Source organism: Bos indicus, chromosome 15 (genome assembly GCF_029378745.1).
Source record: "Bos indicus isolate NIAB-ARS_2022 breed Sahiwal x Tharparkar chromosome 15, NIAB-ARS_B.indTharparkar_mat_pri_1.0, whole genome shotgun sequence".
In the NCBI taxonomy this organism is placed as follows: domain Eukaryota; kingdom Metazoa; phylum Chordata; class Mammalia; order Artiodactyla; family Bovidae; genus Bos; species Bos indicus.
In genome coordinates, this window is record NC_091774.1 from 30,163,349 (window position 1) to 30,285,244 (window position 121,896).

The 121,896-nt window shown below is 42.1% G+C and overlaps 2 protein-coding genes and 1 non-coding gene across 7 annotated transcripts; 1 reads left to right on the plus strand and 2 right to left on the minus strand.

Annotated features, from left to right (window-relative positions):
- The first annotated feature begins 1,809 nt into the window (after window positions 1–1,809).
- Window positions 1,810–101,432, plus strand: CBL (Cbl proto-oncogene). 4 transcript variants are annotated; one of them, XM_070803532.1, is made up of 17 exons: window positions 1,810–2,302; window positions 27,945–28,192; window positions 66,147–66,293; window positions 68,344–68,500; window positions 69,340–69,461; window positions 69,793–69,930; window positions 71,805–71,892; window positions 72,249–72,380; window positions 72,588–72,791; window positions 77,952–78,011; window positions 78,641–78,772; window positions 78,858–79,238; window positions 80,944–81,038; window positions 90,370–90,510; window positions 90,894–90,994; window positions 91,917–92,099; window positions 93,087–101,432. In XM_070803532.1, the coding sequence occupies exons 1-17, from the start codon at window positions 2,114–2,116 to the stop codon at window positions 93,365–93,367; spliced, it is 2,799 nt and encodes a 932-aa protein (XP_070659633.1). In that variant the 5' UTR covers window positions 1,810–2,113; the 3' UTR covers window positions 93,368–101,432. The 4 variants fall into 4 exon arrangements, with proteins under 4 accessions (XP_070659633.1, XP_070659634.1, XP_070659635.1 ...); XM_070803533.1 differs by lacking the exon at window positions 77,952–78,011 and having other exon boundaries at window positions 1,812–2,302; XM_070803534.1 differs by lacking the exon at window positions 27,945–28,192 and having other exon boundaries at window positions 2,161–2,302.
- TRNAG-CCC (transfer RNA glycine (anticodon CCC)) lies at window positions 26,918–26,990 on the minus strand. The gene has a single exon. It is a non-coding gene; the product is annotated as a tRNA-Gly (tRNA).
- A 342-nt stretch (window positions 101,433–101,774) lies between the features above and the next one.
- MCAM (melanoma cell adhesion molecule) lies at window positions 101,775–109,590 on the minus strand. 2 transcript variants are annotated; one of them, XM_019975064.2, is made up of 16 exons: window positions 109,441–109,590; window positions 107,498–107,622; window positions 107,204–107,408; window positions 107,048–107,118; window positions 106,848–106,935; window positions 105,611–105,790; window positions 105,387–105,508; window positions 105,140–105,302; window positions 104,926–105,044; window positions 104,710–104,851; window positions 104,451–104,572; window positions 104,202–104,343; window positions 104,031–104,102; window positions 103,725–103,872; window positions 103,299–103,416; window positions 101,775–102,820 (listed from the first exon to the last, which is right to left on the minus strand). In XM_019975064.2, exons 1-16 carry the CDS (start codon window positions 109,505–109,507, stop codon window positions 102,791–102,793), a joined length of 1,914 nt encoding a protein of 637 aa, XP_019830623.2. In that variant the 5' UTR covers window positions 109,508–109,590; the 3' UTR covers window positions 101,775–102,790. The 2 variants fall into 2 exon arrangements, with proteins under 2 accessions (XP_019830623.2, XP_019830625.2); XM_019975066.2 differs by lacking the exon at window positions 103,299–103,416.
- Between the last annotated feature and the right edge of the window lie 12,306 nt (window positions 109,591–121,896).

The following is a 121,896-nucleotide window of genomic DNA, read 5'->3' on the forward strand; positions in this document are numbered from 1 at the left end:
GCACTTCCTTCTTCAGGAGGGAAGTTGTGTTTTTTCAAAGTTCTTCCAACGGAACTTTGAGACTAGAAAAGTGGAAGTGACTGGGAACTGCATTGCTGTTCCTGGGCGGGGCATGGCCTCCTCAGGCCAGGGCTCAAAGCTCAAGGTTTCTGTGGTCAGGGCCTGATACTGGCGGTGCCTACCCACCTGCAGAACAAGGTGCTGCTAAGCAGGGGGATCTTAAGGCAAAAAAAGGGAGAAGTGTTTTGTTTTCAGAAGGTCAAAGGGCCTGGAAGAAGAACTCATGGCCTGATGGCGCTAGCCTTTCTGAGGTCTAATCAGGATGCAATGATCTGCAGCATTCCCATTCCTGTCCTTGGTCCTGACTTAACTAGGAGTTTAAAACACTAGGGAGTGGGGGGAAAAACTTCCCTTTTTCTTCCACAATGTTAGGAGAAGCAAATAAAGTTCAATTTCCTAACTTGTCAGGTGTGGGGTAAAGACAACTTCGAGATTCTTTCCATGGCACTTGTCTTAATTTTTTTTTTTCTTTTTTTAACAACTGGGGATTCCCAGGTGGTGCGAGTGGTAAAGAACCCATCCGCCAGTGCAGGAGACATAAGAGATGTGGGTTCAGTCCCTCGGTTGGGAAGGAGGGCATCAGGACTGAAGCGACTTAGCATGCATGCACATGTTCTCTTAAGGCTTCCCAGGTGGTACTAGTGGTAAAGAATCTGTCTGCCAATGCAGGAGATGTGGGTTTGATCCCTGGATGGGGAAGATCCCCTGGAGGAGGGCATGACAACCCAGTCCAGTATTCTTGCCTGGAAAATCCATGGGCAGAGGAGCCTGTTGGGCTACAGTCCATGGGGCCACAAAGAGTCAGACACAACTGAATGACTGAGCACACACAAGCCCCGCCCCCCCACACTCTTTTCATAATTTAGAAAGGAGCTTTTACAAAGCCAGAAGTTTAGAAAAAGAAGTTTAAGCTCAGATGTCATTCTAAATTTGACTCTCATGAAATTCCCAAATCTCCTTTCTTCTAATATCTTTTCCAAGAATCATTATAAGTAAAATAGTGCAGTAGACTCCCTTTTAAGAAGACATTCAGTATAAAATAGATAACCAACAAAGACCTACTCTGTATCACAGGGAACTATACTTAATATTTTGTAATAACCTATAAGTGAAAAGAATCTGAAATATATTAATAGGTACATATACTGTACCTATTTTTGCTATTAATAGGTACATATACTGTACCTAATTTTGCTGTACACCTGAAATGAACACAACATTGTAAATCAAATATACTTCAATTAAAAATAGAAATAAAAATAAAAATTCAAATGACCCCTCACCACAAGACTGAAATAGACATGAAACTGAAGGTTGACTCACAACTTAGGCATCAATTTCTTCTATTAAAGTAGAGGTTCAAAAATAAATAAATAAATAAAGTAGAGGTTCATGTGGGTAACCCTCTGAAAAGAACCACTCAGAATCAGTAACTCAGAAGAGGTTACAATCACTTTGTGGGAGAACTGGTCGAAGCCTTTGTTCTAGTTCTGATTAACCAGTGGAACTTCCTAGCTCTACCCGTCTTAACTTAAATAGCCCAACGACCTCCTCCAGGGCTGACAACCCACCACCCAGAGGGAACATGGAGGGCCGGCTTCTGCCTAGTGCGCAAACTCCACGTTAGCCACGCCCCGCCCTTTCCCCAACTCTTCCAGCAGGGGGCGAAGGGGGACGGTTCGGCCTGGGCCCGCCCCCCGGGGGCAGGGACGTGGAGGCGGCGCGGAAACTTGGCGGCGGCTTTCCGGGAGCGGTGACTCGGGAAGGGGGTGGCGCAGAAGAGGCCGCTGCTCAGTCCAGACGCGGCCGCTCGCTTCTCCGAGCCCCGCGCGCTCCCCCCGGGCTCGCGCTCTGTGAGGGGGCGCGCCCGCGCGGACTCGCGCGCCCGGCGCCGCCCACTCCCCTCCCCGCGGCCGCCCCTCCCTCCGCCGGACGGCCGGCGGCTGCGGCGGCGGCGGCGGCCGGGAGAGGCCCCTCCTTCAAGCCCTCCTTCCCTCACTCGCAGCCGAGCGGAGCCGGCGGACGCGGCTGGGCCCTGACCCTCTCCCGGGCCATGGCCGGCAACGTGAAAAAGGGCTCTGGGGCCGGAGGCGGCGGCGGCTCCGGGGGCTCCGGCGGCCTGATCGGGCTCATGAAGGACGCCTTCCAGCCGCACCACCACCACCACCACCACCTCAGCCCCCACCCGCCGGGGACCGTGGACAAGAAGATGGTGGAGAAGTGCTGGAAGCTCATGGACAAGGTGAAAGGCCCTGCGGAGGACCCGCGGGAGCAGGGGTGGGCGTGGGCGGAGGGGCTGAGGGAGGGGAAGGAAGGGACGGAGGAAGCTGGGGGAGGGGACGGGTCGTGCGAGGCTGGGGAGGCGAGGAGCCGGGGTGACGGGGCCGAGGGCTGGGGGGTGTGGGGGTAGGGAGGAGATCAGGAGGACGGGGGTCGGCGGAGGGGGAAGGGCTGCGGTTGGGAGTCGGGGGGGAACGTTGAGGTGGTGTGTTTGGGGTTGCGAGACAAAGATGGGGTGGGGGCTGGGGGAGGTTAACTGGGGAGCCACCGGGGCGGAAGTCTAGTGGGGCTGCAGAGTTTGGGGCTCTGCGCAGGATGTAGGGATGTGGGTCACGGAATTGGCCCCGGGAGATAGGAGGGAGGGGGCGGTGAGGAAGAGCGCTTGATTTACCGGCTGGGACTGAGCTGGACGGGCTCTAATTAGGGAATTGGGTTTTACGGGCTCTCATGGAGAGACCTGGGGTCCTGACAACTCCGCGGGCAGACTGCTCTGGGTGAGCGTACAATTTTTTTTTTCCTTCCCTTCTTCTCATTAAGATGTGACAGAGATAAAAGAAATGGGGAATGTTTAAATGGACCGAGGAAGGAACTTTCCTCCACGTCTAGCGCTGGCTCAAGTTTTTCTCTTCCAAAACATTGGATGGGATCCATTGCTGGTGCTGAGATATGCACTGATTAAACCACAAGTTCTGGTTATAACCTTTATCTTCGGAGAGATACGTTGACCGAGTGGGTTAAGCAGCAGATTCTGACTCCTTCCAGAACTTCCTCCTCACACACACTGTTTTTTGTTGGGTTCTACTTTTTTTGGTAATAGATGCTGACTCCTTATTACAGAACCTGACTTTAAAATTGTTAGATGAGCTGCTTTGATTACTTTTGTTTTTGTTTTTAGCAACTGTGAAAAATAACTTCACTTTAACCTTGGCATTTGACAGAATTTTACTTCCTTATAGTATGTCTGTATAATGAAAGATAGTAGTTAGTTTCAAGTCTAACGGTTTGTTCCAGAGCATTCAATTTTTCCTTTCTGTTTTTCAACATTTATCAATAACTGATTTTTGCAAAATTCATTCTGCAGATGAAAGATGGTTAGAAGGATCAGGCGTAAGAGAATGGTGTTATTTCCTCCACAGTAAAATTGGTTTTCTTTGGTTCCTCTCTGAGCCTAGGTTCCTCTTCTGTAAAGTTTTTCATGGATTGCTTTGGACTAGAAACAGCTAATAAAAGTGATTATGAAGCACTTGGCAGATATAAATGTGCTGTAGAAATACTTAATAAGTCCTGTGCGTGAATTAGCGCTCCTGTAGTACATACCAGTGGCTTCAGAAGCTACTTTTTCAGGGCTGGTTTTTCTCATGTTAAGTAATTGGTATTGTAATTACTGTTACAATGCTAATTTCATTCTTAGAAATTGCAGTAAAACCATTACATAAAGATAGGCAGTTAAGAGAATTTTAAGTGCATTGATACTTAAAAAAAAATATATTGAATATATTCAAAATCTGAAGATTGTAGGTTTGCATTTTGGGGATTTAGAGTTGACTTAAAAAGTTTGTCCTGAAATTTGCATTTCTAATTAGTTTCTCATTTGAGACACATGTATCAACCTGCAATGTATCAAGATTGTATTGATTAGAGACCTCTCCTTAAAAATAAAACTTTTTGTCAAACTCTATAGAGTCTCTGTAATGTAGTCCTTAAAATGATTCCCCCCACCCCTTAAGACTTAACTCCATCTTTCTAAAGAGTGTGTAGTATGATTTCTTCTGCAGAATGTTTAATTATTTGGGAAGAATAAAGACCTCTGTTTTGAGTCAAAAGCTTTTCAGGTTTTGATAGTTGAAGGAAAGTAGGCTTATGCCTTTTCCATTCTAGTGTAGGAAGAGCGGTGGTTTTATTCTTGGGTTGATTGTTTTGAAAGATGATTTTTAGTATTGTGTGCCCTGTATCACATGTTACTGGTTGTGCTGAAATGAAAGCTTCGTTCTTCTTTCTGATGTGTTAATCCGGTAGATTTGTTCTGCTTTCCAGATTTTCTGAATACTCCTGTAATGTTGTTAGAGTGCACTCTTTTACTCTTGATGTTTTGAGCATAAATGTTCTCTCTTTTCACTTTATTGTTGACAGTATCACTAACCCTTCTTGACTTCATGTCATATAATACAAGTGATGAAGAACTTAGTGTTAAATCCACAAATGTCCCACGCATTTATTGAATTTAGCTCTAAGTCACCATCTCTTACCTGTTTTAACCTTGTCATTAAAGCTAGGTGAATATTATTCCAGCCTATTATTAATCAGCTTATTGATTTAGTACTGGGAACTGTCTCCTCTCCTCCACATTTTATATTCATGGATGGAGAAGTTGGCCTAAGTCATGGGTTCTGGTCAATGTAGGCCCAATTTACTATTCCATTGCAAAACTTGAACTCATTGTTGGAAAAATGCTTGTGCTAGGATGCTTGTTATTAAACAGAAGATGTGGTTCGGTCTCTATAGTTTTTTTTCTTTTTTTCCTTGCCATCCCAGTATATTGTAATTGATATTTATGAAGCTACCCGTATGTGAAGAAAATGGCTAGTAAGGAAATAGACAACTGGCTAGGGGGTAGAGAAAGCCATCATATAATTGTCTTAAATGTAAATATGGAAGTATCAAGTATTTAATTTAATGAGAGACTCAAAATTCCATTGTGAGACAGAGTGGGAGTTGACAAGCTTTCTGTCACGGAACAGAGAGTAAATACTTTAAGCATTGCTGGCCACCTATGCAGTTCTATATTCTTGGCTGCTGTTGTTTTTACAACTCTTTCAAAATGTAAAACCATTCTTATCTTGCAGGTATACAGAAAAATCCATCACGTTTTAGTTTGTCCACCGCTGAAGTAGAGCATCATGCCGGCAGTATTTTAGGTCCCTGCTATGTTTTTATTTTAAATTAGCTTATGTTAGTAAAACCTCGAGGTATTGATTTATTTAATGGAATATAATTTATTGGAAAAATGCTTTCCTTTAAATCATGGGTTTGAAAAAGCTTTTTAAAAATATAATCCTTCTACTACTTACCTTTTCATGCTTGCTGTAAAAAAAGCACCTTAAATAACTTCTTGTATTTTGGAAGTAAGATGCACGTAGCAGAATTTATGAATCTGTATGTTTCATTGGATTGCTTTCTCCCTTCCTTTTTACCTTTCCCCTATGTTTGCATGCTCACTAAATCCCAAGGATAGCACTACGTGTAACTTCTTGCATTCCAGGAGATTCCATTATAGTGATAAGTGACTAAGTAAGGATGTTCAGTGCGATATGGGATCTCTTAAGTTTAAACATCACGTACAGGGACTTCACTGGTGGTCCAGTGGTTAAGACTCTGCACTGCTAGTTCAGGGGGCGTGAGTTCAATCCCTCTTTGGGGAACTAAGATCCCACATGCCACGCAGTTTGGCCGAAAGATTTTTAAAAAATGCACATATTTCCTTATCCTAACCTCTCAAGATGTAAATATCACGAGGACAACAGCTGTAATCTCTGTATCTCCTACAGTCTCTAATCACAAGGTCTTACACAATAGTAAGTGCATTTGTAAATATTTGTTAAATGAAATTGCTTTGTGTGTCCCCAAAGGAAAACTGAAAGGAAGAGGTATGCAAGTAGTAATCATTATTAATTACATTAACTTTTCACTAGTTCTTTGGAGGTTATGTTACTTAGTTAATAGAATTAGACTTAGAATCCAGGATTACCCACCTCCTAAGGCTTAGTTGGAGAAGGCAATGCACCCCACTCCAGTACTCTTGCCTGGAAAATCCCATGGACAGAGGAGCCTGGTAGGCTGCAGTCCATGGGGTCCCAAAGAGTCGGACACGACTAGGTGACTTCACTTTGACTTTTCACTTTCATGCATTGGAGAAGGAAATGGCAACCCACTCCAGTGTTCTTGCCTGGAGAATCCCAAGGACGGGGAAGCCTGGTGGGTTGCCGTCTATGGGGTCGCACAGAGTCGGACACGACTGAAGCGACTTAGCAGCAGCAGCAGCAACAAGGCTTAGTTGGGGCTTGTACCTTGGAAGGAAAGCTATGACAAAACTAGACAGCCTGTTAAAAAGCAGAGACATCACTTTGCCAACGAATGTCCATACAGTCAAAGCTACAGTTTTTCCAAGTAGTCAAAGTATGGATGTGAGAGTTGGACCATAAAGAAGGGTGAGCACCAAAGAATTGATGCTTTTTTGAACTGTGGTGTTGGAGATGAGTCTGGAGAGTCCCTTGGACAGCATGGAGATCAAACCAGTCAATCCTAAAGGAAATCAACTCTGAATATTCATTGGAAGAACTGATGCTGAAGCTGAAACTCCCAATACTTTGGCCACCTGATATGAAGAGCTGACTCATTGGAGAAAAGACTCTGATCCTGGGAAAGATTGAGGGCAGGAGAAGGGGAAGACAGAGGATGAGATGGTTGGATGGAATCACCGACTCAGTGGACATGAGTTTGAGCAGACTCGGGGAGACAGTGATGGACAGGGAAGTCTGGCATGCTGCTCTGGCATGCTGCAGTTCATGGGGTCACGAAGAGTCAGACACGGCTTAGCAACTGAACAAGGCTTAGTTATTTCCTCCATACAGTAGCTTCTCAGGTATACAACAGTCTTGATAATAAAAGTCATTTTTCAGAAAGTGACCTGTGTAGGTATACAACAGCAGTCCTCATGTACACTCTCACACCACCATTCACACACAAAGTAGATGTTTTCTTAAATGATATTAACATGATGTTTAACTAGTACCATTAAAAGAAATATCTACTTTTAAGTTAAGGATTTGTGTCTTTTCAAATTATGTGTACTGGTTAGTTTGCATGGTTATTGTGGTGGCTTCTACATGTTATTTTTCCACGATACTTAATTCATGTTATCTGTGGTAGCATTTATCACTTTTTATTTCATCTGTCTCTTCCTCCACTAGATCTCTTCAAGATCAAGCCTTTGTCTTAACTTCAGTTCCTGTGTCTAATATATAGTATTATACTTGCTGAATGAAGTGCAGACATTTTAATAAAGTACAATGAGATTGAAACATGCTCCCTTATTTTCTGTGTGATTAATTAGGGGGATAAGGTAGGGAATTTTTTTTTTTTTTTTGAGTGTTGAATTAAAATAACATTTGCTAAAAGTAGTTTTTACCTTCTTTTGGTTATAAAAGTGATACGTAGTCATTGTAAAAAAAGATGGTGTCGTTTTCAAATCTGTTAAGAATTCCCCCAATGGATGTAATATTCTCCCTTAATTCTTGTGAGATGTGAGCTCACTGAGCATTTCATGTGATTCATGATAGAAATTTTGAAGGATTTAGGCTGGGGAAGAAGATAATCTGCTCTGTTCATTTTGTGGCTTTGGTTAAAGCTTTTGGTGACTCTTGCTATAATGAAACCTGTTTTTAATATGTTAGCTGTATACACATGGGCAAGTTGGTTCCCCAAGTCTACTTTCAGTGGAGTTCATGTTACAGTCAACCATATGATAATGTCCTCTAATGACTAACCTAGAGCATTAAAAGAAAAATGAACTATGTATTAAAAGAAAAATGGTTGAAGTATTTGTTTGAAAACTGAGCCTAAATTTTATTCACATTTTCCAATGAAGTTATTAATTCTGATCTCCATTAGGTTTGTTGGAAGAGGGGAATTATAACAAGCAAGTCATTGTGAAATGTTTTCATGATTAGCACATTTTGTGCTGGAAGGAAATAGGTGGGAGTAGTCAACCAGGAGCACTGGAAGCCTCAACTCTGTCCCCACAGTGTTCCTTCCTGCAGCAGCTTCCAGGAGGAGGGGAAGGGGTGCAGTGATGTCATTCATGGTGCGCACCCGTGGGGAGTCAAGCCCTAGGAGATGGAATGTCAGTACTGTAGAAGCTCCTTAATCAGCAGTGACTTGGGGTCTCCCCTCTGCAACTTCTGGGACTGGTGGCAGGTCTTACTCAGCGGTGTCCACTACCTCGGGCGCCTCCTTACAGCCACCACGTACCTTCCCTGTGGCTCTGGGATCAGCCATGAGGAAATGTTAAAATGAGGCCAACCCGCTGCTACTTCAGTGAGGGGGATGGGATCCTAATTCCTGCCTCCTTTCTTAGGCCTGGGCTTCCCTGGTGGCTCAGTCAGTAAAGAGTCTGCCTATGATATGGGAGATCTGGGTTAGATCCGTGGGTTGGGAAGATCCCCTGGAGAAGGAAATGGCAACCCACTCCAGTATTCTTGCCTGGAGAAATCCATGGACAGAGGAGCCTGGAAGGCTACACTCGATGGGTCACAAAGAGTTGGACGCGACTGAGTGACTTTCACTTCTTCAGTTCAATTTAGTCGCTCAGTTGTGTCTGACTCTCCGCGACCCCATGAATCGCAGCACGCCAGGCCTCCCTGTCCATCACAAACTCCTGGAGTTCACTCAGACTCATGTTCATCGAGTCAGTGATGCCATCCAGCCATCTCATCTTCTGTCGTCCCCGTCTCCTCCTGCCCCCAATCCCTCCCAGCATCAGAGTCTTTTCCAATGAGTCAGCTCTTCGCATGAGGAGGCCAAAGTACTGGAGTTTCAGCTTCAGCATCATTCCCTCCAAAGAAATCCCAGGGCTGATCTCCTTCAGAATGGACTGGTGGGATCTCCTTGCAGTCCAAGGGACTTTCAAGAGTCTTCTCCAACACCACAGTTCAAAAGCATCAATTTTTCAGCGCTCAGCCTTGTTCACAGTCCAACTCTCACATCCATACATGACCACTGGAAAAACCATAGCCTTGACTAGACGAACCTTTGTTGGCAAAGTAATGTCTCTGCTTTTGAATATGCTATCTAGGTTGGTCATAACTTTCCTTCCAAGAAGTAAGCATCTTTTAATTTCATGGCTGCAGTCACCATCTGCAGTGATTTTGGAGCCCCCCAAAATAAAGTCTGACACTGTTTCCATTGTTTCCCCATCTATTTTCCATGAAGTGATAGAACCGGATGCCATGATCTTCGTTTTCTGAATGTTGAGCTTTAAGCCAACTTTTTCACTCTCCACTTTCACTTTCATCAAGAGGCTTTTTAGTTCCTCTTCACTTTCTGCCATAAGGGTGGTATCATCTGCATATCTGAGCTTATTGATATTTCTCCCGGCAATCTTGATTCCAGCTTGTGTTTCTTTCAGCCCAGCGTTTCTCATGATGTATTCTGCATATAAGTTAAATAAGCAGGGTGACAATATACAACCTTGATGTACTCCTTTTCCTATTTGGAACCAGTCTGTTGTTCCATGTCCAGTTCTAACTGTTGCTTCCTGACCTGCATACAGATTTCTCAAGAGGCAGGTCAGGTGGTCTGTTATTCCCATCTCTTTCAGAATTTTCCACAGTTTATTGTGATCCACACAGTCAAAGGTTTTGGCCTAGTCAATAAAGCAGAAATAGATGTTTTTCTGGAACTCTCTTGCTTTTTCCATGATCCAGCGGATGTTGGCAATTTGATCTCTGGTTCCTCTGCCTTTTCGAAAACCAGCTTGAACATCAGGAAGTTCACGGTTCATGTATTGCTGAAGCCTGGCTTGGAGAATTTTGAGCATGACTTTCCTAGTGTGTGAGATGAGTGCAGTTGTGCGATAGTTTGAGCATTCTTTGGCATTGCCTTTCTTTGGGATTGGAATGAAAACTGACCTTTTCCAGTCCTGTGGCCACTGCTGAGTTTTCCAAATTTTTTAGACCTATCTGAATAGCAGTATACAAGTATAGCACTCTTTGTGAGAAACAATTTATGGATCATAAAATATATAGAACAAAATATAAGTCTTCCTTTACTCCCCTACCCCTCAACTACTATTCTCTGTAGAGGTAACCACTGTCTACTATTTGGGGTCCATCCCTCCAGTTCCTTTTTCTAAGCGGCTCTGAACAAGTTGTTGCCTTCTTAGCATTTAGTCGCAAAGACTGACAACTAATAAGTCCTTATATTGTGTAGCAGTTTACAATTTAACATCTGCTGATACAGTAAAAATTTCAAAATAATGTGTCTTATGAGATCAAAACGAGATTCAGAGAAATTAAGTAAGATAAGCCACCCAACTCATAGTTTTGGTTTTTAATGTGGATCTTGAACTGGTGTTCAGACTCTGTTAAGTGAGTTTTATAAACCAGTGCTTCTGAGACTTTAACATAAATTCAGATCTGTGGATCTTGTCTGAATAGGTCTGAGGTGGGGCCTGAAACTCTGTGTTGCTGATATGGATCATACTTCAAGAAGCAAGGCCCCTTCCACAGTTACTTTTATTTTAGATAAGCTTGACAGATTTTTTAAAAAAAAAGTGGAGTATCTTATTTATGTTTAAGATATATTCTTAAATTTGAAAAGTAGTATATATAACGTTTTTCATACATATAAAATACATTGTTATGCAAAAGTGGGATTTTTAAACAAAAATGCTTCTAGAATGAAAAGATTATCTATGTTGATACAACATGTAGGTCTCCTTGAATTCTTTTTTTAAGTTTTATTTAGATTTTATAATATGGATATATATATATATGTTTATTTAACAAATCATAGTGATAGTCTTCTGGGTTGTTTGTGATTTTTAATATTAGAAGCGGTTACAGTGACAATCTATTATGCAGTTTCTAGGTATTCTTCAGAATAAACTTCTAGAAATGAAATGTACTGGGTCAAGGGAATCATACATTAAACTTTGAAAAGTATGTATTGGCACATTGCCTTCCAAAAAAATCTGCTTTCATCCGCAATCCTTGTCTAGTTTGTTGATTTAAATATGGTAGCTGATTCCTGGTTCCTTTAGGTGAAAATCGTGTTGGCACCTTTCCACATCACATTTTCATTGAACTTCTTGCTGGGTGCTAGGGAGTTAAGAATGAGCCAATGCTCACATTTACAAACTAGAGATATAACTGAAGTTATGCCGGGTCAGGAATCCCAGCCCTGCTCCCTATACCCCACACCATGGGAACCATTAGGCAAATCTTTACCTAATCCTTGAGAAGACCAGAAAGGGAATTTGGGACTGGGGAGGTGCTTTAGACCAAACTGGAAACTCCACAATATCCTAAATCACAGTTGTGCTCTATTTAGGGTCTGACATCCAGAAATGATGCTAAAATCATTTAATCTCTAGTTCATGCTAAGTATTTGGTTTTAAAGTTGCATTGATAAGTCTGGGGAGAGAATTATTTTTTCTTTTTAAGGATAGAATCCATATATAAAAACTGCACAGTTAAGCTGTAAGCACATGTCAGTTATTTAATTTCCTATTGACTGTATTTTTGTCCTGCGATTAATGTGATGAATGAAAATAATGAGATTGGTAATTAGTTGTAAGTGGCAGAGTGTTTTTAATAAATAGGGTTGGGTGGTATTTGAGAAGTTCAGTTCATTTCAGTCACTCAGTCGTGTCCAACTCTTTGCAACCCTATGAATCGCAGCACACCAGGCCTCCCTGTCCATCACCAATTCCCGGAGTTCATTCAGACTCAATGTCCATCGAGTCAGTGATGCCATCCAGCCATCTCATCCTCTGTCATCCCCTTCTCCTCCTGCCCCCAATCCCTCCCAGCATCAGGGTCTTTTCCAGTGAGTCAGCTCTTCGCATGAGGTGACCAAAGTATTGGAGTTTCAGCCTCAGCAAGAGTCCTTCCAATGAACACCCAGGACTGGTCTCCTTTAGGATGGACTGGTTGGATCTCCTTGCAGTCCAAGGGACTCGCAAGAGTCTTCTCCAACACCACAGTTCAAAAGCATCAATTCTTCGGCACTCAGCTTTCTTCACAGTCCAACTCTCACATCCATACATGACCACTGGAAAAATCATAGCCTTGACTAGACGGACCTTTGTTGGCAAAGTGATGTCTCTGCTTTTTAATATGCTATCTAGGTTGGTCATGACTTTCCTTCCAAGGAGTAAGTGTCTTTTAATTTCATGGCTGCAGTCACCATCTGCAGTGATTTTGGAGCCCCCAAAAATAAAGTCTGACACTGTTTCCACTGTTTCCCCATCTATTTCCCATGAAGTGATAGGACTGGATGCCATGATCTTTGTTTTCTGAGTCTTGAGCTTTAAGCCAAGTTTTTCGCTCTCCTCTTTCACTTTCATCAAGAGGCTCTTTAGTTCTTCTTCACTTTGTGCCATAAGGGTGGTGTCATCTGCATATCTGAAGTTATTGAGATTTCTCCCGGCAATCTTGATTCCAGCTTGTGCTTCCTCCAGCCCAGCATTTCTCATGATGTACTCTGCATAGAAGTTAAATAAGCAGGGTGACAATATACAGCCTTGACGTATTCCTTTTCCTGTTTGGAACCAGTCTGTTGTTCCATGTCCAGTTCTAACTGTTGCCTCCTGACCTGCATACAGATTTCTCAAGAGGCAGGTCAGGTGGTCTGGTATTCCAATCTCTTTCAGAATTTTCCACAGTTTATTGTGATCCACACAGTCAAAGGCTTTGGCATAGTCCATAAAGCAGAAATAGATTTGAGAAGTGATGGGCAGAAAGTGAAGAGGAACTAAAAAAAAGCCTGTTGATGAAAGTGAAAGAGGAGAGTGAAAAAGTTGGCTTAAAACTCAACATTCAGAAAACAAAGATCATAGCATCCGGTCCCATCACTTCATGGGAAATAGATGGGGAAACAGTGGAAACAGTGTCAGACTTTATTTTTTTGGGCTCCAAAATCACTGCAGATGGTGACTGCAGCCATGAAATTAAAAGACGCTTACTCCTTGAAAGGAAAGTTATGACCAACCTAGATAGCATATTCGAAAGCAGAGACATTACTTTGCTAGCAAAGGTCCATCTAGTCAAGGCTATGGTTTTTCCATTGGTCATGTATGGATGTGAGAGTTGGACTGTGAAGAAAGCTGAGTGCTAAAGAATTGATGCTTTTGAACTGTGGTGTTGGAGAAGACTCTTGAGAGTCCCTTGGACTGCAAGGAGATCCAACTAGTCCCTTCTAAAGGAGATCAGTCCTGGCTGTTCATTGGAAGGACTGATGCTAAAGCTGAAACTCCAATACTTTGGCCACCTTGAGCGAAGAGCCGACTCATTGGAAAAGACTCTGATGCTGGGAGAGATTGGGGGCAGGAGGAGAAGGGGACGACACAAGATGAGATGGCTGGATGGCATCAACGAGTTGATGGACGTGAGTTTGAGTGAACTCCAGGAGTTGGTGACGGACAGGGAGGCCTAGGCGTGCTGTGATTCATGGGGTCGCAAAGAGTTGGACATGACTGGGCAACTGAACTGAAGTGTACTGGGTAGTAGTTATAGTTCAGGTCCCTGGATGGGTTTTGATAAATCAATAATGGAGAATAGTAATTAGAAGTAAAAGACTTTTTTTCCTTGGGACCATCACTAGTGATGATATGTTTCTCTTAAAAAAATATTGGTTTCTGATTTCTCTTTGAAAAACGTCAGGAGTCGTTTTCACTTAAAAGCTTTACTGTGTAGTTACACTTGTAAAACTTAAAATCTCTTTTAAGTTTCTACGTTGATTAGTTTCTAAAATTTGAAGCTTTAAGAAGACTTTAAGAAATTAATTGATCTAACTCTTAATTTGTAGAGGGAGAGTCCCAGAAAGATGAGTAACCTGCTCAAGGTCACATGGCCAGTTAATGCCAGTCACCAGACTAGGACCCGGGTCTCTTGGCTCCTAGTCCTTTCTGGTATACTTCTTCTTCTCTTGAGCAACTGATTCTTTAAAACTGTAGTCAAATTTTCTGTGTTTTATGTATAGTTCACCATACTAAATACTTGATTTTGAAGCATAGTGGTTATTTTAATCATGCTTTTTATCATACAAAAAAGTTTGAAATGAAAAATGCTTCCATGGATAAGTTAAGGTTACAGAGATAAAAATACTTAATCATTCATAGTCTATAAGTTATACTAAAACTATAAGCTTATAGTTTTCTAACTAGAAATTTAATTCCTTAGTGTTATAGAAGATTCTGTGTTCAGAATAGAATTAGGTAGTTTCCAACCATAATTTATTCCTCTTTATTGTAATCATAGCCTTTCCAAAATTTTTTTTGTTGACCATTGAGCCCTTGGCAGAAGCAAAGGAAGGTGCTAGGCCAGCAAGGAAGCTATTATGAATGGAGTATATGGCAGCTGTACAAGAATATTGTGGTTTCCCGGAGCTGAGTGTTTCTTTTTGACATTGTTCTGAGTGATGCTGTAAATGTACAGGCAGAAGCAAACAAAAGGAAGCCATTTTTGTATTCCAGGACTTGTAAAGTGAAATAAAATTAGTCAAATGGAGAATAGACTAAGAAGAAAAATATCTTTCAGAAAATTTTCTGATGAAGTTTTAAAGCTCAGAATGCTCATTTGTACTTTAGAGGTTAATGAAAACTAAGTGTTTAAAATTCTTTGCGACCCCATGGACTGTAGCCTACCAGGCTCCTCCGTCCTTCCATGGGATTTTCCAGGCAAGCGTACTGGAGTGGGTTGCCATTTCCTTCTCCAGGGGGATCTTCCTGACCCAGGGATTAAACCCAGGTCTTCTGCATTGTAGGCAGACGCCTTTAATGTCTGAGCCACCTTGTATCCCTAAGTAGTAAAGGCAGGTTCTTTTGGCTTTCGATGTTTGTTAACTATTGACTTGAATTATTCACAAAGGCTTTGGGAAACTTTTCCCCTAGAGGCTCTAAATATTTAGGGAATTTTTTTTTCTGGAGATTTTAATATCAATAAAGTTACTCTACCTATATACTTTCTTTATGGTCTGTGTTAGTGCTAAAGACTCTGAGTTGTCAGTGGAGTGCTGATTTTCCTGGTCATGTGATGATTTATCTTTGAAATATCTTGAGGAAAGCAGATATTTAATCTACAAACGATCTTTATGAGGTCACATTCTAAGGAGGGACTGGTAACATTCATGGGATGTACCATGGGATGGTGGTGGTTCAAAAATGTGAACTACTCAAGTGTTTAGGAGACATTTTAAAACTCATGGTATTTTAAATCTGTTTGTTGTGAGGGGTAATATGGTTTTTCAGTTCATTGTCATTAACAGCATTTATTGTTTGCTTACTATAGGCTGGGCAGAACAATTTTAGTTTAGTTTTGTTATTGGAAGGGAGCATACCTTTTTTTCCATAGGTATTAGGCAAATACTGCATTTTAGCCTGAATTCTTAATACATTTGCTTTCAAATAGGGAGAATATAGGAGAAGGCAATGGCACCGCACTCTACTACTCTTGCCTGGAGAATCCTATTGACGGAGGAGCCTGGTAGGCTACAGTCCATGGGGTCTCGAAAAGTCAGGTGCAACTGAGCGGCTTCACTTTCACTTTTCACTTTCATGCATTGAAGAAGGAAATGGCAACCCACTCCAGTGTTCTTGCCTGGAGAATCCCAGGGACAGAGGAGCCTGGTGGGCTGCCATCTATGGAGTCTCACAGAGTCAGACACAACTGAAGTGACTTAGCAGCAGCAGGGAGAATATATGGGTTAGGGGTGTGTGGCCCTGGATATAATAAACTTGGAGGGATCTCTGCTTGATTTGAACCTTTGAAGGAGTGGATACTGTAGCTTTTGCAGATTGTTGGTCACCCTATTCTTGGGAGGCTTGCTGCCTTTTCTCCATCTTTTGGTTACGAAGTAGTCTGAGACCATACATGTTTGGAAGGTTACCTGCGGCATGGCCAGGATGGTAGGAATAATGATGTCAATTTCTGGGAGTCATCAAAGGGTTATGTGAGGTCTAACCTGTCTTCAATAGATAATTCCTAGGTAACCTGCAGATAAACCTGGTCAAATTGTATGGAAATGGGGAGGGGTCGAGCCTTAAATGTCTGCTTTTTTTTGAAATTGTGCAGTCCCTTCATAAACACTTATAATGAGGTGGGTAGTATCATTTGTCTTAAACAGGTAAAAACTAAGGCTCAGAGGTTAAGAAATTTACTGAAAGTAAAAGACTGAAACAGGACATTCTGATGCGGCTATTTGGTATAATCTTGTTGTATTAAAACATTTTAATTTTAATTCAACACATAAAAACTTATATTTTAGGCTTTCTCTTACTGTCTCCTTTTTAATTCACTGATGCTCCACATCTCTCTCTCAATGACCCTCTTCACGTTGCTCTTTACATTTTAGTCTCACTGACCTTTCTGTTCCTCAGATCCAAACCCGTTCCCACTCTAGGGCTGTTGGATGAGTTGTTCTCTCTGTTTGGCCTACTCTTCTGCTGATTCTACATGACTGGCTCCTTCCTATAATTTTAACTGAGCCTAAGTTCATCTTAGAGAAGCTTTCCCTACTCACTATGCTACAGTGTCATTCAGTATTTTCTTATTCTATTTTAATTATCTGCAAAGAAGCTGATTTTTTTTTATTGATTTCCTTTTGTTGTTTATTGCTTGATTCCTCTCAGATTCATGATTATTTTATTTTCACTTTTATGTCCCAGTGCCTGACATATTTGTTGAATGGGTACATTGAGAAAAATCAAAACCAGGTGCAACCTTCTTAAATATTTGTGTTTATTTCAACCTGTCCTCTCTCCCTTTCTTCCTGTTTTAGGGGAAGGTGTCCCTTCTTTTTATGGTATTAGGTGTTTAGTGTTCCTAGCACCCACTCCAGTACTCTTGCCTGGAAAATCCCATGGATGGAGGAGCCTGGTGGGCTGCAGTCCATGGGGTCACGAAGAGTCGGACACGACTGAGTGACTTCACTTTGCCTTTTCACTTTCATGGATTGGAGGAGGAAATGGCAACCCACCCCAGTGTTCTTGCCTGGAGAATCCCGGGGATGGCAGAGCCTGGTGGGCTGCTGTCTATGGGGTCGCACAGAGTTGGACACGACTGAAGTGACTTAGCAGCAGCAGCAGCAGCAGCTGTGTTGTAGACCCCATTTAATTTATCTTCACTTCTGGTTCTTTATCCATGTAAAACACATTCAGTAGTCTCTGAGAATAAAAACCTTCAGTCTTGGTCTCTTAGTCTCAATGTCACTGTCCCCTAACTCCTTCCATGGACTAATTTAAGAACCTACCATTTTAATTTTTATTATAAATGTATATTCTCAATCATAAATACCTGCCTTACAAATGAGATTTTGGAATGTAATACTTACAAATCGAAGACTACTTCTTAAAAATCAGTATGAGTTCATAACTCTGTTGCATTTCAAGTATATTGTCTTCTGAGGTAGAGTCCTGTTTCTTGGCTGTCTTGTTCCCTTTTGGCTTGAACCCCTTAATAGGATGAGCCGCTTCCTAAAACACTGTTAAAATATTCATAAATCAGATATTTTTGTTGATTCAGCTTGTCTTTATTGCTAGGCTTATATAGGGCTATATTTCAAGAGTACAGGAAATGATGTACAGAGGATAAAATATTTAGTTTAAAAATTTTCATATGCTCTTACATCATTTGAAGAACACTTAGTAATTAAATTGGAATTTTGCAATTGTTCTAGATGGACCTAGTGGTTCCAAAGTTGTTCGTCGCAGTGATATTTGTAATAGCGAAGACTTAAAAACAATATTAATGTTAAAGTGGAAGAGATGGTTTAAGATGCAGTATGTCCATAGAGTACAATCATTTAGATGTCCTTAAAAAGTTTATATAAGCTTTTGGTGACACAAGAAAATAGGAATTTAAAAATATGAATTAAAGCATAGGAAGTCAGATTTCTTCTTCTACCAATGTTAGAATAGGTTGTTTCAGTTCAGTTCAGTCGCTCAGTCGTGTCCGACTCTTTGCGACCCCATGAATCATAGCACGCCAGGCCTCCCTGTCCATCACCAACTCCCGGAGTTCACTCAGACTCACGTCCATCGAGTCGGTGATGCCATCCAGCCATCTCACCCTCTGTCGTCCCCTTCTCCTTCTGCCCCCAATCCCTCCCAGCATCAGAGTCTTTTCCAATGAGTCAGCTCTTCGCATGAGGTGGCCAAAGTACTGGAGTTTCAGCTTTAGCATCATTCCTTCAAAGAAATCCCAGGGCTGATCTCCTTCAGAATGGACTGGTTGGATCTCCTTGGCATTCCAAGAGACTCTCAAGAGTCTTCTCCAACACCACAGTTCAAAAGCATCAATTCTTCGGCACTCAGCCTTCTTCACAGTCCAACTCTCACATCCATACATGACCACAGGAAAAACCATAGCCTTGACTAGACGGACCTTTGTTGGCAAAGTAATGTCTCTGCTTTTGAATATGCTGTCTAGGTTGGTCATAACTTTCCTTCCAAGGAGTAAGCGTCTTTTAATTTCATGGCTGCAGTCACCATCTGCAGTGATTTTGGAGCCCAAAAAAATAAAGTCTGACACTGTTTCCCCATCTATTTCCCATGAAGTGATGGGACCGGATGCCATGATCTTCGTTTTCTGAATGTTGAGCTTTAAGCCAACTTTTTCACTCTCCTCTTTCACTTTCATCAAGAGGTTTTTTAGTTCCTCTTCACTTTCTGCCATAAGGGTGGTGTCATCTGCGTATATGAGGATATTGAGATTTCTCCCGGCAATCTTGATTCCAGCTTGTGTTTCTTCCAGTCCAACATTTCTCATGATGTACTCTGCATATAAGTTAAATAAGCAGGGTGACAATATACAACCTTGATGTACTCCTTTTCCTATTTGGAACCAGTCTGTTGTTCCATGTCCAGTTCTAACTGTTGCTTCCTGACCTGCATACAGATTTCTCAAGAGGCAGATCAGGTGGTCTGTTATTCCCATCTCTTTCAGAATTTTCCACAGTTTGTTGTGATCCACACGGTCAAAGGCTTTGGCATAGTCAATAAAGCAGAAATAGATGTTTTCCTGGAACTCTCTTACTTTCTCCATGATCCAGTGGATGTTGGCAATTTGATCTCTGGTTCCTCTGCCTTTTCTAAAACCTGCTTGAACATCAGGAAGTTCACGGTTCACGTATTGCTGAAGCCTGGCTTGGAGAATTTTGAGCATTACTTTACTAGCATGTGAGATGAGTGCAATTGTGCAGTAGTCTGAGCATTCTTTGGCATTGCCTTTTTTTGGGATTGGAATGAAAACTGACCTTTTCCAGTCCTGTGGCCACTGCTGAGTTTTCCAAATTTGCTGGCATACTGAATGCAGCACTTTCACAGCATCATCTTTCAGGATCTGGAATAGCTCAACTGGAATTCCATCACCTCCACTAGCTTTGTTCGTAGTGATGCTTTCTAAGGCCCACTTGACTTCACATTCCAGGATGTCTGGCTCTAGGTCAGTGATCACACCATCATGATTATCTGGGTCGTGAAGATCTTTTTTGTACAGTTCTTCTATGTATTCTTGCCACCTCTTCTTAATATCTTCTGCTTCTGTTAGGTCCATACCATTTCTGTCCTTTATCGAGCCCATCTTTGCATGAAATGTCCCCTTGGTATCTCTGATTTTCTTGAAGAGATCTCTAGTCTTTCCCATTCTGTCGTTTTCCTCTATTTCTTTGCATTGATCACTGAGGAAGGCTTTCTTATCTCTCCTTGCTATTCTTCGGAACTCTGCATTCAGATGCTTATATCTTTCCTTTTCTCCTTTGCTTTTTGCTTCTCTTCTTTTCACAGCTATTTGTAAGGCCTCCCCAGACAGCCATTTTGCTTTTTTGCATTTCTTTTCCATGGGGATGGTCTTGATCCCTATCAAGTGTCACGAACCTCATTCCATAGTTCATCAGGCACTCTATCAGATCTAGGCCCTTAAATCTATTTCTCACTTCCACTGTATAATCATAAGGGAATGAGTGAAAAGCAAAGGAGAAAAGGAAAGATATAAACATCTGAATGCAGAGTTCCAAAGAATAGCAAGAAGAGATAAGAAAGCCTTCTTCAGCGATCAATGCAAAGAAATAGAGGAAAACGACAGAATGAGAAAGACTAGAGATCTCTTCAAGAAAATCAGAGATATCAAAGGAACATTTCATGCAAAGATGGGCTCGATAAAGGACAGAAATGGTATGGACCTAACAGAAGCAGAAGATATTAAGAAGAGGTGGCAAGAATACATAGAAGAACTGTACAAAAAAGATCTTCACGACCCAGATAATCATGATGGTGTGATCACTGACCTAGAGCCAGACATCCTGGAATGTGAAGTCAAGTGGGCCTTAGAAAGCATCACTACAAACAAAGCTAGTGGAGGTGATGGAATTCCAGTTGAGCTATTTCAAATCCTGAAAGATGATGCTGTGTAAGTGCTGCACTCAATATGCCAGCAAATTTGGAAAACTCAGCAGTGGCCACAGGACTGGAAAAGGTCAGTTTTCATTCCAATCCCAAAGAAAGGCAATGCCAAAGAATGCTCAAACTACCGCACAATTGCACTCATCTCACATGCTAGTAAAGTCATGCTCAAAATTCTCCAAGCCAGGCTTCAGCAATACGTGAACCGTGAACCTCCTGATGTTCAAGCAGGTTTTAGAAAAGGCAAAGGAACCAGAGATCGAATCGCCAACATCCACTGGATCATGGAAAAAGCAAGAGAGTTCCAGGAAAACATCTATTTCTGCTTTATTGACTATGCCAAAGCCTTTGACCGTGTGGATCACAACAAACTGTGGAAAATTCTGAAAGAGATGGGAATAACAGACCACCTGACCTGCCTCTTGAGAAATCTGTAAGCAGGTCAGGAAGCAACAGTTAGAACTGGACATGGAACAACAGACTGGTTCCAAATAGGAAAAGGAGTCTGTCAAGGCTATATATTGTCACCCTGTTTATTTAACTTATATGCAGAGTACATCATGAGAAATGCTGGACTGGAAGAAACACAAGCTGGAATCAAGATTGCCGGGAGAAATCTCAATATCCTCATATACGCAGATGACACCACCCTTATGGCAGAAAGTGAAGAGGAACTAAAAAGCCTCTTGATGAAAGTGAAAGTGGAGAGTGAAAAAGTTGGCTTAAAGCTCAACATTCAGAAAACGAAGATCATGGCATCTGGTCCCATCACTTAATGGGAAATAGATGGGGAAACAGTGGAAACAGTGTCAGACTTTATTTTTCTGGGCTCCAAAATCACTGCAGACGGTGACTGCAGCCATGAAATTAAAAGACGCTTACTCCTTGGAAGGAAAGTTATGACCAACCTAGATAGCATATTCAAAAGCAGAGATATTACTTTGCCAACAAAGGTTCGTCTAGTCAAGGCTATGGTTTTTCCAGTGGTCATATATGGATGTGAGAGTTGGACTGTAAAGAAGAAGGCTGAGTGCCAAAGAATTGATACTTTTGAACTGTGGTGTTGGAGAAGACTCTTGAGAGTCCCTTGGACTGCAAGGAGATCCAACCAGTCCATTCTGAAGGAGATCAGCCCTGGGGTTTCTTTGAAGGAATGATGCTAAAGCTGAAACTCCAGTACTTTGGCCACCTCATGCGAAGAGTTGACTCATTGGAAAAGACTCTGATACTGGGAGGGATTGGGGGCAGGAGGAGAAGGGGATGACAGAGGATGAGATGGCTGGATGGCATCACTGACTCCATGGACGTGAGTCTGAGTGAACTCCGGGAGTTGGTCATGGACAGGGAGGCCTGGCGTGCTGCGATTCATGGGGTCGCAAAGAGTCGGACATCACTGAGCGACTGTTATGATCTGATCTGATCTGATACCTGAATGGTCTAGTGGTTTTCTCTACTTTCTTCAATTTAAGTCTGAATTTGGTAATAAGGTGGTTTGGAACCAAATAATGCTGCTGGCATTAGAGAGAGAAGCTAAAAGAGAGCGAGAACTAGAGAAGCTAGAAGAGGTCAAAGAGCTATAAAGGCAGTGAGGAATTAGAGGCCAGGATCTGGAAGATAAGGAAGGCTCTGAAGGGTAAGCCTGATTTTTGAGGCTGCCTTGCCCATGAGGTCATTGTTGATTCTGAAAGCAATAGGTGAAGAGGCCAAATAGAATTTTCAAAATGCTCATGTCATGGAGGACAAAAAACTGCAATTAGGGCCTCCCAGGGTGGAGGGAAACACTCTAGATTTGGGGGTCGAGTCCCTGAAGGCCTGAATTATAGGAGTAATTTACTTCTGTCTTTACAGGGACCTGAAGAGTGAAACCCAGTGTTTAAATCTCAATTTTGGGTTAGTTTAAGATGACCTGGAATTCCTCGTGTCCCTAGCTAATCTGTTTGCTAGAAGCAAAAGTAAATCCTTTCTGAATAATATCATCCATAGCCTCAGATTATCTTTATAATTTTTTATATACAGTGTTCAGCCCTCCATAAAAATTATGAAGCCTTATGAAAAGATAAACCACAATGAACAGGAAAGATTGATAATAGAAAAATACAAAGGATACAGATATTTGAGTTGTCAGTCATGGGTTTATATCTATGATTATTGTCTTAGAAGAATTGAAAGTAAAATTGATAATTTTGTCAGAGATCTGAAATGGTAAATAATGAAATAGAAATTCTAGAACTGAAAAACAGAAGAACTGATTGTTAAGAACTCAGTGGTTGGGTTTAACAGTATAAAGCTGAAGGAAAAACTAGTGAAGTGGAAGATAAGTCAGAAAAAAATCTAGACTGAAGCATTGAGAGACAAAAGGATGGAGAGTATGTGAGGCATATGGAATGCTGAGCAAAGTTCTCATGGACAAGTACTTGAAGTTGAGAAAGAGAATAAAGAGAATGAGGCAGAAGCTGTGTTTGATAAGAAATTGGTTGAGAATTTTCCAAAACTGGTGAAAATGAAGTCATAAATTTAAAAAGTGTTCTCAACACCAGGAAAAATCCAGAGTAAACTGCACCGAGGCACATTATTAGTAAAGCCTGAAGAAAAGAGAAATCTTATGAGCAACCACAGCATAAAAGACATTTTATATTTAAAGGTGCAGCAGCGAGACTGACAGCATGACTTTTCAGCAGGAACAGTGGTGTCCAGAAGGCATACTTCATTTTATTGCACTTAACAGATAACACATTTTTTATAAATTGAAGGTTTGTGGCAGCCCTGTGTTGTCAGTTGAAGATAAGCAATTTTTTAGTAATATTTTAAAATCAAGGTATGTAGATTATTTTAAAAGACACATTACTATTGCACACTTAGTAGTCTGCAGTATAATATAAAGATAGCTTATGTGCACTGGGGAACCAAAAATTTTATGTGAGTTGCTATAAAGCAGTACTCCCTTCATTGCAGTGGTTTGGTCTGGAAATGGTGGTATCTCCGAGGTATGCCTGTAGCTGAGGAGAACTTACAGCCCATAGCCTATACCCTAAAGGGCATAGGGTATTCTTTAGGCTGAAGGAAAATGGTTTCAGACACAATGAAGAGGATTGGGAAGGGTGGTTATGTGGGTAAATATGAATGAATGTTGTCTGTATAAAATAATAAATAGTAATAATGACTTACGAACTTGATATGCTATTTGGGATTAAAATGTATGATAGTAATAGCACATGACTTGAAAAGAGTAAACGGAGTTAGTGCTCCATGTCCCTTGCATTGTCTGGGAAGTGTAAAAGTACTACTTGATAGAAGTTTTCATGAGTCAGAGTGCATTTTATAATTACTAAGGTGTTCCTTTAAAGAGTAGCAGAAGAATATATATTTGACAAGCTAATGGTGAAAATTGGGACAATAAACAGGAAAACTAAATGAGGGCTAGAAAGGGGAGGTAAAGGAATATGAAACGAGAGACACCCATTGGAAACAGTGAATTATTTTATTATTCACTATACTGTCAGAACTTATTAAGTGAACCATATGAAATTGGCAGTATTTGGCCTGCAATAATAAGTTTCATAATTGAAGTGTAAACAGGTCAAATTAGTTAAAACCAAAGATTGTCAGGATGGATTAAAAGAAAGCCAGTTATATTCTGCACAACAAAATCATGCCTTAAGTGTAAGAAATTTTTTTTTTTTTGGCGCACATCTCGGCTTGCAGGATCTCAGTTCCCTGATCAGGGATTGAACCCAGGCCATGCAGTTGAAAGCCCAGAATCCTAACCACTAGCCCCCCATTTGTAGACTTTTTGATGATGGCTAGGAAATCTCATGGACAGAGGAGCCTTGGTAGGCTACAGTCCATGGGGTCTCGAAGAGTCTGACACGACTGAGCGACTTCACTTTCACTTTTCACTTTCATGCACTGGAGAAGGAAATGGCAACCCACTCCAGTGTTCTTGCCTGGAGAATCCCAGGAATGGGGGAGCCTGGTGGGCTGTCATCCATGGGGTCGCACAGAGTCGGACACGACTGTCGCGACTTAGCAGCAGCAGCAGTCTGACCAGTGTAAGGTGATTTCCTCACTGTAGTTTTGATTTGCATTTTTCTACTAATTAATGATGTTGAGCTTCTTTTCCTGTGTTTGGCCATTTGTATGTCTCCTTTGAAGATGTGTCTATTTAGATCTTCCTCTTATTTTTTGATTAGGTTGTTTGTTTTTTGAAATTGAGCTGAATGAGCTGTTTGTATATTTTGGAGATTAATCCCTTGTCAGTTGCTTTGTTTGAGAACATTTTCTTCCATTCTGTGGGTTGTCTTTTGTTTTGTTTACGGTTATGATTTGTTTGTGTGTCTTAAGTAATACTTCCCCTTTGAGATCATAAAGTTCAACAAATATTTTCCAAATTTTTTTCCTAAAATCTTCAAAGCTTTTTCTCTGCACAAAATCTTTAATTCACTGCAAATTTACTTCTTACGTAATGTGTAAGGGATATATTTTTTTCCATATGGATAACCAGTTTTCCAGTAGTTTTTCTCTTTAATTGTTTTGTGGGTTTGCTTTTTTTTTTGGCCATGCCTCAGGGCATGCAGGATCTTAGTTCCCTGACCAGGGAGAGGACCTGTGCCCCCGAAGTAAAGTGCAGAGTCCTAACTACTGGATCACCAGGGAACTCCTCGTGAACTTATTTGTAATGCCCCTTCTGATACTGAATTTCTATACGTGTGTGTCTCTGTTTGGTCTCTCTTCTTATCCATTTGGTCATTTATCTGTCTTTGGGTGATATCACATTATTTTAATTATAAGATGTGAAAGAGTCTTGATAGCCCATTGGGTAAATACCCCCTACTTCAAAATAGGCTTGACTGGTTTTCGTTTGTTTTTATTCCATGTGAGTTTGGGATCAACTTGTTAAGTTCTGCGAAAAAGCTCTTTGGGGTTTTGATAGGAAGTGCCCTGACTTTATATACTAACTTGGGGGAGAAGTGACATTTCCTTAAACATGATACAATTCTTCCTTAATTTCTGTTTTTACGTTCTTCAGTAAAGTTTAATAATTTTCTTCATACAAGTCTTGCACATTGTTAGATGTATTCCTAGGAGCCTTAAAATTTTATTTAAGCCATTTAAAATGACAACAATTAAAATCATGTTTTCAAATTATTTATAAAATGTTTATGAATACTGTTTTGGTTTATTGGCTTTGAATCCAGGTTACTTTTGAATCCAGTAACCTGTTAGACTGTTTGTTTCTAATGGTTTGTCAGTTCTCCTTTATTTTAATCATGGACAGTTATATCAGCTGCAAATAAAATAAAGTTTATTTTTTTCTGTTACTCACATTTTTACCACCTATGTATGCACATCTCAACAATTTAATGGGATATCTTTGTAACAGTAGTGTAGTCATATATGTGTATATTTTGTTTTCTGGTTTCTTTAGATCTGTTTTGAGAGGAGCATCCACGTGGTAGTGTGGTGGTGGTGGTGTAGTCACTAAGTCGTGTCCGACTCTTGCGACACCATGGACTGTAGCCTGCCAGGCTCTTCTGTCCTTGTCCAGGCAAGAGTACTGGAGTGGGTTGCTATTTCCTTCTCCAATATCGTAGTGTATTATTGCTAATAAATATACTACAATTTATCCACTCTACTGTTGATGGACATTTGGGTTGTTTGTAGTTGTTAGGTGTTACATATTTTTGTATGTGTATCCTAGTATACCTTTCCAGGTGGAGATCTGCAGGTTCGTACAGCATATAAATCTTTAGCCTGACAATATAGTGCTGAACTGTTTTTCAAGGCGGTTTTATTAGCTTGGATTCCCACCAGTAGTATATGAAGGTCCTTGCTCCTTTCCAGTGATTAGCATTACCAGTTTGGTGTATGTAGTGGTAGTTGTGAGCATATGATTTTCATTTTAATGAAATTAAAATGATTAATAAGACCAAGGACCATTTCGTATGTTTAGTGGTTATTTGGATATCTTCTTTTGTTGTGTTCTTGTTCAAGTCTTCTGTTCATTTTGTATTAGGTTGTATCTTCTTTACTGATTTGTAGATGCTCTTTATATATTCTGGACATATATATATATATGTCTTAATATATACATATTATGAATATCTTCTCTGTTTCTGTACATGCATTTTTACTCTTTCATGGTATCTAGAAGTTCTTTTAGAGTGTAGTAGACTTTAATATTTTCCTTTATTGCTAATGTATTTATGGTCCTGTTTCAGAATTTTTTCTCCATCATGAGGTAATGAAAGATAGTTTTCCTATCTTCTAAAGCTGCCTTTCACATTTAGATCTAGAACCCATCTAGGTTTTTTGTTTTGTTTTGTCTTTTTTTTTGAAGAGTGGATTCTTTTTATTTTATTTATCTTATTTTTTGGCCATGCTGTATAGCACATGGGATCTTAGTTCCCTGGCCAGGGATCAAACCTGTGTCCCCTGCATTGGGAGTGCAGAGTCTTAACCACTGGACCACCAGGGAAGTCCTTGATTTGTTTTGTTTATTGTATAGTATAAGGTGAGGGTTTAGTTTGACTTTCTTTTTTTCCTGTGTGATTGTACCACTACTGTTTTTGGAAAGATCATCACTCCATTGTGATAAGTCAAGGGTCTATATATGTGTGGGTCTATTTCTTTACTGAAATAGACGTTATTGTTCCACTAATTTATGTTTTTTTCAGACACAGAAAAATCTATGTAAATGGAAAGTGCTAAATAAGAATAGGAATGAATACAAATCATTAATCATTATAACGAATAGAAAATGTACTAAACTCACCAGTCAAAAAACAAAGATTGTTACATTGGATTAAAAAAATCTGACTATATGTTTTTTAAAAAGAGAACTACTTAAAGCTAAGAACTCAAAAAAGTTTAAAAGAAGGTAAAATGAATCACCAAGCACATTCTGAGAGTCTTGCATTTAAATGGGAAGAAATGGTGTCTTGAAAGAGTTGGTTTCAACTCTTTGCTGGGTCTTTGCTGGGTCCAAGAGCCTGTGCTCCTGTCCCCCAGTGGTCGTCAAAGCTCTAGGCTCCTACGTTTCCAAGGTTTTCCTCCCAGGGCAGCCATGTTCTTTGTTTGTGCCCCTGGAAATTTTCTTTGTTCTGTTGTGGGATGAGCCATGCATTTCAAAGGAACTTGCTGTACTTCGTCTAGCTTTTTTTAGGCATGTGTGTGGGTGTCTCCCCCACCCCAATTGTTTAGTCTTCTGTGTGTTATCTGAACTGTTAAATACAGTTTTAAGAACCCACCCTTTTGGGGGACTGCTAAAAGTGATTGCCTGTAGGGGGGTGTTATGGATCATTTCTTATATTCTTGTGCATTTTTCATATTTTTGCAAAAGAGCACATATTTTATAACTTTTTTAAATTTAAAAAAGGAAGTTGCCCGTAAGATCCTCCAAGTAATAGTCCTTCTTTTCCGTTTGTTGCAGGTGGTGCGGTTGTGTCAGAACCCAAAGCTGGCGCTAAAGAATAGCCCACCTTATATCTTAGACCTGCTGCCAGATACCTACCAGCATCTCCGCACTATCTTGTCAAGATATGAGGGGAAGATGGAGACACTTGGAGAAAATGAGTATTTTAGGGTGTTCATGGAGAATTTGATGAAGAAAACTAAGCAGACCATAAGCCTCTTCAAGGAGGGGAAAGAAAGAATGTATGAGGAGAATTCTCAGCCTAGGTAATGGAGAATACTACACAAATATTTATTCAGGTCTGTGACTGCCCGAATGGGTAACACGTAGAAATAGTGGAGTTGGTTTTAATTTTATGTCAACAGAAATAGAAAGCAAAGTTAACATTTTGACTTAAAGCTGTGTTTTGTGTTAAAGGTTGCCTTGGAGGGTAGTGATCCATCCCTAGCTCTGATCATTCATTTAACCTCTGAAAAGTGAGTGACTTACAGTCAGGAAGATGAGCTGGAGACAGGCGGTTTTTTAGAGATCTGGAAGTTTGTGGATAGGTGAGTTTGAAAGAAAGAAGTTGGAGTTGACAGTAAATAGTAAGGGGTCAGATTTGGACCATGAGCTGTGGCCCACCAGGCTCCTCTGTCCATGAGATTCTCCAGGCAGGAATACTGGAGTGGGTTGCCATGCCCTTCTCCAGGGGATCTTCCCCCACCTAGGGATCAAACCTGTGTCTCTTACATACGTCTCCTGCATTGGCAGCCGTGTTCTTTACCACAAGCTCCATCTGGGAAGCCTCATTTGCCTGAGCTGGTAGCATATTAAGTAAGGTTATAAGTTGGGGATAATAGAAAAAAATTAGCTAGTAGTTTGGATAACTTTAAAAAAAAATAAACCTAAGTGAAATGACATTTTCTTTATAGGTAAGGTAGCTTTTCAAATAGAGAAAATAGAATACTTTTCAAATAGAATTGGCAAAATGCAGTTAATTCAATAAATATTTGAGGAACCATTAAGTATTCTTTTGTAATTATTAAATGCTAAAAACTGTATTGGCGGTTCCGTGTGTTATTGGCTTGGTTGTTGTAAATTATGTATTGGGAGAGAAATAGATTGATTGCATATATTGTATAGTTGTGTTTTGTCCAGTCGGAATTAAATATTAACTCACCTGGAACAAGTAATAAGATATAAATTCTGTTAGAACTTTTTAGGGAGTAACTTACTCTTGAGGAGTGACTTGAATTGGGAGGGACAATAATTTCTGAGGGCATTCAGTCAATGTGCCAAGGAGTAATTTATTAAATGGTATCCTTGTAGACTTTGATTCTGTTGGCTTAGATTCTGGGAACTTTCATCTTTCACTTAAAATTTTACCCACATCATTACTCATGTTAACTTTACTGTGACAAATGACTCAGGTTTGGTCTAGAGTATTAGAATTTTCTTCTTAAGAAGATTTCTGGTGACTGAATTCTATTTGTAGGAACTTTTATAATATCTAATTTATATGAAAATGACCTTTGTCTACTTAAATTATTTAAATTTTATGGCTTTTGTTAAAACCGTGACTACTTAGACATTAGCTAATCAGTCATTTTGTATTGCTAAATTAAAATAAAAGTAATTTTGGACTTTATTAAGTACCGTAACTTAAGAATAATTTTATTTATCATCCACAGTGTACTAGGTTCTAATTCTAGGAGGTGAAAAGAAGAGTTAAGCATTTAATTCTGATGTCATGTGATAAATGCTTTAATAAAAATATGTACAAAATGCTGTATGAACAGTGTTGCCTAGTGGCATCAGGGAAGGTGGCACAGAGAAAGTATTATTTGAGCTAGATTTTGAAGGATCTTTTGAAGGAATTTTCTAGGCAGAGAAGTGAAGCAAAGGCCTTTAACACAGTGGCATGAAAATGCAGGCTCTGTTTAAAGAACGTGAGCGGTCTGGTTTGGCTAGAACTAGGGGAGATAGATAAGCTGGAAATACAGGTTGGAGTCAGATTGTAAAGAGCTGTTTTTTGACCTCTAGAATTTCTCCTGTTGATAACATGCTGCTATAGAAAAGGTTTTATTTGTTTATTTTTTGAATTGTTGTTCAGTTGCTAAGTCGTGCAACTCTTTGTGACCTCATGGACTACAGCTTTTTTAAAATAATGAAACAAAAATTGTAGATTTTTCAGTCTTTTTGGAGCACACTGAACATTGACTGACATTTTACTTTTTTTAATTTTTATGACTGATAATTCATCACTGAGAGGCAGGATAGTCTACTGGTTAAGAAGAGAATTAACTCTGAAGCCAGCTGCCTTAGTTTGAATCTTAACTTTTCCACTTACTTAGTGTGATTCCTTGGTTTCCTCATCTGTAAAATGAGATAATAATATAATTTTTCTTGTGGGGAATTTGATAAGTAAATGTTTGGTACTTAGAACAGTGAATTTTCTTGTTGGGAATTTGATAAGTAAATGTTTGGTACTTAGAACAGTGATTGGCATATGGAAAATAATGAGTGGGTTAGCTCTTATTATATTAATCATCTTCATTACTTTCATTACTATAAACATAGATTGTTGGGTCAGGCTGTTTGTCATTAGTAGGCATAACCTGATGAAGTACGTGGGACTTCCCAAATGGTGCTAGTGATAAAGAACCCACCTGCTAGTGAAGGAGACATAAGAAACAAGTTCAGTCCCTAGATGGGGAAGATCCCCTGGGTAAGGCCATGGCAACCCACTCCAATATTCTTGCCTGGAGAATCCCATGGACAGAGGAGCCTGGCGGGCTATAGTCCATAGGGGTGCAGAGTCAGACATGACTGAAGCGACTCAGCAGGCACACATACATGCAATGAAATGCATAGACCAGTTTGCTCTTACTACGTGGCTTCACAAGATGCTTGTAAGTTCTTTTGCTTTTTAAAAAAAAATCTTACTGTCAGTATGTCTGTTGGTATCAATTTCATTTCCCCTAATATAAAGCTTTTAATCCACTATAGGCTTGACCATACAACCAGGCTTGTACAAATTATATATAAAGTGGGAATAAATAAATTTGAGGTGAGAATACAATTTTTTTTTGGTAAAGGAAAAATATATGGCTTTATGATCTTTGTGATCTGTATTTTGGTTGTTAGTAGGCTTTTTTCCTATGCAGTTTTAAAAATTGAGATAGGATTCATATACCATAAAATTCACCCTTTTAAAATATATAATTTAGTAGTTTTTAGTGTGTTCACAAAGTTGTGCAACTGTCACTACCACTTAATTCCAGAACATTTTTATCACCCCAAAAAGAAGCCTCATTTTCATTAGCAGTCACTCGCCATTCCCTACTCCTGCTTCTCCCCAGCCGTTGGTGATCAATAGTATTTACTTTATGTCTCTGTGGATTGCCTGTAATAAACATTTCATTTACATATGGCCTTTTTTGTCTAGTGTCTTTGACTTAGCATGTTTTCCCATTCATCCATCTTATAGCATAGATCATCACTTCATTCCTTTTTATGGCAAAATTATATTTATATTGTATTTGTGTGTGTGTGTGCACGCTAAGTCATATCCAACTCTTTGCGACTCCATGGGCCATAGTCCACCAGGCACCTCTGTCCATGGGATTTCCTAGGCAAGATTACTGGAGTGGGTTGCCATTTTCTTCCCCAAGGGTCTTCCTGACCTGGGGATTGAACCCTTGTTTCCTGTGTCTCCTGCATTGGTAGGCGGATTCTTTTCTACCGTGCTACCAGGGTATTTATACTGTAATTATATTTTATTGATATTGTATTGGCATTTTGATTATAGACATTTGGATGGTTTCTATTACTAATAATGCTGCTATGAACATTTATGCGCAATTTTTTGCGAGACTATATGTTTTCAGTTCTATTGGATATATATCTAGGAGTGGAATTGCTGAGTCATATGGTAATTCTGTATTTAACATTTTGAGGAACCACTAAATTGTTTTCCACTGCAGCTGCACCATTTTACATTCCCCAAGCAATATATAAGAGTTCCAACTTCTCACCAATACTTACATTTTTTTTGTTATAGCCATCTTACTGGGTATGAAGTAGATACTCATTGTTTTGATTTTCATTTCCCTAATAAGTAATAAAATGAGCAGTCTTTTTATATGTTTATTCTCTGCTTGTGTATGTTCTCTGGAAAAATGTCTGTTTGAGTCCTCTGCTTGTTTTTTTGACCTGGGTTACTTGGCATCCGGTTCTATCACTTCATGGCCTGTAGAAGGGGAAAAAGTGGAAGCAGTGAAAGATTTTATTTTCTTGGGCTTTAAAATCACAGACGGTGACTACAGCCATAAAAGACACTTGCTCCTTGGAAAGAACGCTATGACAAACCTAGACAGAATATTAAAAAGCAGAGATATCACTTTGCCAACAAAGGTCCATCTAGTCAAAGCTATAGTTTTTCCATTAGTCAGGTAAGGATATGAGAGTTGGATCATAAAGAAGGCTGAGTGCTGAAGAATTGATGCTTTTGGACTGTGGTGCTTTAGAAGACTCTTGAGAGTCCCTTGAACAGCAGGGAGATCAAACTAGTCAATCCTAAAGGAAATCAACCTGAATATTCATTGGAAGGACTGATGCTGAATCTCCAGTACTTTGGCCACCTAATGCAAACAGCTTACTCTCTGGAAAAGACCCTGATGCTGGGAAAGATTTAAGGCAAAAGGAGAAGGGGGCATCAGAGGATGAGGTGGTTAGATAGCATCACTGACTCAGTGCACATGAATTTGAGCAAACTCTGGGAGATAGTGGAAGACAGGGGAGCCTGGTGTGCTGCAGTCAGTGGGATCGCAAAGAGTCAGACACAGCTTAGGGACTGAACAACAACTTGTCTTTTTATTGTTGAGTTGTAAGAGTTCTTTACATATTCTGGATACTAGATTCTTATCAGATATATGATTTATAAAACTTTATTCCCATTCTGTGGATCATCTTTTCACTTTCTTGGTAGTATAATTTGGTAGCCTTTCCCTTCTTCAGGGGATCTTCCCAACCCAGGGATTGAACCCAGGTCTCCCACATTGCAGGCAGATTCTTTACCAGCTGAGCCACAACGGAAGCCCAGAAATACTGGAGTGGGTAGCCTTTTCCTTCTCCAGGGGGTCTTCCCTACCCAGGAATCAAACTGACATCTCCTGCATTGCAGGCAAATTCTTTACCAACTGAGCTATCAGGGAAGCCCAGATTCTTACCAGATATATGATTTATAAAACTTTATTCCCATTCTGTGGGTCATCTTTTCACTTTCTTGATAGTATCATTTGAAGCACAGAAGTGTTTATTTGGTTGCACCAGATCTTAGTTGCAGTACACAGGCTCTTAGCTGTGGCATGTGGGATCTAGTACTCTGACCAGGGATCGAACCTGGGCCCCCTGGATTAGGAGTGCAGAGTCTTAGCCATTGGATCACCAGGGATGTCCCTGAAGCATGAAACTTTTTAATTTTGATGAAGTTCAGTAATTTTTTTCTTTGGTTCCTGTGCTTTGATTTCATAGCCAACAGTGAAAGTGACAGTGTTAGTTGCCCAGTTGTGTCCGACTCTTTGTGACCCCATGGGCTGTACCTCTGTTCATGGAATTCTTCAGGCAAGAATACTGGAGTGGATTGCCATTCCCTTCTCCAGGGGATCTTCCTAATGTAGGGATCAAACCCAGATCTACATTGCAGGCAGATTCTTTACTGTCTGAGCCAGCAGGGAAGCTTCATAGCAAAGAAACCAGTACCTAATCCAAGATCATGAAGTTTACAGTTATGATCATTTTGTGTTAATTTTTGTTTATGGTGTAAGGTAAGGGTCCAACTTAATTCTTTTGAATGTGGTCATCCAGTTTTTCCAGCACTATTTGTTGAAAAGACTGTCCTTTTCTCACTGAATGAAGTTGGCATCCATGTTGAAAATTAATTGACCATGTGTGTGAAGTTGTATTTCTGGGCTCTCTATTTTATTTCATTGGTCTATATGTCTATCCTTATGCCTTTCCTGGTGGCTCAGACAGTAAAGAATCTGTCTGCAATGTGGGAGACCTGGTTTCAGTCCCTGGGTTGGGAAGATCCCCTGGAGAAGGGCATGCCAACCAACTCCAGTATTCTTGCCTGGAGAATTCCATGGGTAAAGGAGCCTGGTGGGCTCCAGTCCATGGGTTTGCAGAGTCAAACACAACTGAGCAACTCACTTTAGCTTTCTGTATATATATCTTTATGCCAGTACCACAGCATCTTAATTACTGTAGTAAATTTCTTTGTAGTAATTTCAGTAATTTACTTTGTAGTAAAGTTTTGAAATCAGAAAGTGTGAATCTTCCAATTTTGTCCCTTTTCTAAATTGTTTTCCCTTTTTTGAAGTCCCTTGAGATTCTTATGAATTTTAGGATTAGCATGCCAATTTCTACCAAAAGGGCAGCTGGAATTTTAATTGAAATTGCACAGGACCTTTAGATCAGTGCAGGAATTACTGCTATCCCAACAATACTAAGTCTTCCCAATCTATGAACGTGGGATGACTTCCCATTTATTTTGGGGTCTTTATAATTTCTTTCAGCAGCATTTTGTTTTCAGTGTACAAATCATTTACCTCTTTGGTTAAATTTATTCCCAAGTACTTTACTCTTTCAGATGCTATTATATGAAATTGTTTTTTCTTAGTTTCATCTTTAGATTGTTCATTGCTGCTGTGTAGAAAGAATATGGTTCAGTTTTGTGAAGTTTTGTGTTTGATTTTGAATCCTGTAACTTTGCAGAAATCATTTATTGGTTCTGGTGGTAGTGGTTTTTTTTTTTTTTAATGGATTCTTTAGGATTTTCTACAAACAAGATCATGTCATGTGCAAATAGAGATAGTTTTACCTCTTCCTTTTCCATGCGGGTGCTTTTAATTTATTTTTCTTGCTGAATCACTTTAGCTAGAACCTCATGTGTTGGATAGAAATTATGTTGAATAGAAGTAGTGAGAAACAGACATCCTTGTCTTGTTCCTGATATTAGGAGGAAAGCTTTCAGCCTTTCATCACTGGGTATAATGTTAACTGTGGGATTTTCATAGATGCCCTTTATCAGGTTGAGAAAGTTTCTATTTCTTTATTATTATTTTTTTAATCACAAAAAAATGTTATAGGCCTTTTATGATTTGCTCCTGGTTTTTCTTCTTGGGAAAGGAAGATTTTTGGACTCTTAAAATTCTAGAAAAAGTGAGTATCTTGAGTTGCGTTAAGGACAAGAATGCAGGCAAGACCAAGGAGTAACTGAAATCAGGGTTGAGAATGCTGCCAGGACACTACCTGTATTCTCTCAATGCAGATTACTATCTGAAATCTGGTCTCTGCTAGAGGCTTCTCAGGTGACTCAGTGGTAAAGAATTCACCTGCCGATACAAGAGATGCGGGTTTGATCCCTGGGCTGGGAGGTCCCCTGGAGAAGAAAATGACAACCCACTCCAGTATTCTTGCCTAGGAAATCCCATGGACAGAAGGCCTGGCACGTTACAGTCCATGTGGTCACAAAGAATGAGACACAACTCAGCGACTGAGCAAAAGCAACAGCTGGCCTCTGCTAAACCCAAGATTTACATCTTACAGGTTTCCACCATAGCAGGGCATCTGCGTCTTGATACCCCTTTTGTTTTAGGCTTGGTGTAGACCAATTGATTATCTATGGACCAATCAACTCTAAAAGAAAAACTTAGTTCTATGATTAGTCAAACATGGGCAAAGTGTCACTTCTAAACAAACCTGCTATGGCTTGGGGAACATATCTGTTCCCTCAAACCATGTACATGAGGGAATTTGTTCCCAGACTGGATGTTAAGGAGCTTATCCCTTAAATATTCTGTAGAAGAGTGTACATAAGTGTCTGTCAGTATGTAATACAGTTACTTCCTGTTTTTATTTTAGAGAGGATATTAGATGAATTAACTTCTCTGAAGATAAATTTGCCATCATTTTTCTTAGCCTACCAGGCTCCTCCGTCCATGAGATTTTCCAGGCAGGAGTACTGGAGTGGGTTGCCATTGCCTTCTCCGAGACTTTATAAAAAATGAATTAAGTGAAAACCATAAGCTGCTTTCTTGCCTTTTATCTTTAATTCTGGTTTTTGCACCTGTTTTCCTTAGTGTGCAGGATGTTATAGTAGAAGCTGAGTGGGATTATATGGTGCAGTTAATTTTAAAATTATCTTGCTGTATTGTCATTGTCTTATTGTATTCATTTTGGAAGTTAAACTTTTCTGTTGCATGTATATTATCTTTCTAGAGGTGGTTATAAACTGAAATTATCAAAATTTGGTTTTGTTATAGTCAGCCAGGAAGAATTCAGAAATAGATAAAAGCTTATGTGCTAACCATTCATTAAAGAAAAAATAGTAGTGAGTATTTTCTCTGTGGTAGGCACTGCTCTAGGAGCACTGATACAGCAATAAACAGAAGATAGTCCCTTTTCTCACGATGCTTATTGCGAAGAGTTGTACATGACTTAATGACTGAACAACAAAATTATAACCTTATGTTCTGTCTTTTACATTTGTTTCAAAAATATAACCACTGAACCAGTATTCTTTTGGTTTCCAGGTTATCCTCCAGTGGAAGAGTGGTGATTCATAAAGAAATGGCAGAATTTGTTACTGCTGTAGTTTTTCCCTAGTAGCCTGAAAATAGGTGTCAACAAGTATGGCAAATCCTATTGGTAGATGATGGTGGCTTAGATCTGTGTTGAGTTTGGGCAGAACTTGAGGTGTTTTAAAGCTTGCATAACATGACTTGTAAATGCATTGGATTAGGTTTCTGGTTTGAGCAAGTGGATGATCTAATGGGAAGCCATGGAAAGGTATAAATAACCAGGGAAGGTCATGATCTGATTTTTATTTTGCAGTGCTAGGATTGGCTGTTGTGTGGGAAATGGATTAGGCTCGTGGAGGTAGCAGTGATGAAAGTAGAGGGAATAAGTTAAAAGATTACTGCTATAGACCAGATAAGAGATGAGATAACTTAGGTTAAGGATGAGAAAGTTGAAAGGAAGGAAAATAGAGTGGAGCTAGACTCAGTAAGAATTGCTAGTGGATTGGACAAGAGAATGGTGAGAAGAATGGGCAGGGATGCTTTGTAGGTTTGTGGTCATTAACTCTGCCAACTGGTGGCAGCATTTACTAAAATGGAGAATTCGGAGTAGAGATGGGAAAAGTTAGTTGAGAGTAAGGGAAATTAAGATTTCCATTTTGGACAGCTTTAAGTTTGAAATATTCTCATGAGCCATCTAAGGTGATACATCAAGCAGGCAATTGCGTATATTAGAGTTTGGAGTTTAGAAGGAGAGATCTGGAATAGAGAGAGAATTTTGGTAATATTCAGAATAGTATATAAAGCCAGGATGTCTGGTTGGGGAGAGAAATCATCAAAGGAGACTTCAGATGGGACACAATAAGGAAGAAAGTAGAGAGTAGATTTAAAATAGCCAACACAGTAAAAAACAAAAACAAAAGAATTCTCTCTAAAACGGAGCCCTGCTATGCTGTTGGTAGAACTGTAAATTGGTGCAGCCACTGTGGAAAATAGTATGGATATTCCTCAAAAAAAAAAAAGCAACTAAAAATAGGATTGCCTTATGATCCAGCAGTTCCACTCCTGGGTATTTATCCAGAGAAAACAATAATTCAAAAAGATAAATGCACCACTGTGTTCATAGCAGCACTATTCACAATAGCCACGACATAGAAACAACCTGAATATCTTTCAACAGAAGAATGGATAAAGAAGATGTGGAATACACACACACACCTTTGTACACACACATCATGAACTAGTACTTGGCCATAAAAAAAGAATGAAATAATGCCATTTGCAGCAACACGGATGGACCTAGAGGTTATCATACTAAGTGAAGTCAGTCAGATAAAGACAAATACTGTATGATATCACTTATATATGGAATCTAAAATATGATGCAAATGAACTTATCTATGAAACAGACACTCACAGGTATAGAGAACATACTTGTGGTTGCCGAAGGAAGGGAGGTGGGGTGAGGTTTGGGAGTTAGCAGATGCAAACTAGTATATACAGAATGGATAAATAGCAAGGTCCTACTGTATAGCATGGGGGACTATATTTAATATCCTGTGATAAACTGTAATGGAAAAGAATATAAAAAAGAATGTATATATATGTATAACTGAATCTCTTTGCTGTATGGCAGAAATTAATACAACATTGTAAATATACTTCAGTTAAAAAAAAAAAGAAATATCCTTCCTTCCCCTCCTCAAATTCTCTCTAAATACAAAACTAGCAAAGGAAATAAGTAATCCATGAAAGAAGTGGATTGCAGGCAGATTCTTTGCCGACTGAGCTATGAGGGAAGCCCTTCTATCAATTTGTTAGTCGTAAAAAATTTCCTTTTGGCCTGTAAAATTAGCAAAAAGACAAAAAAAAGGAAAATCTACTTATAACTAATGTTTCAAAGGACGGGGTACAGGAATGTGAGCACTCATACCTGGCTGTGGTAGAATGAAACTGGTTTAGCCTTTCTGGAGGGTGATTTATCAGAAAGAACAGAGAAGCGATTTGGGTTAAAATGCAGTTACGAAGCTATTCATTTAGATGCTGTATGTAAAAGGGAAAAACTGGAGACAACCTAAATGTCCAACATAAGATAAATTACATACACAAGAGAAGATAAGGTGTGCTATGTAGACATACAAGTTTCTGTCAATAAAGATTTTTGATAGGCAGTATATTAAAGAAATAGTAAAAATGGCAAAAGGTACACATTTCTAATTATAAGATGAATAAGTCCTACGGATATAATGTACATGATGACTATAATATTTTTATAAAGGAAAAGAGGCTACAGAATTATATCTGTAACGAATAAGATCACATTTTTGTAAAATGTATTTAAGAAATATAGAAAAAACATAGAAGGAATGATACTGAAATATCAACAGTAGTTATTTCTAGGTATTGGAATTAGAGGTAATTTTAATTTTCTTTCTATTTATATCTTTTATCAATTTTCTCCAATTAATATATAATCAACCAAATTATTTTTTGAAAGAAGAAAAAGATGTTGATACTTCTTAGGTGACAACTTGGATTTACAAGGACAATCCTGAACTTCCCATTTCTTATAGTAACATGATTGGTAGGTTCAGTTGAGTTCAGTGAACCTAGTCAAAGTCCCAAGTTCTCAGCTCGAGAGACTAGAGAACTAGGCTCAAATGGACAGGGTGAAGTTTAATGAAGGTGAAGAGTCACATTTAGTTCTTAACACCATTCTGTACAACTATAATATGACAGCACTTGCAGACCAGTTAATCATAAATTACTGTGGTTAATTGTTAATATTGATGATAAGATCTTAAGAAATTCTAATGTAGGTGTTTGGCTGAATATAAGTGCCTAAAGTACAGTTTGTTTTAAAACAAATATCTACATTGTCGTATAGAGCTGTTGTTAACTGATATAGTTTTTTCCTCAAAGAAGACCTCAAAGAACTTTCATGTATGTGGATTATATATCTACCAATATTTACTATGAAGAAGTGAAGTGAAGTTGCTCAGTCGTGTCCGACTCTTTTCGATCCCATGGACTGTAGCCTACCAGGCTTCTCAGACCATGGGATTTTCCAGGCAAGAGTACTGGAGTGGGTTGCCATTTCCTTCTCCAGGGGATCTTCCCGACCCAGGGATCGAACCCGGGTCTCCTGTATTGTAGGCAAATGCTTTACCCAATGAGCCACCAGGGAAGCCCTATTTACCATATCACTATTAAAACCAAGAAATTGAAAATATTTAAAATAACATTTAATAATAAGCCCATTACATATTAACATAAAATATTTTTTAAAACACGAGAACATTTTAACAGAAAAAAAATTTTCTTTTTTGGCCACATCACGTGGCTCGTGGGATCTTAGTTCCCTGAGCAGGTACTGAACCTCTGCCACAGCAGTGAAAGCCTGGAATTCTAACCACTAGGCAACCAAGGAGACTGACCACTAGTTCCTAAGGGAACTCCTTGGGAAATATTTTAAAAAATAAGTATCTCTCCATTTTTGCAAATCTCTTAAACTGCCTCAGACAACATTTTGTACTTGGTTACATAAAAATTCATTGGTCTGTCTTGCATTTGGAATGAATCTTTTACCCCTGCATGGTTTTATAGCATCATCCCTTGATCACTTGGAAAATATTGGTTCACTAGGTTATGTAGATTTTCCAAGTGTTGACACATGACTGTATAATCACATTCATTAGTTAAATATCATTAGAAAAATTTCATTTGGAAGCTGTTAAGCTCATAGTGGAGGATGGGTGATCACTTGTTTTCCTTGAAGTGACAAGTCACTTTGCTTATTTTGGAGAAACTGCTAAATAGCCCAGTCTGAGTAACCATACTTTGTCTATTAGTCATTCTTTCAAGCAAAAATGGTGTTCCATGCCATATGTGAAAATCCCACAGCTAACATTATACTCAATGGTGAAAGACTAAAAGCTTTCCACTAACATCAGAAGGGACTTCCCTGGTGGTCCAGTGGCTAAGACTCCATGTTCCCAATGCAGGGGGCCCAAGTTCAATCCCCGGTCAGGGGACTAGATCCCACATGCCACAGTTAAGACCTGGCACAGCCAAATAAATAATTTTTTTTTTTTCCAAAAGAGAAATAAGACAAGGATGACTGGTTTCACTGCTTCTATTCAACATGATTTCTGTTCAGCATATGAAGTTCTAGCCAGAGTGATTAGGCAAAATAAAATAAATTAAAAGCACCCACATGGAAAAGGAAGAGGTAAAACTATCTCTCTTTGCTCATGACATGATCTTGTTTGTAGAAAATCTTAAGGAATCCATTAAAAAAAACCCACTACTACCAGAACCAATAAATGATATCTGCAAAGTTATAGGATTCAACATCAAACACAAAACTGAATTGTATTCTTTATACACAGCAGCAATGAACAATCCAAAGATGAAACTAAGACAATGTAATAGCATCAGAAAGAGTAAAGTACTTAGGAATAAATTTAACCAAAGAGGTGTAAGATTTGTACACTGAAAACAACAAAATGCTGCTGAAAGAAATTAAAGAAGACCCAAATAAATAGAAAGACATATCATGTTCATAGATTAGGAATGAGTCAGTATTGCTAAGATGGTAGTACTACCCACATTGATCTAAAGGTCCTGTGCAATTCCTGTTAAAATTCCAGCTGCCATTTTGGTAAAAATTGATACTCTAATCCTAAAATTCATTAAGAATCTTAAGGAACTTTAAAAAGCCAAAACAATTTAGAAAAAGGACAAAGGTGGAAGATTCACACTTCTTGATTTCAAAACTTTTACTACAAAGCTACAGTAATCAAGATGATGTGGTACTGGCATAGGGATAGACATATAGACAAATGGAATGAAACAGAGAGCCCAGAAATACACCTTCATACGTATGGCCAATTAATTTTCAACAAGGATGCCAAGTCCTTTCAGTGAATGGTGTTAGCAAAACTGGATAACCACAATTAAAAGAATGAAGTTAGACTTTCACCTTATATTACATATAAAAATTAGCTTTAAATGATCAAAGACCTAAATTAAAGAGCTAAATACCAAACCCTTAAAACAGGTGAAGATCTTCATGATGTTGGATTGGGCAGTGATTTCTTGAGTTATAACACGAAAAGCATAGACCAAAAAAAAAAAAATTGATCAGCTGGACTTTATCAAAATATAAAAACTTTATCCATCAAAGGACACTAATAAGAGAATGAAAAGACAACCACCAACTGGGAGAAAATATTTGCAAAGCCTATATTAGGGAATTTAAATCCAGAGTACGTAAAGAACTCCTACAACTCAACATACACACACACACACACACACACACACCCCCAGTTCAAAAATGAGTAAAAGATTTGAATAGACACTTCTCCCAAGAAGTTATGTAGTTGGCCAATAGGTGCATGAAAAGATGCTCCATGTCATTAAGAAAATATAAATAAAAACCACAAGATACCACTTCACACTTATTAGAGTGGCTATTATGAAAAAAGCAAAACTAACAAAAATTGGTGAAGAGACATTGGAATCCTTTTCCATTTCTGGTGGAGATGTAAAATAGTGCAATCACTTTGTAAAGAATTTGGTGGTTCCTCAGAAAGTTGAAGTGGAATTACCATATGATTTACTGATTGCGCTAAGTATCTACCCCCAAAGAATCAAAAGCAGGGACTTAGATATTTGTGCTCCTGAGTTCATAGCAGCATTCTTCCTGATAGCCAAAAGGTAGAAACAACACAAGTGTCCCTCACTAGATAAATGGACAAGCAATAGGTGATGTACTCATGTGATGGAATATTATCCAGCTATAAAAAGAAATGAAATTCTGATACATGCCACAACATGGCTGAAACTTAAAAGCATTGTACTAAGTGAAATAGATACAAAAAGACAAATATTGTAAGATTCTGCTTATATGAGGTATCTAGACTAGGCAAATTCATAGAGACAGAAAGTTAGAAAGGAGGTTACCAGGAGGCTAGGAGGTTACCAGGAGGCTGGGCAGAGGGAGAGTAGGTAGTTATTGCTAACATTTCTGTTTGGAATGATGAAAAATTCTGGACATAGGTAGTGGTGATAGTTATACAACATTGTGGATGTACTTAATGCTACAGAATTGTACATTTAAAAATGGCTTACAAAAGAAGATATTCCTCAAAAAAAAGCAACTTCTTCAACTGACTAAACATGGCACGAATGCTTCTTGTGAGGACAACTGTTATTACAGCGAGAATGCTTCTTGGGTACTTATCATTTGGTCACACGTAATATTACTTTGCCAACAAAGGTCCGTCTAGTCAAGGCTATGGTTTTTCCTGTGGTCATGTATGGATGTGAGAGTTGGACTGTGAAAGCTGAGCGCCGAAGAATTGATGCTTTTGAACTGTGGGGTTGGAGAAGACTCTTGAGAGTCTCTTGGACTGCAAGGAGATCCAACCAGTCCATTCTGAAGGAGATCAGCCCTGGGATTTCTTTGGAAGGAATGATGCTAAAGCTGAAACTCCAGTACTTTGGCCACCTTGAGCGAAGAGTTGACTCATTGGAAAAGACTCTGATGCTGGGAAGGATTGGGGGCAGGAGGAGAAGGGGACGAAAGAGGATGAGATGGCTGGATGGCATCACTGACTCGATGGACATGAGTCTGAATGAACTCTGGGAGTTTGTGATGGACAGGGAGGCCTAGGCGTGCTGCGATTCATGGGGTTGCAAAGAGTTGGACACGACTGAGTGAGCTGAACTGAACTGAATATTTTTTAAAATATTCTCAATATTCCAAATCTAAAGAAATTAATGGTCTTTCCTGTTTCATCAAGGATATTCTGAAGTGCAATTAGCATTTTGTTTTTTATTTTACTGCAAATCATGGTGATGAATACGGTGCCTCCATGTACGTTCAGGGCTCCTGCCTTGATACAGCCAGGACACCAGCAAGACACAACTCACCATTGACTCTGTGCCTTCGGTGCAAGTGTCAACCCAGTGGAAAAGATGAATCATGTCACGTCTTAAGTAGTAGTATGGAAATAGTTTTAACGTTGCAAACTCTCTGAAAGAGTCTCAAAGACCCCTAGGGGTTGCATAGCACACTTTGAGAACTACTATATTGATATACAAGTTTTAAAAGTGCTACAGCCATGTTATAGAGAATTGAAAAGTAGTGCAAGGAAAAAGATAGTGATTCATGCTGCTGTTATTTTGATGTAGTTCCTTTTAGTCTCTTGAAGAGTGACTTGATGTTATACTGTTCCAGTACTGTCTTGTAATTCTGGAGCAAGGCAGGCTAATCTTAATCCTCTTTTATGTTTGAACCATTATACATTTCAAAGGAACAGAATATCAAGGCTGGTAAATAGGTTTTAATAATTGCTGGTCCTATAGCTAGGATGTAGCTGCTTAGATTGTTGATTTGAGGAGTTCAGTGGGTAAAGGTTGGAATAGAAATGTGGAATAGAAATGTCTTCCTTGGACTTGAGAAAGAGATATGACACTGTCATAATTTGTTCTTTGTACTATTTTAGTCTAAAATTCATAGTTTTAGAAAATTTTTATCTAACTTCTTCAGAAAAAAATTTTCTTTTCTTCCCCTTAGGGGACTCCATTTATATGTATATTTGCCTACTTGGTGTCATCCCCATAGGCCACTGGTATTCTGTTCTTCATTTTTTTTCCACTGTTTTATTTTGAGGATTTTCTATCGCTGGGCTTTTGCGTTATTTAGTCTTTTCTTCTACAGTAGTTAATCTGCTGAGAGTCCCTCCCATTTTAGTTTACATGTCCAGAAGGTAGGTTTAGATCTTCTTTATGTCTTTCATATCTTCAACATGTACAAGAATTTCTCTGCTTTTTTGTACAAATATAGTTAAAATAATTATTTCAATATTCTTGTCTGTTCTGTCATTGGTGTCACTCATGGATTTAATTCTATTGATTTATTTTTATCCTCACTTGCTTATTGCTTCAATTTCATGTTTTCTGATTTTTGATTGGATGCTAGACATTGTTAATTTTATTGTGGTAGGTGCTCTATACTTCTGTATCCTTATAAATATTCTTGAGCTGTATTTTGGGATATAGCTAAATAGTTTGATCCTTTTAAACTTTGTTAGGCAAGGCCAGAATAACTTTTAAAAAAATATTAACCTTTTAAAAATTGAAGTATAGTTAATTTTGTACAATGTTGTATTAATTTCAGGTGTATATGAGGTGTAATTATATATATATATATATAGAGAGAGAGATTTCAGATTCTTCTCCATTTTAGATACTGAGTATAGTTCCCTATGCTATAAATAAGTCCTTGTTGTTTGTTTTATGTATAGCAGCGTGTATATGTTAATCCCAACCTTCTAATTTACCTCTGCCCCTCTATTATCTCCTTTGGTAACCATAAGTTTTTTTCCTATGTCTCTGAGTCTATTTTTGTTTTGTAAATAAATTCATTTGTTTCATAAGTTATACATAATATTTGCTTGACTTCACTTAATAGTCTCTCAGTTCATTTCAGTCGCTCAGTCACGTCCGACTCTTTGCAACCCCATGAATCACAGCACGCCAGGCCACCCTGTCCATCACCAACTCCCGAAGTTCACTCAAACTCACGTCCATCGAGTCAGTGATGCCATCCAGCCATCTCATCCTCTGTCGTCCCCTTCTCCTCCTGCCCCCAATCCCTCCCAGCATCACAGTCTTTTCCAATGAGTCAACTCTTCGCTCAAGGTGGCCAAAGTACCGGAGTTTCAGCTTTAGCATCATTCCTTCCAAAGAAATCCCAGGGCTGATCTCCTTCAGAATGGACTGGTTGGATCTCCTTGCAGTCCAAGAGACTCTCAAGAGTCTTCTCCAACCCCACATTCAAAAGCATCAATTCTTCGGCACTCAGCTTTCTTCACAGTCCAACTCTCACATCCATACATGACCACTGGAAAAACCATAGCCTTGACCAATCGGACCTTTGTTGGCAAAGTGATGTCTCTGCTTTTGAATATGGTATCTAGGTTGGACATAACTTTCCTTCCAAGGAGTAAGCGTCTTTTAATTTCACGGCTGCAGTCACCATCTGCAGTGATTTTGGAGCCCCCAAAAATAAAGTCTGACACTGTTTCCACTGTTTTCCCATCTATTTTCCATGAAGTGATAGAACCGGATGCCATGATCTTCGTTTTCTGAATGTTGAGCTTTAAGCCAACTTTTTCACTCTCCACTTTCACTTTCATCAAGAGGCTTTTGAGTTCCTCTTCACTTTCTGCCATAAGGGTGGTATCATCTGCATATCTGAGGTTATTGATATTTCTCCCGGCAATCTTGATTCCAGCTTGTGTTTCTTCCAGTCCAGCGTTTCTCATGATGTACTCTGCATAGAAGTTAAATAAGCAGGGTGACAATATACAGCCTTGACAGACTCCTTTTCCTATTTGGAACCAGTCTGTTGTTCCATGTCCAGTTAGAACTATTGCTTCCTGACCTGCATACAGGTTTCTCAAGAGGCAGGTCAGGTGGTCTGGTATTTCCATCTCTTTCAGAATTTTCCACAGTTTATTGTGATCCACACAGTCAAAGGCCTTGGCCTAGTCAATAAAGCAGAAATAGATGTTTTTCTGGAACTCTCTTGCTTTTTTGATGATCCAGCAGATGTTGGCAATTTGATCTCTGGTTCCTCTGCCCTTTCTAAAACCGGCTTGAACATCAGGAAGTTCACAGTTCACATATTGCTGAAGCCTGGCTTGGAGAATTTTGAGCATTACTTTACTAGCATGTGAGATGAGTGCAATTGTACAGTAGTTTGAGCCTTCTTTGGCATTGCCTTTCTTTGGGATTGGAATGAAAACTGACCTTTTCCAGTCCTGTGGCCACTGCTGAGTTTTCCAAATTTGCTGGCATATTGAGTGCAGCACTTTCACAGCATCATCTTTTAGGATTTGAAATAGCTCAACTGGAATTCCATCACCTCCACTAGCTTTGTTCGTAGTGATGCTTCCTCAGGCCCACTTGACTTCACATTCCAGGATATCTGGCTCTAGGTCAGTGATCACACCATCGTGATTATCTGGGTCTAGGTCCATCATATTGCTGCAAATGGTGTTATTTTGTTCTTTTTTTAGCTGAGTAATATTCCATTTTGTGTGTATGTATATACTCAGATATAAATATGTTGTTCAGTTGCCAAGTTGTGTCTGACTCTTTGCAGCTCCATGGACTGCAGTGTGCCAGGCTTCCTTGTCCCTCACCATCTCCTGAGGTTTGCCCAAGTTCCCGTCCATCGTATCAGTGATGCCATCCAGCCATCTCATCCTCTGACACCCTCTTTTTCTTCTGCCCTCAGTCTTTCCCAGCATCAGGGACTTTTCCAGTGGGTCAGCTGTTCACATCAGATGAACAAAATACTGGAGCTTCAGCTTCAGCGTCAGTCCTTCCAATGAGTATTCAGGATTGATTTGCCTTAAGATTGACTGGGTTGATCTCCTTGCTGTCCAAGGGACTTTCAGGAGTCTTCTCTAGCACCACAGTTTGAAGGCATTAATTGTTTGGCACTCTGCTTTCTTTATGGTCCAGCTCTCACAGCTGTACGTGACCACTGGGAAGACCATAGCCTTGACTATATGGACCTTTGTTGGCAGAGTAACGTCTCTGCTTTTCAACATACTGTCTAGGTTTGTCATAGCTTTCCTGCCAAGAAGCAATCATCTGATTTCATGGCTGTAGTCACTATCTGCAGTGATTTTAGAGCTCAAGAAGAGGAAATCTGTCACTACTTCTATTGCCATGAAGTAATGGGGCCTGGTAGCTCAGGTGGAAAAGAATCTGCCTGCAGTGCGGGAGACCCCAGTTCAATTCCTGGATCGAGAAGATCCCCTGGAGGAGGGATAGGCTACCCACTCCAGTATTCTTGGGCTTCCCTGGTGACTCAGATGGTCAAGAATCTGCCTGCAGTGCGAGAGACCTGTGTTTGATCTCTGGGTTGGAAAGATCCCCTGGAGGAGGGCTCGGCAACCTACTCCAGTATTCTTGCTTGGAGAAACGCAAGTCACAGAGTCGGACACAACTGAGAAACTAAGCATAGCACAGTGGGGCCGGATGCCATGATCTTAGGTTTGCTTAATATTTAGTTTTAAAGTTGGCTCTTTCACTCTCCTCCTTCACCCTCATCAAGAAGCTGTTTAGTTCCTCTTCACTTTCTGCCGTTAGAATGGTATCATCCACATATCTGAGGTGGTTGATGTTTCTGCCACCTATCTTGATTCCAGCTTGTAACTCATTCAGCCCAGCACATCTTATGATGTGCTCAGTGTATATATACAAACAAACAGGGTGACAGAAGATATGTAATAGTCTGTAGGCCCATCATGTTGCTGCAAAAGGCATTATTTCATTCTTTTTTTTAGCTGAGTAATATTCCATTTTGTGTGTGTGTGTGTGTGTGTGTGTGTGTGTGTACACGTATACACACACACATACACACCACATCTTCTTCATCCATACAGCTGTTGATGGACGTTTAGGTTGCTTCCATGTCTTGGTTATTGTTAATAGTGTTATTATGAACACTGGGGGCATGTATCTTCAAATTTAAGAGTTTTCTCCAGATAGATGAATAGCTTTTAATCTAGCTGTGTGTTAGAATTACCTGTGTTCTCTGAATTATAAGATTCCTCCGCCGCTGCCTATGTGAGAACTGGGGCGTGTCCTGTGCTCCTTTCATACGGGTCGTCCCCAACCTCAGGTATTGCCCTTTGCTCATCGGTGCTCAGCTGTGGATTTCCTGAGCTTGTGCTCTCTATGCATGTCTCTCCTTTCTTGTATTCTGTACTGAGAACTCCAGCTGCCATGGTTTCCCCAGACTCGATTCTGTTTTCTCAACTGAAGAGACGGTCAGGTTCTGCCTGGGTCCCCCCTCCGAGTGCTGAGACCTGGAAACTCCATGCAGTAAGTGTAATCAGCCATAAGAGTTCACCTCCATTTGTTTCCCCTCTCTTAGGGATCACAGTCCTCTGTTGCATGATGTCCACGGTCTGGAAACCATTATTTTATATATTCTGTCCAGTTTTTTAGTTCTTTCAGAGAGGGCATATCCAGTCCCTGCAAATTCCATCTTGGCTGAAAGTAAGAGTCTCAGTTTAAAGTTTAATTTGGGGTTTGGGTTTTCCAAATTCAGATACCATTAATATTTATCATGTGATTTCTGTATGCTTGAAAAGTTCAAATGTGGTCTAATCTTCTTTACTGACTCCCTGTCTCACCACACATATCAATTGGGCACTCTCTCTTTTATGTTGAACAAAAAGAGCATGACCTTTGCCTTTTCACTTTATAGATGTGGAAACCAAGGCTCAGAAAGTTAGACTACGTTACCCAAGTGTATGAAGTTATTAAGTGCCAGGGCCTTTTTAATTTAAGCTAGCCTCCAAAGTGTTTGTTAACGATTACTTTGGTTTTCTTGGTTTGAATCTAAAGGAATAATGATTGTGTGTTTCATTTCATATTACAGAAACGATCCCTTGGAGGCCATATTTCAAGTAGTATATGAAATGATAAACTATATAAACTTGGGGAAGTTAAAACATTTTAATAGACCTATCTTTTGAACAGGCAAATATTCAGTACTGTGATTTACTATAGGATTAGGTATTCACATAGCAAGAGAATTTCACTCAGAATGTATCTAACAGAACATAGGCTTGGTTATGCAGATAGGGAATATGAAGGTACGCTGGCCCTTGCCTCCCCTCAAAGAATCAGTGATGACTTTATAAGACCAGAGCAGTATAGAGAAGTAGGCAGTGAATGTTGAGTAGAATGCACGAAAACCTTTTGTAATCACTTTGCTCTAATAGTGCCAACCAAGACTTGCTCTAAAACCATAATACTTGTGAAGTCTACAACTGCATTTAAATTAGGACATCTTAAAGAACAAGCTCAAAAGCTGGCTACAAGAATGTCTTTTTTGCCAGACTGTAGTATACAAAGCAGCAAATGCTTGCTAGAGATACCTAGTAGCGTGAAAATGTTAGAAACATAGTGAACTTGAATCATGGAAACATATATATATATATGTTTAGTTTTACTTGCTGTTTATTGAACCTGAAGTGTATGTTTTGTTCTGAAAGCTTAAAACCCTATGTATTAAATTTGTTAAAGAAATGGAATAAAAAACTCCCATTAGCATTTTTCTTTCCTCTTTGTTTAAACCCTTCCCTTACTCCTTTTACATGCAAAACACTCATCCTGCTTAGCATCTAATAAAATATATCTAAATGATTTAAGTATTCAGAGTTACTATATCTTAACTTGTTTCATTCTTATTCTTATGGTATTTTTCTTATTTACATTTAAAATAATTAGTTGAATGTTTTATTTACCCTGTAACATTGAGCCAGATTGTAGCGATCCCTTTTCTTCTGTTCTGTTCTAACTTAAAAGGGCATGACTAAAAAGCCACTAACTAAGTGGCTTTTTAGGAAAGGAAATCTTTCATCATTATTTCTGTTAACAGTGAGTTTGAACTAAGTTCTCTGTTTCCTTAAAAATAATTTTATTTCTGTACTTATTTATGGCTGTGCTGGGTCTTCGTTGCAGCGTGGGCTTTTCTCTGGTTGTGATGAGCGGACCCTGCTCTTAGTGGCAGCGTGTGGACTTATTGCAGTGGCTTCACTTGTCACAGAACTCAGGCTCTAGGGCACGCGGGCTTCAGTAGTTACGGCACCTGGCCTCTGAGCATAGGCTCGGTAGTTGTGGCACACGGACTTACTAGTTGCTCTGTGGTGTGTGGAGTCTTCCCAGACCAGGGATTGAACCTGTCTCTCCTGTATTGGCAGGTGGATTCGTTACCACTGAGCCACCAGGGAAGCCCCAAGCTAAGTTCTCTTGACATGAAACATTGTGAAGGGCTCTTTAGGCCTGTATATGACTGAATAGTACCTTTTTATTTTAAAAATAGTATTTTTTATTACTAGATGCATAATTACTAGATGCAAATCTATGCATAGATTTGATGAGTTATTAAGGCACTGCTTAATACCACAGGACCTAAGTATTTGATTTTTTAAAAATTAGAGATATACACTCATTGAAAAATTATGGGAGGGGGAAAATGTTAAGAGAAATGTTGTACATATACACTTCAAAATAGTTGTAATAAATTTTATGTCGTGTATATTTTCCATTACTTTTAAAAAAGAAATGGCATGATTCAAAGGCTACTGAAATTTTCTTTATGCAAGTATTCATTCAGCAAGTATGTTTTTTAATTAACTTATTTTAATTGGAGGCTAATTACAGTATTTTGGTGGTTTTTGCCATACATCGACATGAATCAGCAACAGGTGCACATGTGTCCCCCAATCCTGAACCCTCCTCCCACCTTCCTCCCCACCCCATTCCTCTGGATTGTCCCGGAGCTCCAGCTTTGAGTGCTCTGCTTCATGCATCGAATTTGCACTGGTCGCCTGTTTTACATATGGTAATATACGTGTTTCAATGCTATTCTCTCAAATCTTCCCTCCCACGCCTTCTCCCACAGAGTCCAAAAGTCTGTTCTTTACATCTGTGTCTCTTCTGCTGTCTTCAGCAAGTTTTTTTTTTTAATTTAATTTAACTTTTGCTTTTTGGCCATGCGGAGATCTTGGTTTCCCAACCAAGGATTGAACCAGTCTCCCTGCATTGGCGCACAGAGTCTTAACCACTGGGCTGCCCCAGAAGTCCCAGCAAGCATTTTTGAAATCTTGCTCTCAGTGCATTCTAGGTGAACATCGGGCTTGAATTCATAGATGGAAGGATGGGCCTGTATAGAGACCCATATTTTCTTGGTGTCTTGTGGAGAGACGTGCTCAAGCATAGTTGGCTGTGTCTTGGGAGTGAGCTCCAGGAAAGGGGCTCAACCTCCCCCATTGTACTCCTGTACTCTCTCTGTTTATGGGGGTCAATGTGATAAGTGAGGTAAAAAAAGTATGTTTGGTGCCACCTCTTTATAGGAGTTGCTGAGAACCAGTTTCCTGGTAGCTAGAGACTTTGGAGGTGGAGGTTCCTTGGGAAGATGTTAGGAGCCACCCCTGGTCCTAGTTAAGCTCATTGCCAAGCAATGCAGAAAGAGCAAGATGACCAGTCAGGGGTCAGATGCAGTAATCTGGGAGGGATGGTGGTAGTTTGGACCAAGGTAGTAACTGAACTGTGGTGGAAATAAAAAGTCGCTGGATCAATAAAATAATTTCATATATATATACACACACACACATTGCATATGAGTAGCTTATTCCTCTGCTTGCTAAGTAGAATTCTATTATATGGGTTAACCACAATTTGTTTATCCATTGATGTACATTTTAGTTGTCTCCAGTTTTTGGCTACTATAAATGCAGTTAACAGGAACATTCATGTCCAAGTCTTTGTGTGGATATGTATTTTAATTTCTCTGGAGCAAGTATTTAGGGTGATATGTGTGTGTGTGTGTATATATATATACACACACACACACATTTATATATATATATATATTTTTTAATATATATATATTTTTAATAAGAGAAGCCTGCCACTTCTGTCCTTTTCTGACTCCATCCTACATACCCCCATACTCCCAAAGGGAGAAATTCCAAATCTTTTCAAATGGTGTTTCAGCTTCTTTTAAACTTTTAGAAGTTTATTGAGATGTGATTGACATACAGCGTTCTGTAAGTTTAAGACATACAATATGTTGATTTGATAAAAGCTCCATTTCATTTTGATATCCCATGTGAGTGAATTAGCAGATAGGTCATTCTCAACAGTGTAAACAGCCTTATAGAGATACTCACAAATCTATTTCCTTACTTGCTACCTCCTTCCCAAGTTTCCTGCTAGACAGGCCATGGTAATATCTTTCAGACATCTCACACTCAACATGTCTGAATACTGAATGTGTCCTCTTCATTAGCAAACCAGCTTCCTCTTGTAAGTTCCCTCGGTTAGGATTATATAGTGGTGACAGACATTAGTTACGAGACTGACGCTTGGATTAGTTTCTTTCAGCCAAGGTTTCTTTCATCTATAAAATGGGGGTAAGAGCAGAATCTGTCTGAGAGGATTGTGTGTGAAAATTAATTAAATAATAAAAAATATAAAATGCCTGACACACAGTAAGCCCTTTAAAAATATTAGCTTTATTATATATGTATGGCTGAGGCCCTTCGCAGTTCACATGAATCTACCACAACATTGTTCACTGGCTATGAAAGAAACTGAAAGTCTCTCAGTCCTCCGACTCTTTGCAACCCCATGGATGTCTCCATAAGTCCGTGGAATTCTCCAGACCTGAATACTGGAGTGGGTAGCTGTTCCCTTCTCCAGGAGATCTTCCCAACCCAGGGATCGAACCCAGGTCTCCCGAATTGCGTGGGGATTCTTTACCCGCTGAGCCACAAGGGAAGCCTGTTTATTGGCTATACCCCAATAAAAAAACAAAAAGTTTTAAAAAAACGTATTAATTTTATTAGCATATTATTTTTAAGACTCTACTCTCAGCTGCGCAGGCTCAGTTTCATCATCTCTTCCCTCCTACTAATCATCTCGTTTTCTTGGTTTTACTTCTGCTGCTGCTGCTGCTAAGTCGCTTCAGTCGTGTCCGACTCTGTGCGACCCCATAGACAGCAGCCAATCAGGCTCCCCTGTCCCTGGGATTCTCCAGGCAAGAACACTGGAGTGGGTTGCCACTTCCTTCTCCCTTGGCAGAATGGCATTGAAACATGTAAAATATCATGTATGAAACGAGATGCCAGTCCAGGTTCAATGCACGATACTGGATGCTTGGGGCTAATGCACTGGGACGACCCAGAGGGATGGTATGGGGAAGGAGGAGGGAGGAGGGTTCAGGATGGGGAGCACATGTATACCTGTGATGGATTCATTTTGATATTTGCAAAACTAATACAATTATGTAAAGTTTAAAAATAAAATTAAAAAAAAATAAAATAGAAGGTCAAATATGAAAAAAAGAAAGTGAAAAGTGAAAGTGAAGTTGCTCAGTCGTGTCCGACTCTTTGGGACCCCATGGACTGCAGCCTACCAGGCTCTGCTGTCCATGGGATTTTCCAGGCAAGAGTACTGGAGTGGGGTGCCATTGCCTTCTCCCTTTATTTCTGCAGTCTCTCTCAAATCTGTCTTATTTTACTGCCCATTTTTGGGCTCCCATTACCTTTCTGCTGCAGTACTATCCTGATTGAGCTTGCTGCTTTTTGTCATTTCCTGTCTGTTTCATCTTGCATACTGCTATCATTTATGGCCTTGAAACAGATTCGATGTCACTCCTCAGTTCCAAACCCTTAATGATGTCCTGTTGCATCTGTAATCTCCCTCATCATGGTAATTAAATCTCTACATTTTGAGTCCTGCTTGTGTTACTCAGTTTTATCACATGCTGCCATGATTCTACAGTCTAGCCCATGCTCAGTCGCTCAGTGGTGTCTGACTCTTTGCGACTCCATGGACTGTAGCCTATCAGGCTCCTTAGTCCATGGAATTTTCCAGGGAAGAGTACTGGTGTGGGTTGCCATTTCCTTCTCCAGGGGATCTTCCTGACCCAGGGATTGAACCTGTATCTCCTGCATTGCAGATGGATTCTTTACCACTGAGCTACTGGGAAGCCCATGTCCATCTATTTGCCAGTCCCTGAACTTTTTTCTACTGAGCCTTTGCTTTGGTCATTACCTTGACTTGGAATCCCTTGCCCTCCCATATTGTCTTTTGAAATCCCATCTATTCTTTAAAATCCAAGAAGCCTCCTAAAACATATTAGTTTTAATTAGTGGTTCTCCCACCCATGCTCTTTTGACACTTTATTCTACTCTAGTCCTCAGCAAAGTCTGCCTAAATGTGTGAGTTTGCTTTGATAACTGGTCAGGGCCAGGAAGACCTTCTTTCTTATGTTATCTGACGTTGTCTTTATCTATAGCTTTTTAATAAAACCATATTAAATTTTGTAAAATGCTGCTAATTAAATACTACTAAGTAAAATACTAACACCAGAGTTGTACAGACACAGATTCTTGAACTTGAGGAGAATTATTTTTCATGGAAAATACATTGCAGAAAATGGCAGTGATAAAGATTCTCTGATTTTGATGCCTCCACGTAGAGGAGATTCAGTTAGATACAGAAAATTTCTTCTTTCCCAACTTTAGAGAACAGCAAAATCTTGTAGTTACTCTGTGTTTGTTCTGGGAAGCCATGTATTTGAAATGGAAATGGATGTCTGATAAATCATATACTCAGGAGTTAAATAATTAATGACAATTTGATACGCTTTTTACGTATTTGATTAGATTCTATTAGAGCTGTCTCTCCCTCGGTATATAATTTGTCTGTATATCTGTATATTTTAAACTTTTTTTTTTAAGTTCACGGGATAAAACTTCTGAAGGTGCTTGGTAGTTCTTGTCACTTGTTGAGGGGTATGGGAAGTTTTGGAGATTTCTGTATTATGTTACTGATGTATTTGTATATTCTTTAAGTCACTGGTGTAGAGAAATGGTGGGCTTCCCTGGTGGTTCAGACCATAAAGAATCCACCTGCAGCGCAAGAGATGAAAGTTCGATCCTTCGAGGGCATCTTCTCCAGGAAGACCCTTTGGAGAAGGGAGTGGCTCCCCACTCTAGTATTCTTTCCTGAGAAGTCCCATGGATGTGGGACCTGATGGGCTGCAGTCCACGGGATCACAAAAAGTCAGACACAGCTGAGCGACTAAGCATGCACACATAGAGAAATAGTAATCAGTTCTCAGGGTTAATTTGCTTTTAGCTGCAGATAGATGCTCCAGTGTGTGTAACTTACATAGTTACCTTTCAGAATTTGGGGTGAGTAAATTCAGAGGTGGTTTTGAAAGATAGGGAAGTCTGATTATATTCTTGACCTCTTTAGGAAATGATGATAGTTAGTACCTTAAGTTAATGTAACTTAGTGAACATTTGCTAAATGTTCTCAATGAGTTTTAAGCTGTTTTTGTTTTTTCCAAATGCACTAAAAACCAAAGGTATTAACTTATAAATACTATGTCTTTATAGTGTGTGCTTTAATGAGAATATCACATTAATCATTTAAAAATAGTGACGAGTATAAGTGCCCTGTTTTACATGAGTTATGAAAGAAGGAATGTATCTGTGAAAAAAAAAAAATCTTTTCCAGTAGTAAGTGGAGAAGCACGGCAAATCCTTAGTGCCTTAACTCAGGTGGTCAAAGTTAATATCACCAGTGACGTCCTGGGACTTCATGTGCCCTCTAGTATTATGTGGTGAGTTAGGTACCTACTCAGGTGGTCAAAGTTAATATCACCAGTGATGTCCTGGGACTTCATGTGCTCTCCAGTATTATGTGATGAGTTAGGCGCCTCTGTGGTATTGTGACCATAAAGCTGATAACCCCAGTCAAAGCATGAGAAAAACATCGGCTAAATAGAAACTGAGACACCTTCTACAAAAATATGTAACTGGTACTCCTCAAAACAGTTTAAGATCATGAAAAATAAGGAATGACTGAGGAACTATTACAGACCAGGGGAGACTAAGGAGATGTGTGGATAAATATAATGTAGTACTCTAGATTAGAGCCCTGGATAGATAAGGACATTAATGGAAAAAGTAACTGGTGAACCCTGGATAAAGTCTAGGGTTTAGTTAATAGCACTGTACTGACAGTTTCTTAGTTTTGACAGATGTACCACAGGAATAGATGGTACTATTAAGGGACACCATTGAATGAGGGGTATATGGGGGAATGCCTTGTACCATCTTTTCAGCTTTTCTGTAAATCTAAAATCCCATAATAAAAAGTTTATTTAAAAAATAAGGAATATTTTTCAATCCTCTAAATTTATGGAATATCTAAGTGCAAGGCAGTGTGCTCACCACTGCAGGGGATAGAGGGTACAAGACACCCTCACTGCGCCTGCCCTTAAGGAGTTGTCATCCTGTTGGGGAATAAGACACCTGATACACAGTGGGACATGATGAAGCCAGAACAGAGTATGAACAAGATGCTGTGAGGCGTGGCAGGCGTGTGTCTGAGTTTGAAACTAGACACTAAATGAAGACTGGGAATACATTTCTGAGAAGACAGCGTTTTGAATGAATTTTGAATGGGCAAGATTTCTGTAACCATAGTCATTGGAAAGGAAATGATACCTATCACACCAGCAGGCCTGGGCTCTTGAATCACAGACCTGCTCTGTCACTTACTAGCTCTGTGACCTGGACAGCTTATTTGATGTTACTAAAGTCTTTGTTTCTCCTTGTAAAATAGCATTAGTAATTTCTGTTTCAAAGCACTATTATGAGAATTAAATGAGGTATACATATAGCTTAACAAAGTATCTGATACATGAAAAAAGTGCAAGTGTTGGTTGCTCAGTCGCGTCTGACTCTCTGAGACCATATAGACTGTAGCCTGCCAGGCTCCTTTGTCCATGGAATTCTCCAGGCAAAAATACTGGAGTGGATAGCCATTCCCTTCTCCAGGGGATCTTCCCAGCCCAGGGATCGAACGTGGGTCTCCCGCATTGCTGGCAGATTCTTTACTGCCTGAGCCACCGGAAGAGCCTATCTGATACATAGTAAACTCTTAATGTTATTATGAGAAAGAGAGACATAGATTATTGATATAAATAGGCCTGGGGCCTGGAAAATATAGAATGTTTTTGGAAATATTGAGTAGTATATGTCTGGAAAAGTGAATCAGGACCATACTGTGCATGCTTAGACTTATTAAGCAGAGTGGCTTGAACGTTTTTGGTAGTTATTGGTAAATCATTGAGGATTTTGGTGTAGGGAGATTAAGGAGATTGAGTCTATGTTTTAAGGTTGTAATAGAGGGTCATGTTGGAGATTCTTTTGCAGGCTACTGCCTTCCCCTTTACCTGGTAAATGAGATTAGTGTTTCTTCAGGTTTAAAATTCTATGAAATGACTCCAAATGCTCTGAATAATACTGTTCTAATCTGTTACCATGTAACTTGGGGGGTCTCAAAAGCATGACCGTTAGTATATTGTCAAATACACTTAATATGTGTTAAGTAAAAAAGGTCATTGATATTTTTAGATATATTGGCTTAGTACTTTTTTTCAATAGGTGATGGTTTTTGCTTCACCTCCCTCCTTTTTTTTTTTTTTTAGCAGCTTAAGCAGATAAGAGTTAAACAGTACTTCATTGACTTCCTGTGAAGCTTTGCTGAAAGAAGTTCCGTTGTATCTATTTTTAAAGCTGATTACTGTGAGCAGAGGATGCTGCTATTGAGTTATAAATGTCATCTCAGTATGTTCTCACTCAGCGTTCTTTGGATGACACTGGTGCTTGCATATAAAGTTTTGGAGTTTAAAGAATAGAAAAAGCAACACAGTTATCCCTGAAATGGTACCAGTAAATGAAATACTTAAAAGCATTGATCATGTCACTGTTGAGCAGTATGATTATTTCTCACCATCTGTATAGGTTTTACAGCTCACACCATGACTGAGTGGCAGAGTGAGTTATATTGTGACCTTATTTGGGAAATACTTTACTGCTCCAAAATGGTATTATATAATGGTGTGCAGCTTGTTTGTCAATCCTTGTATTAAGTGTTAATCATTCTGAAATTTACTGCCTGGGAAGTACAGGATCATTGGGTCTACAGATACTATTAAAATAGATTATTAGGGTTTTCCCCACCAGTGTTTTATTATAAAATTTTTCAGTCATACAGGAAAATTGGGAAAAATTTTACAATAATTGTATACCTATCACCTAGATGCTACAGTTACCTAAATTATTGTTTTCAAGAGGAAAGTTCCACTTTCTTTGCTTTTTAAAAATAAGAGTTCTGAACCAGTTTGAACCATTTTCACATGTGACAGTATTTTCACTTAGCTGGGATGATTTTTGATGTTATTTTTTCAGAAATGATAAAATTCTTTGAGTAAAATAACTTAGTACAAATTCTGGAATTTAGTAGACCCCTAGTACTAGAGTAGACAACAGTATTTTAATTTATCCCCATATACGGTTCATACAAGTAACTTTTTAAATTCCATAAGATGTAAGTTTATTAAATTTTTGCAGGCAGAAATAAAATGTACTTTGAAAAATTCTTGTTTCTTGACATAATTTCTAGCCCTCTGTCATATAAGGGTAAAGTGCTGGCTTTTTTTCTCTTATGACTTCTTCAATCTTATTATGCAGTTAAACTGCTGAAGTTAAGGTTTCTTTTCCAGTTTCAAATCAGTGATAATAACATACATTTATACATTTTTATAAGTGGAAAGATACCTTTGGGAGTAATTGGTTCCAGTTTCCTTATATTACATTTGAGTCAGTGGAGGCTCAGAAAGTTTAAATAACTGTTGCAGGACACAGTAAACTAATGGGAGACCAGGAAATACATTTTAGATTTCTAGTTGTCTTTTTCCCCCTATTTTTTGGCCATGCTACACAGCATATGGGATCTTAGTTCCCTGACCAGAGACTGAACCTGTGCCTCCTGTAGTGGAAACATGGTATCCTAACCCCTTGACTGCCAGCGAAGTCCCTAGTTGTCTTGACTATTATCATATATATTTTCAAGTACTCTTTTGTAGAAAGAATAAACAGCATGCTGTCAGTTATGCAGTTTAGCCACTGAATGACAGCAGCTGACTATCAAAATGTAGTTTCAGAAAAAGTAACTGTGAGAATATCTTTATGAATACATTGGACTGATTGTTTTGTAAGTCATCATTGAATTTTTTTCCTAGATCTCAATCTCTTAATATTAATTTCTCAAAAGTCTTTTTCTTGAAACTTTTTTTGGGATGGAACATTCTCGTTATAACAAAAAAGAATGGTACTGTTCTCTGTACTTAACTTAAACATTAATAGATACACTTTAATATAGAGGGTTAATATATCTCCCCATACTATGTTCTTTTTTCCATTTCCTCTTTGCGAAGTACTTTGTGGCCAAGAGTAACATGGCAGCTTGTGTTTTAGTATTTTGTGTAATAGAAAATTCATTGGTTGGCCTCCTTTAAGGAGTTTTCTGTTTGTTTCATATTAATATAAAGGCTGCTTTCCAACACTGTCTTGCTTGATCTATAGAAATGGTGATTGTGGTTTCTGTCAGGTTGTATTTATCTTTTTACTTTTGAAGCTAAAACAGGAACAGTGGTCATTTAATTTTCAGTATCCTTATGTATTGGTGACACATAAATCTTAGTCCCTTTTAGCTGAAAGTATACATGGAAACATGTACACCATTACATTAGGCCTGAGGTACAAAGGTACTTTGGCTTTTAGAGTAGGACCCGAGGTTGGGGAGAAGAACTCACACCAGTCCTGAACCTTTTTAAAAACTGACAACTGCATACTAAATCAGTGTTTGATTCTGGGGAAGTTGTGAGAGGACAAGAGAAAAGAAAGATGGAAGCTATAGAGTAGAATTTGCAGTTACTTAGATGTGAAGGTTAGTGTTAAGGGTAGTAAAAACTGCCTTCAAATACTGAATTAAAGAAAAGCTTTTGCTACCACTCAAAGTTAAGAAAGGCAAGTTTTGTCTTCAGTGCATTTACAAGAAAAATTGAATAGTTGTGTTCCTCTGTGCATCTTTGGAGAAATATTAGAGCACATTGTATAAGTTGAAGTAACTGCTGACAGAATTTTGAAATGTAATTTTTTGTAATAAGCCCAAATATCCATCATGCTTCATTGCTCTAAGGTTACAAGTTTAGACAGATTTTGCTGGTTAAATTCTGCCCTGAAAGCACTGAACCATAAGCCTACTGCCTTAAAATGTTTTTTAATAGAACTGCAACTCAGACCACTTACCAAATACTCTGATCCATGCATAGGCTTTTATAGTTTCTTTTTTTTCCTTTTAAGAAGTGTGATGCTTATGGTGCACATCTCTGGTGGTTTTAAGAAATATAAGCTGGCTTTTTGGGAGATGCATCCTTGAGTAGGAAAATGTTTTAAATTGATTTTCAGTAACTGTTTCAGCCAGCACTTCAGATTGTTCTTATGCACCTGATGCCATTATATCCTTGTGGTCAATAACTTTCTCCTTGTTGTGGCTTACTCCACAAATTAAAATAACTTTTTGGCCCATTATATTTTGGTTTGTGTATTTTATCTCTCATCCAGCATAGTACTGGATACCTGGTAGATTCTTAGTGGAAAATTATTTGAAAAGTCAAAGATATCGACATGGCCCAGTCACCCAAAGACTGGCTTCCTGCCTTCACTTCAGAATTGGCCTCAAAAATCACCACTCAGAGAGGACCGTAAGACCATCCTCTCTAAAGACAGCAACCATGCAGGCCTCTCTTTGCATACCCTGCTTTGTTTTTCTTCAAAGCCTTTTTCTTATACAACCCTGATACCAAGGAAATGGGAGTGCTCTAAAACCAGGAATTTTGTCTTGTTCATTGTTGTATCCATCCCTAGTGCCTAGCACATAGTATAAAGTCACATATTTTCTGGAGGTGTAATAAAGGTTAGAAATGATGCCAGAAGGATATAAATATACATCAGAAATGAATTCAGCCCTCGTGTACACAGATAACTGTAGTACAGGATGGGTTCAGATGACATGGAGAAGAACTGCATTGAAAATATTCAGGATATTTTAGAGGTTTGTTACCTCTAGCTAGCCTCTTAGGAAACTGACATTTAAGCTGGGTCTTTTTCAAATTAAGGAACAAATACATAGTGATTCGGAGACGAAAAAGTGAATCGGGGTAGCATGTATAAGAAAAGGTAAAATGAAAAAGAAATACAGAAAGGCAAAATGGTTCTCTGAGGAAGCCTTACAAATAGCTGGGAAAACAAGCTAAAGGCAAAGGAGAAGAGTTGAATGCACAGTTCCAAAAATAGCAAGGAGAGATAAGAAAGCCTTCCTTAGTGATCAATGCAAAGAAATAGAGGAAAACAATAGAATGGGAAAGACTAGAGATCTCTTCAAGAAAATTAGAGGTACCAAGGGAACATTTCAGGCAAAGATGGGCACAGTAAAGGATAGAAATGGTATGGACCATTTCTTGTCCATAACAGAAGCAAAAGATATTAAGAAGAGGTGGCAACAATACACAGAAGAACTATATAAAAAAGATCTTCATGGCCCAGGTAACCACAATGGTGTGATCACTCCCCTAGAGCCAGACATACTGGAATGTGAAGTCAAGTGGGCCTTAGAAAGCATCACTATGAACAAAGCTAGTGGAGGTGGGTGATGGAATTCCAGTTGAGCTATTTCAAATCCTGAAAGATGATGCTGTGAAAGTGCTGCACTCAATACGCCAGCAAATTTGGAAAACTCAGCAGTGGCCACAGGACCGGAAAAGGTCAGTTTTCATTCCAATCCCAAAGAAAGGCAATGCCAAAGAATGCTCAAACTACTGCACAATTGCACTCATCTCACATGCTAGCAAAGTTATGCTCAAAATTCTTCAAGTCAGGCTTCAATAGAATGTGAACTGTGAACTTCCAGATGTTCAAGCTGGATTTAGAAAAGGCAGAGGAACCAGAGATCCAACCGCCAACATCTGTTGAATCATCGAAAAAGCAAGAGAGTTCCAGAAAAACATCTGCTTTATTGACTATGCCAAAGCCTTTGACTCTGTGGATCCCAACAAACTGTGGAAAATTCTTCAAGAGATGGGAATAGGAGATCACCTGACCTGCCTCCTGAGAAATCTGTATGCAGGTCAAGAAGCAACAGTTAGAACTGGACATGGAACAACAGATTGGTTCAAAATCGGGAAAGGAGTACATCAAGGCTGTATATTGTCACCCTGCTTATATAACTTATATGCAGAGTACATCATGCGAAATGTCAGGCTGGATGAAACACAAGCTGGAATCAAGATTGCTGGGAGAAATATCAATAACCTCAGATATGCAGATGATACCACCCTTATGGCTGAAAGAGAAGAAGAACTAAAGAGCCTCTTGATGAAAGTGAAAGAGGAGAGTGAAAAAGCTGGCTTAAAGCTTAACATTCAGAAAACTTAAGATAATGGCATCTGGTCCCATCACTTCATGGGAAATAGATGGGGAAACAATGGAAACAGTGACAGACTTTATTTTGGGGGGCTCCAAAATCACAGCAGATGGTGACTACAACCATGAAATCAAAAAGATGCTTGCTCCTTGGAAGAAAAGCTATGACCAACCTAGACAGCATACTAAAAAGCAGAGACATTACTTTGCCAGCAAGGGTTCGTTTAGTCCAAGCTATGGTTTTTCCGGTGGTCATGTATGAATGTGAAAGTTGGACTATAAAGAAAGCTGAGTGCTGAAGAATTGATGCTTTTGAACTGTGGTGTTGGAGAAGACTCTTGAGAGTCCCTTGGACTGCAAGGAGATCAAACCAGTCAATACTAAAGGAAATCAGTCCTGAATATTCATTAGAAGGACTGATGTTGAAGCTGAAACTCCAATACTTTAGGGCCACCTGATGTGAAGAACTGACTCACTGGAAAAGACCCTGATGCTGGGAAAGATTGAAAGCGGGAGGAGAAGGGAAAGACAGAGAATGAGATGGTTGGAAGGTATCACTGGCTTGATGGACATCTGTTTGAGCAAGCTCTGGAAGTTGGTGATGGACAGGGGAGCCTGATGTGCTACAGTCAATGGGGTCGCAAAGAGTCGGACATGACTGAGCAAGTGAACTGAAAATATTCAGTTTGGCTGGAATATGCTAGTGAAATTAGTTATAAAGGTAGGTTAGACCCAGGTTAGTGGAAAGTCTAAAATCAAAGCTGAGCTGGATTTTGTCTCATTGGTAGTATAGAAATTGTGTCCCACTCCCCTTAAAAGGTAGGTAGTTATATGTGGTGTGATTGAACATGTATAGGAATAGACTAAAGACAAGTTTTTTGATTGAAGTATAGTTGATTTATAATGTTTCAAGGTTATAGCAAAGTGGTTCAGTTTTATACATATATTCTTTTACAGATTATTTTCCATATAGGTTATTGCAAGATACTGAATATAGCTCTGTTGTACGGTAGGTCCTTGCTATTTATTTTGTATGTAGTACTGCAGATGGTGATTGCAGCCATGAAATCAAAAGGTGCTTACTCCTTGGAAGGAAAGTTATGACCAACCTAGACAGCATATTAAAAAGCAGAGGCATTACTTTGCCAACAAAGGTCTGTCTAAGTCAAGGCTATGATTTTTCCAGTAGTCATGTATGGATATGAGAGTTGGACTATAAACAGAGCTGAGTGCCGAAGAATTGATGCTTTTGAACTGTGGTGTTGGAGAAGACTCTTGAGAGTCCCTTGGACTGCAAGGAGGTCCAACCAGTCCATCCTAAAGGAGATCAATCCTAGGTGTTCATTGGAGGGACTGATGTTGAAGCTGAAACTCCAATACTTTGGCCGCCTGATGGGAAGAGCTGACTCATTGGTAAAGACCCTGATGCTGGGAAAGATTGAGGGCAGGAGGAGAAGGGGACGACAGAGGATGAGATGGTTGGGTGGCATCACCGACTCAATGGACATGGATTTGGGTAGGCTCTGGGAGTTGGTGATGGACAGGGAGGCCTGATGTGCTGCAGTCCATAGATCGCAAAGAGTCAGACATGACTAAGTGACTGAACTGAACTGTATATATCTGTTAATCTCAAATTCCAAATTTATTAACGCCTCACTCAAGGAAGGTTAGTGTAAGTCTGAGAATGTTGCTTTGAGGTGCTGGCATTTGATTGGAGAAATACAGTAGGCAGTTGGAAAGCTACCAAGGCCTAAGATTTGGGAATCTTTTGCAAAGCAGTTTTTGAATCCTTGAGTTAGCAAAGGAAGAGTCATAAGAGTGCATGGAGAAAGAAAGGAAATGGAGAGTAGATTCTTCAGTTTAGAGCAGATTCTTGGGAAATAGCTGTTTTAGGAGGATAGAAAGGAAAAAAGGAAGAACAAAAGCAAGTAGGAGAACCGAGAGAGGATGACACTGGAGAAACTAAGGAAAGACATTTTCAGGAAGAAGGAGGATTCAAACTGTTTCTTCCAAAAAGATCTCTGTTGTAACTTTGTAATATGTGTATTATATGTTACTCTGCTGTACTGTTTAGCATAGTTCTTTACACATAGTTCTCAGCAATTTAGCATATCTTAAGGGAATCAGGACTCTCTCTTGCTTATCTTTAAGGATTAACATTTTGCAAAATGTTATGTAAATATTAGAGTTTAGTGCATTGTGCAGTCTGGTGTCCTGCTGAAGACTTTGGGAAGTCATTGGGAATAATTTGTGCTTTGCAGATTCTCTATATTATTATCTGTGATATATATATATATATATATATATATATATATATATATATCTCAATAGTCTCTGTTTTTGTTTCCTGTTTATTAAAATAGTAACTGTCCTAACCAGCAACAATTGAAGGCTCTTAAAATACCAAGAGGAAAACAATTAATGGAGTTTAGGGATTGGATAAGTGATTGTGTTTTTTAACATACTTACTTGAGCTTTACAACTTACTTGAGCTATTTGGCATATGAATTATTTTAGACTGACTTCAATGAATATTGATTTTATCACTTTTTTGGTGCTTTCAGAAATAGGAAAATTAGAGTAAAACTTGATACAAGTGCAAAAGACAGATACCAGAAAACTTAAGCTGATTTGTTGAAAAGCTGATTAGAAAGGTTTCAGAAGTATTTTACCGAAAAGTTAGGGCTATAGGGACTTGGTGCAGCATTTTATCTAGGAAGGACAAAGATGGGACTAATGGTGAAAAGAAAAATCTGTGTTAAAGAGAATTTTGAGGCAATAAAATTGATCATGAATTGACTTGAAATTTTATCGTCTACTTGTATGACAAGAATTGACTTTTAATACATAAATACTAATTGTTGAGGCAAGGGAAAATAAGCAACTGTAATAGTAGCTGGTTTGGTGAATAGCAATATCTAAGACATCTGTATGTTGTTCTGTAGCAGTACCGTTAAAGATTACCGAGATAATCTGATTTAAGTACACACTTGAAAGTGGAGACATCATCTGGTGTATTGAATTGGTACTTTATCACCACAACCATTAAACAGAGGTGGTCAGGTGAAAGTTACCTTGTTAAAATCTAGCAGCAGCATGTGCACTTATTTAGAAATTTTTCCATGGTTTGGATGTTGGTTTTTAGTTTTTTATAAAGAAAAAGAAGTTCCTTAAAAAGGAAAACTTATCTCTTTTAGGTCTGATTAATGACAATATTTGTTCTGGATATTTAAATAGTCCTGTTTATTGAGGATTTTTAATTTACTTTTAATTTAGATGAGTTGGGATAATTTAAACATCCAGATTAGTTTATGCAAAGCAGGAAATAATATATTTTGCTTTTCTAACATCTCTTTTGTGGGTGAATGGTTACAGCAGTGTACAACTTCTTACACTTTTTGGTTGAGTCCTCTTTTATCTATCAGCCTAAAAAAGATAGATTTGTTCACAGAAGTTTATGCTCAGTTATTAGGCCTTATTAATTTAAGATTAAAAGTCTTGAAATAGATTACTGTTAAATTTTTTTTTCTTATTTACCTGTTAATGCCTATTTGAATGGAGGGACATGAGTGGACTTCAATGAATGCAACAGTCTTTCTTGCATTATAATCACACACCTGGTGTAGTGGATTCAGCACATTTAAAATAAAAATAATTTTATGTTCTCATTTAACCATTGCACTTCTGATCATTTTTAGGCGAAACCTGACCAAACTGTCCCTGATCTTCAGCCACATGCTGGCAGAACTAAAAGGAATCTTCCCAAGTGGACTCTTTCAAGGAGACACGTTTCGGATTACTAAAGCAGATGCTGCAGAATTTTGGAGGAAAGCTTTTGGGGAAAAGTAAGTGTCAAAATAATGAATTTAAACTATGAAGAACTGAAGCTTGTATTTTGGGTTTTTGTTTAGTTTGAAACAAAAATAATGAATATATGCATAACTACTTCCCAACTGTGGTAAATATTAGCCTAGTTTTTTTGTTGTTGTTGTTCTGATCATGTTTGTGTTTTTTTTTCTTAAAGAAGTAGATAGACCTTTGCCGTTCTGTTGAAACCCATGCTGTTCTCTTTTTCCTAATCCATTATGCTGTTAATGAACACATACATTTCAAATTATTTGCTATTGCAAGCAGTGCTACAGAAAACAAAATTGTATTTGCCTTCATATGCAGGAGTTTCTCAATACTTACATACTTAGGAGTGGAATTGCTGAGTCAGGGGTTTCACATCTGCTTTGCCATACATTGCCTAACTGCTTTCCAAAGTGGTTGTACCAGTTTCTATTCCTTTGAGTAGTATGCATGTGTTCCAGTAGCTCTGCAATTTGGCTAACACTGGTAATATGAATTGGTATCATATTTTGCTTTATATTCTTAATGACAAGGGAGCTTGAGCACCTTTTCACATTTGTCACCTGTCTAGGTTCTTTTTCTGACTTGGCTGTTTTCCTATAGACTTGTCGTTTTCCTATTGTAAGATACTAATTCTTTGTTAGTCACTAACATTAGAGATGTCTGTGGCTTGTGTTTCCGCTTTGTTATATTGTCCTTTTTATAAAAAAAAAAAAATTTATTTGGCTGTGCTGTGTCTATGCTGTTGCACAGGCTTTTCTTTAGTTGCTGCAAGCAGGGGCTACTCTCTGATTGGGGTGCATGGGCTTCTCATCACAATGGCTTCTCTTGCGGAGCACAGGCTCTAGGACATGAGGGCTTCAGTAGTTCAGGTCCCCGGGCTCTAGAACACAGGCTCAGAGTTGTGGCACAGGGACTCGCTCAACTGCTCCACGCATGTGGGATCCTCCTGGAATAAGAATAAGAATTGAACCCATGTCTCCTGCATTAGCAGGCGGATTCTTTACCACTGAGCCACTAGGGAAGCCCATGATTTAAGTCAAGTTTTTGTTTCTCAGTATTAATATAAATGTTCTTGAATATACTCTGAAATTTTAAGTCAAAGAACTGAAAAAGTAGAAAACAATAAAATTTTTCAGTTGAATATACAGATCCTAATGTAAGTCTCTCTTTGAATGCTTTTTTTTTTTTTAATTGCAATATAATTGATGCACACTGTTAAGTTAGTCTCAGGTATATACTGCATATTGATTTGATGTATGTTAAATGCTTGCTTTATTTTAAAAAGTTGTGTTTAAGCATCAGATATAGAATGATTAGTGATTTTAAAAAACCTAGTTGAAGAGGATGGGCATGAGTTTAACTTTGTTACTTTTACTTAGTAACTATCTACTTTAGAAAAGAGTTTGAATTGCCACTTGATCTCTATCAGGCAGGTGAATACATAAAGGCAATGAGATTTTACTTTATTTATTTTTTTGATCTTGGGAAATAGATATCCCACAGTACCCTTTGCTAGCCATATCTGGAGTTTAATCATTCTTTTGTTAAATAATTTCTTCTTCATTTGTATCAGAACTCTCTTCTTCTTGTACCTTAAGCTTTATATTCCTCAAGTGTAGTCCTTGATAGTGTGGGTTCCTCAAAAGAATCAGGGTGTTTTATGTGCTTTTAAAAGGTTAGTTTAAATACAGTAAGTGAAGATCTGGCCACAGGTTACATCTCTAATACAAAAAGGATAATCTCATCTCTCTTCCTGCTTCTCTAATACAGCAAATGTCTGAAGGTGAGAAAGGGGATTAACTTGTGGCATTCTGCCAAAGAAAAGCGGGAAAAGATGTCTCTGTTATTAATTTACTCAATAGGAAGTTAAGAAACGTATCGTTTATGCCTTTTCTGTTATCAATGTAAAACATAATTCAGTTTCTCTAAGAAAATTAAAGTGGATTTTGAGAATTTAAAGAGACTGTTTTCCTTGACTGTAGTAATGCCTGGAATTATCTGCTATCTTATTCTGTGCCTTCTCTCTCACTGCCACCCTAGGACAATAGTCCCTTGGAAGAGCTTCAGACAGGCCCTTCATGAAGTACATCCCATCAGTTCTGGGCTGGAGGCCATGGCTCTGAAATCCACTATTGATCTGACCTGCAATGATTATATTTCAGTTTTTGAATTCGATATCTTTACGAGACTCTTTCAGGTAGGATGCTAAAATGTTGGTTGAACTAATTATTGCCACTTTTCTGAAGGGGAACCTTTTAAAAAAATAACATTTGGATATTTGGGAGTTTGCCTATTATAAAAGTATTTTTATTCTAGAAACTATAGTTTAAAAAAAGGTTAAAACTACTCTGTATTTTATATGTGTGTGTGTATATATATATGTAAAAAGAGTAACTATATAATCTGCTTATTCTCCTCATATTTATAATCTTTCTCTGTTAAATATTCTTTACATCATTTTTTTTTTCTTTGCATCATTTTAATTTTTGTATTTTACCCTAAAAATGGGTATAATATACTTCCTGAGTTCAGCTACTGGACATATATGTATGTTTCCAGCTTTTTCTCCTGTGGTATTAAAATTCTTGACTAATATTGAGATGCATTGATGGTTCACAACTCCTTTCCTTTTCTAAAAATAATGTGTGTATATGCAACCTTGCATAAACCTTTATTTGGAACTTCTTACTTGAACATCAGGCCTTGCCCTGTTTTCTTTGTTTTTGTCTGTTGTTTAACCTCATCATTACTCTAGTAGTAGCTCCAGCAGGTTAGAGCTGCTTGAAAATTTTCTGTATTTTGCACAGTTAGGCTTCTCCCTATAAGCATGTGTTATTTTCTTCTTAGCTTTTCAAAGTTTTTATTTCCCAAACATGTTTATCTTCCCTTAAAGTAACAATATGGTTGAAAATTTGTGACACTAAATGGAGAGTTTATATTTGAGTATTGAGGTGGATTTTTCTTTTGCTCTTCGTTGCTCTGAGGCTGGTTGTATGTTTGGAGCCGGATGGTCTGATTGATCTCTTGTTTCCTTAGCCGTGGTCCTCTTTGCTCAGGAACTGGAATAGCCTTGCTGTAACTCATCCTGGTTACATGGCTTTCCTGACATATGATGAAGTGAAAGCACGACTCCAGAAATTCATTCACAAACCTGGCAGGTCAGTGGAATGAAGCAAAGAGGTTTATTCACCTGAATTTTATTCTGTGACCTTTGCTGAAAAGGAGGAAACATGATCTTTTACTAGTTCCCCAGTGGCCACATTTCTGTGGTAGGATTGATGTCTGTTTATCAGAGGAATTGACTTATTCAGATACTATGATTTGACAAATGCTTTCAAGCCACTTAAGAATTAAGCTTTTGTGCCTTTTCCTTTTGGTGTGGAGTCATTGAAGAATCTATTATTGATGGTCTTTTTGATTTTTGTCTCTGTCTCATCTTCCACCCTAATGCAAGCATATGTAATCAAGGTTTTGTTTCTCTGTTTTCAGTTACATTTTCCGGCTGAGCTGTACTCGTCTGGGTCAGTGGGCTATTGGGTATGTCACTGCTGATGGGAACATTCTCCAGACAATCCCTCACAATAAACCTCTCTTCCAAGCGCTGATTGATGGCTTCAGGGAAGGCTTGTGAGTACCTACTGTTTATCATCTGTTAGAGTCTAGGAACTTAGGGCTGTGAAACTGCATCATTAATGACTTTATTCCAGGTTTTCTCTACAGGTTAAGATTCAGGAAACATTAACAGCTTATATTGTTTGAATTTTCAACTTCTGTAGGACTTCTGTTTTTATTTAAAAAGGATTCCTTGAGTGAAATTATTTTTTCCTCTACTATTTCCATTGTTACTCTGAGTAGATTTTATCTTTCTTTTTTTTCCACACGTTAACTTTTTTCAGGTCTATATTAGATTTTAAAATATATAGTACTCTCCAAACACAGGGGCCTCCCCTAGAGCTCAACAGGTAGAGAATCTGCTTGCAGTGCAGAAGGCACAGGACACACGGGTTTGATCCCTGGGTTGAGAAGATCCCCTGGAGAAGGAAATGGCAACCCACTTGCCTAAAGAATCCCATGGACTGAGGTGCCTGGTGGGCTAAAGTCCAAAGGATCACAAAGAGTGACACAAAGACAGGAGTGAGCTACTACAACACTGACAACATCAGTATTGTCCTCCAGACACTGATACTCTTTCTCCAGGGCACAATGCCACAGGCTCTATTTTAATCAAGGAGTTGATAAGCTTTTTTTGTGAAGGGCCAGATAGTAAATATTTCACCAGTCTTTGCAAACCGCATAAGTCTGTGTCACTTGGTGGTGCAGTGGTTAAGAATTCACTTTGCAGTGCAAGGGACATGGGTTCAATCCCTGGTTGGGGAACTAAGATCCCACATGCTGCAGAGCACTTAAGTCCACATGCTGCAACTAGAGATTTCAGTGCCACAGTGAAAGATCCCTCATGACACAGTGAAGATCTCCCATGCTGCAATTAAGGCCTGACTCAGCCAAATAAATAAATAGATAAATATTAAAAAAAATGTAAAGTGTTACCAGTTATTTGACTAGGCAAAATTAGGATGACTTAAATGTTCCTGAGGGCAGCAGGCTCAATGACCTTCATCCTAACTTCATTTTAATTCAGCAGAATTTCTTCAGGCTATGGGTTTTTGTAATCTCTGCTAATATTTATGACTTAAGTTCCTATTTATTATAGAATTCCTATTCCTTTGGGAATTCAAATTGATTAGCAGTTGGTAAGCACTAAGAATACTAACAGTTGGCCAGGTATGAGAAAACTACTTGTGTTTTAAAGTGATTAGGAAAATCCATTTTCCATTACACATCATTTTCTACAGTAATGTTAGAACTGAAAGGGGGTACTTCACCAGATGTCAGAGCAATTTGATGCTAGAAGCTTCCTGGTAGTTGATCTCAGTGGCTTAATGTGCTTCTTGTTACTTTTCTTTCAAATTGGTGTCTCTTAGTGTTAAATCTGTAAACAAGGGTGTTTTAAGGTCTTTGGTTGAAGCAAATGTCATTTTTTTAAAATTGAGAATTCACACTTTAATCTGTGGTCATCCACAGATAAAAATAGGAGTTGGTAAGTTGTGGCGCACAGACTAGGTCTTTTAGTCTGTGTCTAAGATAGTTTTTCCTTTTCAGAATGTTGTTAAAAAAAAATGAAGAATATGTGACACAGACTTACGTGGCTTGCAGAGCCTGAAACATTTACTAACTGGCCCTTTACAGGAAAAGCTTGTCAACCCCTTAATTAAAATAGAGCCTGTGACACCCTGGAGAAAGAATGTCAGTGTTTGAAGAGTATCTTCTTAGAACTGATCTGTGTTATTTAATTTTTTTGAAGTACTAATAAAATTTCTCTTTACACTTCTCCTAAATTGCCCTTTTAGAGTGAGAGAATTCCTAGATAACATTTGTCTGTACTAGTAAGCAGTGATAAATTGGCTTCAGTAGACCCCCAAGATTGGTTACTCTTTTTACAGCTATTTGTTTCCTGATGGACGGAATCAGAATCCCGACCTGACAGGCTTATGTGAACCAACTCCTCAAGACCACATCAAAGTGACCCAGGTGAGTTTTGTTTTCCATTTTAATCATATTTCTAGACCTAAGCTTCTATATATTACTCTGTAGAACTGACAGAATTACATTAAGTGGTTGGAACACTTAAAATTTTAAACCATGGACTAGATTAGTGAATTTACGTGTGTGTGGTCTCTTTTTAAACCCTGTTTCTTTTTTTTTTTTTTTAAACCCTGTTTCTTAAAATAGGACCAAGACTAGGTGCTTTCTGTTTTACCTGTTCACTGTTGTGACACTCTGTTTCCAGGCAAAGATTAGTATTACAAGTATTGCAGTCATTCATTCATTCATTCAACAAATATTTGTAGGGGACTGAATAATCTCTTTTTCTTTTTTAATCAAAGGAGCAATATGAATTATACTGTGAGATGGGCTCCACATTCCAACTGTGTAAAATATGTGCCGAGAATGATAAAGATGTGAAGATTGAGCCCTGTGGCCACCTCATGTGCACATCCTGTCTAACATCCTGGCAGGTATGGATCCAAACCCTGCTTTCTCTCAGCTAAATAATCACAGTGAAGAATTGGGGATTGTATATACTTTATGGATATAAAGAATGGTTTGTGGGGTAGGTCCTAAACTTTTGGTGCTTTTTTCATTTTTAGGTACTGTATTTTTAGTGGACGAATATTTTAAGAACTTTCAGATGTGTGTGTCACCATCTCCTATTTCCTTTGTAGGAATCAGAAGGCCAGGGCTGTCCTTTCTGCCGATGTGAAATTAAAGGTACTGAGCCCATTGTGGTTGATCCCTTTGATCCTAGAGGAAGTGGCAGCCTGTTGAGGCAAGGAGCAGAGGGAGCTCCCTCCCCAAATTATGAGGATGATGATGATGAACGAGCTGATGATTCTCTCTTCATGATGAAGGAATTGGCTGGTGCCAAGGTAAGTCTACAGTTTAATAGATTGTGGCAGAATCTATCATCAGCTGTGTCCTAAAGCAGTAGATCACTTAACAACATCTAAAATACAAGGAGTAAAAATAGTATTTACTGAACATTTACCATGTGAAAGAGAACCATGCTAAATACTTGACTACTTTAACTCATAATCCTATACTTAGCCATATTCATGTAACCCTATGAGTAGAAGCTAGTATTATCCTTGTCCAGCAATTGAAGAAATCAAAGAACAATGAGGCTAAGGAATTTGCTGAAGGTCACACTACTAGTAAGTTGAGCCAGAATCTGTGACCAGGCATCCCGCCTTCCAGGCCCATGCTCTTACTGTCTGTATCCTAGAACTGGGTTCTACTCGGATAGCTTGGTGGAGAAAATGAAGGGGGAATAAAAGAATTGGACTCTGTCTTGCTACTGTGACTAGAATATTTTCTCTTTGTTTTTTTCTCTAGTGAAGTCTTGGCAATGGAAAGTTAGGTTTAGGCAGGAGAAACAAGGGCTTGTTAACCAAATAAATGGCAACTAAAGTGATTGGAAGGTGGTAGGAGGTACCGTACAGAGACTACACAAACTAGAAAGACTCTAGTAAAGGTAGGAAAGATAAAGGCCAAGAAAGGATATGACCAAATTCTGTTACATCAGCGGTAGGATAAAACAGAGATTTATTCACTAATTCAAAGTAAGGCAGTCACCAAAGACTTTAATAAATATAGGGCAGACAGAGGTTCTAATATGCTGTCAGTTCTCTAGTTTAGGCTTTTACAGCTTTCATAGGAGGCATTTTTTGGTGCAGAAGAATCTTTCTTTTGTATCAGCACCCGACTGCCTGGCGCATGGTAGGTGCTCAGTAAATCCTGAGAAGGTGGGTGGGATTCTCTTCAGTGGTTGTGACCCGTTTGTCTCTTCCTCTCTGTCCTCAATGCCACTGCCTTATTTCAGGCTCTCAGAAGTATAGGTTCTCCCTGTTTCCAGTCATTGATCTACAACACACACCTTGATCATCTCATTCCTTTGCCTCATGCTCTTTAGTGACTTCTCATTACTTAATGGATTAGTCAGTACATTCTCTGTTCTAGGCATTTTGCCCTGATAATCCTTTCCACTTGGTGTTTTGTGGAGTCTGAATCATCAAAGATTTCTCCATGCTTTTGTCTTGATAGTTTCTATGTAATTTAGCTCAGTTTTCATATCCTGAGAAATCTTTCCAGACTATACCCTGCTTCTCCTACCCCTAACTCACACATATTTACCCAAATATAATCTAGGTCTGGCTAAGTGTTTTTGGGATACTGTGAAATGTTTGCCATAGAACTTACCACCTGGTAATAATTTATTAAAAGTATTTCTTGGAAATTACATGGCAGTCCATGCCTGGAAATTCCATGGCAGTGATTAGAGTTCCTTGCTTCCACTGCTGGGTTTGATCCCTTGTTAAGTAACTGATGCAGAGTACATCATGAGAAACGTTGGGCTGGAAGAAGCACAGGCTGGAATCAAGATTGCCGGGAGAAATCTCAATAACCTCAGATAGGCAGATGACACCACCCTTATGGCAGAAAGTGAAGAGGAACTAAAAGCCTCTTGATGAGAGTGAAAGAAGAGAGTGAAAAAGTTGGCTTAAAGCTCAACATTCAGAAAACGAAGATCATGGCATCTGGTCCCATCACTTCATGGGAAATAGATGGGGAAACAGTGGAAACAGTGTCAGACTTTATTTTTTTGGGCTCCAAAATCACTGCAGATGGTGACTGCAGCCATGAAATTAAAAGACGCTTACTCCTTGGAAGAAAAGTTATGACCAACCTAGATAGCATGTTGAAAAGCAGAGATATTACTTTGCCAACAAAGGTCCATCTAGTCAAGGCTATGGTTTTTCCTGTGGTCATGTATGGATGTGAGAGTTGGACTGTGAAGAAAGCTGAGTGCTGAAGAATCTATGCTTTTGAACTGTGGTGTTGGAGAAGACTCTTGAGAGTCCCTTGGACTGCAAGGAGATCCAGCCAGTCCATTCTGAAGGAGATCAGCCCTGGGATTTCTTTGGAAGGAATGATGTTAAAGCTGAAACTCCAGTACTTTGGCCACCTCATGCGAAGAGTTGACTCACTGGAAAAGACTGATGCTGGGAGGGATTGGGGGCAGGAGGAGAAGAGGACGACAGAGGATGAGATGGCTGGATAGCATCACCGACTCGATGGACGTGAGTTTGAGTGAACTCCAGGAGTTGGTGATGGACAGGGAAGCCTGGCGTGCTGCGATTCATGGGGTCACAAAGAGTTGGACAAGACTGAGCGACTGAACTGACTGACTGACTGACTGAATGGGTAACTGAGATCCCACACACCATGTTGTGTGACCAAAAAATAATCATTTCCCATTGTAAGTTCCTAGAAGGCAAGAGTCACCTCTTGTAATTGGCTACTCACGAGTGAGCACATAGTAATTGCTTTGGATGTTTGGGAATTAAAAAGACATTGAAACGGGAATTGATAAATGTGTCTATGCTATATGGATAGTTGAGGAAATCTGGACTATTTGAGTAGTACATTTTAAATTTTTTGAAATTGACCCTTATGGGTGTTCTTTTGCAAGTCTGTCTGTAGGGTGAATTTCTAACAGTCGGATTGCTAGATAAGAGTATGTCCATTTAAACTCTTTGAGAGAGGAGAGGGATATAATTAGTGGTAGGGCATATGGGAATTTCAGAAAGCAATGATATTTCATTTTTTTAGCTGAAAGGTAGGTTCTATGTGGGTGTTTCATCTTATTCTTTGTACCTTATAGTTCATTATCTACTTTGTATGAATAAATATTGGAGTAAAAATATCTGTAACTTTTTTTGGATAGACATTAAAATTTATTCCCTGTATTTTTTGCCCTAAGGTCCCTCCTAAAGTATGTGCGACTGTGAGAGGACCTGCTTCATCACATCCCAGTAGCTTGTTGTTTTGTTGCTTAATTTTGATTTATTTTTAAAACAGTGAATCTACTTTTAAAAATATCCTTGTGATAAATACACATGGTTTTTTTGTTGTTGTTTAAAGTTGAAAAGAATTGCTAAAAATGTTAGTTATCTGCTTCCATCTCCTCCAGCTTCCATGTCCCATTCAGATTTTTCCATTCCTAAAGCTGTTCCTTAGCCATAGGCTATACTGCTTTCTCCTGATTTTTCGATATTAGTTATGTGTTTAGGAAAGGATTTAAATCTCTTATCTTCTTCCTTCCTACTCCCTAACTTCCGACTGTAGTTAATTGGAATGTTTTTTGGTTCAGTCAGTATTCAGTGTTTAAATGATTTTTGCTCCCTATTGTTTCAAGTAATATACTATAATGTGATTACTTCTGCTTTGTTTTACAACCTTGCACTTTTCTGAAGTAATTGATTTGTTTTTATTTCCTTAGTTTTCAACTTGTACCTGTCACTACTAAACATCCTCTTGGTGTAATTTTCTGTGGAGTAAATTCTGTGCATGTATTAATAAAGGAGATGTTGTGTAATGTAGTATACTGGTGTATGAGAGTCTGCCATGCTTTGGCACCAGTGTGGACTGGTGTTCCACTGAGTGTGCTGCCTTCTGTCGCCCTGAGGTCTCTCTTCGCCATCATCATGGGACTTCATTGCCTCTCTCTGTGTTGGATTTTGTAACGCCCATGTTTTTCTGTTTCTTGCTTTAACTTCCTTGTTTGAGTAGAGTATGCCCTCAAAATAGCATTCTGTGAAAAGGTGAGAGGTGAAATTTTTAAGACATCTGATATCTTAAAAATGTCTTTATTCAGCCCTCAAACTGTCTAAATATAGACTTACTGGGTTGAAAAACAATTTTACCTCTGTGAATTGTTACAGCCTCAGTGACTTCTAGTTTCTAGCATATTTTTGCTCTTTGATGCCTCCTTTCTCTCTGTCCTCAGAAGCCGTAGTCTTTATCCTTGATTCCCTGAAAAGGGAGTTGTTGTTTGGCTTGTTATGGGTTTCTTTTCTTTGGGCTACCTATGTAATGAACACTTTCTATATGGATATTTATATCCCTTAGGTCTTGCGAATGCTCTTTTTTTTTTTTTGTAATTTCTTCCTCATATGCACTTTTATCCTTTTATTGAGCTTTATTATATGTTGAGATAAAAGAACATTTTAGGGATTGGTTATGATATTGAGGCATGAATTGAAGAATATGATTGATTAGCTCAACCCTCTGCCCTTTAGGGATGAGAAGGAGGGATGGATGGTTGGGGGGATCAAAATAGGCAGAGAGGGCCTTCCAAACTGAGAAACAACTTGAAGAAAGTTAAGGAGGTAGGAATTCCAAAATAGAGAATTACAGAAAACGCTATTGGTTAGGGAGACCAAATTAGACTTGTGAAAGCCAGGCAGGAAAGTGACATTTTATGACATGGGAAAGTAGGAGTTACTGGTGGATGGTTTTTGAGCTAGTGAGGATTTAAGGATGATTAAGCTGGTAATGGTGAACAAAATGATTTGGTGAGATAAGAAACTAGAAAGTTGGGAGAATTGTTAGAAGGTGGTTTTGATAAGTTAGGTCTGAGGTTGGTAAGTAGAATGAAAAGGAAAATATAGATATGCCAGTCTTTTGTGGAAAAATAAAAAGATACAGTGCAAGAAAGAGAGTGAAGTCACTCAGTCCGATTCTTTGCAGCCCCATGGACTGTAGCCCGCCAGGCTCCTCCATCCATGGGATTTTCCAGGCAAGAATACTGGAGTGGGTTGCTATTTCCTTCTCCAGGGAGTCTTCCTGACCGAGGGATTGAACCCAGGTCTGCCCACATTATGGGCAGAGACTTTACCATCTGAGCCACCAGGGAAGGTGCAGTGACTGCCTAGATGTTGGTGGTAGAGGGAGAGTGAGTTTGGCTTTTCACTTTCTTAACCCTTGAGGTGCTGCGCTGCTCGTGCTCCATTGCCTTGGAGGCCATGTTCTTAGGTGTGAGTCAGAGCAAGCAACCTGTAATGCAGGCCTTTTCCCTCATTCTCCTCCTGGCATTAATGATGGGACTTACTATGGAGATGGTTGTTTTTCTGTCATTTTACATAAGTGCTTATAATACATATTTGCCTGTTTTCCATCTGTTTTGCTTTCAGGAAATGCAAATGCAAAGTAGTATTTTGTATAAATTCTCGTATATCTCTTGACAGCCTACTTGGACAAGCTTATCAGCTATTCATCACCCTGCTGTGGGCAGGGAAATGGAAAAGGTTATACATTTTATTTGTTTGTTTTGATTTGGCACAATTTTTGGAATACAAATTGACAAAAAAAATCATTGCTTTTAATTACTGAATCGAAATAACATTTCTTTGGAAGAACACAAGATGCTTTTTAATAATACCATTGATCACTTTATCTTATAAATCTCTCTTTTTTCTTTGAATCATAATAACCTCTGGAGAATTTATTTACTTTGATTTTTTTCTTCATTCTGCTCCTTAAGCATTATTTTCCTAGATGATTTGTTGAGAGATTAATGTGTATCCCTTTCTTTTAATACGACTTTCTTTTTTTAATCTTGAAAAGATTTTTCTTCTTCTGAAGATTAAGAGATGTAAAATCGTAAAGTTTTTTTAAAATTGTAAGCTTGGAAGCTTCTTACAGCACAGCAGTTTCTAGATACAAGCTTTGTAGCTTGTATCTCCATGGTACTTTTGTGATTGAGAGCGCCCTCTTATGGTAACATAAAAATAATTCAGAAAGCACTTCTGTAAGCCAAAGTCAGGCTCATTGGTATAATCACTGTTCATATTCTACTTCTTTACATCTTTAGGAGTTGAGAGTTACCCCTACTCAAAACAAGAATAACCTATTAGGAAATTTTTACTTGTATTAGGTGGAACGACCTCCTTCTCCATTCTCCATGGCCCCACAAGCTTCCCTTCCCCCAGTGCCACCACGACTTGACCTTCTACAGCAGCGAATATCTATCCCTTCAAGTGCTTCTGGTCTTGGAACTGCTTCGAAGGTAAAGCATTATCCATTTCTATAGTTTTCTCTGATTCTTTTTTGTGGATTAGTGGAATTTGATTACTTCCATCATGCTTCCATAGGCTCCTTCTGGCTCTCTTCATAAGGACAAACCATTACCAATACCTCCCACTCTTCGAGATCTTCCACCGCCACCCCCTCCAGACCGTCCGTATTCTGGTGGAGCAGAAACCCGGCCTCAGAGACGCCCCTTGCCTTGTACACCAGGCGACTGTCCATCCAGAGACAAACTGCCCCCTGTCCCCTCTGGCCGCATTGGAGAAGCATCATGGCTGCATCGGCCAATCCCCAAAGTACCAGTAGTTGCCCCAAACCCTAGTGACCCCTGGACAGGGAGAGAATTAACCAACCGGCATTCACTTCCGTTTTCATTGCCCTCACAAATGGAACCCAGAACCGATACGCCTAGGCTCGGAAGCACATTCAATCTGGATACCTCCATGGTGAGTCCTGATTTTGAAATTATTTATCTTAGTAACAAATATTTGTGGATGACATTGATGGGGAATGTTCTTTGGTATGTTTTGTACTGGATTCAGAGATAATATCATCCCTATTTTCGAGAAATATATCTGTTAATATGTTTATTAATGCAATAACCATATTTCTGCCATGAGTTGTATAAATAGAAAACACTTTAATTTTAGAGAAAGAAAAGATTATTTCCAGATAGAGCAGTCATGAGGGCTTTATGAGAAGAGTGGCATCTGAATTTGAAGTATCCTTTCCAAAGTGGATACTGTTTTAAGATAGACCTACAATGACAGAAATGCTTAAGATGTATTGTGGAATAAGAAGTGTTTAATTTGAGAGGAGAAGTTTTGTGTATCAGAGTAGGAAAGGGGGCTAGAAATGAACATTGTTGCTAGACTAGAGGACACTCTCCCAGAAGAATTGGAATTTATTTGGTATAAATGAAGAGTACATGAAGATTAAATTAGTGCAGTAATGTGACCAAAATGATGGCTTAAAGAGAGGAATCTAGGAATAGTATGCAGAATGGATTAGAAAGAGAATGGATGGAAAAAAGACAGGTTAGCAGTCCTTTGGATAAGCAGGAGATACGGGATAGAACCGGGGGTGGGAGCGGTGTATTCCTTCTTTTGTTGGTTCTTTATGCGCTCAGCAAGAAATCTTGCCCTCAAAAAATTTACATTCAACTGGAGGAAGGATGAAAAATAAACAGGGTAAACTATAAAATATAAAAGGTGTTTCATACTGATGAATGCTGTGGAGTTTTGGGTGGAAACCGTGTAGAGAAAGCTGGAGTTGGGATGGGGAGGCACATGAAGGGGCGACATACATTTCTCAGCAAAGATTTGGAGTAACAGGGGATGGAGGGAAAGCAGATGAGTTTGGGAGAGTCTGTGGTTGTAACCACAGAGGGGTTCCACATAGCTGGTACAGGGTAAATGAGAGGGAGACTCCTGGTCCAGGAGCAGAAGGGGGAGCCTGATTAGATAGAGACTTTAGGGAGCATGAAACAAAGACCCAGTGAGTCTTGAAAGCAGTTGGTCGGTGGAAAAAAGGATGAGAGGTCGCATATACATATATACACATATGCACACACCCCAGAGGTTTTTAACCTGGCTAACTAGGGATAGATATGTTGAATTTGACACAAGCCATTAAAGGAAGAATTGGACAGTGGCTAGTTAGAAACCCAAGAAGAAGATGGAACTGGAGGGTAAAGTTGAGAAATGCTGTGGTCCTTAAATGAACTATGTATTTCTTGGTTGAAAGGGAAGGGGGAAGGTAACTTAGCATTTAAGTGGCATTTGTGGGATAGGCAGTCTTAATTAGTGAGAGTGGATTAGGTTTGACTTTCAGTGGCATCAATATAGAAAAATATGTAGATTTTTAAAGCTAGAATGATATTTGTGCAGACAGCTAGTTTCCTCAAATCTTTCTAGAATTAAAACAAACAATTCCCATTTCCTTGCCTCATTTTTAGATCTGTCCTCCCTAACCCTTATATTTGAGCCTTCAACTGTACTTTTGTCACATATAATAAGCCCAAAGCATGGCATTGAGGATGAGGTCTCTGTCTATATGACTGTTCTTGTTATTTTGAATAGATTAAATAAGAGGAGATGCTTAGCTATATTAAGAACATTGTTTTTTTTTTTAAAACTCTTTTCTTTCCAGAATATGAATAGCAGCCCATTAGCAGGTGCAGAGTGTGAGCATCCCAAAATCAAACCTTCCGCATCTGCCAATGCCATTTATTCTCTGGCTGCCAGGTAAGTTTACTAAAACTGTATTTCATACAGTAGAGTTGATACTTTCAAACAACTTGTTTATAGGAAATTTAGAAAACCCAGAGGGTTGTAAAGAAGAAAATAAAAATCGACCTGTATTTCTATTATTTAAAAATTATCATGTATTGGACTGTTTCTTTCCATTATTTTCTCTGTGTATATGTACATAGTAGGAATGCAGAAGCAGGAGGTCAAGAGATATCTGCAGTAACAGGCAAGTTTGGCCTTGGAGTAAAAATGAAGCAGAGCAAAGGCTAAGAGAGGTTTGTCAAGGGAACACACTGGTCATAGCAAACATCCTCTCCCAACAACAAAAAATGAAAAGGAAGTTTGAGACCAAAAAAACAAAATAAGGTACAACGAGGAGTGTATTGTGGAAAACTTACATATAGGCAGTATTGGGCAGACACCCATCCAGAGGCACTTGTAGCTGCACTGCACGTCACTGGAAGGGGAGCAAGGGAGTGTAAAGGGGCTAAAGCTAGAGATAGACTCTGACTCCTGAAGGAGAAGTGCGTCTGCAGCAATAGGAACCCGGTGAGGCGAGCTGGGGGGAAAATCTCTTGCCATTATTCCTCACAGACCATTAATCACCTATGTCAGCCGAAGCTATTCTTCCAGTTTTCATTTCAGATGAAACAAAGGTAAAGGTTGATGGGGAACTTACCTGGCTTGGGCATATTCCTTGTGAGCAGGCTAAAGCCCAGTCACAGAGAAGGGGGAGACATGGGACTGCAGGTGTAAGATGGAGCTCACAGAATAGAAACCAGTAGGTTTCAGCTACACAGTTATTCAGGAGTGTATCATTTAATTTCCACAGTTTTGTGACTTTTCAGTGTTACTTTTTTTAAAATTGATTTGTAACTTTATCTATTGTGATTAGAGAAAATATTTTGTATGATATTTAAAAAAATCTATTGAGACTTAGTTTGTGGCCTAACATATTGTCCATCTGTAAGGTGTCCTGTTTGTACATGTGAAGAGCGTGTATGCTGTTATTGTTGAGTAGAGCTTTTTGTGTTTGTCTGTTACATCTAATTGGTTTACTGTGTTAAGTCCTTTGTTTCTTTACTTATATTATATTTGGTTGTCCTGCCCATGATTATGAGTGGGGTGTTGACATCTCCAGTTATTGTAGAGCTGTCTGTTTCTCCCTTCAGGTCTGTCAGGTTTTGCTTCATGTATTGATATTTGGATGGTCTGTCATTAGGTGTATCAGTTCAGCTCAGTCGTGTCCGACTCTTTGCAACCCCATGATCCACAGCACACCAGGCCTCCCTGTCCTTCACCAACTCCCGGAGTCCACCCAAACCCATGTCCATTGAGTCGGTGATGCCATCCAGCCATCTCATCCTCTGTCATCCCCTTCTCCTCCTGCCCCAATCCCTCCCAGCATCAGGGTCTTTTCCAGTGAGTCAGTTCTTTGCGTCAGGTGGCCAAAGTATTGGAGTTTCAGCTTCAACATCAGTCCTTCCAGTGAACAACCAGGACTGATCTCAGGTGTATAAATGTTTATAATTGTTAAATCTTCCAGTTTATATAATGTTCTTTGTCTCTTGTAACCTTTTTTGACTGAAAGTCTATTGTGTCTGAATATTAGCATAGCTCCCTCCTCCCCACAACTCTTTGGTTACTATTTGCACAGAATAACTTAATCCATCCTTTGGCTTGCAGCCTGTTTGTGTCATGGAGTCTCAAATGAGTCTCTTATAGATAGCATATCATTGGATCGTGTGTTTTAATCCAATTTGCCAGTCTCTGTCTTTTGATTGGAGAGTTTAGCTCATTTATATTTAAAGCAATTACTGATATGGAGGGACTTCTATCATTGTGCTGTTTGTTTTCTGTATTCCCTGTAGTTTCTTTGTCCCTCATTTCCTGCATTACTTTGTTTTCTGTTTAGTTTTTTTGTGTGTGTGGTGAAATGTTTTCAGTTCCTTTCTCATTTCCTTTTTCTATATTCTATAGATTCTTTCTTTGTGTTTACCATAGGGATTATACATAACATCCCAAAGCTATAACAGTATAATTTGAATTTATATCAGCTTAACTTCAGTAGCATGTAAAAACTCTGCTCCTTTACTGCTCCACCACACCCCTTTGGTTGTTGAGTCACTAAATTACATTTTTATATATTGTGTGCCCCTGGTTCTTTTAAACTAGATTATGATCTAGTTCTTTTAAGTGCATTAGTTTCCTAAAATTTACACGGAAAAAGAGATTTGGGGTTACCAACCAAAGTTACAGTAAAACTAGCTTTTATACTGTTAATTATGGATTTTTTTCCTTTTAAATGCATTGGTCTCTTATATCATGTAGGAAAAAAAAGGTACAGTTACAAACCACTCTTACAACGATACTAGCTTTTATAACTGTCTGTGTATTTACTTTTATGCAAGTCTTTATTTCTCCATACAGCTGGAAATTACTGTCTAGTTTTTTCATTTCACCCTGCAGGACTTGGGCATTTCTTGCACGGCAGGTCTAGTGGTCATGTATTCCCTCAGCTTTTGTTTATTTGGAAATATCTTGATTTCTCCCTCAATTTTGGAAGCAGTTTTACCAGATACAGGCATACCTCAAGAGATGCTGTGGTTTGGTTCCATACCACAGCATTAAGGTGAATATTGGGATAAAGTGAGACCCTGAATTCTTTGGTTTTGGTTTCCCAGTATATATAAATGTTGTGTTTACACTATGCTGGAGTCTGTTAAATGTGCAGTTGCATTATGTCCTATACACACACACACACACACACACACATCTTAATGTAAAATGTTTCATCACTAAAAAACTCTAACCATCACTTGAGCCTTCAGCAAGTCATAATCTTTTTACAATGGTAATACCAGAGATCACTGATTACAGATCACTATAACAAATATAATAATGAAAAACCTTGAAATATCTTGAGAATTACCAAAATGTGGCACACAGACATGAAGTGGAAAAATGCTGTTAGAAAAATGGTGCTAATAGACTGGCTTGATACAGAGCTGCCACAGGTCTTCAATTTATTTAAAAAAAACAAAGTGCCGTGTGTGAAGTGCAGTAGAATAAGGTAAGCCTGTGCAGGATTCTTGGTTGAGAGCTTCTTTTCTTTTAGCATTTAGAATATATAAGCCGACTGTCTTCTGGCCTTTAAAGTTTCCGATGAGAGGTCTGCTCATAATCTCATTGAGGATCACTCATGTCTGAAGATTTGCTTCTTTCTGTATCTTTGTCTGTTAAGAGTGTGAGTCTTTCTGAGTTCCTTTTGCTTGGAGTTTGTGGGACTTCTCAGATATTTGCTTTCATTGAGTTGGGAAGTTTGGGGCCCTTGTTTCTTGGTCTGTTCTCTCTGCCCCTTCTCTCTCTCTCTCCTTCTAGGGCTCCCACCGTGTGTATGTTGGTCCTTTGGTGGCATGTCCCACAGCTCCCTTAGACTCTGGTTTTCTTCAGTCTTTTTTTCTTTCTGTTTATTCCTCAGCCTTGATAATTTCCGTTGTTCTCTGTTCAAGTTCACTGATTCTTTCTCCTTGCTGCTCAAGTCTACCTTTGAATCCCTCTAGTGATTTTTTTTTTTATTTCACTTTACTTTTCAGTCTAGAATTTCTTTTTTGTTTCTTCTTAGGTTTTTCTGTCTCTATTGATACTTTCATTTTGTTCCACATGGTTTTCTTGATTTTTCTCCACATCTTCCTTTAAATCTCATGGAAGTCACTTCAGCCAGAGTGAGAGGGACTTAGAACAGTGCAGGGAGGTGCAGCAGCAGTGGCTGCTGCTCCTGCCCTTTGTCAGCACCTCTGAGAACAGGAGCAGCAATCCATGATCAGAACACAGATTCCCAACATTTGAGGGGCTGAGTCCTTTTTTGTCCACCTTGACTCCTGAATGTTACGTGAAGGCTGCTCCAGGAACATTTGTACAGCTGCCTGCCCTGTGACAAGGGTTGGGAATGGATAGCTGCTACTATGCTCAGAACTGAAATTAATAGCAATTTAGCATCCTGACCTTTACCTGGCAGTTACAAGCCTTCAACAGACTCTGGAGTTACAAAATGGTTACATCAGACAACTTCTACCATCTTCCCAGAATCCTCATTGAGTATCTGCTTTTTGTTTCATTGCTTTCTCCTCTTATATTTTTTTCTTCCAACTTTCTTTAGGCTTTACTTGTTATTTATCTAGCTCCATGAGCTGGGTGCTGTGTTAATATGCTCAGGCTGCCATAACAAAGTACTGCATACAGACTGGGCAGCTTAAGCAGCAGAATTTAATTTTCTCATAGTTCTGGCGACTGGAAGTCCAAGATCTATCAGGATGTCAGCGCATTTGGTTTCTGGTGAGGGATCTCCTACTGGCTTACATGCTTGCATAACCTTCTCACTATGTTCTCACATGGCTCTTCCTTCATACATGTGTCGAGGGAGAGGTATAGAGAGCAACAGCAGGCTCTCTGGTGTCTCCTCATATCAGGACACCATCCTGTTGGCTTGGGGCCCATCCTCATGACCTCATCCAGCCTTAGTTTCTGCCTCAGATGCCCCATGTTCACATATAGCCACACTGGGGATTCGGGCCTCAACACAGTAGTTTGGGAAGGATACGCACATTGAGTCCATAACAGATGCTATAGCTGTAAACCGCAGATTTTGATATGTCATGTTTTCTTTATCATTCACTTCAAATTATATGATGATTTTCCCTTTGTGATTTCTTCTTTGACTCATCAGTTGTTTATATGTTCCTTGATTTTCAAATATTGGAAGATTTTCTAGTTATTTTTCTGTTCCTGCATTCTAGCTTCCTTCCAGTGTGGTCAGAAACCATACCCTGTGATTTAAATTTGTACTACTTGTGGGACCTTCCTTATTGACTAGTTTATGATAAATTCCATATGTGTTATACCACTTTCATTTTATAAAAAGGAATATTCTGCAGTTGTTGGGCACAACATTCTGTATATGTCAAGTTTGTTAATTGTATTCAAATGTACTATTTCCTTGCTGATTTTTTTTTTAATTTACGTGTTATGTCGAATACTAAGAGGCGTTATGTTAATAACTCCACCTATAATTGTGGATCTCTCTTTTTTCTGCTTATTTCTGTCCATTTGTATGTGTATTTAGTCTGTGTACTTAGGGTACATAGAAATGTAGAGTTATTGACTAAATAATCATTGTTCTTGTTACTCCGTTTACTCTCTGATTGCACTTCTAACCAGCTTTAGTCTGCTTTATCGTTATTGTTCAGTTGCTTAAGTCCTGGCCGACTCTTTGTGACCCCATGGAATTTGACTTATATTAAAATGTCTGTATCAGAGTCCTAACCCCTGGACTCAGCTCTCTTTTAGTGTTTGCTTGAACTTTTTCCATCCTTTTACTTTCAACTTTCCTGCTGAAGGGATGTTTGAAGGTATGTTTCTCGTAAGCAGTATATATAGATATACTTGCTGGCTTTTTTCCCCCTTAAATCCAGTCTAGCATTTTTGTTTTAAAATATTTGTTCCTTACCCTTTCCCCCATTTTTCCTGTCTTTGCTCATTTTTCCCCCCCCTAGTTTCTTTCTTTGGGAGTAAAATAGTTTTTATTATACCATTTCACTCCTTATATTCTTTTAACAGTTATCCTCGGGATTCCAACATATACCTTTGACTCGTGATCATTAGAGTCCACTTGGAATCAGGGCCTCTTAACACTTCAAGGACATTTAAATTTCCATGTATTTATCCTCTAGTATTTTCATTTCTTCCTGCTTTGCCACCATTCCATCTGAAATCTTTTTCCTTCTGCCTAAATAACTTCCTTTAGAGCAACAGAGGGAGAGAAAGAGGACGGTGTGTTAGTATATCTTCTATTAATGGATTCACTTAAATTTTCTTTGACTTAAAATATCTTTTATCTTTCATTTTTTAAAGATTTTTTTCTAAGTATAGTACAGTCAACCCTTGAACAATTCAGGAGTTAGGGGCACCAACCCATTATGTATTGGAATATCCAGATATAACTACAGTGCGCCCTCTGCATCTACAGTTTTTTTGTTTTTTGTTTTTGTATCTACAGTTTTACATCCAAATTCAACCAACTCTATGGATTGTGTAGTACTATAGTATGCATTTATGGGGAAAATGTGCATAAATTGGACCAATGCAATTTAAACCCATTGTCTTCCAACACTTTTTTTTTTTTTTTCCAACACTTTAAAAATATCATCACACTGCCTTTTGACTTTTATTGTTTCTGTTGGAAAATGAGAGTAATGTTGCTCCTTTAAGGGTAATGTTTCTTTTTCTGACTACTTATAACACCTTTTTGTCTTTGGATCCCAGCAGTTTTACTATAATGTGCCCATGTAGTTTTCTTTATATTTTTGCTTAAGGTTTTTGAGTTTTATGGATTTTGTCATTTGATGTTTTTAATCAGTTTTAGAAAATCTCAGCCACTGGGAATTCCCTGGTGGTCCAGTGGTTAGGATTCTGTGCTCTCGCTGCCAAGTGTCTGGGTTTCCCTGTTTGGGAAACTAAAATCCCATAAGCTGTGCAGTGCAGCCCCTTCTCGCCAACCCCCCACAAAAAAATCAGCATAGAAAATCTCAGCCACTATTTCCTTTTTCTTTTTTAAAATTTTTATTGGAGTAGTTGATTTACAATGTTGTGTTAGTTTCCAGTGTGTACTATTTCTTCAGAAGACTGAAGCAGTGCAGTCTCTCTTCTGTGACTCCAATTACCTGAAAGTGCAGTCTTCTCATCATACCTCGTATAGCTCTTTTGTCATTTCCTTGTTTTCCATTCTTTTTCCTCTCTTTACTTGAGTTGGAATAGTTCTTACTCTATTTCACTTACCTAATCTTTTTCTTTTTTTTTTTTTTCAGTTTCTAATCGGCCCCAGAATCTATCTAACAAATACTGTGTTCTTAGGTTCTAGACTTTTCATGTATAGCTTTCTAATAAAATTATTTTTTCTTGAACATATAAATTATAACTATTTTAAGGGCCATATTTGTTACTTTCAACTTTGTCTCTCTAGTTTGGCAAGATAGCCAAAGTACTACTGATTTTTGCTTGGTTTCTCAGAATCTTGTCCCATGCATACATGGTTTAAGGATTCACAGTAGCTCTAGGGAAAATTGCAGGCAGCATTTCAAACCTATTTCTCTACTATTCCCTTCTCCAGGATTTTTGACTCCTTGTGTCTTGGCCATTGTGATATTCCCAAATTCCAATCCCTCTCTCCTCAGTCTGTTGAAAACTACATCGAAAGGTCAAGTTCAGAACTCCTAATATGGGGCTTATTGCAGTGTATTCTCCTTGCCTCTGGAAAGAGAATATGCCTCTGCTTCTTTCTTTTGTATAGTTTCCTGCTTTTATAGCTGGCTGTTATAGGCAGACGGTCAGACAATACTTGTTACTTGGCCATGGCTGTAGGGATATAAAATGTATTTATGTTTTGTAAATATACATTATAAATATACATAAATATACAAATATAAAAAATTATATATAAATATTTATAAATTAAAATTTATAAATGTAGTACTCTTGCCTGGGAAATCCCATGGACGGAGGAGCCTGGTAGGCTGCAGTCCATGGGGTCCCAAAGAGTCGGACACAACTGAGCGACTTCACTTTCACTTTCCACTTTCATGCATTGGAGAAGGAAATGGCAACCCACTCCAGTTCTTGCCTGGAGAATCCCAGGGACGGGGGAGCCTGGTGGGCTGCTGTCTCTGGGGTCACACAGAGTTGGACACGACTGATGCGACTTAGCAGCAGCAGCAGCAGCAGCAGCAGTGTTATGTTTTCCCTTTTTTTTTAACTTAGCATTATATATTGGTCACTTCTTCCTTTCAGTTAAAAAGTTCTTCAAAATCCTCACTTTTTTTTCTTTTATTTATTTTTTTAAATATTTATTTTAATTGTATTAATATTGTATTGGCTTTGCCGTACATCAACATGAATCCGCCACAGGTGTACATGTGCTCCCCATCCTGAACCCCCCTCCCACCTCCCTCCCCATACCATCCCTCTGGGTCATCCCAGTGCACCAGCCCCAAGCATCCTGTATCCTGCATCGAACCTGGACTGGTGATTCGTTTCTTATATGATATTATACATGTTTCAATGCCATTCTCCCAAATCATCCCTGCCTCTCCCTCTCCCACAGAGTCCAAAAGACTGTTCTATACATCTGTGTCTCTTTTGCTGTCTCGCATACAGGGTTATCGTTACCATCTTTCTAAATTCCATATATATGTGTTAGTATACTGTATTGGTGTTTTTCTTTCTGGCTTACTTCACTCTGTATAATAGGCTCCAGTTTCATCCACCTCATTAGACCTGATTCAAATGTATTCTTTTTAATGGCTGAGTAATACTCCATTGTGTATATGTACCACAGCTTTCTTATCTGCTGATGGACATCTAGGTTGCTTCCATATCCTGGCTATTATAAACAGTGCTGTGATGAACATTGGGGTACATGTGTCTCTTTCAATTCTGGTTTCCTCAGTGTGTATGCCCAGCAGTGGGATTGCTGGGCCATAAGGCAGTTCTATTTCCAGTTTTAAGGAATCTCCACACTGTTCTCCATAGTGGCTGTACTAATTTGCATTCCCACCAACAGTGTAAGAGGGTTCCTTTTTTTCCACACCCTAAAATCCTCACTTTTAACAGTTGCATATTATTACATAACATGACTGTTGTTGCTCAGTCCTGTCTGACTCTCAGCGACCCTATGGGCTGCAGCACACCAGGCTTCCCTGTCCTTCACTATCTCCTGCAAGTTTATGACATCATATATTTAATCATTCCTGTTGTTGGATATTTATTTTGTTTAAAAGCTTTTAATGTAATGACTTTACTTCAGTGTATCTTTCTACATAGCCAGAGATGGAGCCAAGGTAGAATTACTGTGACAGAGAATGTGAATGTTTTAAAGTATGTATTGCCAAAATGCTTAATGAGTAAATGGTGCAATTTTATATTTTTATTAACATCAACAAAAAGAATTGTAATTAAAATTTTTGCATTACCCTTTTAATGACCTTTTTCTCTTTATGAAAATAGTATGTGTTATAAGAATATTTAAAAAACACAGGTGAGCAATGCTAAAAAAAGTTAGAATCTTACCACCTAGAGTCAGACAGTAATTGACAACAGGTAATATACTCATTGCCATTCTTATGTGTTTAGAATCATGCTTGCTGTTTTTTACTAGGAGTATCTTGAACATCTGAGGATGTTATATATTTCTTCTGCCACAGTGATTTTCGAATTACTTCAGGTAATTGCAAAGCAGTTCATTCTTTCTGTTTTTTTATTCTTCCTCTTCCAGACCTCTTCCTGTGCCAAAGCTGCCTCCTGGGGAGCAGTGTGAAAGTGAGGAGGACACAGAGTATATGACTCCTTCCTCTAGGCCCGTGGGACTTCAAAAGCCAGACGTGAAGTGGCCTCCGGAGATAGCACAGAGTTCACGGTAGGTTCACAATAGTCCTGTTAGGGAATTCAGTTGACACCAACTCACTCACCTGCTTGGCTTGCTGCCTGCACATAGCATTATCCAGCCAAAAATAAAGCAGAAAGATGTGTGTAGCCGCTAATGTTTTAAGCTTCTTGCAGCTGTAAGCAGTTCAACTTAACATTTCTTCAGCATCACAGTAATTTCAAAAACATACACAGCTGTTACTCGTAATAGGAGTCAATCTTATGATATTTACTAGTAGTGACACTGGTGAAGGGAGAGTGTTATCTTGATAGAATCAGGGTCTAGAGAAGTTGTGAATAAGTGACTCCTGGTAAGTCTGCAGATAACAGAGTTCTGTTTCTGAAGATAATTATGCCACTTTCCTTCCGGTCCAGAACGTGTGACTGTGACCAGCAGATCGATAGCTGTACATACGAAGCCATGTATAATATTCAGTCCCAGGTGGCGCCGTCTGTCACAGAGAGTGGTACCTTTGGTGAGTAGTCATTCTGCTACTTTATTGGTTTGTTTATTTGAATTTATTTATCCATTTGGCTATGCCGGGTCTTAGTTGCAGCACTTAGTTGCAGTGGGATCTTTAGTTGTGATGTGTAAACTCTTAGTTGCGGCATGTGGGATCTTAGTTCCCTGACCAGGGATCAGACTTGGGCCCCTTGCATTGGAGACACGGAGTCTTAGCCACTGGACCACCAGGGATGTCCCCAGTTTTGCTGCTTTAACAATCATTGATATGCCAGAGGAATGAGCTGGTAATGTCTGGCCAATGAAAGCTTGATCTAAGTGAAATATTCTTAAATAATTTTCTTTGCAAAATATCTTTGATCTATGGCAGTAAAGGCCTTTCTTCTCTTTTATTTCTCACAGCCAGTTCCATTTGGGTTTTTCATCCTTCCAGGGCCTGGCGGCCTTTGTGTTATATGGCCTGGACCTGCAGTGCTGGCAGCTAGCTCCCTCTTACTCCCATTGCTTTTCAACATTGATGAAATTCTTGTGTGTGTGGGTGGTGAACACTCAATTCCCATGTTAACTAGCTTACCAAGTTGAAAGTTCAAGAAGGCAGTACATACAACAGGGCCCTTTGGCTGATCTTCCAAGGTGAAATGCAGATGAAAATATTGACTGAATGCTGTAAAGTGGTGCTTGAGTCTTGGATTTCAGTGGCTGTTAACCTTGGCCAGGGTTGCTTTTGACATATTTAGAAAAGTAGAGCTGCAGGATTGGTGCAGATTTTAGGTTCCTTGTTTCTTTTATTTCTACCCACAGGGCCACACAGTGTTTGGCCCATAATGGATATTCAGTAACTGATGCCATATATGCTTGATGAGTGGATGTCCCTGTCCTGAAATGTTAGAGAAGTACATTAGAAAAAGAGGATAACTGCATGAACCTTTGTCTAGGTGAAGGGAATTTGGCTGCAGCCCATGCCAACACTGGCCCTGAGGAGTCAGAAAACGAAGAGGACGGGTATGATGTCCCCAAGCCACCCGTGCCTGCGGTGCTGGCCCGCCGCACGCTCTCCGACATCTCCAACGCCAGTTCCTCCTTTGGCTGGCTGTCCCTGGAAGGTGATCCCCCGACACGTGAGTCTCCAGGCTCCCTCAGGTTTACCCAGAAATGCTGTGTGGCTCCCTATTTATATCAAAACAGAGATGACTGCCTAGGGACAGTAAGTCAGTAGCCGAAAGGAGTGGACCAAAGTGGGAGGAGAGCTGGTCCTGGGACCCAAATTGGGAAGTTAAAGCTGATTTAGACTGTTGAGAATTTTGCCTGACTTAGAAATAAGGTTATTCCTTACACCCTGGCTCTGCCTATGCTGGGGGTAGTAGGCTTTCTGGCTCATCTGAGCATGTGTGATGACAGTGGTAATTCAGCTTGATGATTCGGAGCACACATTCCTGACTTCTAGGCCCTGTCCCGCTGGAAGGGAGGCGTACTGGCTCTGGAAAGCACACTGAGTGGGCCTGGAGCCAGCCCACATTTGGACCTCGACTGTTAAGGGCTGTCCTTCTTGCACCTGTGGCTGCCTGGGAACGCAGCGGCCAGAGTTTCTGTCACTTTAGTGACGGAAGACAGCCTTTAGGACAGCTGGTGAAAAAAGATACATGGCCTCCATTGCCCAAACAGGCAGTGATCCCTTGCCACCCAGCCTTGTTTAATGCTTCTTCACTGTGACCTCGGCTTATTTCTGTTCCTTGATTTGTAAAGGGAGAAATCTAGTGTCTGCTCTGGCCCCTCAGAAATGTTTTTTGACTTATTCAGGCAGTAATGCATGTGAAAATTTGGTGCTCAGTGTAAAGCGTGTTGCAAATGTGTGTGTAGGGCAGCGTGGTCCCCGTCGGTAGGGCAAGTGCATGGTGTCTTTAGAAAGTTGTCCTGCCATGAGAGGAAGGTTGTACACTAAAACCCTTAAAGCTGTAAAAACCCAGCCGTGTGACTGAAGAACACATGGACCCGACTGACAGTGGGTCAGTAATATCTCATACTAACACATTGTTATTAGATGAGGCTTTCTCCCCACCCCCACCCGCCCCCAGATTTGCAAATATTCTCTTTCCGATTTCTTCCAGACTTCACTGAGAGTGCCCAGGTTCCTGAGAGGCCACCCAAGCCGTTCCCTCGGAGAATCAACTCTGAACGGAAAGCAGGCAGCTGTCAGCAGAGCAGTGCTGCCGCCTCGGCCGCTGCCTCCCCGCAGCTCTCCAGCGAGATCGAGAGCCTCCTGAGTCAGGGCTACTCCTATCAGGACATTCAGAAAGCCTTGGTCATTGCCCACAACAACATTGAAATGGCCAAAAACATCCTCCGGGAATTCGTTTCTATTTCTTCTCCAGCCCACGTTGCCACCTAGCACACCCCCTGCCTGCTGCAGCTTAGAGGACCGAGGAGCCGGGAGCTCTTGCTCAAGTAGCACCCAAAAGGGCGGCTAGGTTCCTTTGGAAACTTCACAGTGAGATCTTGCCCTATCTGTGGGGTATCACATCTGTGGTTCCAAGATTTCAAAGCAGTGGACTGAGGACGGAACACCTAGGAGGCTTGATTCTTTTCTTTGTTTTAAGAGTGCATTTGAAGGTGTCCTTCAGTTCCCACTTGGAAAGAGTGGATTTTTGTGAAATGGTAGCCTACCTGGGGAACAGTCCAGAAAGCAAAAGTACTGTGCTGTAAATCCTAATTGAGGACTTAAGACTTTCTTGGGTTAAGGATATGGTTGTGTGCGTTTTGTCCGTCTGTCTGTGGTTGTGTGTGTCCTGTGATTATAAGATTAACCTGCTGTGTGTGTAAATTCCAGGCGGGGAATTAGCACAAGAGGTTTAGGAAGGAATCTTAAAGACTTCCATCTACTGTGGTTTTCTCCCCAACCCCAGTGTGTGTTACAGCTCAGACACTCCCCTCTGGCTTGGATTACCATGTGCATAGCTGAAGTCTTGTATTTTTAGAACACGTCCCCCCGCCCCGCTCTGTCTTTTCCCTGTCTCCTCCGCCCTCCTCCTCCTCAGTGTCCGTCATTGGCAGTGGGCTTGCTGTGATCAGCCTTACTGATGCCAAGCAGCTTATAGGATGTTCTTTATAATGTGTGATGGTGTTGGTTTGTTTGGTAGATAGATGGGAAAAAAGTACTGTTGCTCTGTCATTATGGTCCTGTTTGATACTCGAAGCGAACACTGGTCACTCCAAAGCACTGTTTCTATAGGAACATTGAATCTGTTTTTAAAAAGATGTTTTAATTATCATAATTACATAATGACTGATATGAGATAGAGGCCTTCAGATACATTCCATGCTCTCCCCAGAAAGTAGTCTGCGGGAGCCAGTTGCCTTGGTGCCAGGTATGTGTTCTAATGTAGGTCATGAGATTTTCTACTTAATGGAAAGGGGAAATCATTTGTTTCCGGCATGGCTTTCTGGCCCAAATACCATGAAGCACTTAGGAAGCTCCGTTCACACGCTCTCTACCTTGTTATACATAAAATGCACACAGCAGACAATAAGGATTTCTCTCTTCAGCTTTTCTTCCCAGTGAATTTCAGCTTATATGGGTGTCTCCCTGTGATGATGAGCCAGGTTATATTTTCAGAGATGAGTGTTTTCTTTGCTCTTTACGGAGTCAGGGGATATCACTCCAGGGTAGCACAGCATTCTGCTGACAGTTAGCACCAACCCTACACTGGTGCTGCCTGGCGACTCGCTTTTCTCTTCGTGCCTATGGCTTTGGGAATGTAGCATTTCCTTCTTCCTCCCCGTCCCCTTTCTTTTTCCCTTTAGCTCTCAGATACTCTTTAGTGACTGTGTTCCCTATGGTCTTTAGACATCACTGGTGTAATCAATGCCTTTACTGCACTCAGACAACATTGACAAGCCCTGCAGCTTGTGCCCTTGCCAGCTGGTAAAGAAGACTCAGAGTTCGTTGGTCTGTTCCTGTAGATGCTGCCAAGGGACCTCTTGATTTCAGTTAGTTCTCCAGCCTGAGCCTTTTAACTGACTTCCCTGGCAGTGGGTAACCTTCCTCCTGGTCAGAAACAAGCCTGCTCCTTGATAAACCCACCTGCCTCACAATCTAAAACCTGGTTTTGTCTCACAATCCAAACAGAAATGACTTTGCATCTGTTTTCTTTCCCATGTTATCATCTTTGGACTTAAAGCTTTTTCTAACTCTTTTCTTAGCTTTCAGTTACTCCTAGATCTTTTGTTTTTCTCCTCTTGCCTCCGAGCCATTTACATTCCCAGAGTGGATGGTTTGGGGATTCTTGCTGAATTGCCGTGGTTACCCAGTGTCTTCCCTTTATGGCAGAAAATGACACAGCCCCCAGCAGGTGCAGGAGGGCCTGAATCCGGGTGGAGGGGGCAGAGGAAGGCGACAGAGAGTAGGAAAGAGGAAGCTGGTGTCTCCCGCTGAAAGCCAGTGTAGAGCTTCACTCGTGGCAGCGCTCAGTTTTGCACTTTGTTCAGATGTGGAAGGCCTAGGTGAGGAACTGGAAAACATGGCGGCAGCCTGCATGCCTCTGCTGCTGGAGATTTTCCTCATCTGCAGATACTGCCTGTAGCCTGAAGATCTGTCAAGAGAAGAAAGCAGTGGTTCTGCAAATCCTTTGTCTTTTCAAAGTGCATGCAAAGTCTTCTTTGAAGATTATGTCCTTACTTATATACGCTAAAGGCAAGCTTATCCTTTTTTTTTTCATAATGATTCATTGGGTCATTCAGTACTCAACAGTTCATTGAGTACCTGTGTGGTTCATTGGGTCAGCCCTCAGACTCGGTGTTGAACATATGCACCATTACTTGGCCTGGTTCTTAGCTTGTCGGTTGTTTGTCTATGGGCACTCAGGGTCTCAGACCTTTCTGTGAGAGGTTCCTTTGGGTGCTCTGAGTTCATGCCTGGGTCTGAGCCTGAGATTGCTGGGTGAGCCTCAGGCAAGTTTTTGCATGGCTCTTGTTTTGAGGATATTTCCAAAACCCTAATTTCTTAAATTTTCCCTTGAGGCACCAGTCACCCATGCTTCATCCTCAGTTTGTGTGGCAGTTTTTAATTCTTTGGTTCTGCTCTGAATTTAACTAAATTGCCCTTTGACAAGTGGGCTTTGAATGTTGCCGTTTGGAGCAATCACATCCCCTTTCTCCCTCTAAATTACAAATGGTTCCTCCTCTGTTAGCTATCAGGTAAGTAAGGTAAAAACCACTTTGCTGTTTTCCCTTTGCTCAAATGCATTAGGCTCTTCGGTTCAGCCCTGCTTCCCCATGTCTCCCTGGACTGCTTTCCACAGCCCTCCTTGATGCTGGGTGGCTGTTTCATCCACTGCCCCTGCCATACTCCTTCCATTAAAGTCAGGGGTTCTCAAGGTGGAAAAAAACCTGTGGGCTCAGTGATACACCTACCTCCCTTTAGGTAAATAGTAGATTTGGCAGTCTGCCGTCTCAGCATTTATCTGTTACTACCAGTAGTGGTATATGCCTGTGGGTGGCCACGCTGCCCCTAACTCTCTTTGTGCCCCTAGCCCTGCTCTGCGTGTTGTGCCATCCTTCGGTTCTTTTGCTTCTCATGCAGACTCTTAACACCAGGGCCCAGGGTGTGGGGTAGTACTGCTAGTATCATTTAGCTGTTTTGTGGATTTAGAAGAAAAATTAGGGGGGTTGCTATTTCTCACACTTAAAATATTTATTTCCTCTGTAGAAAAGTAAAATATATTTTATGGTCCAATCAGAAACCTCACACATGAATTTTGTATATTTGCTTGCAAAGTAGGGACCAGCTGTATGTTCCCTTTAACAAGATCTTGATCTTTTTGCATGTGACCAGCAATGGTGTTAGTGCAGAATATTCTCCTACCTCACGTCATGAGAGGCAGAGGGGTACAGGCCGTCTTCCCAAACTGTAAATCTCCTCTCTTGCTGTTGGCCTTTCTGACTCTGCAGTGACCACTGCCCATGGAATAACGATTCTGACCATTGGCCTGGCTCTCACAGAGTGTGTGTTCATTCAGCAGGTAGTTCTGAGTGAAAACCATGAGCCTGGAGTGCCAGCTCTGTGTTCTCCCTGCCACCACAGGGCGGTTTACTGATGTTGAGGAATTGTGCTTGGACTGTCTAGCATGTGCATTTGGCCCTAAAATGCCCATTCCCAGTTCACTTGTGCAGTTTATAGTCACAGCTCTGTGCAGACATACGTTTCCTTATAGAGCTGTCCTGGTTAAGAATCAGTTCAAGATGCTCCCTTTAACCCCTGTTATCTTCCTATAGTTTTGACAATGTCTGGGAGATTCCTCCATGTAAGTCTCATGGATTACCCACCATTTTTATGTGTTTACAGCCTGTTTGGTGGGTCTGTTCATCGGCTCAGAGTTGCACAGTAGGGCAGTCAAATGTTTAAGGAAAGCATCTGCCTATAGTCCCCTTTCCACTCTAGTGCCTTCCTTGATCTTTTTACTCAGCTGCTTGTATTCCTATTTCCCTTTATTAGGAAGTTTTCTTAGGACCCTTCTAGGTTTTCAATCATTCCACAACCTTTCTGCTAATCCTGTGTCTCTTTAGAAGGGCTGAAGTTTCGAGAGGAGGATGAGCACCTGTCTCTAGGTCCTGATGGTCCACCAGTTGTTTGGTCTCCCAAGAGCCAGGCAGTGAAGTAGACTGAACTCACTTCTCAGAAATGTCAGCCTATATAGGAGTATGGAGCTTAGAGACCCTGGAACTTAGTGTAAGAGTCAACACGTTATTCTCCTCCTGGATTTTCAATGCCCTAGAAATTTGATCTGAAGTATTCTCAGCATAAAGCATTACTATTACTTTGATCTCAGTCTACATTAGCAGCCTCATGTTAGAAATGCATGTTGCCACTTAATGCATGGAGGAGGGTGCATAGTGGAAGAAGGTCAAGGCTGTATATTTGACCATCCTGTTGAGCAGTCCTTCGGATACAAGAAACAGAAGAATTCAAGTAGAAGAAAGGAGGGAGTCATCAGGATGCAGAGTATCTCCCAGAACCCAGCGAAGCAGTACAGTTGATTCTGCATGGAGCAGAGAAACTTTGCAACTTGACCTTTCTCCTCCAAGTAAATCTGTTTGTCAGTAATGTGTGGCCCTGAAATCAGAACCCTAGTCCTCAAGTCCTCATGACCCCCCAGTTTTAGGGATCCTCGCTTTAACAGATACCCAGCTCCTCTTGTTCATATTCTCAAGGAAGCCTGTCATCAGCCCAGCATATTGATCAGGTGTGAACACCCAACCAGTCAGCCTTTGCCACACAGGGCAGCAGCCGCATGTTCAGGTGAGAAGAAGGGGCAGTGGGAGGTTCTGACTGGAGGTGAGAGAGACCCTAAATCATTTTGGGTTGGCCAAAAAGTTCGATCAGCTTTTGTGTATGATGTCATGACATGAAAACTCAAATGCACTTTTTGGGCAAACCAATACTTCAGTAGTAAAGTTTACCATACTGCTTTCTCGAGAGGGGAAAGGCAGGCGTGGGACTGTATCTGGGACATTGAAGAAATGCTTAGGTTAACGTTAACTTGGGTTACTGTCTTCACTGCTTCTTTATTGCCTGTTTTTCTTTCCCTTATGAGGCCTGGCATCCAAGATTTCTTCCCTCTTTCTTCAGGACCCGTTTCTTCTGTTCCAGAGCTAGTCTGTCCTTAGGTGACATTTCTTAGCCTTCATTTAATCTCAGGTTTCTGGCTGGCTTTCAGTTTCTTCAGAGAGCAGATCCCAAACCCCCTGTCGCCCCTGCCTGTGGACTTCTGGGCTCTCTTCAGGTTTTAGTGCTGAGAACATCCTCATTCTCCAGGCGCGTGGCCTCAGTCCCTCCACGCCCTCCTCCCCGCCCTCTTATCTAGTCTCCTCTGCAGTGATGTCCTCAGGCAGGCCTTCTGCGGTACCTCAGAAACTACTTTGCAGTGAGAATTTATGACACTGGGACAGTTGCCAGGATGTGAATTAGGTATAGATTCCAGTTGAGAGTTGCTCCTGAGAGCTCTTTCAACAGGATGCATCTGTCCTCTCTGTCCGGTTGCTTCCTTTGTCATCCTGTAGTAAAGCCTTTATTTGTTGGTTTTTTAAAGCCATGCTTCTGCTTGCCTGAATCTTCTGATCTTATTTCTCTCATCCCAGAGCCTGTCCCTTGTTATTAATGCATTTCATAATTACTTACAACTTTTTAAAATTACTGGAGTCATTTGATGTACATTGAAGTCGCCTAATAATCCAAAGATACACACTGAGGCCCGTGGTAAAGGCTGGGGCCTGTGTGTTTGAAATTCCTTCTGGGCTCCAGAATTCAGGGGCAGAGGGACAGCAGTGCCACTTGGCTTCACCGAGTCCTAGGAAGTCTGGGTTGGTTTCAGAGAGGGAGCACCAATGTTTCTTATTTCCGGAAAATAGCCCAGGAGTGAGTGGGGGAGTCGGGGTGGGGAGAGCCAGGCCTGCCTGGGGGCCTCCTGGCAGTCTTCTGGAGAACACAGTGCCAAAGGGCCAGCTGTTGACTAACAGACTAACAACTGTTTGGACATCTTGCTGCCCCTTCCCTTGTTCAGTGCTTGAGAAAAATGTAGCTGACCACTCGCTGTGTGTGTAGAGAGCAGAGGCTGAACGCCAACCTACTGATCTGGCAGTGGAACAAATCAGAGTTCTCATGCCCGGCCCCAGATTCTTATCCAGCCCCCAAAATGTGAGAGGCGCCCTTCACAAATTCTCCTCCTGCCGCTGGATCACTTTGGGAGGCCAGGGGATCCTGCTCGGTACCAGCTGGCTGAGCCTCCGCAGGCCTGGCGCCGCTTCCGTGCTGGGCCCCGCGTTGGCGGGGTGTGTGCCTGCACCCAGCACTCTGACATAGGTGCTAGCGTGCCCTGAGCGTCAGTCCCTCCTCCCCACCTCCCTCTGACCGCGTTTTGTGGCCGAGGAAGCTGCGCTTATGGCTGTCTGGAAGCTGATGGGGCAGGGGACTGCTTACAAGGCTGTAGACCACGTGTATTCTCTTCCTTGGCTTCTTCCTTCTGCTGTTGGGGTGAGTGAGCCTGCAGGCGCCAGGCCCACGAGAGTGGATGCCTCCTGACCTGCCCGTCTCATCCTCGTTCTAGTGTCTTGGCCTTGGCCTCCTGCTGAAATGTGTGGCAGGGGCGTGGCAGCTAGGAGGTACCTCCTCCCTCTGCTTTCTGGCTGTGGTGACTTGGTATTTTTAACCTTATATATCTTTTTCCTTTATTCAAAACAAAACAATTTTTAGCACACTGAAAAAAAAAAAAAAAAAAACCAAACATTTTGTGCCTTTCTAAGGCAGCACTGTATCCCAGGCTGCATTTTAGGACTTAATATGGAAATACCAGAGTCTTAGCTCCTCTACCTTGAGTGTCATTAGTTGTCTAGTCTGGGGGAGAGGAAGTGTCTTCGTGCGGCCGGCGGGGTGGCACCCAGGTGCAGCGGGTCAGCGCTCCCTTCTCCCAGCCACAGTGCTGAGTTGGAAGAAACAAGCATTGTACCCCAGGATCGTTTGGTTGGCTCCAGTCAAAACCTTAATTGTCAGGTTGGATGTTCTGTACTCAGCAGGAGACAGAACGTTCCATGACAGCCAGGTGTCCTCTGGACCGTCTCAAGTGACGCAGCCTCCCGATCCTGTCAGTGACCCACCTGCATGGAACAGTGTAGGGTGGACTCCCGAGAAGAGGCGGTTGTCTGTCTTGTCTTGTCTTGATGCTGGATCCTGAACTAGCCTAGACCTCCTGCCTCTCTCTTAAGACTTGGCTTTCCTTTCATTTGAAAACTTCAGTCATAGAGCATTAAGCAGATGGTGCCTCTGCAGGGGCGAGTTTTCCCCTGGGCAGGGCGGCAAGGACCACGTACCGGAACAGAAGCCTGTCCTCAGTATAGTGGCCACTGTAGGTTTCAACAACAACTAAAGTTTTCTGTATAATGACGTTTTACTTGCCTCTTTCCCTCTTCTCAGCTCTTCCTTGCCTATAACTTAATAAAGAATTGGGAGATAGAAACAGTTCTTTTCAAAGTCCTCCTTATTCAGGATTTTGACATTCTTGGCCTGGGTGGGGCTGGAGAGAACTTGATGCTTTCTCCAGAATGAAGAGTCCCATTTGTATATCAGTGTTAAAAATAAAACAAAATGAAACCTTAGATGAGATTTTTGTGGACTATTTTAAAAATGTGTCATTAATATAAAAAAATTATATTAGCAGTATTTAATCATTCTCACCTGTAAAGAATAAAACAGAAGGTAAATATTCTTACAGAGAATAGCAGAGCTTTAAGAGTCATTTTCATTTTAAGTCCATTTTGTTTTGCCAATGTATTAATGTTTAGAGGTTCTGTTATACTAATGTTATTTATTAATTTTTTTCACTTCCATACACAGTTAACTAAAGAGCTTTTTCAGGCACCCATGTCTGTAAAAAATATTTTTAAATAAAGTTTCTTTTGTTGTAGCAGACCAGAGTTCTTGCTCATTCCTGGGTCAGGGAGTAATACATTGGGGAACTATAGGGCCAGATGTATAACCCCACCAGTTCATCACCAGACATCCGTTCTGCTACCTGGAGGGCCGTCTAAATGACAGGAAAGGGGCAAAAACTCTCTGCCGTCAGCTCACCAGGCTCTGCAAGCTGGTGATCAGGGCAGCTGTGCTGCTAAGGAGCAAGGTTATCCTCTGTGTTAGAGCTCGAGCCCCCTGCTGAGAAGCAGAGATGCCCTCTGGTCCCCGCTTTTTGGCACGGTTCCAACTGCAGGCCCCAGGCTGCTGTGGTACCCATGATGAATAAAAAACTGTAAGATTAAGGGACAATTAAGCTTTATTTTTCATATATATATATATATATACACACACAATATATAAAAAGGAAACAATTTGCAAATTTACAACCTAACAAAACTGTATATATACACACACGCACACACACATACACGCAGGTACACATACACACCCCAAAGCTCTAGCCAGGCCCATTTCTCATCTCCAAGTACCATTCTCCCATTAGAACCCTGGTGCTAATATAACTTTATAGCCTTAACCCTTGTAAAGGACAATCTGGACCTCATCTCCAGCCCCCACCCCTAGCATTCAGTCATAATGTGATTCCTAGAGAGGGTGGGGGGAGCCAAGTGAAAGGGTGCTCGGGCCCAATGGCCTTCACTCCGGAAAGCTGTGCCCGGCATCGTCACTGACTATCCTGTAAGGAACACCACCAGGTCCTGGCTTCAGCCCAGGGAAAGAAAGGAGTGTTGCAAAAGGGACTCCAGAGGCAGGCAGGCAACTGCTTCCATTTACTGTGGGGGGGGTTCTCCCCACAACCTAAGTGAGGAGCAACCCTCACCCGCGGAGAGAGGCCTGGGCTCACCTCAGCCATACTTCAGCAATATGACTGGATTAGGAAGCCAGCCCTGGAGCAGGAAGTCAGCTCAAGATAAACAGGCTACCTAATTTGGTTGCTGGTAGAAGACCGGTACTTACATCCATAATGTGTAAAGAGAAAACAAGTTCTGTAAGAAACTCTCCTATGCATTTCTGGGATACTGAGGGCCCCTCCTTGGTCTCAACAAATTGAGACCGTGGTGGACAGGTCCCCAAAGAGGGGGCCTCCAGGGCCACACGAGGTCTTTCTCAGGACAGCTCGGGTCGTGGCCCACGTGCCCTCTGAAACGGGGTCTGCAGGTGAGCTGGAGGGGGGTCTTCTCTACTTCAGTAGTCCACTTTAGAGGCTTTGGCGACCATCCTGAGTGCTGGGGAGGAGGGTGAGCAGGGAACGGGGGAGGTTCCAGGCAGGGGAGGGAGCGCCGTGTGATTCAGCGGCTAGTGCCTCAGATCGATGTATTTCTCTCCCTAAAGATGGGTGAAGAGCAGAAGTGAGGCAGGAATTCAAAGACACAGACCAGGGTTTAGGTGTGAGCACTAAAAGGGAGGAGGGACTGAAGCCACAGCTGATGGACTGGGTGCAGTGCCTGGAGGGAAGAAGCCAGGGTGGGGTGGGGGCGGGGGGTGGCAGGGCAGGGAATGAGAGATGAGACCCCAAATCACACTGGGCCGCACGTCACACCTAGTGATGTGAGCCACCAGCGCCGTTCAGCAGTGGTGATGGACTGGGTCCTGCTCTTGGTCCTGGGGGCTACCTTCTCCGGGGTCCCTCAGCCACCTGCCTGGCCCTACCGTCTGTGAGTAGTGTTAGGAAGGCGAGGTGGGAGCTGCTCCCCATTGGAGACAGGAAGGATGAAGGACAGAGTTAGTGTTCAGCAACCGTCAGCCCCTGCTGCTCCCAATCCCTGAAGACTGTCAGGCTCTGGCCACAGGAACTGCCTCCTACCTGGTCTCCTGGAGCCCTCTTGTCACCGCTGCTGCCCTGAAGGAGGCCCATCTCTTCTGGGAGCTTATCTGACTTAACTTCAACTACAAATTCGCTCTTACGAGACGGGGGCAGCGTGCTGGGAGGAGGGAGGGAGGCAAGAGGTTGGCAACTTGAGGGCAAGGGAAGGGGGGCTGTCAGGAGGGATGGGGCACTGGGTGATGACGGGCCCTTGGGTGTTCTGGGCCAGCTCGGGGAAGGGCAACAGGGAAGAAGGGAAGCAGTGTGGTGGAAGGAGCTGGGTAGTGGTGGGAAAGCAAGTGCCCCACTCCTGCTCCTGACGGGCGAGTGGGCCGGGGGCTGGCGGGGCAACGTCCCCGAGGAGGCAGCAAGCTGGCAGCATGAGATGGGGGGGTGGGTGTGCAAGATGCCAGGTACCGTGCTTACATCTCTTGTTTGCCTGACCGTCCACAAGGCAGCTTGCCCTTCTTGTAGAAGAAATAGAGGACAGCACCCAGCAAGGCCAGGACCAGGACGCACACGGTCACAGCCACGATGACCACACCCTTGCTTTCGGGCTCTGTCAGCTTCTTCTCTGTTCCACAGAGACACTTGGAGTCACTCCCTGCCCCAGGCTGCCACGTTACCATCACTGCCCTGCCCAGTCCAGGGCTGATGGAAGGTTGGCAGCTGTCCAGAGCTCCCCTGGGCTGGGCAGGGCAGAATGAGGGTGCCCAGTCTGGCCCAGCTCACCTGTTGAGGTGCCATTGGCTCTGGCAGGGGGGCTGACGGTGGAGGTACTGAGGTTGCTGGTTCTGTTGGAGTCTGGGGTGGAAGACATGAAATGGATTGGGGTCAGGGGTGGGATAGGAATGAGCCCGACGTGGGCTGGTTCCCACCCCCTCTGCAGGACCCAGCCCTTACCCAGCTCCAGGAAAATGATGGTGGTGTTTCTGCCCAGGGAGTTGGAGGCCACGCACTCAGCGCCTGTCTCCAACAGCTCTGGGGTCACCAGGACGTTCAGGACACTCAGGACACTCTGCGGCTCCTGGTCTTGCTCATTTGCCTACAAGGAAGGCGACGCGGCTCAGGGGTGGGAGGGTGTCGGGCGGTGGCAGCAGAGCCTGCAAGGGGACGGCCCAGCAACTGGGAGGCTGCCGTGTGCCCACTCACCGTGCCCTGGATGCTCCACACGATGCTGGGCCGAGGGTGCCCCGAGGCTTCACAGGACAGATTCAGCACCGAGTTCTCCTTCACCCACATCTTCTTCTCCCTTAATGCCATCCACGGGGGCCCTGCGTGAGGGCAGGGCGGGTTAAGACAGCACACTCTGCCAGCCCGCCACCCACTCCCGCACTAGAGTGCCCCAGGGCAACAGGTGATTTCTGGCCCCCAAAGAGCTTGAAAACACTGACCAACTCAAGGGCCTCACCAAAAATGGCCACGTTGACCAGCTGGGAGCGGTTCAGGCCGGGAACGCTGGGCACAGAGGCCAGGCAGCGGTAGCCTCCCCCTTCCTCCCGTTTCAGGTTGTGTAACTGGAGCGCCTGCCCCTTTGCCAGTAACTTGCCTGTCTGGGGTGAGAGACGGGTCAGAGGTCACTCCCAGGCCCACCCATCCCCCCATAGCTCTGGGCCCACCTGGGTACCTTTTCTCTCAGCCACTGGAACTGAAGGTCCTGGTTGCTCTCGGCCTCACAGTTCAGAGTGAGGCTGCTGCCCTCCTGGCTCTCAGGGGCTGCGGGGCTCACCCGGACATCAGACACATCTGGGGGTGCAGCAGTGGGGTCAGGCAGGGCAGGGCAGATTGGATTCCCTCTTGCCCCAGCCTGGCCCCCCTGTCCTGGGCCCCCAGCCCCTCACAGTTCACCACCAGCTCCTGTTGGTCACTCTGCAGCGATGTCGTGGTCTCCAAGTCCAGGCCCTGACATTCATAGCGGCCACTATGCTCCTTCTGGGCGGGATCCAAGACCAGGACCCCGTTGTCATCCGTCCTCTCTTCCTCCATCTCCCTGGTGTGGAGGTTCTGGGAGAGGACGAAGGCATGATCAGAGCGGACCTCCAGCCATTCCTGCATGCCCGCCTCCACCCAGAACAGAGGGTTCCGCACCTGCTTGATGATGCTGAAGTGGGGCTGGGGGTTGCCATCAGCCAAACACCTGATTTCCACACGGTCCCCCTCCTTCAGCATCCCCTCAGGCTCCACTTCCAACCACACTCTCTCGGCCGGGTCTGCACAGGCAAAGGGGACAGTCCTCAGCCCAAGAGCGGCCTCTGCGCCAGGAGGGCAGAAGCTTGCAGGACTCAGCCCCACTGTGAAGAGTCGGTACTCACAGAAAACAGGGACGGTGACCTCCTTAGATTCCTTCATGTGGTTCCCGCTGGGCAGCCGGTAGCTGAGCTCACAGTAAAACTGGGCATCTTTGTCCTCCTTGGACACCTGTGCCTGCAGAACGCTGCGCAAGGTAAACAGACCATTCGACTCCTCCGTCTGGGATGACTGGATGTGGACCCCTGGGCAGGGAGGAAGGGGAGAAGGGTTCGGTGGGTCTCAGCTCCACCTCCATCCCCACCCTGTGGTGTCCTGAGTCGGGGAAGGAGTGGCAGGGGAGCCGCTGTAGAGGGCCATGGATCCTTATGAATGCCACCTGTAGCTGTTCAACCCAGCTATTTACTGCTTGTTATCTACCCTAAACACACATGGGCACTCATACAAGGGTGTGTGCAAATAATACTGCAGTGATTTAAAAATAAAGAGAAAACACTCTGGATGTCTACTAACCAGAATGAATGGTGAGCTAGACCATATTATAGCTATATTATATATTACATTATAGCTCAGCCATGTGAAGTGCTGGGCAGTAGGTAAACGATCAGGTAGATCTAAACAGAGCGATCCAGCAAGATTTCCGGGACTTGCTGTCAAAAGGGAAACAGTGTAGGGCAGGCCGTGCCCTTCAGATCAGGGTTTCTCTACCTCAGCACTGAGATTTGGAGCCAGAAGTACTCTGTGCCCTGTGGGATGTTTACAGCATCCTTGGCCTCACTAACCCCCCCCACCAGATGCCAGTTGCATCTCTCCATTTTCAACAACCAAAAATATTTCCAGACACTGCCAAGTGTCCCAGAGGAGAGCAAGATCAGCCTTAGAAGAGAACCACTGATTTAAGTAATAAAAAACAAAACCCTATATAGTCCTAGATATATTTACATGTGTGAGTAAGGACCTAGAAATAGGCTTGAAAGAACACATGCACACTGGCAGCAGAGATATTTCTGGGAGGGGGGTCTGGGGCAGGAAGGAAATTTTCCTTCTAGATTTTCTGAAAAGTTTGAACTCTAATGATAATATTTTCATGGATGGCTTGTGTACTTGAAAAAAGAAAAGTGCAAGAGTGATTCCCCTGGCCGTCCAGTGATTAAAGACTCCGTGCTCCCAACGCAGGGGTCATGGGTTTCGTTCCTGGTCGGGGAGCTAAGGTCCGGCATGCCTCACCGCAAAGGAAAAGTGCAAAGTGGCCCCCATACAGTGCCACAAGCACAGCTTCTAAGGGCAGAGAGGGTGACTTACGGTTCTTCTCCTCCTTCAGGGACTGGCCGTTCTTGTACCAGGTGACTTGAGGAACAGGGTACCCATTCCTTCCGACACAGGTGGCAACCTAAGGAGGACAGGGTGTGAGTCTTCCTAACTCTGTGACCCGGCCAAGCTACCCTCTCTGAGCTCCTGCCTACCCGCCTCCCCCAACCCCGGGCCACCCCAGCAGACCTCACCTCCACAGGCTCCTCACTGTTCACAGAAATGCCCAAGGTATTGACCTGGATGCTTGGCTCCTCCGGAGCTTCTACAAGGGAGAGAGATGGGGAGGCGTGTGGGCCCACCGCTTCCCATGCCCCACGCTGCCCACAAGGCACGGACAGGGCACTCACTGTAGACACGGAGCCGGATGCGGTGCTCCTGAGCCCGGCGCTTGCCCTGGCACGTGAAGATGCGGTCATCGTGGGGGGTGACGCCGGTCAGGACCAGAGTAGTCCCTTTGTCCTGGAGGCTGAGCCGGTTGTGGTACTCCCCAGGCTCACTCTGGCCCTGGCCCTGACGGACACGGAAGATGAGCATCCGCTTCTCCTTGTGGACCTGAGCGGAGGCAGCAGGGCGGGGGTGAGGGTCCTGGGGTTACATGAAGGGCAGGGCCTCCCGCCCCTGCTGCCCTCTTCTGCACTCACAGAAAACCAGTCCACGTGGCTGAGGTTGCCCTGGGCGTGGGAGAGGCCACACTTCAGAAGGGCTGTGTGGCCCACTTCCACCTCCACCAGTTCGGGCTCCGGCTGCTCGGCCTCTCCGGGCACACCTGGGGGGGTCGGGGGGGGGGCACCAGCTGCTGAGTGAGCTCCAGCTGCTCACCATGCCCTTCACTCACACCCGCTTGCAGCAGCTGTTCTCTCTGCCACTTCAATGAGGGTTCGAAGGGCACGCTGTCCTCTCTAAGCCTCAACCACTCTGTATGATCCCCAACCTGGGGAACGGCCCTCTCCTGGCTCAAGGGAGCTGGGGATGGACATTTCTGGTCACTAGAGCAGAGACCCTGAGCGCCAGGAACTCCCAGATGAGGCTGGCAGAGGGTGGGCCAAGAGGAAGGCCCCTTTCCTTCCAGGCCCCCTCCTCCCTGGGTGAGCTCAGAGTGAGGGAATGCAAGGCATGTGCCAGGCCCAGGCACACAGGCCCTTTTTGTCCCCACACCCAGGGTAAGACATCACTACTCTACCCTTTGCCCCCCAACGCCCCCCCGTAAGACCCCAATGGACAACCCTGGTCAGGAGACCCCTATCTCCTACTCCGTAAGCAGCACCTCTGTGAATTCCCACACTCTCAGGGGACCCCATCCTGGGAGTCTTGTGAGTACAGGATGGGTCAGAGTCATGGAGGGGCCAAAATCTATCCCTGGGGTCGGGGGCAGGGGTCAGGGCAAGGGCCAGGCAGTGGGCAAGAGTGACGTCAGCGGTGCCAGTGTCCTGCCCGCCCCACAAGGAGGTGATGTCACTCCATACCATCTGGTTGGACTCGGGTGCCTGGGTGGTTGCCCTGAGCTGGCTCCCATACAATGAGGGCAGATGGAGTGGTCTTCAGCCCAGAGCAAAAGCCTCAGCTCCCTGACTCGGTTTCCCCAGCGCTAGAAGAAGGGGGCAGGGTGGGGCTGGACCTTCTGCAGCACTGGAGCCCCATGCAGCCCTTTCCCCTCCATCCCCCATAAAGGTTTTGAAGGCAGCAACCGAGGGTACCCCAGGGACACTGTTGGCATGGGCACGAAGCCATGGCATTGGGTATTGCCCAGACCTCCCCTTTCCCAGCCAGCCAGCGGCTAGAACTCGGGAAACAGAGCCAAGAGAAACGAGCGACACCACTGCGGCCATACAAGGGTAGGGTGAGCTCGGGAGCGCCCAGCTCCTAGGCAGTTTCAGAGAAAAATTCCGAGGTGCAGGGGCCCTTTTCCCACCTGAATCTGGTCCCATTCCGGGAGGTGTAACAAGTCTGGGGCGCTCGCACTCTGGGACTCCACGATCCCTAGTCCCTGCCACCTGTGACCCCGTCACCCGGATAGGCGCGAGGGGACCCACACGGCGCTCCAGCCTTTGCCAACGCCCTGGCAGGGCGGGAGCCGCCGTTCCTCCCCCTCTCGCTCACCTCTAGCCTGGCTCGAAGCCCAGGCGGGAGAGGGAGGGGTCGGTGCACCCCTCCAGCTAAGAAAGCTGCGTTTTCCAGCAACAGGCGGGCGCGGAATTCAGGATTTGGGGATGCGCTGTAGCTGCCCCTCCCGCCAAGGCTCCAATCACGCTCCCCGCCCCCCGCCCCCGAGAAAGTACCTGAAGGAAAGCTCTCCCCAGAGCCCGAAGGGACTCTACTCCGCCCCTTCCCGCTCCAGGCAGCAGCCCCCTCCCCGTCTCCCCAGTCCTGCTCCCGGGATGGTCTGGAACAGAGGCTGCAAACTGGCCACAAAGAAGAGTTGTACGCGCGCAAGGCGCCGGGTGCCGGGGACCCCGAGAGGAGGAGCGCACGCCGCCGCGCAAAGCCCCGGCCCCCGCCGGGATGCAGGCTCTGTTCCCGGGCACGCTCCGCCGAAGACCGCCCGGCCGGACCGTTCGGGGTGCGGGGCCCCAGCGAGCTCACTCACCCGCGGCGCGGCGAGAACAGCAGCAGACGGCGAGCAGGAAAGCGCAGATGAGCCCGGACCGTCCCATGCTTCCCGGCCGGAGGGCGAGAGCCAAGTGAGGGAGCGTGCGGCCGCCGGGGGCTGACGTCAGGGGGGCGGGGGAGGGGGCCCGGGCGCCCGGGCCGCCCGCCACGCCCCGCGCAGCCCACCCCCCGCCCGGCGCGCCGCAGCCCTAGGGGGCGGGCCCGGCGCCGAGATGCCCGGAGCTGCGCCGCCGAACAGCGCGGCGCGGGGTTAGGCCGGAGCCTTCCTCCCAGCCCCCCGCTAGGGAACGGACAGGGGGCGGTGACAGGTGTCTCCGAGGCGGCTGCAGGGAGAAGCTGGCCCGGATGCTGGAGTCCCACCGGGTCAGACCCCGCTTAGCCCCAGCCAGCCCTTGTAGCCCTGGGGGACCTCCTGGCGGAGGAGCCACTGGCAGGTCCTTCGTGTCCTTGATGGGGACCTCGCTCCCTTTTAAGCTCTTCTGCCTGCCGCCTCCTCCACTCCCCCGGACCTCTGCCCCAGAGAAATCGGGCTTCCCAGAACGGTTGCACCACTGCTGCGGCCTGAGGCCTGGCACTGCCCCCAAGCCTTGCAGTCCTGGCCGCTTTGAGGGAAGAACCCTGGGCCCAGGGCCCACAGAGCCAGAGGTATCTGTACTGGGGAGCGCGCTAAGGGTGGTCCCTTCCCCCCCCCAGCTCCTGCAAGTCTCAGACCAGAGGAAGCAGGGAGGGGCTGAATTCACAGGCCCGAAGTTGTCACACTTGTCCCACCGAGCCTGGATCTTGAGGTTTCTGCTTCTTCTGGCTTCACTTACTGAACCCAACCTGGGACTCAGTTTCCCCTGAGTGAAGAAAAGAGGGAGAAAAATGAGTTAATGGGCACAAGGTCTCCAGCTTGCTCCCCCTATACCTGTTGCTGTTTGCTGAGGGTTGAAGGGACCCCCTGCAGTAGGGCTCTGGCCCCCCAGCAGCTGAGGGTGGGGGGTTTGGAGGAGGAATCAGAACTGACTCCAGGCTGCCCTGCCCAAGTGGAATCTGTCCCAGCGAGGCAAGGGGACCTGCATCTCCCCTTATTTCCAATGCCTGGGTCTTCGGGCCCCTTGAACCTGAACTAAGGCTCTGGGGAGTGAGACTGATTCTTGTATCATAGAGAGAGACCCCCAGCTCCCTGACCCTGGGAAAGGGGTCCACATCAGCTGGGACCCCTCTAACTGGGATGGTCTAAAGGGGGCCTGGATTTGGGATAGAGTCCTGTCCTAGGCAGGGCAGCCTTGCCGCTCGCTGGTTGGGGGGAGGAGCAGGGTGAGGCAGCAAATGCCAGAGATGGGCAGGTGACTTAGAGGATGCTCCCGGATGGTGTTTTGATGACGCCGAGATGACTCTTGAGCCACATCAGCCCTCGTCTTTCAGATCCTTGCTGATCCCCTCCTGTGTCTCCATTAATTTTCAGCCAGAGGCCATGCCAGGTGGGCCAAGGCAGGGGCCTGGAGCCCGGGGTGGGGGTGGGGGGGTGAGAGAAGGATGGTGCTTCCTCATCCCCCAGAGTGAATGTATGGACTGGCCCAGGGCCCAGAATGGAATGGATGCGTTTGTTTTTGTCTGCAGGGGCAGGAATGGGAATGGCTGAAGGATGCTGTTTGCCCTGGCAAGCTCAGAGCTGGGCATAGTATTCTGCTTCCCTGCCTCCACCCCCCTTCCCTTCTCTTAACACCATTAACTAATCATTCTCCTCTCTCCAGCCTGAGAGCAAAGCCAGCTAACCACCAAGGACGGTCAGTCAGAATCCTTCCGTTGTGAGAAGAGTGAAGCTAGGAGGGGGTGGTGGAGCTGCCTCTGCGGTGAAAGGGAAGTGAGGACAGAGCTCAGGGTGACTTCTGTGTCCCACACGTCCCCACCAAACTAGCACAGAGACTGTCCTTTAGGGAAGCCAGTAGCTCAGGGTGATCTGGGCTGCCAGGGAGTAGGTGGTAGAGGTCAGGGGGCAGACAACCTCAAGAAGGCTTCATTGAGTGGGGCCCGCTAGGATTCCAAACCAAAGAGGTCAAGTCCTTGGAGAGGCTTCAGAGGGGACTGGAGGCAGGAGGAAGCACAATGATGGCAGCACAGGGTGAAGGAGCAGGAGGTGGAGGGTGTCTAAGACGGGCTTCTCCGTTTCTCTGAGATGCCAGAAGCTAGAGCGTCCACAGCTGCAGGAAAGAGGAAGCAGACGGGGAAGAACTTTCAGCGAGAGAGGATGGAGGTCCAGCAGAAGGGGGGAGCCAAGGAGGCCACTGTGGGCTTTCCATCTGCAGACACTGTTGTGCCTGGACTCGGTGGAGGCAGCCTTGCCCAGATGCAGGCCAGGATCAGCAGAGCCCCAGACCAGAGCCCTAAGTTCCCTGCCTCATTTCTCTCCAGAAAGAATGGGTAGGAAGGCTGCCTTCTTCACTCCCACGGCAGACCCAGGGGGCACAGAGAGCCCTTGGTGCTTCTCTTGGGCATAAGTCTGACCACAGGTAGAGAAACTGAGGCTGTGAGGGGTGGTGGCCACGGTCTGAGTCCCTCAACTGCTGTCTCCGGGGTGAATGGGGGCTTTCATTGCATTGTACGATGTGGGACCCCACCCCCATCTTCCACGTGGAGGTGGAGGTAAAAAGACAAGGCTAGTCCTGCCCCGGGGGGGTTAGCCCTGCTGGGGTGAGATTAAGCCCAGGAGTCCTCTCTCATAGTGGGTACAGTGGTCTCCCACCCACCCCCTCCAGTAGAGGGGCCTTAACCAGGAGGATATGAGAAGGGCGGGCTGAGCAGAGGAAGGAAGCCGATAAAGACAAGTTTACATCTGCAGTAAGAAAAGGCGCTATGGGGTGGAGGAGGTGAGCGAGCAATATTGGCAATGACTGAGGCTGGGGAATCCCCCCCTCCCTGGCCTGGCCTAAAAATAGGGTTCAGTCTGAGTCTTTGGAGGGGAGGTAGGAGAATTTTTTCCAGTGTCGGGGGCTCTGAGCTGGGAGGAGACTGTGCTAAGGGAGTGAAAAAAAATGGGGTAGGAGGAGGGTGGGGGGCAGTTGCTGCTGAGGCAACCTCAGGCCAGGAAACCGGATACTGGGGGGCTGGGTGGAAAATGTTGGGGAAGAGATTGAATAGGGGGAAGCGGCCCCTGTCTTGGCCGGACGTGGTCTCACCCATGTCCTTCGCACCTGACTCCAGGCAGGAAGGAGGTGCGGCCTGGACTGAGCTGCGCCCCAGAAATGCCATGGGAGAGGAGGAGGGTGACTTGTGCTGGTGGTGGTGGGTGGGGCAGGGGGAGATGGGAGGGGCTATTTTTAAACTTGGAGAAACCGTCAGTGAGTTCATCTCCACCCTGAGTGCTGAAGGAGGCAAAGGCCCCATTGTACAGGGGTCCAGAGAAGGGGCGGGGGAGGGGAGGTGGTGGCACAATGACCGGGATTATATCAGAGCCAGCGAGGGAGAGGAGGGCGCGGGAGTGGGGCGTCTCCATCACAGCTGGCCTACTGAACTCCGGGGTCGAGCCAGGCTGGGGCTGGGACAGGGGGGTTTTCCCACTCTCACAGAAGCCCCCTCTTGGGGAGGTGGGATCTGTCTCTGGCGTCCGGTGTCGCATCCTGGGGAGGGGGCTGTGGGTGGGATTCCCACAGCCTGGCTTTCCCAGGGACACTGCAGGGTCCGTTCCCAGGCTCCCAGCATTCCAGGAACTCCCCTGGGAGCTGCCGGCCTCTCCTCTCAGCCCCTTCCCTGCTAAGGGGGTGGGGGGAGAGTGGGAAAAGAGGATGTGGCCACATGGGGACTCTTCCTGGGGATTAGGGACCCAGAAACCAGAGGGAGGGTTCGCAGTGAGTGCGGTGTGCAGAGGGGGACCCATCCCTCCCGTCCTAATCCCCAGCCCTGTGGAGCCTTCCCCTGGGCCTGGACTGTCCCCTCTAGTCCTCTCCGACCCCAGGGCCCTCTCCACGTGGGCTGCCCTCCAGCACCCCGGGCCTCAGCCCAGGGGATCCCGGGTCCTGCCCGGGGAAGGCGGGGCATCCGGCTGAGCTTGCCCCAATCCAAACATTACCATAAATGCTCAGGCTGCTGTGGGCCGGGGAGGGGCTCAGGCAGGGGACCTTGGGGGCTCTCCGGAAACCCCGAATCCGGTCTCCAGGCCTTTCCCAGCGAGGACCGGTAGAGGTGATTCAGTCTCTGCTTTGGGAAACGGAGGGGGAGCTGAGTTGAGGGTGGGAGTCGGGTAGAGTTTGGGGAGAGAGCCAGACGGCATGGGGAGTCCCTGAGCACTGCCTCCCGGGGTCGCAGTGACCTCTGACGGAGGGGAGGGGAGGGGAGGATGATCCAGCCAGGATTTCTGCTCGGGCAGGGCTGGGGGCTCCTGTCAGCTGTGATAAAGGATTGTCTCGCTTCTGGTCCTGGGTCTGTGCTCTCTGGCCTCTGAGGACCCAAACGTCTTCCCACTTCTTCCTCCCATCCTAAATTTGGAGAACAGAGCGAGCTGGGGGCAGGGAGGAGGGCAAAGAGCTGGACGCTGGGAGCCTATATCTCTCCCCCTCGGGGAAGTTCACATCCGCTCCCCAAAATACCACCACCCATGAGGAGGAGTGTCCCCAGAGAGCTGTTTAAATTTTGACTTTGAGTTGTCCCTGAGGAAGGGCCAGCTAATCTACCCGAGAGGAGCCTGTAGGAAGCCTAGTGATCCCAGATTCTGCTACACCCTTGGAGACACCCAGAGCTATGAACAACCCAGGGGGAGTCCCGGAGCCGGGGAGCCTTGTTCCACTGCACGCTGGCAGGGCCTGTGACCCCTTCTGGAGTTGCCACAGCTGGCCTTGCAGGCTGCCAGAGAGGTGGGGGGAAGGGAACAGCAAGCTAAGGGGAGAGGGACACTGAACCCTGTTTCCCGGACCCACATCCCAGGGCCCACGGCCTCAAGGGAACTTGAAAAGTGGAGAGAACACAGGATTTGGAGTCAGAGAAAATCCCCAGATCAGGTCAGACTGGGCCTGCGTTCTCCCTGGCACCTTCCTTCTATGTCCCAATCACATTGGAAAGAGCTAGTCCAACTTTGGTCCCCAGTGTGAGCAAGCACATGTGCTCAGTCCCTTCAGTAGTGTCTGACCCTTTGCGACCCCATGGACTGCAGCCTCCAAGCTCCTCAGTCCGTGGGATTCTCCCGGCGAGAATACTGGAGTGGGTTGCCATGCCCTCCTCCAGGGGATTCCTGACCCAGGGATCGAACCCACATCTCCTGCATTGTAGGTGGATTCTTTTACCAACGGAGCCACCACAGAAGCGGCTTATCTCCAATACCCGGCTGTAAACTCAACGAAGGAATTGGTGGCTTTGAGATCTCCCTGCCACTTAATTAACTAATCTTGGGCGGGTGGCCAAACCAGTGACTGTTGAGAAGGGACATGGCAGTGCTCAGAATGAGAGAAGAAGCTAGTCATAGCTAATATTTTCACAGGGCTGTATAACTCAGCCCATGACTTAAGGGTCATTTTCATTGCTAATGTTTATCTTGATCTTTGCAACAAAAAATGAGGAAACTGAAGTGAAAAGAGTTACATGACCTAAAGTCGCACAGCCTGTGAGTAATGGAGCTACATTGTTTTCAGTGTGGTAAAATACGCATAACCTAAAACTTACCCTTTTAACCATTTTAAGTGTACAAGTCAGTGGCATCAAATATGCTCACAATGTTATGCACTCATCACCATTTCCTAGTTTCAGAACTTTCTGATCACTCCAAGGAACTAAAATTTGAACCAAGATTGATCCAACTCCCAAATATGGGCCCCCTACCTGTGATAATTTACAGCTGGATTAAGTAAACACATCATGGAAAAGAAAGCAACAGATTGAATACCAACGAATTATGTGGTATAAACAGGAAATGCAACGGGGATTCAGAAGAGGGAACATCTACAGAAGGTGCCTGCACTAGCCAGGAAAGCCTTTTTGGAAATGTGGCGGCTCCAGCGAAAAGTCAAGTTTAGATAGGGGAGGAATGAGGCTAGATCATTCCAAGCAGAGCAAATGGCACAGACAAGGAGAGGAAGGGTGAGACTGAAGAAAGGGACGCACACAGCGACAACTACTTCTTCTGTATTAAAGAGTTTCAGCGTCGGCAGCTGGCTAGAAGGTCAGGCTGATGTGGGGAGGCTGGCAGACATGCACTGCTCTTTGCATAGCCAGCTCACCGCTTTCACTTTCAATGTATGTTTACTTAGAGTGTCTTGAGGAGAGCTTCAGCCACTGCTACCACCTATTGGCACCACCTTTATACAAACAGCTGGTGCTAAAATAAAGGGTTACACGGCTAACTAGAAATTCAAGAGGGTAGAGGGTGCATCCGCGTGAGAGGTTGGGCAGATGAGGTGGGGTAAAGTCACGGGGGAGGAACTTGGCTCTTAAGATAGAAGAGGCAGTGGGGACCCGCTGCAAGTTCTTGAGCAATGATGTGACGAAATTGAAACTGAGGTTTATAAGGCTTTCTCCATCCTAAAGGAAATCATCCCAAAGGAAGTCAGTCCAGCCTAAAGGAAATCAGTCCTGAATATTCAGTTGAAGGACTGATGCTGAAGCTAAAACTCTTAATACTTTCGCCACCTGATGTGAAGAAACGACTCATTGGGAAAGACCCTGATGCTGGGAAAGATTGAAGGCAGGAGGAGAAAGGGACGACAGAGGCTGAGATAGTTGGATGGCATCATGGACAGGATGGACATGAGTTTGAGTAGGCTCCTCGAGTTGGTGATGGACAGGGAGGCCTGGTGTGCTACAGTCAATGCTGTTGCAGTCAGACGACTGAGCAATTGAACTGAACTGAAGGGTTTCTCTATTTCTTCTTGCCTGAGAGCGCCCCCTGGTGCCCCTAATTTAAATTGTTCTCTCATCTCAGGGAAAGCAGGTAGGATGGGGGGATGGAAAAACAATTGATCAGTTGGAGAAGCCAGAGTCTTAGGCTTCATCTCAATTCATCCTGAGTGATGCCAACACTGCGGTACAAATAGAGGTGACATGTGGACAGAGAGGGTTTGCTTTGAAGGAAAAGGGCATTGTGGCAGCTCCCTTCTCTGTCTCATCATTGAACTAGGATGTCATGTGTCAGAGACTAAGCTTGGGGGCGGAGGGTGGGATCATAATTAAGACAAGGTTCATGGGCTTAAGAGGTTTGTGCTCTAGTGAGGGAAGGTGTGCTCGGTTGCTTCAGTCATGTCCAACTCTTTGTGACCCCATGAACTGTAGCCTGCCAAGCTCCTCTGTTTACAGGATTTTACCAGGCAAGAATACTGGAGTGGGTTGCCATGCCTTCCTCCAGGGGATCTCCTGACCCAGGGATCAAACTTGCCTCTCTTGCACTGCAGGCAGATTTGTGAACGCTGAGCCACTGGGGAAGCCCTACTGAGGGGACTGACAAGTAAACACTTAGAATATAATGTGCAAGTACTAGGGTGCACAAATGCAGACAAACAGTTACTTAACTCAACCTTAGGTGGCCAAGGAAGGCTTCCTGGAAGAGCTGATGCCTAGCTTCATTTTAAGGGATAATGGCAAGTAGCCGGGTAAATAGGGTATGGTAGCATCCTCTGGAAACTCCCATGGACAGAGGAGCCTGGTAGGCTGCAGTCCATGGGGTCGCTAAGAGTCGGACACGCCTGAGCGACTTCACTTTCACTTTTCACTTTCATGCATCGGAGAAGGAAATGGCAAGCCGCTCCAGTGTTCTTGCCTGGAGAATCCCAGGGACGGTGGAGCCTGATGGGCTGCCGTCTATGGGGTCGCACAGAGTCGGACACGACTGAAGCGACTTCGCAGCAGCAGCATCCTCTGTGTAGGAGACGGCTAGTGGTTGGTTCATATCCTGCAAGAGAGGAATGAATTTAGTGAGGGATGAGGCCAGATTACAGAGGATTTGTAGACCCTGATAAATGGTTTAGCACAGCAGGGTGTGTATAAACAGTTCTGAGCAGGGAAACGCCTGCCAATCAGTTTAGATCCGTCTGAGTTCAGGCACAGAGGGACAGAACCAAAGGTCTCATTTTTCTTCCTTTTTTTAACTAATTAATTAGGCTGTGCCAGGTCTTAATTGCCTCATGCGAGATCTTCATTGCCAAATGTGGGATCTTTTTTTTTTTTAGTTGCATCATGCAGGATCTTTTTAAAATTGCAGCTTGTGGGATCTAGCTCCCTGACTAGGGATCAGCCCAGGCCTCCTGCATTGGGAGTGTGGATGGAGTCTTAGCTACTGGACCACCAGGGAAGTCCCCCCAAAAGTTCCACTTTCTAAGGTCCTGTCTCCCTTCCCAGATCTGTCCTGTCTCTTGGGTGACTGAGGTTGGAAACATCCAGCCGCTTCTGGGGAGGCTGCTGCTTACCTGGGTTATACCTGCTGTACCTGGGGTATGGCCTTATTTTAACTTTGAACATGCCAATCCATCTGATCATAAAAGCTTCACACTAGAATAAAACATAAGCTTGGAGGAATCTGGTCCCTTATGTCACCCACCATGACTGAGATCCTCTTGGCAGACTTCTCTCCCTACCACATCTGACTTGAGATGGGACACAACACTTCTGAGTCCCCTATCCACAATCCTTGAATTAACTCCACTCAGTGGAGTACTGCACAGCTGTTAAAAGGATAAGGACACTCCCTATATGTTGATATGGAATGATCACTGGAATATAATTTTATTTATTTATTTGAGGCTCATTGACATTTTTATTAAGGTATGGTTGGTGTGGAATATAGTACTAAATTTAAAAGCTTGATATACAGTGCTATATGTGGAATGCTACCTTTTGTATAAAAATAGATAAATATTTTTATATGATCAACATCTATTTGTACTTTCAAATAGAAGTAATTAAAGGACCAAAACCTCCAATACTTGTGTGGCCAGGTCAGATATAAATGAAGGTTCACATATTGTATGCAAGCTGTTTGAATTATTTGAAGGATGCTGCTGCTGCTGCTGCTAAGTCACATCAGTCGTGTCCGACTCTGTGCGACCCCACAGACGGCAGCCCACCAGGCCCCTCTGTCCCTGAGATTCTCCAGGCAAGAACAATATGAAGGCTAGCTAACTCTTAAACATGCTCTGCCCTCTTACCTTGACAAATAACCTTTCTAATGACAAAATTAAAAGATATGTAATGGCACAGTTTTTGTATGACTTAAAGTCAGCAAAATATTCAAGATAATTTAACTTAATTTTCATTGCGCATGCCTGGGTGTCCTCAAGAAGGGCCAGCAATGTTTGGATGGATAATAAAGTCACATGCAACTCATAAGTTATTATATAATATTCCATTAAATAAAATGTTCTTGTCTTCATTTTGGCAAAATACCTAATTACTTTGTATAATAAAAATCTCATAATGCATATTCTATTGCTAGGAATGCCAAGTTAATTTACTTTTCTTGGGTTGCTGTTTTTAGCTGTTTAAAAAATAAATTTCAATTTAGAGAAACATTGCTCCAAACTGAAATTATTACTAACAATTTTAAAGCAATACTTGGATTCAGAACTGAATCATAAATTTTGCACCTCACATTTAAACATTATAAAGGAGCCACAGATAATAAATATTTTATCCCTGAAAATACTTTTTCATCATGTACGTCTTTATCATAATAATTTTCAACAGCCTTTAAAGCAATATCTAGATCCATTTGGTGTTTACATTTTACTGTTTGCAAATTATTCAATGCTGAGCTCTTATTTAAAAAAAAACTCCAGAGCACTATTTTGTTACATTTCTTAAAATCTCTCTGCAATTGAAGCTGTAATTTGAACTTGGCCAGAAGTTAGTCTCAAGAGAAATTAGTTTGGGGATTATCTGCATGTGAGTCTTTTCCTTTATGCCCTTGCAAACATTTTTATTTCCTTGTTTTAGCTTCGCTTTTTATATATTTAATTTTATTTTGAATTAATTTCAAACATTCAGAAAGTTTGCAGAGATAGTGTAGACTCCCTGAATACTCTTAGAATCATGATGATTATTAATGTTTTGCCACAGATTTTGCTTTTTCCTTTTTTTCCCAAGCTACCTGGCTTGTGGGATCTTAGTCCCTCCACCAAGGATTTGAACCCACACTCTCAGCAGTGAAAACTCAGAGTCCTAACCACTGCACCACCAGGGAATTCCCCAGATTTTGCTTTTTTTATTCTTTCTAAATAAAAATTTATATTAAATTTTAACTAAAATTATTTATTTGATGTGTGTACATATGTATAATTATTCTAAATCATGAAAGTAGATTGCATGCAGTGTGCTCGTAGGTCCCTTTATACTTCAATATTTCCTGAGAAGAAGGATATTGTCCCATATAATCACAATACAGTTATCCAATTTAGAAGATTCAAATTGATACAAAACATTAGTCTATAATCCATATTCCAGTTTGACAAGAGTCCCAAACGTCCACCGTGGTGTTGGTCTTTTCCCTGTGGAATAGGATGCAGTCCAGGTTTCTCTGTTGTCTTTAGTCTTCAGGTCTTGTTATTTCCCAATAATCTGCAACGGTTCCTCAGACGTCGCCTTCATATTTGTCAATCTGGATTTGTCTGGTGTAATCTTGTCCATGAAGTAGGGTTATGTAACCCAGGCTGAAATACTATATAAGTAATACATACGTTAGCATCCCATAATGGTTCTGGTCTGAACCAATTTTTCCCATGATGGTTTTATTTATTATGATTTTTTTTTTTAATTTTTGGCTACACCCCATAGCATGTGGGACTTTAGTTCCCCAGCCAGGGATTGAACCTGCACTCCCTGCATTAGAAGTGCAGCGTCTTCACCACTGGATCCCTGGGGAAGTCACTCTGATGGTTTGAAATGATAATTTTCTCCTGTCAGCCTCCCTCCTTCTGTATCAGTCAGTGCTCCATTGTAAACAAGAGCCCTCCTTTCTAATTTTTTGTTTATTTATATTCTTTGTAATATATTTGGACTCATGGACTCCTATTTTATTCAGTGGGTTTTATTCCATTACGGTCCTTATTTATTTTGATGCTGAAATCAACCCAGATGTGGCCACCTTTGATCTGGCTTCTGCATCCTCTGACACAGCCACCCCCACCCCCAGTCTGCTGGACCCTGCCCCATAATTTTTGGTGCTACTTCATTTCTGGCAGAATTTTCAACCTTCTCCCTTCTCTGTCTCAGCCACTATAATCAACTCTTTTCCCCAGGAACCCTGTTTCTTTCAGTGGGGAATGGTAGAAACCAACATCTGAGCACTAGGTATGCTTCTTGCTACGAGGGTTTTATTGCTTCTAGGTTCTTTCAATGGACACACATAATCACATATACTATGTATATAGCACATCTAAGATAATATATAATATATCTAATATATATATATTATTATTATAGAAAGCATGAGTTTATACTGGTAACTTACAATTTTGATCCAGTTTCATGGAGTTCTCTACCTTGCCTTCCTGTATTTCATATTTATGTCTCCCTTTTTCCAAACGAAGAACTCTGGCTCCCAACATATTTCAAAATTGTCTTACACTATAAAAAGTAAGCCTAGTAAAGTGAGTTCAAGAGGTCTCTACTTCCCCCAGGCTGAGGGTGTATGGTGTGGTGTCCAGTCGTCCAGTCATGTCCGACTCTTTGTGACCCCACGGACTGCAGCCCACCAGGCTCTTCGGCCATGGGATTCTCCAGGCAAGAACACTGGCGTGGATTGCCATTCCCTTCTCCAGAGGATCTTCCTGACCCACGGACGGAACCTGGGTCTCCTGCATTGCAGGCAGATTCTTTACCGTCGGAGACACAGGGTATACTTCCCTCCGTGCTATGTGGTTATATCACTCATATGAAATTCAGCTGGGTTCATTTGTTTCTGTTTGCATTCAGTTTGTTTTCCCCTCATATTTTGATTTAGTTTAATATTTTAAGTGTGTAGGAGATTAACGTCCTTCTAAAAGTCAAAATGACACCAGAGGATTCCCTGGTGATCCAGTGGTTAGGACTTGGCGCTCTCACTGCTGTGGTCCAAGAACTAAGATTCCACAATCCATACAGGCGGGGCCAAAAACAATTTCCAGTATTTTGCAATTATAAATAATGTGACAATAAATTTTCTTTTTGTTGTAAGTGTCTTAACAGTACATTCCTAGAGGTGGATTTCTGGGTCAAAGGGTAAAATCATAGGTGGGGTTTTTTGTTTGTTTCTTTAATTGTGATTTTAAAAATTTGTAAAATTTAACTCCTTTGCCATTTTTAAGCATACAGTTCAGTAGTGGTGAGTGCTGTGTTATACTCAGTCTCTTCAGTCGTGTCTGACTCTTTGCGACCCCATGGACTGTAGCCCACCAGCTTCTCTTTCCGGGGGATTTTCCAGGCAAGAATACTGGAGAGGGTTGCCATGCCCTCCTCCAAGGGATTTTCACGACCCAGGGATCGAACCCGTGTCTCTTATGTC

What these genes read in the sequence shown, in the direction of transcription:
- MCAM (XM_019975064.2), bottom strand. Translation starts at nt 109,507, where the DNA reads ATGGGACGGTCCGGGCTCATCTGCGCTTTCCTGCTCGCCGTCTGCTGC. An exon ending in ACTTCAGCATCATCAAGCAG is followed by an intron (nt 105,303 to 105,386) that starts GTGCGGAACCCT and finishes GTCCTCTCCCAG; the next exon opens with AACCTCCACACCAGGGAGAT. An exon ending in CATCATTTTCCTGGAGCTGG is followed by an intron (nt 104,103 to 104,201) that starts GTAAGGGCTGGG and finishes CTTCCACCCCAG; the next exon opens with ACTCCAACAGAACCAGCAAC.
- CBL (XM_070803532.1), top strand. Translation starts at nt 2,114, where the DNA reads ATGGCCGGCAACGTGAAAAAGGGCTCTGGGGCCGGAGGCGGCGGCGGC. An exon ending in TCTTTACGAGACTCTTTCAG is followed by an intron (nt 68,501 to 69,339) that starts GTAGGATGCTAA and finishes TTGTTTCCTTAG; the next exon opens with CCGTGGTCCTCTTTGCTCAG. An exon ending in CACAGAGAGTGGTACCTTTG is followed by an intron (nt 90,995 to 91,916) that starts GTGAGTAGTCAT and finishes ACCTTTGTCTAG; the next exon opens with GTGAAGGGAATTTGGCTGCA.